The sequence below is a fragment of the Kogia breviceps genome, chromosome 9 (assembly GCF_026419965.1).
Source record: "Kogia breviceps isolate mKogBre1 chromosome 9, mKogBre1 haplotype 1, whole genome shotgun sequence".
Lineage (NCBI taxonomy): Eukaryota > Metazoa > Chordata > Mammalia > Artiodactyla > Physeteridae > Kogia > Kogia breviceps.
This window is the reverse complement of record NC_081318.1, coordinates 87,995,601-88,139,779: the sequence shown is the minus strand read 5'-3', so window position 1 is coordinate 88,139,779 and position 144,179 is coordinate 87,995,601. Positions and strand designations below refer to the sequence as shown.

At 46.1% G+C, this 144,179-nt stretch overlaps 2 long non-coding RNA genes across 2 annotated transcripts; one reads left to right on the top strand and one right to left on the bottom strand.

The window, feature by feature from the left end:
- Positions 1-46,963: 46,963 nt before the first annotated feature.
- Positions 46,964-118,867, top strand: LOC136794867 (uncharacterized). Its single transcript, XR_010842279.1, has 3 exons — positions 46,964-47,214; positions 110,998-111,090; positions 115,969-118,867. It is a non-coding gene; the product is annotated as an uncharacterized lncRNA (long non-coding RNA).
- LOC136794868 (uncharacterized) lies at positions 107,989-128,613 on the bottom strand. The gene is made up of 4 exons (XR_010842280.1): positions 128,420-128,613; positions 123,935-124,128; positions 119,477-119,670; positions 107,989-109,112 (listed from the first exon to the last, which is right to left on the bottom strand). It is a non-coding gene; the product is annotated as an uncharacterized lncRNA (long non-coding RNA).
- Positions 128,614-144,179: the final 15,566 nt, after the last annotated feature.

The window sequence follows — 144,179 nt, the reverse complement described above, 5'->3', positions numbered from 1 at the left end:
AGGTACGATGGAATATCCCTCAGCCATGGAATCCATGTCATAAGGCTGGTAGCAGCATAATGAGTCGATTTAGGTACGATGATGCTAAGTGAAATCTGTCCCACAGAAAAAGAAACTTGGGATATCACTTAGAGAGGGAATGTACAAATCGCTACCCACGACCCGAATGACAAAAGAGAACAGACTCACGCTTTTCCAAAACACACTTAGGCCTGCTTAAGCGGAAAGGTGAGGTGGCGTGATGCATAAAACACGACTTGGAAATGAGCACAGATACCGGTCGGAAAAGCAAATATATAATAGACACCACCTACTCCTTGCTCAGTGAACAGGACTCAACAGCTCCTATTCATCACAGAAGAATATATCAGACTCATAAGCATCTGAAAACCTAAGTATTGATATCTCTCTGTAAGTGAATCAAGTGTGTGTCAAGCGGCATCAACACAGCACTGAAAATCAGCTAAAGCCCATTCTAAAAATACATTTCCAAAACACAGAAGAAAGAAGCACGGCGAGAGGGAGGGAAATTCTGCCAAAATGCGTTCAGGGGCTGTGATGCAACCAGGATTGACCACATCTACACCCACAGCGGCATAAGACATAAGGCTGGATACTCCTCAGGCTGAGAGGATTGCTGAGGTTGGAGGAGCAAAGGCAGAGCCTCTAGAGTTATACTGCGTGCTACCCATTCCATGGGTCCCACCTCTCCAGGTTCAAGGCAACTTTCCTACAGCCAAACCACTCATACGAATCCCAGGGGATGGTACCCCGTGTTATTGGGAAAGCTTTCTAAAGCGCACCTCATTTTTCACCTCCGGGTGCTAGCGTCTGCCATTCCAGCCGCTTGATTAACAATTCCCCCACTTGCAGGATCAGCGTCTTGACACTCCTCTTTCGTAGTCTCTGCAAGTGGTCCGAAGGATGAACTGGAAGAGGGGCAACCAATGAGAGACCAGCTGGCGGTGTTCGGACAGGCCCATGTCACTCTAATTTCCCATCACGAAGAGGAATTCACCAAAGGCTCGGCCTGCCTCGCCGCAAGCACAACAGGGCCTGAAGCAATCTTGCGCTATTGCGGCCAGCTCACACCAAAGCGACCTGCCAAACGGAGCTCTGGGGCACTGCACTTCACAAACCTGCCGAGCTCTAAATGATAACACTCGTCCAAAAACATACTGAGGTAAGGCCACGAAGGGGATTTGAACGCAAGGCAGAATTGCACGAAACGGAGTTCAGGAGGTAGATGGGAATGGCCTTCCCAGCACAGGAAAAGCGGCAGAACGTGGACAATGATGCAGTTGGCCAAAAAGGGCGTATGCGTTTTTTCCTGAATATATTCAGGAAAAAACGCATACGCCCTTTTTGGCCAACCAAGCACCCGGGGAGAGCAAATCGGCACTACAAAGAAATCTCACTCCCCCCCCGGGCAAAAGAGCCATCCGGAAAATGTCTAAAAACCAGAAAGGCAGGACAGGCCAAGGAGATAAGGGAGCCTTGTTCAGTTGCCGGGAGGGACGCAAAATGCCAACAGCCACTCTGGAGAAGCGTATGCTCGTTCCTAAAACACGTACAGAACAGAACCACAGAGCATAGGGCACCTCCACACGTGGGCCTATATCTTGGGAAAACTAAAAATCAACCAGACGCAGGCACCCCAAAGTTTAGGGCTTCTCTCTTTACAACAACCTCGACTTCGGGACACCCTTCATCTGCCGGGGAAGAGAGAAATGGACCAAGAATTTGTGCTACTTAGGTACGATGGAATATCCCTCAGCCATGGAATCCATGTCATAAGGCTGTTAGCAGCATAATGAGTCGATTTAGGTACGATGATGCTAAGTGAAATCTGTCCCACAGAAAAAGAAACTTGGGATATCACTTAGAGAGGGAATGTACAAATCGCTACCCACGACCCGAATGACAAAAGAGAACAGACTCACGCTTTTCGAAAACACACTTAGGCCTGCTTAAGCGGAAAGGTGAGGTGGCGTGATGCATAAAACACGACTTGGAAATGAGCACAGATACCGTCGGAAAAGCAAATATGTAATAGACACCACCTACTCCTTGCTCAGTGAACAGGACTCAAAAGCTCCTATTCATCACAGAAGAATATATCAGACTCGTAAGCATCTGAAAACCTAAGTATTCATATCCCTTCTAAATGAATCAAGTGTGTGGGGATGGTACACCGTGTGATTGGGAAAGCTTTCGAAAGCGCACCTCATTTTTCACCTCCGGGTGCTAGCGTCCGCCATTCCAGCCGCTTGACTAACAATTTCCCCACTTGTAGGATCAGCGTCTTGACACTCCACTTTCGTAGTCTCTGCAAGTGGTCCGAAGGATGAACTGGAAGAGGGGGAACCAATGAGACACCAGCTGGCGGTGTTCAGACAAGCCCATGTCACTTTAATTTCCCATCACGAAGAGGAATTCACCAAAGGCTCGGCCTGCCTCGCCGCAAGCACAACAGGGCCTGAAGCAATCTTGCGCTATTGCGGCCAGCTCACACCAAAGCGACCTGCCAAACGGAGCTCTGGGGCACTGCACTTCACAAACCTGCCGAGCTCTAAATGATAACACTCGTCCAAAAACATACTGAGGTAAGGCCACGAAGGGGATTGGAACGCAAGGCAGAATTGCACGAAACGGAGTTCAGGAGGTAGATGGGAATGGCCTTCCCAGCACAGGAAAAGCGGCAGAATGTGGACAATGATGCAGTTGGCCAAAAAGGGCGTATGCGTTTTTTCCTGAATATATTCAGGAAAAAACGCATACGCCCTTTTTGGCCAACCAAGCACCCGGGGAGAGCAAATGGGCACTACAAAGAAATCTCACTCCCCCACCCCCCCGGCAAAAGAGCCATCCGGAAAATGTGTAAAAACCAGAAAGGCAGGACAGGCCACGGAGATACGGGAGGCTTGTTCAGTTGCCGGAGGGACGGAAAATGCCAACAGCCACTCTGGGGAAGCGTATGCTCTTTCCTAAAACACGTACAGAACAGAACCACAGAGCATAAGGCACCTCCACATATGGGACTATATCTTGGGAAAACTAAAAATCAACCAGAGGCAGGCACCCCAACGTTTAGGGCTTCTCTCTTTACAACAACCTCCACTTCGGGACACCGGTTTTATGCCGCCGAAGGGAGAAATTGACCAAGAATTTGTGCTACTTAGGTACGATGGAATATCCCTCAGCCATGGAATCCATGTCATAAGGCAGGTTCCAGCATAATGAGTGGATTGAGGTACGATGATGCTAAGTGAAATCTGTCCCACAGAAAAAGAAACTTAGGATATCACTTAGAGAGGGAATGTAAAAATCCCTACCCATGAACTGTATTATAAAAGAGAACAGACTCACGCTTTTAGAAAACACACTTATTCCTGCTTAAGCGGAAAGGTGAGGTGGCGTGATGCATAAAACACCACTTGGAAATGAGCACAGATACCGGTCCGAGAAGCAAATATATAGTAGACACCACCTAATCCTTCCTCAGTGAACAGCTCTTTCCTAAAACACGTACAGAACAGAAGCATGGAGCATACGGCACCTCCACACATGGGCCTATATCTTTGGAAAACTAAAAATCAACCAGACTCAGGCACCCCAATGGGTAAGGCTTTTCTCTTTACAAAAACCTGGACTTCGGTACACCTTTCCTATCTCAGGGAAGAGAAAAATGGACAAAATGTGTGCTACTTACCCCAAGCATTGTAAATGGATGACCACAACCAAAGTAACAATGATTGCAATTACAAAACACACTCATACTATGTCGTAATATTGACATTCAGTGCTGTAATCCTCCGCTGTAACAGTTTCTTTACTTTGCGGTGAAAGACATCATGTATTTTTAAATTAACAGCACTCACCTGAGGTCTTTAAAAATCAACAAAAGCATAATTTTTTGATCTCTCTCACTTATTCTGGTTCTAAGTGATCATATCTAAATGAAAGTATTTAAGTATTTTATCGTCTTCTTATAACATCATATTTCAAAGGGCTGACTACTCTTTCTCCAAAGATGAAATATGAGGAACTCATAATTAGGGTCTCCAAAGCTTTACTCTCTGAATCTGTATTAACCTTCTGCTGAACTCCACACTGTTCATTATTCTCTGAGAATATTATTTTTCTTTTATGGCCATCACATGGTCTTTCATTTCATGAAGTTTTTTCCTACAATTTTATGCCTAGTTTATTTCTGAAAATATGCATTATTTCAGATTGATATTTCTAGACACAAAGACTTCTCTAGAATTCCCTGAGAGCTTGAAGAACTCCTTCTTTTTTGTAATACTTAGATTCTGAAGCTCTCCACAAAGCATTACTACGATTCCATTTACATAAATATATGCATATTAATCACACATTAATACATTTACAATTGTATTATGCTTTATCGCTAATTTTGGAGCATATACTTAGCTGTCTTTTTTACCACCCTCTTGGAAATCATTTTAAAATCTGCACTTAAGACTTGAACGAGAATGGATACATAAAAACATGAAGAACATGCAAATACAATTTATATATTTCTCATAAAATTATCCAGAAAAAAGAAGAGTCCAAATACTCTGCAGGCATGATACTCGAGAATGTGTAGTCTTCTGGCAGGAAAACATGCAGTAATCCATGTGGCAGAGTTTACCTGTGACCAGTTGGGGTTAGTGACCTAGGCATTCCTTACGTGCAACATATCAGGAGTGGAAAAAGGGGATTTGTCAGTTGTGGCAATAAGTATAATGAAGATTTATAGCAGGTCATGCTCATATATTCAGCACAGGTACAATCAAAAGTTTGCTCATTTCTGGTAGATCTAAGTCTGTATCTGTTACCCTGTCTTTAACGAGGAAATGTCAGAACTTACTTACCAAAAAAAAAGTGTTTTGTTTGTTTGTTTTAATTACAGTCACGGTGAGTAAGACATAGCTCAGAACAGCTAATGTGACTTACTGATTCTCTCATCAGGAAATACAGTTTCACCTTCCCTGTTTATTCTCCACATCCTGTAGTAAACTAAGTTTCAATAAAAGATAAATCTACAGGGCGAAAAGAAAAGAAAACTTACATGTGTTGAAAAGATCATTCTGACAGGTTTGACCACGTATGTCAGTGTTTCTGGCGATGGACACAAACCAGAGCTCCCTACTCTGACATTTTCACTGATGTCATTCCCCTTGATCCTCAATTTGAAAGTGGATAAAAATGTTTTCTATGTTTTCTTCTTTAAGAAATTAAATAAAGAATGCTTTCTAGACATGATCCTCTAATGATTTTCAGTCAGTGGTCATCAAGAGAAGAAAAGCACAGAATCTCATCCCCACAGAAGGGTGACATTCAGTCAGGTAAGAAAATTCTCCCCAAAATCAGAGCTTCATCTTTAACATGGAATCAAAGGTTTTAACAGGTTCTACATCACTCTGCAGCCAGCCCTACCATATGGGATTGGCTCTGAGAATCTCACATCAGATGACGGACAAACATGTCATAGTACCCTGATCTGGTACCACATCCTGCCTCTCTTAATGATCTCCTGCAGGGACATTGGAATATTCCAGGATATTTCCTGGAGCTCTCTACTCTACACAGGACTTCCACGTAGAAATGGAAGTTTTGATTTTCACTGGGACCCCTGCTCTGTCCAACAAACCTCTCTAGAAATATGATGTTCTAATATCTCCTGATTAGAACATTTCAAGGTCTCTCCCTGTGATAATTTAGTAAAGGTAAAGGAGAAACAAGAAAGAGCAAACTATGCAGGGAGCAATATATAACATTCCTTTACTTAATGTATTTATCTGATATACCCAAATATTGAGAAATATAGATTCATTTCATAATGGTCAAGAAAAGAGGAGGAGGAACCTCTATGCCAACAGTATGGAATCAATATTGCATAAGCTCCAGCCTAAGCTTAGCTACGAGGTACTAACTCTTCTCATAAAGAAGAAAGAGTTCTCCATTATTTGAAGCACACTGACGACTCAGACAGCTGGACACTGAGGGTGTCGTCTCCTCACTCGAATTCTGTACCTGCATCACAGAGCAATGAAATATTCCCAAAGAATTATTAAGGATGAGGTGGGGAACCGAAAGAAGAAAGATGAATCCATACTCTCCCCTACCATCTGTTCTGCTGGATATTACCACCACCTTAGCCCAATATGACCTTCCCACTTTTCTCTGGGCCTCCCTACTTTCCACCTCCATCCTCTCAGTATATCTTACCTACACTTGGAAACGACTCTAGTTTTTCCACTGATCTTTATCAACAAGTAATCCAAATAGCAACTGTGTATATCACTCCTTAGAAACCTCAGGTCTGACTCATTAATACATGACCTTCGAAGTCCAAAGTTTTCCTAATTCCCTTTATTATTATTTTTTTCTAATTTCCATGTACTTACACTCTCAGGACCTCCACTGTTCTCAGGTTCGTGTTCCCTGCAAAATCGGTCAACCTAGACATAGACTTAAGTACCACCCTCTAATTGTCTCCTAGGTTGTCCAGTTTTAAAAAAAAAACACAGCGAGCCTTATGGACTTTATTAAAGACTCTTTAAGATAACCCATGGGAGACAGCAGTACACCCACAGATATCTATTTAATACACCCTCAGAGTAATGAAGACTCTCAGCTCTTCTTCTTCAACATATGCAATGACTCACCCATCTGCTTACTCTCTGCTCTATCCCAGGTCCACTCCCTTTCCTCATATTACATTCTTTCCCAATTTTGTATGTTGGTAAAATCAAATAACATAAAATATAACATGTTAATTATTATAAAGTGCACCGTTCAGTAATATTAAATACCTTCATATTATTGGGCGATCAACATCGCCATTTATCTTTCTAATTCTTTTCTACGTTTGAAAACTGTAACTCTATATCCTTTAAACATAACTTTCCTTTTTGTTCCATAAACACATGAAAAGCATCATTACCCTCCCAGATTCTATGGTTTTGACTGCACTAAGTATCCCGTATAATTGAAATAAGTAGTTGTATTGTTATGACTCAGTAAAAGTCATAAAAATGGCATTCTGGGAAACTAAATTTCCTCAAAATTCATCCATGTTGTAGCACATTCTTGATCTTTTCCATCTTAACACTGAATAATATTGTATTATATGGGTATACCACACTTTGCTTATCCAGGAACTAGTGGATGAACACTTACTTTGCTTTCATATTTTAGCTACTCTGATTATTACTGCTCTAAACACTGGAGTAAAAATATTTAAGACCCTGATTTCAATTCCTTTGGGTATACCTCAGAGTAAGATTCCTGGATCATGTAGTAATTCTATTTTTCAATATCTGAAAAACTGCCACCCTCTTTTGCAAAACACCTGTATCATTCTACATTCCTACTGACATAGCACAATGCTTCCTACTCCCTCACTTCCTCACCAATACTTGTTTTCTGCTTGTGTATGTGTGTGTGTGCTTGTGTGTGTATGCATGCACACAAATATATAAACATGCATTTAGTAATATGGAGCATCTATTCAAGTGCTTAGTCATTTGTACATCTTTTTGAAGAACCATCTATTCAAGTCTTTTATCCATTTTTGAATCAGGGTGTTTGCTTTTAGTTGAGTTGTAGAAGTTCTTGGTATATTCTGAAGAGAAATCTCTTGTCAGATAGATGGCTTTCAAATATTTTCTCCCATCTGTGGGTTGTCATTTTATTCTGTTTACATTTCTTTCATACACATTATTTTTTAATTATGTACTACAAATTGTTTATTTTTTTGTTAGCTGTACCTTTGTTGTTCCTTCATTTCATACTGAGGAACACACTGCCAAATCCAATGTCATGAAGCCCTTGTCTTGTGTCTTCTTCTAAGACTTTTTAGTTTATAAGGTCTTATATTTAGTTTCTTGATATGTTTTCATTAATTTTTGCATATGATATTAGGTAAGGGTCCATCTTCCTTATTTTGCACGTTGACAACAAGACTTCTCAGCACCATTTGTTGAAAATACTATCCTTTCTACTTTGAAAAGTCTTGGCAACTTGTCAAAAATCATTTGGCCATATATCAGGGTTTGTTTCTAGGTGTTCTATTCTATTCTATTGGTCTTGAATAAAGGAGAAAATAGTATAACCTATCCAGGTTGATGAAGAACATAAAGACCAGGACTGAGAATTAGGAGGGCAATATAAAACAGCAGGGAGTAAAAGACAGTGTGAGAGAAGATCTTGTATTTGCCAGTCCATGGAAATATGATCATGCTAAAACCACTAAACGTCTCACTTTGAACAATACGGTAAATGTGCTGGCAAGAAACATAACACTTACCCATCTCTGTGAAATATAGTATGGGTATAAAGATAAACTACACACAAATATATTAAAAGGGGAAGGGTTTTCATGGTGTGAGAATATTGTGGGATTTGAAATACAATTTACTTCTGTTCTAACATTGTCTCTAAAATTTAGCAAAGTGTATATACAAGCAATTCCAATTCTGGTAATGTGTTTGACAGGTTTATATATGAACTTCAGCAGACCAGTAAATGTACATTCATAGTAGGACTGTTCCTTAAACCAAAAAACAAAACACAAAAAACTGGAAAGACCAATGTTCACATTGTCAACACACATGCAGATGCAATGATGGTTTAGGTTCCAAAAACAGAAGGTGAGCATGGGTGCAAGAGGTTAATCCCCAGGCTGGGCTGGGGTGCAGAGTTTGAGGGTAACACAGGTAGAAAAGGCTTTTGTCATATCCTTCATTTTTCAGGTATGGAAATTCACAGGTCACTACCTTCATTTCAAAATGAATGAATGCACTATTCAATTTTTTAAAACAGGTGAAGTAAACATGAGTGATAATAAATTTCAAACTGTGCTAATCAAACAAGATACTAAGAAAAAATAAACAATATGATTTAAGAATGAAGTGGAGAGATTGTCCAAGATGACAGTGTTCAGAGACCCAGAGCTCGATGCCTCTCATGTGCACACCAAAGTCACAACTGTTTACAGAACAGCAACTGATGAAAAAGGCGGGACCCCCCATGAAAGCTCTTTTATAGCTAAAGACATAAGGAGGCCCCTCGGCAAGGCAGGAAGGATGGGCAACATCTCAATAGCGTCATGACCCACACCACCAGGGGGGGTGGCCCACACTTGGGAGAATTATTACAGTTTCTGAGGGGCTCCCAGGGAGCAAGGGGTATGAACCCAACACCAGGCTCCCAAGCCCAGGGATCCTGTGCTGGGAAGAAGAGTTCCTAGAAAGTTGGGCTTTGAACACCAGTAGTGCTTATTTTCCAGAGAGCCAGAGGGTTGTGGGAAATAGAGATTCCACTCTTAAAAGATGTTCACAAAATCTCACATGATCCGAGAATCAGAACAGAAGCAGTCATTTGAAAGGATCCTGGGTTACACCTACCTCCTGATCTTGGAGAGTCTCCCAGAGACGCAAGAGGTAATTACAGCACAGCCTCAGGGACATGGACACTGGCAGCAGCCATCTGGGGGAGCTCCTTCTACCTCGTGGCCACTGGTACCAGCAAGCAAAATTTCAGAACCCTCCCTCTATCATTTTAGCCTCAAGACCTAGCCCCACCCATTTCCACCACACTATACACACAAGCACTAGGGGGCTGCAGGCCAAGCAACTAACTGAGCAGGGACATAGACACATCCACCAGCAAAAAGGATGCCTTCAGACCGTCAGTGCACAGCTGCCCCTGGACATGGGCCCAGCCACCAAACGCCCCAGGACCAGCCTCCACACCTCCACACCTCAGTGGACAGGCACCAGCCCCAGAGTCCCTGACCCCTCTGAAAAGTGAGCCTCCTCTGGCCTTGGAATCAGCCTCACCGTTGCCAGGTGATTACTGCACAGGGACTGGATGGAGCTTGGACCTACACAACGGCAAACCTGCACTAGCAGTGGGATCAGCCTCATACACCAACAGGCACACACCGGCTCCAGGAATACCACAGCCCAGAAGCCTGTGTGACCAAAACACTCCCTTGCAGGCCAGAAGCAGCCATGGGCTCAGCTGGGTCCTGACCCTGCCCATCAGAATGCCAACACAAGATTAGGGATACCCCAGACCCTGCAGAGAGCTGTGTCAGGGACAGTGATCCAACACCAACTCTGTGACTCCTGGGGCCTGCAGCCAGAACTCAGGACCTGTGTCTTCCTCCCAGTAGCCAGCATAGCCCCAGGACCAGTGACTGGGCACTAGCCCTGGTATCACCTGGACTGCAATTCTACCCACAAGTGAACCAGCACTAGATTTGGTTCTCCCAGAGCTTTTCAGCGAGCTGCCTTATGATTTAGCCTCACCAAGCAGCACAGACAGCCTCCATACAAGGCAGAGTCTGGCAAACAAGCACTCTGGGGACAGCCAAGCCTACCAGACCATCCACACTAGTCAGCCCACCACAACAGAAGAGCCCAAGCAGCCCACATAGGGGGTACACCTAGAACATATAGTTCTAGTGACCAGGGGACAGTGGGTTGCTGGGACACATAGGACCTCTCCTACAAAAAGCCACTTCTCCAAGGTCAGGAAATGTAACAAACCTACTACATACAGAGCAATAAAAACAGCAAGTTAAGAAAAATGAGGTGATACAGAAACATGATCCAAATGAAGGAACAAGATAAGAACTCAGAAGAAGGTCTAAGTGAAGTGGAGATAGCCAATCTCCTCAACAAAGAGTTCAAGGTAATGACTGTAAAGATGATCAAAGAACTCAGGAGAAGAATGGACAACCAGAGCAAGAAGTTAAAATTTTTTTAAAGAATTAGACCATTAAAGAACAACAAAACAGAGATTAGGAATACAATAACTGAAAAATAAATGAAAAATACACTAAAAGGAAACTACTGTAGACTAAATGATACAGAGGAATGAATCAGAAAACTGAAGGACAGAGTACTGGCAATCACTGAGGATGAATGGTAAAACAACAGATTAAAATGAAATGAGGAAAGTTGAACAGACGTGTGAAACAACATCAAGTGTACTAATGTTTGCATTATACTGGTCCCAGAAGCAAAAAGGTAAGAGAAAGCAATGTAGAACATACCTGAAGACATAAGAGCTGAAAAGTTCCATAACCTGGGAAAGAAAAAAAGAAAACAGACATCCAAGTCCAGTAAACACATTAAGGCCAAAACAGGATCAACCCAAAGAGGACCACACCAAGACTCATTGTAAATAAAATGGCCAAAAAATAAAGATTAAAAGACACTATTAAAAGGAGCAAAGGGAATGCAACAAGTTACAAACATGGGAACTTGCATAAAGTTATCAGCTGACTTTTCAGATTAACCTCTGCATGCCAGAAGGGAGTGGCATGGTATATTTAAAGTCATGAAAGGGAAAAGCTTATAACCAAAAATACTCTACCCAGCAAGGCTCTCCTTCAGATTTGGTGGTGAGATCTAAAGATTTACAGAGAAGCAAAACTAAAATAGCTCACAGCGTCAAACCAGCTGGATGAGAAATCTTAAAGGGGCTTTTCTAAATGAAAAAGAAAAGGCCACGATTGAAACATAAAAATTAGGAACGGAAACTTACTAAAGGAAAAACCTCACTGGATAAGGCATATATTCAACAAAGGTAGTAAATCAACCATGAACACAGCTAATAGGAAGGATGAAAGAAAATACTAATAAAATCATCTATATTCACAATAAGAAGGTAAGAGACACACAAAACAAGTAGATGTAAAATATAAGGTCCAATTCAGTAACTGTGGTGGAGCAGAGTAACAATGCAGGGTTGTTAGTGTCCATGTGAAATTAAGAGCTCAGCAACTTAAATAATCACACACACACACACACACACAAAAAAAAAAAAAAACTGAAAGAAATCCAAACATAATATTAAAGATAGTCCTCACATCACAGATGAAGGGAATAAAAGGAGAAGAAAGGAACACTGAAGAAATTAAAGAGAGATTCTAAAAATACCCAAGACAAATGAAAATGAACATACAATGATCCAAAATCTATGGGACACAGCCAATGCAGTTCACAGGGAGAAGTTATAGTGATACAAACTTATTGTTAGGAAACAAGAAAAATATCAAATAAACAACCTAACATTACACCTGAAGGAATTAGAAAAAGAAGAACAAAACAAAACTCAAAGCTGTCAGAAAGAAAAAAATTAAGAAAACAATACCATATGCAATCACACCAAAAAGAATAAGATACCTAGGAACAAACACACCTAAGCAGTAAAAGACATGTACTCAGAAATCTATCAGTCATTAGTGAAAGAAGTTGAAGGCAACAGAAAAAGATGGGAAAATATAGCATGTGCGTGGATGGAAGAATTAATACTGTTAAAATGAACTTACTACCAAAGACAACCTACAGATTTAATGCAATCCCTATAAGAATACCAAAGCATTTTCACAGAACTTGAAAAAGTAATTTTAAAATTTGTATAGAAACACAAAGACTCCAAATAGCCAAACAATCTTGAGAAAGAACAGAGCTGGAGGCATCACGCACCTTGACTTCAGATTAGACTGCAAAGCGACAGTAATCAAAGAGAATCGTACCGGAGCAAAAACAGATACAAAGATCACTGGAATAGAATAGATATCCCAGAAATAAGCCCACACACTTATATTTAGTTGATTTATGATGAAGCAGGCAATATGGAGAAAAAACTGTCTCTTCAATAAGTGGTACTGGGAAAAGTGGTCAGCTACATGGAAAAGAATAAAATTAGATTATTTTAGAACACCATATATAAAATAAATGCAAAACTGAATAAAGACCTAAATGTAGGACCAGAGACCATAAAACCCCTAGAGGAAAATATAGAACATTCTTGAACATAAATGATAGCAACAGTTTTAGGTTCAGTCTACTAAGACAAATGAAACAAAAGCAAAAATAAACAAATGGGACTGCACTAAACTTAAAAGATTTTGCATAGCAAAGGAAACCAAAGACAAAATGAAAAGACAACCTGCTGAAGTAGTGACAATATTTGCACATGATAAGACATTAACATCAAAAAGATGACCAAGCAAGAGTTCATATCTAAACTACAGAAACAGCACATACAACTCAATATCAAAAAAATACCCAACATCTTTTTTTTTAAATGAGAAGACCTAAATAGACATTTTTCCAAGGAAAAGATACAGATAGACAGACAGAACTCACAAAGATGCTAAACATAGCTAATCGGCAGTAAAATGCAAATCAAAACTATGAGATATATCACCTCAGTCTTGTCAAAATGGCTGTCATCAAAAAGATCACAAATAACAAAGGTTAGTGAGGATGTGGAGAAAGGGAAACACGTGTACACTCTTGATGTGAAGGTGAAGTAGTGCAGCTACTGTGGAAAGCAGAATGGAGGTTCCACAAAAAACTAAAAAAAGAACTACCATAATATCCAACAATTTCACTCTTGGGTATATCAGAAGAAAACAAAAACACTATTTCAAAAAAATAACTGCACACCAATATTCGTAACAGTGTTATTTGCCATAGCCAAGATATAGAGTCAAACTAAGTGTTCATCAACAGGTTAGGGGATAAAAAAGATTTTTTTATGATGACTTCAGCATAAAATGAAATTTTGCCATTTGCAGGAACATGGATGGACTTGGAGGGTATTATGCTTAGTAAAATAAGCCGCAGAGAAAACAAGCATGGTAGGTTATCACTTACACGTGGCATCTAAAAAATTGAATACAACAACAACAACAAGAAAAAACAGACTCACAGATTAAAGAACAGACTAGTGGTTACCAGCAGGGAGAGATAGGGTGGAAGAGCAAAATGGTGGTAGGAGATTTTGAGGTATAATCACTAGGTATAAAATCAATAATCTACAGTGATGTACTGTATACCATGGGGAATATAGCCACTCTTTTATAATAAGTATAAATGGAGAAGAACCTAAACTTTTATGAATCACTATGTTGTACCTCTGAAACTAATATAATAATGTATATTAACTATAGATCAATAAAATATAAAATAAGAAACAATAAAAGGGAGACACAGATTATTAGATAGAAATCAATTAAATAAACACAAGTTTTGAAAATCAAGGAATTAAAAAACAACATGTAAGACACAACATTGGCATTTGAAGTGCACAATCTATTTATTTAAAAGAAATCATTTAAGTGGTGAAAAATGGTACCCATTCTCACAATTTTGTATATCTAGGGTAAATTTTTTTTTTTTTTTTTTTTTTTTTTTTTGCGGTACGCGGGCCTCTCACTGTTGTGGCCTCTCCCATTGCGGAGCACAGGCTCCGGACGCGCAGGCTCAGCGGCCATGGCTCACGGGCCCAGCCGCTCCGCGGCATGTGGGATCCTCCCGGACCGGGGCACGAACCCGTGTCCCCTGCATCGGCAGGCAGACTCTCAACCACTGTGCCACCAGGGAAGCCCTAGGGTAAATTATTATCTACAAAAATATGTTACAAATATTCACTCTAAAAGAAAGAGAAAATTTGGATTAACCCATTTTAGTATACAAATTTAATATCAAAGTCTCCATGTAAAATTGATTTGAATAAGTTCTGTTAGCCACTTTTAGTTTCTCTGTGATGTAAAATCTTTTAAAGCATAAAATCAGCCTTTCTGCATTATTCCATTAGACATACATAGAAGTTAAAAGAAAGGAGAAGACAGAACAATCAACCAGGAAGGTGAATTTACTGAGAAACAGCCATTCGTTCTCCCTCCTCCTTTTCTTTTCCTCCTTTTCCAGGTCTCTTTCGGTTCCAATCAAGAGAAGTCTTGAGAGTTCTGAGAATATTTCTTTGAGGTCTTCAAATCACCATACCTACATCCTCTGCCACAACTACACACACGGGAACAAAAATAAACCTCTGCTATCTACTCATGTAGGAGGGATTCATGCAAAATAAACTCCTACATGGAGAACAACAGGTGAGTTTTTTCTACCTGTTCATTATAATGTCCTTCCATTATAGTAAATCCCACACATGATGAGGCAGAAGCAGTTATGTGAGCTTTTCCTTGAAGTCAAAAAACTTGCATTCACTTCAAGTACCTGGTGATCATGGGGTACAGCCAGGGAAGGTGCCATCCCCCTTGCAGTGGGGGGTGAATGGGCTCCCACAACCATGCACCTCCTGATGTACACATTCTGGAGAAACAAAGGGCGGCCACACCGCAGTCAGCCTGTCAGGCTGTCGGGCCACTGGCAACCCGACCAGCCTGGAAGTGCCCCATCAGTTGCTGAAAGCAAAACTCCGTCCCCTCTGTGAAGCCAGGCAATTTTGGCCAGAGAGTCAGAGGAGACTGGTAATCAACTCCTCCTCTCTGATCACCTCCTTGAGGTAACAGCAACCCCATCTCCAAGCCCAAATCTGACCCTGGAGTGCCGAACTGGAAGTGGCAGGTGGGCTCTGCCGGTGCTTCAGCGCACTCTGAAGGTTGTCTGCTCTAATGGCAACTCTCAGCCTTTCCCCCTCCTTCTTCCCTAGTCCTGGGGTCCGCCTTGGCCTCCTGCAGCTGCTGGCCTGTTTTCCTTCTTCTTTTTTCACCAATTACAATGAAGTGTCTTACAGAGGTATGGAATCTCTTGAAGAAGGAAGATCTTTTAGTCAATACACCTTAACAGTGAGAAGTTGGTTTCAAGAATGAACCTGAAATACTATATTTTTCTCCTGATGATTCCAAGGAGAGACAGCTCATGTTTTCTAAATCATAAGAAAAACCAAGGTAAATATGATATTCTGAGCCAGAGATGAAAAAGCAGTTTTTAGCACCCTCTCCTCATGTCATATGACTGGGATTTAAATCAATCAACTGCCACTGGTTTTCAAATCACATGACCCAACTTTAAATCAATCAGCTGCTTCCCTGTAACTCAGGTGACTTGGCTTTGAATAGTAAGAAATGCAGTGGTGAAAAATGACATTCTGAACAATAAATGGAAAAACAACATTTAGAAAGTGTTTTTTCTTTTTGAATGGACCATTCATTAAATACAGAATAAAGGATTCTCTTGTGGATTTCTTGAACTGTAAGAATGTACAATGTCTCCGTTGGCTTGATTGACTTAGTTTTGGGGGTTTTTTTCGTTGCTGTTGTTAACATCCTTATTGGAGTACAATTGCTTTACCATGTTGTGTTAGCTTCTTCTGTATAACAAAGTGAGTCAGCTATTCGTATACATATATTGCCATATCCGTGCTCTCTTGCATCTCCCTCCCACCCTCCCTATCCCACCCCTCTAGGTGGTCACAAAGCACTGAGCTGATCTTCCTGTTCTATATGCAGCTGCTTCCCACTAGCTATCTACTTCACGTTTGCTAGTGTATGTATGTCCATGCCACTCTCTCACTTCATCCCAGCTTACCCTTCCCCCTCCCTGTGTCCTCAAGTCTGTTCCCTACATCTTTATTCCTCTGCAGCAACTCCTGCTAGGGATGGATACTTCCTTTTATGCTCAGGAATATCCCCTAGTTTAAATATGATTTGAGTTTGATCCTGTGAACCATCAGAACTTCCCACCAGAGATAAATGAGGAGATTCTGGCCTTTATTAGTATGCAAGGTGAACACAGGTGTCCTGGCTGTACTTGCCAACCCTCCTATTTTACCCACCTATTTTTATCCACCTTCCTCCCTGTGAGTACCTTTGACAAACCCTGAGCTCAAACTCCTGACCTATTACAGTGCCTTTGTCAGTCTTTCTTTAAAAATGGACAGGTAACAAAATGAATTTAACCTAGAAGCAGCAGCTCAGTAAGGGAAATAAAATCACCAGAAGTTATCTAATCACAGCCACAGCCATCCAGGGCTCTGTCTTATCTGCTGGGTCATAAGAATGGCACCTTCCTCAATTTGAAGGGCATCCAATCAAATAAGTAAAGGTGTTGCTCACCTCTGCCTCTTGGAGGGATTGCTAGGCAGTCTACCGAGTGTATACTAACTGCAAAACACTGTCATGGTTTTGAAACACCTATGTTCCAGGAAAGATTTTTGGGGTGCATGGGGAAGGTTTCTTTTTGACATCAAGCAAAAAATAAATCACCAAGCTCTTTAAGCACAGGGGTTTTTAAGAGGGCAGTAGAAGGAAGGAATGGGCAGAAAAGACGATCTCCTCTGAAGTGAAGGTCGTTTTTCCAAAAGAGTAGGATTTAGTCTCGGTTTAAGGAAAACACTTTTAAATAGCTGGGGCAGCTCCAAACTGCAGTTTAGGGAACGAGTGCTTCAAAAGAACAGTGCTTTAAACGTCCTGGCAAGGCAGCAAGAGGATGAAGAGTTGGTTTTGCATAGTTTTGAACACAGGAGTAAAGAAGCAGAGGCATCTCTGACTAAAGGGCCCTGAGATCCTATGGCATCAGTGGGTCAGTTGCAGGGGGCAGGGGGTGTGGGGGACGATATTTCTCTCTCAATGTCTCCCAGGGCAGCCACCCCTCCCTACCCCACCCCCCTACTCCCTTCACCCTTCCTGCCTCCACTGTTGGGTCCCCAGGGACAGCACTTCTTAAGCTGGAGCGCTCAGGCACCATCTCTGCAGTCTGGATTCTTCCTGGAGCCTGGCATGTTCTGGGACAGGAAGGCAGCTCTGCAAGGCCGCTGGGGTGCAGTCGGACCTGGAAGCCTGGAGGGGAACTGGAGCCGTGAAGCCCACCCATGTCCTTGAAGCCGGGGGAGGAACACATCCTCCTAACAGTACTTCTCAGGGCTCAGCGGGCTCCCCACCCGACGGTGATACATACTCACTTGAGGCAGAAAGGACTGCCTCTAACTGGCCCCCTCGATTCCGCCTTAAGGGTCCTCGCACATGTGTGAGAGCACAGGTCCCGGATCTATGCACTCAGCTGAGGCCAGTGCTGCCGGGGTCCCTCCAGTCCCATCCCCCGCCCGCTCCCTCTGGGACTGTATCTAATAGAAGGAAGAGCACAGAGGAATTGGCTGATCAATGGACCTGGGAGCCTGGGTATGAGTTTGAAGACCGAGAACCTAAAGCACAATTACATATTATTGGAAACTCTTGTGCGGTGTGTAGGGTGAGGTTAGGAGGTTGAGAGGCTGAGTCGACCTGGTGAGTCCAGCCCCAGGACACCACAAAGCCCCTCCCCCCTTTCCCTGCCATCAGACAAGGGGTGCCACAACTTCAGCCGGGACTCTGCACTTCCCCCTCCCTGATTCTCCTCCAGAAGAGCAGGTGGCCTCCCTCTGAGGGCAGGGGCAAGACAACGGACCAAGTCCCCCTGCACTAAGGCGCTACTGGAAGCTCTTCCTGAACAGCAGTGCTGGCTTGGAGCGAACCCGTGCACCGCCAAATTTGGTCTCATCCTGCAGCTGAGGGACGCAGGCTTTAAGTCAGCTGCCCTGGCTTTAAATCAAGCAGCCCCCCGCCTTTAAGTCAGGTGACGCGACTTTAAATCACTGTGTGCCCCTCAAGCCTGCAACTTCAAAAGTTGGGAACTTCACTTTGATCCCAGCACCTAACATAGCTGAATGCACACTGTACTAATCCCCAAGCCTGGCTTAGAGGCAGGATATAAGGTAAGGGGATGGGCTTACACACATGGTATGAGGGTGTACTTCATGTACCAGAAGGGTCTAGGTACCCTGAGGTACAGCAAGCAGTGCAGGATGCAGCAGCTCCCTGGCAAAGCTGGTGATGCACAGGGAGAGCAGGCACACCCAGGCATGCAGAGGTTCCAGGACGGGAGCTGGGGCACAGCGAGCCGCGAGGCTGTGAAAGCGGAGGATCTGAGCCTTCTTGAAAAAGGCAAACCCAGGGGATGGATGAGAAACAAAGACCAGATGAAACATGGATTTGAAAAACACACGCTGCTCTTGAAATTGGGGTGGGGGCACCCCAGATTTGAATCCTCTTACTCAACAGTGGCTAGTGCTTTGGCATTTGCCCAATTCCTTATAAAATTTACTGATAATATCTAACCCATAGAATACTGCATTTGTAGTGGTATTGTGTATTAAAGTTTCTACAGTGGAATAATCTTTTCTACAAGAAAAATGGACACTATCTGAATTAAATTAAATCCCCTCTCTATAAAGTACTGTATCGGACTCCCCTGGTGGCACAGTGGTTAAGAATCTGCCTGCCAAGGCAGGGGACATGGGTTAGAGCCCTGGTCAGGGAAGATCCCACAGGCCGCGGAGCAGCTAAGCCCATGCGCCACAACTACTGAGCCTGGAGGCCACAACTACTGAGGCCCACACGCCTAGAGCCGATGCTCCACAACAAGCGCAGCAAGAGAAGCCACTGCAATGAGAAGCCCGCGCACTGCAACAAAGAGTAGCCCCCGCTTGTTGCAACTAGAGAAAGCCCACGCATAACAACAAAGACCCAAAGCAGCAAAAAATAAATAAATATATATATATTTTTTTTTTTTTTTTTAAGTACTATATCCTTCTGTACAACTTCTCTGGGAAGAACAGAGAGATGGTATGGGAGAGTGAGAAAGACCAATATTTAGTGCACATGTCTCATGCAGGTACTCTGCTGGCTCAGATAGTTTTATCTCCACTTTTACAAAGGAGGAAATAATCTCAGAGAGGTTTAGTAATTTTCCCAAAGCCAAACAGCTATTGAGTGGCAGAACCAGGATCTGAACCAAGTCTGTTACCTTCAAAGCCTAAGTCCTCATCACAACAAAACTCAATTCATATTTACATTTATCGAATTACATTGCAACCTGGGGAGTACTTGGCACAATCCTGAATAAGAATGAGAAAGAAAGAAATAGCATTGTTCATACAGGCAATCAAAATTTTTGGAGCAGCTGCTAGAGGCGTGGCCCTTTTTGGGGTTCAGCAGTGATCAAGACAGGAAGAGTCCTGCTTACATGAACCATGTAGTGGGGAGGAGAGAAGGGTGCAACTTGGCTTAGGGATTTAACCTTGCTAGGGCTCTGCTTTCTCATCTGGAAAATGGGATGGGTGTTCCTCATTTCCTGGGATTGTCCAGCCCTCACATTCTCTGATTCCATAAGAATCATTTGTTTTCCTCTTTCCTTAAAATTCATTCAGGCCATGAGCTGTGATAAATGTTGTCAGCTGCTCCCCAAATCACTCTATTCCCACCCTCTTCCTGTGATGAAACATGACTCACAATCAATCAAGTCACAGAACCTAAGGGGCACCCAGCAGAAAAATTCCAGTCCTTGTTTCTCAGGAGCTCTGAGGGCTACCTGTGATGTAAACTTAACTCACCTGGCACAAAGGGGCCATCCCTGGTTTCACATCACCATGATCTCAGGCACAAATCTCCTTGTTTTTCCATTTTGTCTTTCAGTTACTTGTTCAAACAACTGCACAAATATGACAAAGATATAAAATCAGGCATCTTCTGCCCCAGTGCCTACTAATAAATGATTTTCTGCCACTTTAATGATAAAGATAGAACATTTCAACATTCTGCTGCCCTTATTATTTGTCATTTTTGTTGATATTTCTATTGAATACTCTTTCAATATTTTAACAATGGAACATTTATTTAGGCTGTTCCAGACCCAGCCTTTAGTGGTAAAGGTTTTGTTGTTATATTTCTATTATGTTTCCTTTTAAAATCATTATCCTATTTAACTGGATTAACTCAATTCTATAGGCATTTATCTTATGATATTGATGACATTAATACATAGAGGGCAGTAGTACAAGTTGATTGTACTCGAGAGCCTCTATTAGCACAGTTAAGTATAAATATTATCTATACGTAATCCAAAGTACATGCCAAGTGAGAATCTCCGACTCTTTTTCACTGTCTGCCCCTAAAGCCTGTGAGAAATGGAATATTTCTTGCCATCTCAGTAAACAAAAGATGTCACAGCCATCAGCACCTGCAGGCCTGCAATGTGAGCTAACAGGTCCTGAGGCACTCAGGATATGCAAATCCAGAATGCAGGCCCCAGAGAGCTGAGGTGCATATCAAAGGAAGGAATTCGGTGAGCCCAACTCTGGCATCTGCCTATGAAAAGGAAAGCCCTGCATTCCTCACCTTGGGAGAGCTGGTTTTCCTTAGCTGACAATCACCTTTTCACGTCCCCCAACACCTGCGCCAGCCCCCCCGCCCTGTCCCCTCCCCCCGGTACTTTAGCTCAGGGAGGAAGGGGCGCAGAGGGGCTCGGCTGAATAAGAGGCCTGCGAGCCTCGGGAGGAACTTTCGGCCGCTTTCCCCGCCGTCGGGAGGAGGGGTGCTGACGCTGCGGCCGGACCCTGCGCCTCCCTTGCCCGTGTCCCCTCAGACCGCTCAGGCCGCCCCCTCTCCACGGCCCTAGGCCCCGCGAGCCAGGCCGAGGGCAGGGCCGAGAGGAGGGGCCGAAGTTCCCTGGGACCAGACCCCGGCGCCGCTCGTTCTGCACAGCAGCGGCGGGTGACAGCGAACCCCTGCCCCTCAGAAGCTGCTCTTGCCCTGCCGCCCGGGCACCGGACTCACGTACCCGGCCCGCCGTCCCGAAGTCTGTCGCGGCTTCGGCCGCCGGGGCCCCTCCGCAGCCGGCAGCCTCAGTGAGGCCGCCCTCCCCACGGGCCCCGTGGCAGCTCCGTGACGGCGGAGGGAAGAGACCCCGAGCGGGGAGTTCCAGCTCTGCGGAAACGCGGGCTCCGTTCTGGGCGCAGCGGGTGGGGCCGCTCTGCCCCGAGGCCTTCCGGGAGGGAGGGGGCGCCGGGGGAGGAGCTGCCAGGAGCTCAGGGTCCCGTCGGGGGTCCTGGAGGGGCGGCCCGGCCTGGGAGCCCCGCCCACTGTGGCCGCAGCGCAGACCTTTTTCCTGGAATCCTACACAAAATGTCAGAAAGATCCACGGTCTACAGTAAATGTTCACAAATGATTGTTGCTGCTGTGCTTACTATCGTATTAAACGTTTGAACTCCATAAAACATGAAGTTAAAAGTTAACTATGAATTTTTACCTTTCCTTATTATGTCTCTGCTATTCACAATTGTCGTTAATGAATCAGAGACTGTGGCACCACTAGTTTAAAATGAGCTTGTTAAAAAAATAGAACTCAGGCCCACCGGACCTACTGAATCAGAACCTGCTATTTTACAATCTCTCCAGTGTACTTGTGGACCCATGAATAGTTGAAAGGTTCATTTCTACCTCGACATGTCTTTTCTGTCAGAAATACACACATTTTATCCAGTTTGATATAAATAAAACACTCAAAAATTCATATGCCTGTGTGAAACCATCATTTTATCATTTCTTTTCCAGATAAGTATAGTCTCTATACTGCTTTTGTGGATCACATGTCATACTCTTTTTTGTACTTAGAATTAGAGAAAGTAACTTTGTAAAAAAATATAGATAGATAGATAGATAGATAGATAGATAGATAGATAGATAGATATTAGTGGATAATTGAAGACACTCTTCTAAATTAATACCAGTTCTCTTAATTTGCTGTTTTCTTCTTGAGTCACATTATGAACTCTTCCCGTGGCCACATGCCATGTGTATTTTTAATTTCAGGGACTGCTGACATTCCAGGATGTGCCCATAGATTTCTCTCAAGAGGACTGGGAATGCCTGGACCAAGATCAATGGGAATTTTACAGGGACGCGATATGAGAAAAGTATAGGAACCTGCTCTCCTTGGGTGAGGATACCTTCCTTCCAGAATTCCTTATCCACCCACAGGGTTTAGAGTCCTTCATTTGCAGAATGTCTCCTGGAATGTTCTGCTTCCTACAATAGGGTTTCAGATTGCAACGTTCCAGGAAAGATTGGGAGTTTGTGGGTATAATTTATCTTATTCTTTGAAAATTGCAGCCTCCTTTTTAATATACTTTGTAACTGCTTGGAATGTGTCTATATGAACTGTGTACTACATGCTTCTGTTATACTCCTTCCAATATTTTATTCTCTTATTTTCTGTAACAGTTTTCCATGTATTCTTTGCGCTTAAGGTATATTAAAAGGGAGGCTGCGATTCTGGGACTTCCCTGGTGATACAGTGGTTAAGAATTCACCTGCCAATTCAGGGAACACGGGTTCGATCCCTGGTCCGGGAAGATCCCACGTGCCATGGAGCAATTAAGCCAGTGAGCCACAACTAGTGAGCCTGTGCACCACAACTACTGAAGCTGGTGTGCCTTGAGCCCGTGCGCCATTTATTTTTGGAGAATAAAACCACCTCTGAGTGATTACAATTTAGACCAGCTAGACAAAATTCTTTATCACCTGTTCTTCTCAAACACTGATAAACGGAACAAGTTTTACTAAGGATAACAGTCTAATGGTATTCTGGAGTTCATATAGGCAATATGGTTTACGACCTTGATGCTGGATCATAACATTTCAATGGTATAAATGCTATTAATTGTCTATTTGTTCAACAATTAATATCTCATGTGATCTGAGTTCAGACTGGAGTTATCCTGGTTGGTTTCTGTCTATTGCAGATTTCTTCCAGTTTGAAAGGACAAGAGCAATACAGCTTACTGTACAAAATGTCTTGAAACTAAATGATGATATAATCTACATTCAATTAATTTATACATACCCTACTGTAGAAAAGGGTTTGTTACAGTGGCAGAGCCCGGTAATTATGTAAAACTGAAACCTTTATCTGTACTGGTTCAAGTCCTCTTCCTAAGAATATGTTTATAATCAACAGTTTTTCACAAATTACCCAATTTAATTCACCATAGCATTCCTCATATTAACTAAATGGAAAATCCTAAGCTATATACAAATCCAGAAAGGGTCAACAATCATCAGCCCCCATGAATTATTACAACCCATTGTTGAGGCATTCAAATTATTTATTAAAGAACCACTATGTCCATCAACATCAGCAATTTATATATTATTGCCCCAATGCTAGCCTTAACCCTGGCTCTCACAACATGAATTCCTCTTCCCATATCTTATCCACTAATTAATATAAACATAGGCATATTATTTATATTAGCCATATCACACCTAGCCATTTATTCCATCCTCAGTTCTGGATGAGCTTCACATTCAAAATACTCACACACTGGAGCTCTAGGGACAGTAGTATAGACAATCTCATAGGAAGTAATGTAGCAGTTATTCTATTCTCAGTCTTACTGATAAATGGATCATTTACACTTTCAACCATAATTATTACACAAGAACACCTATGACTAATTTTCTCCTGACCACTACCCAGAATTTGATTATCTCCGCTGTAGCAAAAATCCAATGAAGCCTCACTTGATTTAACAGAATTAGAATCAAAACCTGTAATTGTCTTCAATGTCAAAAATCTAGCAGGCCCATTCACCCCGTCCTTCCTAGAGAATATGTCAATTTCCTTATAATAAACATTTCCACAACAATCCATTTTTAGGAGCATTCAACTATCCCTAGGTGCCAGAATTATATACAGCCCAAGTCATCATTAAAACACATCTAACAATCTCCTTTCTATGAATTTAAACATCCTACCCACAATTTTGACATGATCAATGTATACATCTCTTATAAATTTTTTTTACTACTAACATTAGCCCAATGTATATGGAAGTTTCACTACCTGTCATCGTACCAAGCAACCCACCACAAACTTAAGAAATATATCTGACAAAAGAGTTACTTTGATAGAGTAAATCATAGAGGTTTCAATGCTCTTATTCCTGGAATTGAATTCTTCCTAAGAATTTTACATTCTCCATGCTACCACATTACACCACATGCTATATACTAAGGTTCTCTAAGTAAGCTTCAGGCCCATACCCCCAAAATGTTGTCATATATCCTTCCTGTACTAATAAACACTCATTGTCTTTACTCTCATTCTACTGACCATTATCTCAGGAAATATAATTGTATAAGAAGCTCACACTGGTTAATGGTATCCCCATTCTAATAAAAAACACGAACCCATAAGCTACAGAAGCATCCAACAAATATTTCCTAAAACAATCCACCACATCAATACTACTTATAACGGCTATTATCATTAATCTAATATACTCTGGTCAAGGAACACAATGAATAACAATAATCTTTAATCCAGCAGCATCCACCCTCATGACAATCGCCTTTGTCACAAAAGTAGGACTTTCCCCATTTCACTTCTGAGTGCCTGGAGTCACACAAGGTGTCCCATGAACAGCAGACCTGATGCTAACAACATGATAAAATTGCACCCTTATCAGTTTTATATCACATGTCACCATCCATCAACCTAAAAATACTATTAATCATAGTGATATTATAAGTCGTAGCTGGAGGCTGAGGCAGACTTAACCATACTCACCTGAAAAAATTACACTCTCCTCACCAATTGCCCATATAGGATGAATAACAGCTATTATAATGTATACTCAGATTATAACAATCCTAAACATACTAATTTATGTCATAACAACACTATCTTCTTCTTATTTATGCAAAGATCATGTACTACAAGAGTATCATTATCACACAGATCAGGTAAAACACCTCTCATCACAATTCTTCTCCTCACCCATATAGTATCCTTAGGACATCGTCCATCACTATCAGGGTTTTTACACAAATGAATACTTATCCAAGAGATAACAAAAATGACAACATCATTCTACCAACATTAATAGCCATCATAGCAGTCCTGAGCATATATTTCTACTCGCAGCTAACATACTCCACATCACTAACTGTATTCCCTTCCTTAAACAACACAAACACAAAGCAATTTGCACATACAAAGAAATAACCTTCCTATCATTACCAATCATAAAACCCAGACAATTACTACACATAACACCCATTCTACCAGTGCTGGACTAGGAATTTAGGTTAGTTCTGACCAAGAGCTTTCAAATCCCTAAACCAATAAAATTTACTTAATTCCTAAAAATAGGGATTGCAGGACTTCATCCTACATCAATGGAATGTAAAGCACGCATTGTAATTAAGCCAAATCTTTACGAGATTGATGAGTTTTAACCCCAGGAAACTTTAGCTAACAGGCAAATCCTCTAGTCAACTGACTTCAGTCTACTTCTCCTTCATTTGAGAAAGAAATAAAGGGAAAAAAAGGCAGGAAAATCACCGGCAGAATTGAAGCTGCTTCTCTGAAGTTACAATTCGATTTGTTGATTCACCACAGGGGTTGCGAGAAAGAGGGCTCAATCTCTGTCTTTAGAGTTTCAGTCGAATGCTAGCTCAGTCACTTTACCTCTGTTCATACACTGCTGATTATTTTCAACCAATCACAAAGATATCGATTTTATATTTGGTGCTTGAGCTGGAGTAGCAGGCAGCACCTTGTGTATATTAATCCAGGACGAGCTATGCTAACCTGGAGTGCTACTTGGAGATGCCCACATCTATAAGGTGGTCATAACAGTCTCTGCACTTGTAATAATTTTCTTTATTGTTGTACCCATTGTATTGCAGGGTTTGAAAACTCACTTGGGCCGCTAATAACTCAGACACCTGAGGTACCATTTCCCCGAATAAATCATGTAAACTTTTGACTACTTCCCCCATCATTCTTACCCCTCCTCATGTCACCAATATTAGAAGCTGGTTCTGGTACCAGTGGACCGTGTATTCAGCTCTAGCCTGCAATCTGGCCCACGCAGGAGCCTCTGTCGACATAAGCATTTCCTCATTACATTTAGTAGGCGTCTCTTCACTACTTGGTGCTATTATTTTTATAACTATTGTCTTTCATACAAAACGAGCAGTCATATCCCAATACCAAACACCATTATGTGTTTAATCTTCCCCAACTATAGCCATATTACTATAATTACCACTCTCAGTCCGAGCAGCCAGAACTGCCATACTGTTAAGAGACAGAAATCTCAACACTGCTTTCGTGACATTGAAGGAGGAGACTGAATCCTATATCAACACTTATTTTGATTTCTTGGTCACCCTGAAATCTCTATTCATGGCCTACCAGGGTTTGTTATAAACTCACATATCATTACATACTATTTAGGACAAAAAGTACCTTTCAACTATTTGGGAATAGTATGAGTCATGCCCACTGACTTTTTAGGATTTCTCTTGTGGGCCCATCACATATTTACCATAGGGATAGCTGTCCACTCAGGAGCATATTTTGCAAAAGCTATCCCTACAGGAGTGGGCTTTCTCTGGTTGCAGTGAGTGGCAGCTACTCTTCATTGTAGTGCAGGGCCTTTTTCATTGCAATGGCTTCTCTTGTTGCAGAGCACGGCCTCTAGGCACATGGGCTTCAGTAGTTGTGCCTTGCAGGCTCTAGAGGGCAGGCTCAGTAGTTGTGGAGTTTGGGCCTTTTGCTCCACGGCATGTGGAATCTTCCCAGACGAGGGCTCGAACCTGTGTCCCCTGAATTGGCAGGCGAATTCTTAACCACTGCACCATCAGGGAAGTCCCTGGTTAGCAACTGTTCACAGAGGTAATATTATATGACCTCCCACTATATTATGAGTTTTAGGCTTTAGTATTTCTTTTTACAGTAAGAGGTTTGACAGTAATCATCTTAGCCAACTCATTCCCGGACACTGTCCTCCAGGATACATACTATGTAGCAGCACACTTACATGACGTAGTGCCCATGGGAGCAGCCTTCACTATTATAAGAGGCTTCCTACACTGATCCCCACTATTCTCACGTTACACAGTTAACTCAATATGAGCAAAAATTCACTTCACAAGTATATCTGTAGTAGTAAATATGACTTCCCACAGCACTTCCTTGGCCTCTCAGGGACGTCACTATGTTAGTCTGAGTACCCTGAGGCACACACCACATGAAAAATTTTGTCTTTAGGCTCATTCATCTCAGTAGCAGCAGTAATGCTAATAATAATCTTCACACTTTGAAAAGCATTTGCGTCTAAACAAGAAGTCTTAGCCCTGGAAACTGCTACTCCTACCTAACCTAGAATGGTTACACAAATGTCCTCCACCATATCCTATGTTTCAAGATCCTACCTAAGTAAATGTAAAATAAGGAAGGTCTCAAGTCCTTTTCAACCACTTTCAAGCCAACACCATAACAATTATGTCTTTCTCAATAAATGAGATAAAAGTAATAAGTGATGTAAATTTTTCAAAGTTAAATTATAGGCTAAAATACTGTATATCACGAAGGCATATCAATTTCATCTAGGCCCTCAAGATACAACATCACCGATTATGGAAGAACATTTACATTTTCATCATCACACATTAATAGTGACTTTTAAAAGAAGTTCTCTAGTCCTCTATATTATTTCACTAATATTGAAAACTAAACTAACTCATATACATACAATAGATGCACAGGTAGAGAAAATGTGAACAATTTACCAGCCATTATTGTAATCTGAATTGCCCTATCATCATTGTGAATCCTTTACATGATACGTGAAATCAATAACTCTTCCCAAACCATAAAAACTATGGGTCAGTAATGATACTGAAGCTACAAATACACAGATTATGAAGATTTAAATGTTGACTCCTCTGTAATCCCCACATCAGAGCTAAAACCAGGAGAATAATGACTAATAGAAGTCAACAACCGTGGAGTTAGAGATACTCACTGAATATTAGTTTCATCTGAAATTGTTGTACACTCTTGAGCTGTTCCTTCTCAGGCCTAAAAAGGGCTGCTATCCCAGGACGCCTAAATTAAAGAATCTTAATACCAACAGGACCAGGCCTATGTTGTGGACAATGATCAGTAGAGGTCACTTTCCTGAGTTCAAAGACAGGACAGAAGGATATGGCTGAGATATGGGGTGAATCTGGAGCCCATGGGCATGCACTCTCCAAGCTCCAGGATAGGAATGAGGCCTCTGGGGTCCCAGGCCACCCCACACCCTCCCAAACAGGATCTTGGCAACATTCTTTGTCAGAGATGAGGCAACCTAACACTTGTCATGCCACGATGTTGTGTCCTATGTGGGCCCCATGCTCTGGGAACCACACCCACACTCTTCGGGTCCATGCTACAGGATCCTTCGTGCCTCAGGAGTACAGACCACACAGCAAGCAGTTCCCTCCCCAACCAGCAGGAGGAGGGGAGGAGGGCAGTGGCACCAGGGGAATCTCACTCAGACAACAACACCCAGGGGTGCCAGCAGGGATAGTGATGACGCAGATGAGGCACAGACCAAGAGATGGGACCAGAGGGCGCAAAAGGCAGCTGGTCAGGTCCTGGCCCAACTGCAACACAGATACCTTTGTCCCTCATACACCCCTTCCTCATATACCCCCTCCTTAAATGCAGATTCTTCAGATGCAAACAGGCAGAGCTTCAGACTGAAAGTCAGCTCTTCTAAAATGACCCATCAGCAAACACTGCAGGATTCTACTCCAGTGGGGACCCTGGAGTTGACAACTCAGGGACTGAAGTGGACATCGGGGCCAGGGCCAGTGTGAGGGGATGGGGAGTGAGACTTTCATGGTTGTGGAATTTTGGTTTTGCAAGGTGAAAGTTCTAGGCATGGTGTTGATGGCTCCACGAGAAAGTGAATAGATCGGATGCCACAGAAACGTGCACTTAAAATGGTGACGATGGTAAAGGGTATGTGACATGTGTTTTATTTCACTGAAAATAAATTCATAAAATAATGTCTTTTTAAATGAGATTCCATTTCGACTGCCGTTCATCACAAATGTCGGAGGCCCAAACACAGTCCCCTACCTTAGGGACCATCACGGTACCCTCACATGACACATGGGAGACCATTCTCAGGGTGGCCTAGTCTGTGCTCACCTGACCTCTGTCCAGGCAGTGGTGACCCCCATAGATTAGACATATGATATGCTATGATATTAATATGACACTACCAAACGTTGTCACTCACCAGAACAAAGAGCAGCAACCCACTCAAACATACATGACCTCATATAAATGTGACAAGATTAAGGGAAGAAAAGGATCCACCGGTTGATCAGGGCAACACCCTTAATGCAGAGGTTGGAAATCTCAAAAGGGAATAGACACACTGCAGGCAAAGAGCACATAGGGGTCTCCCCATACATGTGATCCTGACGCATGCAGGTGTGGTGAGACCCACACAGTCCCCGCGCCCTATACCTGGGTCACACATCTACACTCACCACGGTGAACCCACCTCCCCAGACCCTGCACCTAAAGTCACACGTTCTCTTGCAACAGGTGACCCCTCCTCGCCAGACCCCCGCACCTGGGTCACATGTCCACAGTCCCAGGGTGAACTGCCCTCCCCAGACTCCCCCAACTGGGGTCACACGTGCACATTCTCCAGGGTGACCTCACCTCCCCAGACCCTGCACCTGGGGTCACACGTCCCCTTGGTCAGGACACCATAGTTCTGCTGCTTGCTTCCCTAATGTGGAAACAAGCTGGGTTCCTGGGACCTCCTGGAATGGGAAAAAGTGTAAGGTGCGTCTCCTCTCCCCACACTTGTCCCAGAGAAGTCCTCCTCTTTTCACTTTGGTTCTGTGTGATTTTACCTCTTTTTAAAGCTTTCATGCTAGAGTTGAACACATTACTTGGTTCTGGCAGGTGCAGTCCTTTCTTGTCTCCCTTACTTGTTGAGAAAACTCACAGGACAGCAGGGCTGAAAGCCGAGAGGCAGCTCTGGACGCTGCTGAGTAGGGATGGGAGACTGGAAGGAGAGTTCAGCAGCAGTCTCAGCTGTTGCCCATCGGCCTTTTGCCCGATCTGCGTGCCCTGCAATCAATTCACCAGCTAAACCTGCCTCCCTACGCACAATGCACGTGCTGGTAAATTGGAATAATCGACAGGTAGCCCTCCTGAGGATTCTCCACGGGCCCCAAGGAAGGTGAACCTTGCAGGAATAAATACTAAGGCCCCGACCATAGCACTGACCCTTGGGAGGACCAGGTCACCACACTCAGAAGAGAGGCCGTTACCTAGACAAGCCCACCTCAGCTCCAGAACACAGGCATCTAAGCACTGACGTTCAGATGCAGTCACGGAGCTTCCCAGTACTGGGGCCAGGCGGGGTTTCTACCCAGGTCCCCATACTCCTAGCGTAAACAGAACATGGTCAGGTCTAAATCTTCTTATTATAGGCAACACATGGTCAGCTCCAAACATACACAGTAGATAGGACATGGAGAGGTCTAAATTTACCCTGTAGACAGAACTTGATCATGTTTAAACTAGCTTAGGGCTGATCTCATAGGAGGTACAGATCACACATATGGGTCTCTCATCTTTGGACACCCACATCAGGAAACTGAACAATATCGTTGTCATTAAACATTTCAACAGGCAAAACAGAAATGTTACCAGTGTCTCTGGCCACCTGATGGTCAGGATCCACGTGTGATCTAAGAACTTCTCAGAGTGCAGCCCAGTCTGCTGCCAGGCCAGACAAGAAGTGGCCTGATTCCAGCCTCCCAGGCTTCCAGAAGGAGACGGCCGCACAGGAGACCCAGGCAGGACAGTTCTGCATGGTGCAGGCCGGGAGATCCGGTCTGTCCATTCCACTGGCCGATTCCGGCCAGGGCGCTCAGGGCCGCTGAGAGCCCTGCACTCAGATCCTGCCTCCCTGAAGCGTGTGCGTGTGTGTGTGTGTGTGTGTGTAGAGGGGGCGGTGGCTGACGGCTCCCATGGTTCCCATCCCGGGCACCACGCTGTCTTCGAAGGGAGACATGGGGAGAGGTAGGGGCACAGAAGCCATTGGAGAGGAGAACCCACTGCGGAAACAATTGCACACTGGCACACCCCACTCGGGGACCGGAGAGCCTTCGTGGGCCGAATGTCACCCCTCAGCCTCCACCCCCGAGGGCAGGGTGCCTGCCTTTTCAACAGCACAGGGTCTCACATGAAGTAGCCTCAGTGGGGACTGTCACCCCCCCTACTCCTGATACTGAGTTTGAGGAGAACGAACCCCCTTAACTGGGCGATGGGACCCTGTGATGAAAGATGTGGCGCCCCATCCAAGTCGGGGCCTGGCTGACACATGGGAACACAGGAGCCACGTGCAGGGCCTGGAGGCCAGGCCAACAGGAGGGGCACCCCCAGCCCTGGCCGGGCTCTCCAACTGTGACTTTGTAGCTTATAGGGGACCCGGGGCAGGTGACTGAATGTAATGGGGGCCTAAGATGGACCCTGAATGGGGTTTAAAGAAGCTGTGAAGGATGTTACTGAGACAGTGACAGTCATTGGAAGACAGATCCTGTGTCAGGACATCCTGCTCCATCCATTTAAATCCCTGAGATCTCTGATCTTTACGTGGAAAAGCAGGAACGTTAGAGCAGATGTGTGCAGACATATCTTGGAGCACAATTCAGTCTGCAACCAACTTGCAAATGGTTTCAGAAAACACACAGTTGTGCACAGAGGCAGGCACAGCACCCACATAAACATATGCATGTGCACAGCACAAATATATTCACACACTAGCATATGAACACACATGCACGCATATACCCATACAGACACTAACGTGTGCAAGTGTACATACCTATGGACATGCACAGCATATGTAGGCAAACAGGCACATGCACACACGTAGCACAAACAGAGGGAAAAAAGTGAATCCGTAAAGAATTAATTCCTGAACACAAGTGAAGCTGACATGTATTTTCCCTTTTTCTTAGCTTTGATGTTTTTCACAATAAAAAGTTTAAGAAAAAAGTTGATGGCAAATGACTTTAGATTCAAAGGACTTTCTGACGTTATTCCACAATTATTATGACATGAGAAATGAATGTAGATATTACATGTGTCCACTAATGGATGAATGGAGAAGAAAAACACGGTCCATCAATACAAGAGAATGTTATTCAGCCTAAAAAGGAAGGCAATTCTGACACAGCCTTCAGCAGGGATGAGCCTTGAGGGCATTATGCTCAGTGATGTAAGCTAGACACAAAACAACACACAGTGCTGGATCCATTCACACAAGGCCCTTAGAGCAGTCAGGAACATAGAGACAGAATGTAGGATGTTGAGTGCCAGGGGCTGAGGGAGGGAGAATGGGGAGTGAGTGTTTAATGGGGACTGTTTCAATGTTGCAAGATGAGAAAGTTCTGGAGGACGATGACGGTCAGATTTGCACAACAGTGCCAATTACTTCTTCACCCTGAAATGTGCACTTAAAAATGGTTAAGATACTAAATTTTATGTTATGTGTTTTGGACCACAAGTTTTAAAACTTTTTAAAACCAACAGGAAATAGTCCATGAATACCACTAGATGCACAACTTCACTAACCACCGAGGGATTAAAAGCAAAAGAAAAATACTGTGCAGACACCTACCAAAATGGCAGACATGAAAGACATAGTATCAAATATCAGCAGGCTGTGGGGCAATGGAAAGCCTGGTACGCAGCGGGGGGATGCAACCACTTCTGAAACAATCGGGCCTCAGAGAGTGAAGTCCCTGCACACAGACCCGCAGGGCTCCTCCCAGCTGAACACAAACCCAACGGCCCTGCACCAGGACACACGGACATGGGCTCCGCAGCCACACGAGCCAAACCTGAAGGAACCTGAAGGCCATCACAAGCAGATGCAGAAATGAACCATGCACGCTCCTATGAAGGAATATTCCACAGCAATGGAGTACATTTTGTTTGAAGTTCGTAAAACTATAAAAATTATATTTTTAAAAAAACGCTATTGGGCTTCCCTGGTGGCGCAGTGGTTGAGAATCCGCCTGCCGATGCAGGGGACACGGGTTCGTGCCCCGGTCCGGGAAGATCCCACATGCCGCCGAGCGGCTGGGTCCGTGAGCCATGGCCGCTGAGCCTGCGCATCCGGAGCCTGTGCTCCGCAACAGGAGAGGCCACAACAGTGAGAGGCCCGCGTATCACAAAAAAAACAAAAAAAAAACAAAAAAAAACGCTATTCACAAGATGAAAGGATCCCATGGACACAATGCTGAGCCATCAAGAGCAATAAAGCAGCATGCATGGTACACGCACTTACCAACTTGGAACTAGGCAAAGCTGGGCTGCGTTGTGCAGAGATGCATCTCTGGGTGAAAACTCTGAGGACAAGTCACTGGCACAAAATCAGGAGAACAGCTACCTCATGGTGGGGAGGAGGCTGTGACGAGGGAAAGGCACTCCTGGGTGTCCACTCATCATGTTCTGTTTCTTGATCTTTATGATTATTCTTTACATGTATATAACCTAATCCTTAATATGTACTTTCAGCTTATCATTTTTGTTTAGTAAAAAGGGAGTCTCCCCAACAAAGTAGAAGGAGCCCTGTTTCTCCCAGGGAAAAAAAGGAATAGTTTCTACCAGTGAAATCTCGATACCATGGCTGCTTCAACCATCAAGTCTGACAGCAACTCCTGTGAGAGGGGCACCGGGGCCACGACACTCAGAAGGACGCTCGGGGGCCTCAGTCCTGGGTCATTGCCTCTGAGGAGTCTGCGGCACCTGTCCAAAAAAAAAAAGTCATTTGCCATTAACTCTTTTCTTAAAGTTTTTATTGTGAAAAACATCAAAGCTAAGAAAAAGGGAAAAATATATGTCAGCTTCACTTGCTTTCAGGAATTAATGCTTTAAGAACTCACTTTATTCCATGTGTGTGTTCTACGTGTGTGCATGTGCCTGTTTGCATACATATGCTGTGCATGTGCATAGGTATGTGCACTTGCACACGTTAGTGTATGCATAGGCATATGCGTGCATGTGTGTTCATATGCTAGTGTGTGAATATATTTGTGCTGTGCACGTGCATATGTTTGTGTATGTGCTGTGTCTACCTGTGTGCACACCTGTGTGTTTTCTGGAACCACTTGCAAGTTGGTTGCAGACTGAATTGTGCCCCAGATATGTCTGCACGCACCTGCTCTAACAATCCTGCATAGCCACATAAAGTGCAGAGATCTCAGGGAGTTAGATGGATGGAGAAGGATGTCCTGACACAGGGTCTGTCTTCCAATGACTGTCACTGTCTCAGTAACATCCTTCACACGTTCTTTAAGCCCCATTCAGGGTCCAGTTTAGACCCCATTACATTCAGTCACCTGCCCCAGGTCCCTTAACGCTACAATGTCACAGTTGGAGAGCCAGACCAAGGCTGGAGGTGCTCATCCTGTTGGCCTGGCCTCCAGGCCCTGCACTTGGCTCCTGTGTTCCCATCTCTCAGGCTCACCCCGACTTGGATGGGGCCACCACCTCTTTCCTCACAGGGTCCCATCGCCCAGTCAAGGGTGTTCATTCTCCCCAAAATGAACATCAGGAGTGGAGGAGTGGGTGACAGTCCCCACTGAGTCTCCTTCATGTGAGACGCTGTGCTGTTGAAAGAGCAGGCGCCCTGCCTTTGGGGGTGGGGGGTGGCATGCGACCCACGATGGGTAGGCCGGTCCCCGGGTGGAGCGAGCCAGTGTGCAAGGAGCTCCGCAGTGGGTACTCCTCTTCAATGGCTTCTGTGCCCCTATCTCTCCCCATGTCTCCCCTCGAAGATAGCGCAGTGCCTGGGATGGGAGACATGGGAGCGGTCAGCCACTGTCTCCTCTACACACACACACACACACACACACACACACACACACACACGCGCACACACATGCACACACACATGCTGCAGGGAAGCAGGACATGAGTGCAGGCTCTCAGCTGCCCTGAGCGCCCCGCCCGGAATCGGCGAGTGGAATGGACAGACCGGATCTCCCAGCCCAGACCCTGAACAACTGTCCTGCCTGGGCTTCCAGTGTGGCCTCCTCCTTCTGGAAGCCTGGGAGGCTGGAATCAGGCCACTTCTTGTCTGGCCTGGCAGCAGACTGGGCTGCACTCTAAGAAGATCTTGGATCACACGTGGATCCTGACCATAAAGTGGCCAGAGACACTGGTAATATTTCCATTTTGCCTGTTGAAATGTTTAATGACAATGATATTGTTCAGTTTCCTGATGTGGGTGTCCAAAGATGAGAGACCCATATGTGTGATCTGTACCTCCTATGAGATCAGCCCTGAGCTAGTTTAAACATGATCAAGTTCTGTCTACACGATAAATTTAGACCTCTCCATGTCCTATCTACATTTTATCTTTAGAGCTGACCATGTGTTGTCTATAATAAGAAGATTTAGAACAGACCATGTTCTGTGTACGCTAGGAGTATGGAGAGGTGGGAAGAGAGCCAGCCTGGCCTCAGTACTGGGAAGCTCTGTGCCTGCATATGAAAGTCAGTGCTTAGATGTCTGGGGTCTGGAGCTGAGGTGGGCTTGTCTAGGTAACAGCCTCTCTTCTGAGTGTGGTGACCTGGTCCTCCCAAGGGTCAGTGCTAGAGTCGGGGCCTTAGTCTTTATTCCTGCAAGGTTCACCTTCCCTGGGGCTCGTGGAGAATCCTCAGGAGGGCTACCTGACAATAATTCCAATTTACCAGCATGTGCATTGTGCGTAGGGAGGCAGGTTTAGCTGGTGAATTGATTGCAGGGCACGCAGATCGGGCAAAAGGCTGATGGGCAACAGCTGAGACTGCTGCTGAACTCTCCTTCCAGTCTGCTGTCCCTACTCAGCGGCGTCCAGAGCTGCCTCTCGGCTTTCAGCCCTGCTGTCCTGTGAGTTTTCTCAACAAGTAAGGGAGACAAGAAAGGACTGCGCCTGCCAGAACCAAGTAATGTGTTCAACTCTAGCATGAAAGCTTTAAAAAGAGGTAAAATCACACAGAACCAAAGTGAAAAGAGGAGGACTTCTCTGGGACAAGTGTGGGGAGAGGAGACCCACCCTACACTTTTTCCCATCCCAGGAGGTCCAAGGAATCCAGCTTGTTTCCACATTAGGGAGCAAAGAGCAGAGCCACGGTGCCCTGAGCAAGGGGATGTGTGACCCCAGGTGCAGGGTCTGGGGAGGTGAGGTCACCCTGGAGTATGTGCACGTGTGACCCCAGTTGGGGGAGTCTGGGGAGGGCAGTTCACCCTGGGACTGTGGACATGTGACCCAGGTGGAGAGGTCTGAGTAGGAGGGGTCACCTGTTGCAAGAGAACGTGTGACTTTAGGTGCAGGGTCTGGGGAGGTGGGGTCATGTGTTGAGAGAGAGTGCGTTACTTTAGGTGCAGGGTCTGGGGAGGTGGGGTCACTGTGGTGAGTGTGGATGTGTAACCCCAGGTATAGGGTGTGCGGACTCTGTGGGTCTCACCACATCTGCATGGGTCAGGATCACATGTATGAGGAGACCGCATATGTGTTCTTTACCTGCAGTGTGTCTTTACCCCTTTGAGATTTCCAACCTCTGCATTAAGGGTATTGCCCTGATTAACCGGTGGTTCCTTTTCTTCCCTTAACCTTGTCACATTCATATGAGGTCATGCATGTTTGAGTGGGTTGCTGTTCTGGTGAGTGACAACGTTTGGTGGTGTCATTTTAATATCATAGCATATCATATGTCTATTCTATGGGGGTCACCACTGCCTGGGTCCCCCTGGACAGAGGTCAGGAGAGCACGGACTAGGCCACCCTGAGAATGGTCTCCCATGTGTCATGTGAGGGTACCGTGATGGTCCCTAAGGTAGGGGACTGTGTTTGGGCCTCCGACATTTGTGATGAACGGCAGTCGAAATGGAATCTCATTTAAAAAGACATTATTTTATGAATTTATTTTCAGTGAAATAAAACACATGTCACATACCCTTTACCATCGTCACCATTTTAAGTGCACGTTTCTGTGGCATCCGATCTATTCACTTTCTCGTGGAGCCATCAACACCATGCCTAGAACTTTCATCTTGCAAAACCAAAATTCCACAACCATGAAAGTCTCACTCCCCATCCCCTCACACTGGCCCTGGCCCCGATGTCCACTTCAGTCCCTGAGTTGTCAACTCCAGGGTCCCCACTGGAGTAGAATCCTGCAGTGTTTGCTGATGGGTCATTTTAGAAGAGCTGACTTTCAGTCTGAAGCTCTGCCTGTTTGCATCTGAAGAATCTGCATTTAAGGAGGGGGTATATGAGGAAGGGGTGTATGAGGGACAAAGGTATCTGTGTTGCAGTTGGGCCAGGACCTGACCAGCTGCCTTTTGCGCCCTCTGGTCCCATCTCTTGGTCTGTGCCTCATCTGCGTCATCACTATCCCTGCTGGCACCCCTGGGTGTTGTTGTCTGAGTGAGATTCCCCTGGTGCCACTGCCCTCCTCCCCTCCTCCTGCTGGTTGGGGAGGGAACTGCTTGCTGTGTGGTCTCTACTCCTGAGGCACGAAGGATCCTGTAGCATGGACCTGAAGTGTGTGGGTGTGGTTCCCAGAGCATGGGGCCCACATAGGTCACAATATCGTGGCATGACAAGTGTTAGGTTGCCTCATCTCTGACAAAGAATGTTGCCAAGATCCTGTTTGGGAGGGTGTGGGGTGGCCTGGGACCCCAGAGGCCTCATTCCTATCCTGGAGCTTGGAGAGTGCATGCCCATGGGCTCCAGATTCACCCCATATCTCAGCCATATCCTTCTGTCCTGTCTTTGAACTCAGGAAAGTGACCTCTACTGATCATTGTCCACAACATAGGCCTGGTCCTGTTGGTATTAAGATTCTTTAATTTAGGCGTCCTGGGATAGCAGCCCTTTTTAGGCCTGAGAAGGAACAGCTCAAGAGTGTACAACAATTTCAGATGAAACTAATATTCAGTGAGTATCTCTAACTCCGCGGTTGTTGACTTCTATTAGTCATTATTCTCCTGGTTTTAGCTCTGATGTGGGGATTACAGAGGAGTCAACATTTAAATCTTCATAATCTGTGTATTTGTAGCTTCAGTATCATTACTGACCCATAGTTTTTATGGTTTGGGAAGAGTTATTGATTTCACGTATCATGTAAAGGATTCACAATGATGATAGGGCAATTCAGATTACAATAATGGCTGGTAAATTGTTCACATTTTCTCTACCTGTGCATCTATTGTATGTATATGAGTTAGTTTAGTTTTCAATATTAGTGAAATAATATAGAGGACTAGAGAACTTCTTTTAAAAGTCACTATTAATGTGTGATGATGAAAATGTAAATGTTCTTCCATAATCGGTGATGTTGTATCTTGAGGGACTAGATGAAATTGATATGCCTTCGTGATATACAGTATTTTAGCCTATAATTTAACTTTGAAAAATTTACATCACTTATTACTTTTATCTCATTTATTGAGAAAGACATAATTGTTATGGTGTTGGCTTGAAAGTGGTTGAAAAGGACTTGAGTCCTTCCTTTTTTTACATTTACATAGGTAGGATCTTGAAACACAGAATATGGTGCAGGGTATTCGTGCAATCATTCTAGGTTAAGAGTAGCAGTTTCTACTGCTGACACTTCTCATTTGTACACAAATGTTTTTCACAGTATGAAGATTATTAGCATTACTGCTGCTACTGAGATGAATGAGCCTAAAGACAAAATTTTTCATGTGGTGTGTGCCTCAGGGTACTCAGACTAACGTAGTGACGTCCCTGAGAGGCCAGAAAGTGCTGCAGGAAATCATATTTACTACTACAAATATACCTGTGAAGTGAGTTTTTGCTACTGCTGAGTTTAGTGTATAAGCTGATAATAGTGGGAATGCTTGTAGGAAGCCTCCTATAATAGTGAAACCTGCTCCCATGGGCACTACATCATGTATGTGTGCTGCTACATAGTATGCATCCTGGAGGACAATGTCTGGGGATCAGTTGGCTAAGATGATTCCTGTCAAACCTCCTACTGTAAAAAGGAAAATAAAGCCTAAAACTCATAATATAGTGGGAGGTCGTATAATATTTAATATTACCTCCATGAACAGTTGCTAACCAGGGACTTCCCTGGTGATGCAGTGGTTAAGAATTGGCCCGCCAATGCAGGGGAATCAGGTTCGATCCCCTGTATGGGAAGATTCCACATGCCGCGGAGTAAAAAGCCTTTGCATCACAACTACTGAGCCTGCCCTCTAGAGCCCGTGAGTCACAACTACTGAGCCCATGCGCCAGAGCCCGTGCTCTGCAACAAGAGATGCCACTGCAGTGAAAAGACCGTGCAACGCAACGAAGAGTAGCTGCCACTCACCACAAGCAGAGAAAGCCCATGTGCAGCAACCAAGACCCAACACAGCCAAAATAAAACAAGAAAAAAGAAAAATTAAAGAAAGAGTTGCTAATCAACTGGATGGATACTTTTGCTCCTGTAGGGATAGAAGTAATTACGGTAGCTTTTGCAAAGTATGCTCCTGAGTGGACAGCTATCCCTATGGTAAATGTATGATGGGCCCACAAGAGAAATCCTAAAAAGCCAGTGGACATGACTCATACTATTCCCAAATAGCTGAAAGGCATTTTTTGTCCTAAATAGTATGTAATGATATGTGAGTTTATAACAATCCCTGGTAGGCCATGAATACAGACTTCAGGGTGACCAAAGAATCAAAATAGGTGTTTTTATAGGATTTGGTCTTCTCCTACAGGGTCAAAGAAAGTAGTGTTGAGATTTCTCTCTCTTAACAGTATGGCAATTCTGGCTGCTCGGACTGAGAGTGGTAATTATAGTAATATGGCTATAGTTGGGGAAGATTAAACAAATAATTGTGTTTGATATTGGGGTATGACTGCTGGTTTCATATGAAAGACTATAGGAATAAAAGTAATAGCAACAAGAAATGAAGAGACACCTGCTAAATGCAAGGAGGAAATGGTTAGGTCAACAGAGGCTCCTGCGTGGGCCAGATTGCAGGCTAGAGCTGAATACACGGTCCACTGGTACCAGAACCAGCTTCTACTATTGGTGATATGAGTAGGAGTGAGAAGGATGGGGGAAGTAGTCAAAAGTTTACTTGATTTATTGGGGGAAATGCTACCTCAGGTGTCTGAGTTATTAGTGGCCCAAGTGAGTTGTCAAACCCTGCAATATAATGGGTACAACAATAAAGAAAATTATTACAAGTGCAGGGACTGTTATGACCACGTTACAGATTTGTGCATCTCCAAGTAGCGCTCCAGGTTAGCATAGCTCAGCCTGGATTAATATTCTTTTTTTTTTTTTTTTTTTTTTTTTTTTTTTTTTTTTTTTTCTGTATGCGGGCCTCTCACTGCTGTGGCCTCTCCCGTTACGGAGCACAGGCTCCGGACGCACAGGCCCAGCGGCCACGGCCCACGGGCCCAGCCGCTCCGCGGCATGTGGGATCCTCCCGGACCAGGGCACGAACCCGCGTCTCCCGCACCGGCAGGCGGACTCCCAACCACTGCGCCACCAGGGAAGCCCTGGATTAATATTCTTAAGGTGCTGCCTGCTACTCCAGCTCAAGCACCAAATAGTAATTATAAAATGCCGATATCTTTGTGATTTGTTGAAAATAATCAGCAGTGTATGAACAGAGGTAAAATGACTGAATTAGCATTTGACTGTAAATCTGAAGACAGAGATTGAGCCCTCTTTCTTGCAAATCCTGTGGTGAATCAACAAATTGAATTGTAATTTCAGAGAAGAAGCTTCAATTCTGCCAGAGATTTTCCTGCCTTTTTTGTTTTTTTCTTTCTCAAATGAAGGAGAAGCAGATTGAAGCCAGTTGACTAAAGGATTTGCCTGTTAACTAAAGTTTCCTGGGGTTAAAACTCATCAATATCATAAAGATTTGGCTTAATTACAATGTTTGCTTTACACTCAATTGATGTAGGATGAAGTCTTGCAATCCTTATTTTTAGAAACTAAGTAAATTTTACTTGTTTTGGATTTTGAAAGCTCTTGGTCTGAACTAACCTAAATTCCTAGTCCAGCACTGACAGAATGGGTGTTAGGTGTAGTAATCGTCTGGGTGTTATGATTGGTAATGATAGGAAGGTTATTTCTTTGTATGTGCAAATTGCTTTGTGTTTGTGTTGTTTAAGGAAGGGAATACAGTTAGTGATGTGGAGTATGTTAGCTGCGAGTAGAAATATATGCTGAGGACTGCTATGATGGCTATTAGTGTTGGTAGAATGAGGTTATCATTTTTGTTATCTCTTGGATAATTATTCATTTGGGTAAAAACCCTGATAGTGATGGGTGATGTCCTAATGATACTGTAATGGTGAGGAAAAGGATTGTGATGGGAGTTGTCTTATCTCATGTGTGTGATAATGATACTCTTGTAGCACATGATCTGGGCATAAATAATAAGAAGATAGTGTTGTTATGATATAAATTAGTATGTTTAGGATCGTTATAATTGGAATATACTTTATAATAACTGTTATTCATCCTATATGGGCAATTGATGAGGAGGGTGTAATTTTTTCCAGATGAGTCTGGCTAAATCTCCCTCAGCCTCCAGCTATGATTTATAATATCACTATGATTAATAGTATATTTAGGTTGATGGATGGTGACATGTGGTATAAAACTGATAGGGTTGCACTTTCATCATATTAATAGCATCAGGGCTGCTGTTCATGGGACGCCTTGTGTGACTTCAGGCACTCAGAAGTGAAATGGGGAAAGTCCTACTTTTGTGACAAAGGCGATTGTCATGAGGGTGGATGTTGCTGGATTAAAGATTTTTGATATTCATTGTGTTCCTTCACCAGAGTGTATTAGATTAATGATAATAGCCATTATAAGTAGTATTGGTGTGGTGGATTGTTTTAGGAAATATTTGTTGGATGCTTCTGTAGCTTATGGGTTCGTGTTTTTTATTAGAATGGGGATACCATTAACCAGTGTGAGCTTCTTATACAATTATATTTCCTGAGATAATAGTCAGTAGAATGAGAGTAAAAACAATGAGTGTTTATTAATAGAGGAAGGATATGCGACAACATTTTGGGGATATGGGCCTGACGCTTACTTAGAGAAGCTTAGTATATAGCATGTGGTGTAATGTGGTAACATGGAGAATATAAAATTCTTAGAAAGAGTTCAATTCCAGGAATAAGAGCATTGAAACCTCTATGATTTACTCTATCAAAGTAACTCTTTTTTCAGACATATTTCTTAAGTTTGTGGTGGGTTGCCTGGTATGATGACAGGTATTGAAAACTCTCATATACGTCGGACTAATGTTAGTAGTAAAAAAAAAAATTTATAAGAGATGTATACATTGATCATGTCAAAATTGTGGGTATGATGGTCAAATTCATAGAAAGGAGATTGTTAGATGTGTCTTAATGATGATTTAGGGTGCATATAATTCTGGCACCTAGGGATTGTCAAATGCTCCTAAAAATGGATTGTTGTGGAAATGTTTATTATAAGGAAATTGACATATTCTCTAGGAAGCATGGGGTGAATGGGCCTGCTAGATTTTCTACAATGAAGACAATTACAGGTTGTTTTTTTTTAACATCTTTATTTGAGTATAACTGCTTTACAATGGTGTGTTAGTTTCTCCTTTACAACAAAGTGAATCAGTTATACATATACATATGTTCCCATATCTCTTCCCTCTTGCATCACCCTCCCTCCCACCCTCCCTATCCCACCCCTCTAGGTGGTCACAAAGCACAGAGGTGAACTCCCTGTGCTATGCGGCAGCTTCCCACCAGCTATCTAACTTACATTTGGTAGTGTGTACATGTCCCTGCCACTCCCTCACATCCTCACTGCTTACCCTTCCCCCTCCCCATATCCTCAAGTCCATGCTCTAGTAGGTCTGTGTTTTATTCCCGTTCTACCACTAATCTCTTCATGACATTTTTTTTCTTAGATTCCATATATATGTGTTAGCATATGGTATTTGTTTTTCTCCTTCTGACTTACTTCACTCTGTATGACAGACTCCAGGTCTATCCACCTCATTACAAATAACTCAGTTTCATTTCTTTTTATGGCTGAGTAATATTCCATTGTATATATGTGCCACATCTTCTTTATCCATTCATCTGTTGATGGACATTTAGGTTGCTTCCATGTCCTGGCTATCGTAAATAGAGCTGCAATAAACATTTTGGTACATGACTCTTTTTGAATTATGGTTTTCTCAGGGTATATGCCTAGTAGTGGGATTGTGGGGTCATATGGTAGTTCTATTTGTAGCTTTTTAAGGAACCTCCATACTGTTCTCCATAGTGGCTGTATCAATTTGCATTCCCACCAGCAGTGCAAGAGTGTTTCCTTTTCTCCTCACCCTCTCCAGCATTTATTGTTTCTAGAGTTTTTGACGATGGCCAATCTGACCGGTGTGAGATGATATCTCATTGTAGTTTTGATTTGCATTTCTCTAATGATCAATGATGTTGAGCATTCTTTCATGTGTTTGTTGGCAGTGTGTGTATATCTTCTTTGGAAAAATGTCTATCTAGTTCTTTTGCCCATTTTTGGATTGTTTGTTTTTTTGTTATTGAGCTGCCTGAGTTGCTTATAAATTTTGACAATTACAGGTTTTGATTCTACTTCTGTTAAATCAAGTGAGGCTTCATTGGATTTCTGCTACTGTGGAGATAATCAAATTCTGGGTAGTGGTCAGGAGAAAATTAGTCATAGGTGTTCTTGTGTAATAATTACGGTTGAAAGTGTAAATGATCCATTTATCAGTAAGACTGAGAATAGAATAACTGCTACATTACTTCCTATGAGATTGTCTATACTACTGTCCCTAGAGCTCCAGTGTGTGAGTATTTTGAATGTGAAGCTCATCCAGAACTGAGGATGGAATAAATGGCTAGGTGTGATATGGCTAATATAAATAGTATGCCTACATTTATATGAATTAGTGGATAAGATACGGGAAGAGGAATTCATGTTGTGAGAGCCAGGGTTAAGGCTAGCATTGGGGCAATAATATATAAATTGCTGATGTTGATGGACATAGTGGTTCTTTAATAAGTAATTTGAATGCCTCAGCTATAGGTTGTAATAATCCATGTGAGCTGATGATTTTTGGCCCTTTCTGGATTTGTATATAGCTTAGGATTTTCCATTTAGTTAATATGAGGGATACTATGGTGAATTAAATTGGGTAATTTGTGAAAGAATGTTGATTATAAACATATTCTTAGGAAGAGAATTTGAACCAGTGCAGATAAAAGTTTCAGTTTTACATAATTACCGGGCTCTGCCACCGTGACAAACCCTGCTCTACAGTAGGGTATGTATAAATTAATTGAATGTAGATTATATCATCATTTATTTTGAAGACATTTTGTAAAGTAAGCCGTATTGCTCTTGTCCTTTCATACTGGAAGAAATCTGCAATAGACAGAAACCAACCAGGATGACTCCAGTCTGAACTCAGATCACGTGAGACTTTAATCGTTGAACAAAGTGACAATTAATAGCAGTTATACCATTGAAATGTCGTGATCCAGTATATCAAGGTCATAAACCATATTGTTGATATGAACTCCAGAATACAATTACACCGTTATCCCTAGTAAAACTTGTTCCATTTATCAGTGTTTTAGAAGAACAGGTGATAAAGAATTTTGACTAGCTGGTCTAAATTGTAATCACTCAGAGGTGGTTTTATTCTCCAAAACAAATGGCGCACGGGCTCAAGGCGCACCAGCTTCAGTAGTTGTGGCACGCAGGCTCAGTAGTTGTGGCACACTGGCTTAGTTGCTCCGTGGCACGTGGGATCTTCCCGAACCAGGGATTGAACCCGTGTCCCCTGAATTGGCAGGTGCATTCTTAACCATTGCATCACAGGGAAGTCCCAGAATCGCAGTCGCCATTTTAATACACCTTCAGCCCAAAGAATCCATGGAAGATTGTTACAGAAAATAAGAGAATAAAATATTGGAAGGACTATAACAGAAGCATATAGTACACTGTTCATATAGACACATCCCAAGCAGTTACAAAGTATATTAAAAAGGAGGCTGCAATTTTCAAAGAATAAGATAAATTTTACCCACAAACTCCCAATATTTCCTGAAACGTTGCAATCTGAAACCCTACTGGAGGAAGCAGAACATTCCAGGAGACATTCTACAAATGAAGGATTCTAAACCCTGTGGGTGGATAGGGAAATCTGGAAGGAAGGTACCCTCACCCAAGGAAAGTGAAAATGGTTCCTATACTTTTCTCACATCACATCCCTGTACAATTCCCATTGATCTTGGTCCAGGCATTCCCAGTCGTCTTGAGAGAAATCTATGGGCACATCCTGGAATGTCAGCAATCCCTGAAATTAAAAGTACACATGGCATGTGGCCACGGGAAGAGTTCATAATGTGACCCAAGAAGAAAACAGCAAATTAAGAGAACTGGTTTTAATTTAGAACAGTGTCTTCAATTATCCACTAATATATATATATATATATATGTATATATATATATATATATATATATATTTAATTTTTTTTACAAAGTAACTTTCTCTATTTCTAACTACAAAAAAGGAGTATGTCATGTGATCCACAAAACCAGTATACTGGAGACTATACTTATCTGGAAAAGACATGATAAAATGATGGTTTCAACACTGGCATATGCATTTTTGAGTGTTTTATTTATATCAAACTGGATAAAATGTGTGTATTTCTCAGACAGAAAAGACATGTTGAGATAGAAATGTACCTTTCAACTATTCATGGGTCCACAAGTACACTGGGGAGATTGTAAAATTGCAGATTCTGATACAGTAGGTCCGGTGGGCCTGAGTTCTATTTTTTTAACAAGCTCATTTTTTTTTGTTTTTGTTTTTTTTTTTTTTTTTTTTTTTTTTTTTTTTTTTTTTTTTTTTTTTTTGTGGTATGCGGGCCTCTCACTGCCGCGGCCTCTCCCGTTGCGGAGCACAGGCTCCTGACGCACAGGCCCAGCGGCCACGGCTCACGGGCCCAGCTGCTCCGCGGCATGTGGGATCCTCCCGGACCAGGGCACGAACCCGTGTCTCCTGCATCGGCAGGCGGACTCTCAACCACTGCGCCACCAGGGAAGCCCAACAAGCTCATTTTTAACTAGTGATGCCACAGTCTCTGATTCATTAACGACAATTGTGAATAGCAGAGACATAATAAGGCAAGGTAAAAATTCATAGTTAACTTTTAACTTCAAGTGTTTTATGGAGTTCACACGTTTAATACGATAGTAAGCACAGCAGCAACAATCATTTGTGAACATTTACTGTAGACCGTGGATCTTTCCGACATTTTGTGTAGGATTCCAGGAAAAAGGTCTGCGCTGCGGCCACAGTGGGCGGGGCTCCCAGGCCGGGACGCCCCTCCAGGACCCCCGACAGGGCCCTGCGCTCGTGGCGGCTCCTCTCCTGGCGCCCCGCTCCCTCCCGGAAGGCCTCGGGGCAGAGCGGCCCCACCCGCTGCGCCCAGAACGGAGCCCGCGTTTCCGCAGAGCTGGAACTCCCCGCTCGGGGTCTCTTCCCTCCGCCGTCACGGAGCTGCCACGGGGCCCGTGGGGAGGGCGGCCTCACTGAGGCTGCCGGCTGCGGAGGGGCCCCGGCGGCCGAAGCCGCGACAGACTTCGGGACGGCGGGCCGGGTACGTGAGTCCGGTGCCCGGGCGGCAGGGCAAGAGCAGCTTCTGAGGGGCAGGGGTTCGCTGCCACCCGCCGCTGCTGTTCAGAACGAGCGGCGCCGGGGTCTGGTCCCAGGGAACTTCGGCCCCTCCTCTCGGCCCTGCCCTCGGCCTGGCTCGCGGGGCCTAGGGCCGTGGAGAGGGGGCGGCCTGAGCGGTCTGAGGGGACACGGGCAAGGGAGGCGCAGGGTCCGGCCGCAGCGTCAGCACCCCTCCTCCCGACGGCGGGGAAAGCGGCCGAAAGTTCCTCCCGAGGCTCGCAGGCCTCTTATTCAGCCGAGCCCCTCTGCGCCCCTTCCTCCCTGAGCTAAAGTACCGGGGGGAGGGGACAGGGCGGGGGGGCTGGCGCAGGTGTTGGGGGACGTGAAAAGGTGATTGTCAGCTAAGGAAAACCAGCTCTCCCAAGGTGAGGAATGCAGGGCTTTCCTTTTCATAGGCAGATGCCAGAGTTGGGCTCACCGAATTCCTTCCTTTGATATGCACCTCAGCTCTCTGGGGCCTGCATTCTGGATTTGCAGGTTTACTGAGATGGCAAGAAATATTCCATTTCTCACAGGCTTTAGGGGCAGACAGTGAAAAAGAGTCGGAGAATCTCACTTGGCATGTACTTTGGTTTACGTATAGATAATATTTATACTTAACTGTGCTAATAGAGGCTCTCGAGCCCTCTATGTATTAATGTCATCAATATCATAAGATAAATGCCTATAGAATTGAGTTAATCCAGTTAAATAGGATAATGATTTTAAAAGGAAACATAATAGAAATATAACAACAAAACCTTTACCACTAAAGGCTGGGTCTGGAACAGCCTAAATAAATGTTCCATTGTTAAAATATTGAAAGAGTATTCAATAGAAATATCAACAAAAATGACAAATAATAAGGGCAGCAGAATGTTGAAATGTTCTATCTTTATCATTAAAGTGGCAGAAAATCATTTATTAGTAGGCACTGGGGCAGAAGATGCCTGATTTTATATCTTTGTCATATTTGTGCAGTTGTTTGAACAAGTAACTGAAAGACAAAATGGAAAAACAAGGAGATTTGTGCCTGAGATCATGGTGATGTGAAACCAGGGATGGCCCCCCTGTGCCAGGTGAGTTAAGTTTACATCACAGGTAGCCCTCAGAGCTCCTGAGAAACAAGGGCTGGAATTTTTCTTCTGCGATGAATAGGAGCTGTTGAGTCCCGTTCATTGAGCAAGGAGTAGGTCTTGTCTACTACATATTTGTTTTTGGAACGGTATCTGTGCTAATTTCAAAGTCTTGTTTTATGAATAACCCCAAATCACCTTTCCCCTGAAGCAGGCGTAAGTGTTTTTTCTATTTGTGTGACTCTGTTCTGTTTTAGTTCAGTTCATGTGTAGCCATGTTTACATTCCCTCTATAAGTGATATGTCATGATGTTTCTTTTTCTGTGTGCCCTATTTCACTTCGAATTATTGTACCTAAAGCCACTCATTATGCTGCTACTAGCCTTATGACATTGATTTCATGGCTGAGTGATATTCCATTGTACTTAAGTTCCACAACTTCTGTATCCATTTTGCTCTTTCCTGGGATATTGAACGTGTACCGAAGTCGAGGATCTTGTAAACAGAGCAGGCCTAAGCTTTGGGGTGCCTGTGTCTTGTTGATTTTTAGTCTTCGCAAGATATACGCCCATGAGTGGAAGTGCCCTATGCTCTGTAGCTCTATTTTTTAGATGTTTTAGGAAACACCATACACTTTTGCAGAGTGTCTGTCGGCAATTTTCATCCCGCACGTCAGCATAACAAGGTTCCCTTGTTCTCCATGGCCTGTCCTGCATTTGTGGTTTTTACACTTTTTTCGGATGGCCGTTTTGACCGGAGGGAAGTCAGACTTTTTGTAGTGCTGATTTGCATTGCCCGCTTGCTTGGTTGGCCAAAAAGGACATATGCGTTTTTACCTGAATATATTCAGGAAAGAACGCATTCGCCCTTTTTGGCCAACTGCATCATTGTCCACGTTCTGCCGCTTTTCATGTGCTGTCAGGGCCAGTCCGATCTACCTCTTGAAATCTGTTTCCTGCAATTCTGCCTTACTTTCAAATTCTCTTCGTTCCCTTAACTCAATGTATTTTTGGAAGGAAGTTGTCATTTATAACTGTGTAGGTTTGTGAGTTGCAGTGCCCCTGAGTTCCATGTTTCAACTCGCTTTTTTTGTTAGCTGGCCGGAAAACCACAGGATCGCTTCAGGCCCTATTCTGGTTCCGGGGCGTGAGGCTGAGCGTTTGGTTAATTCTTCTTCGTGATGGGAAATTAGAGTGACATGTGCCTGTCCAAACATCTACAGCTAGTCTCTCATTGGTTCCCCCTCTTCCCGTTCATCCTCCGCACATATTGCAAACTGTGCGAAACAGGAGGTTAAAGGTGCTGACTCTCCAAGTGGGGAGATTGTTAGTAAAGCGGCTGGAATGGTGAACCCGAGCACCAGGAGATGAAAAATGAGGTGCTTTGTAGAAACCTTTCATGATCACACGGTGTACCATCCTCTGGGCTTCCCATGCATCTTTTAGCTATAGGAAGATTCCCTTGAACATGGAGAGTTGGGACCCAAGGAATGGGTAGTACGCAGTATTACTTTAAAGGATCTGCATTTGCTCACTCAACCTCACCAATCCTCTCAGTCCCAAGAGTGTCCAGCCTTATGTCTCATCCTGCTGTGTGTCTAGATGTGTTCAATCCATGTTGCATCACAGCCCCTGAGCAAAAGTTATAAGGGTCTTTATGTCTGTCACTGTCTTTTTTATTATTATTATATTGGTTACAGCTGATTTTCAATGCTGTTTGTTGCTGTTCTACATCCACTTGATTCATGTAGAAACAGACATCAATAAATTCTTTTTCAGGTCCTTACCTTACATAACTTTTTCTGGTGACTTGAGTGTGCTGAGTGCAGTTCTTTGAGGTACCATGTAGACCTTGTCTATTATCAATTTGGTATTTGGAACGGTATCTTTGCTAATTTCAACCTCCTGGATAATGCCTCACCCCTCCCCACCTTTCCCTTTTAGCAGCCTTATGTGTGTTTTCTACATATTTGACTATGTTTCTGTTTTGTAATTTATTTCATGTGTAGCCATTGTTGATTCTACCTTTAAGTTATATCTTATGATATGTGTCTTTTTCTTTCTGACTTATGTTACCTAGAATGATCTTACATAACTCCTCCTGAGTTGATGCAACTGGCCTTATTTCATTGATTTCCTGGCTGAGTTATATTCCACTCTACATACGTACCACATCTCTTTTATCCATTTTTTCCTTCCAGGTATATTTAGGTTTTATCCAAGTCGAGGCTCTTTTAAACAGAGAGGCGGTAAACGTTGGGGTGCCTGTGTCCTGTCGATTTTTGTCTTTCCCAAGATATTCGCCCATGAGTGCAAGCGCCCTATGCTCTGTAGCTCATTTGTTTAGATGTTTTAGTAAACACAGTACACTTCTTCAGTGTGCCCGTTGGCAATTTACATTTCCACTATCAGCCTCACAGGGCTCCCTTCTCTCCTCGCCCTGTCCTGCATTTCTGGTATTTACACTTTATGAGGATGGCTCTTCTGACTGATGCGAAGTGATACCTTTTGTAGTATTGATTTGCAATGCCCACCTGTTTGGTTGGCTAAAAATGGTGTATGCCCTTTTCTTGAATATATTCAGGAAAAAAGCATACGCCCTTTTTGGCTAACTGCACCATTGGCGATGTTCAGCGCCTTTTTTTGTGCTTTCATGGCGAGTCCTTTCTACCTCTTCAAATCCCTTTCCTGCCATTCTCCCTTGCTTACAATTCCTTTTCGGTGACTTCCCTCAAGACATTTTTCAATGATAGATATTTTCAACTCTGCAGTTTCGTGAATTTTAGTGATCGTGAGCTCTATTTTTCAACTTGTGTTTTTGGGAACTGGCCACAAAACAGTGGGGTTTCCTCAAGCCGTATTCTTTTTCCATGGGCAATCTTAGCCTTTGGTCAATTCGTCTCCCTGATTGGAAATTAGAGTGACATGTGCCTGTCCGAACACCTAGGACTTTTCTCTCATTGTTTGTCATCCTCCTTCCGCTTCATCCTCTGGACAAATTACAAACTGTGCGCAGCAGGATGTTGAAGGTGCTGACATCCCCAGGTGGGGAGATTGTTAGGAAAGACGCTGGAGGGGTGAACCCGACTACCAGGAGATGAGGAGATGAGATGCTTTTTCCAAACTCTTCCCGACCAAACGGTGTACCACCTTCTGGGTGTCACAGGCATGTTTTAGTTGTAGGAAGCGTCCCGTGCATGGTAAGAGAACACCAGGGATGTTTCCAAATCAGTGTCTCCCCGACCCCCAAACTGGGGAATTTTACGCTACGGCTACACGTATGTTCATTAAGGGCCTTGGGCAGTAGGCAGAGTCCGAACTTAAGATGATTGAAGTCTTCAGGGTCAGAAGTGCTGACCATCGGCCTCCCTTAGGTTACATTTTATCTGTCATTGATAGATGATGTCAATAAAAATATCTATTTGTTTTCAGATTATTTCCACTTATAGGTTATTACAAAATATTGAGTGTAGTTCCCTGTGCTATACAGTAGTTCTGTGCTGATGATCTATTTTATACATAGCAGTGTGTACGTGTTAATCCCAAACTGTTAATTTATCCCTCCCTGAACCTTTCCCCTTTGGTAATAAAAACTTATAAGGTTTTATGCTTCTCAGAAATGGGGGAGCCGAAAGAGAGGTATCATTTTCAATGGAAAGGCGTTCAAAACAATATTGAAGCTTCAGCCAAGATTATTAGATGTACACCCTTGGAAAGAAATCACTTCATTTCTCTAATGTTGACCTGAAAAATAAGACAAACCCCTTCACTGAATTTGCTTAAATAAAGTGATGGAAATATCAAATGGAAGTGTTGGAAACATCTTATTTTACCCAAGCCTTATACACTGCTCTAGGTTAATTACAGTTTGGCTCACACATCTGTTCTTTGAAGTTACAATGTTCTCAATTTCTGTCACTGATCCTGCAGATTGGGCCCCAACAAGGGTCCCCTGCCCCGTGTCATTGGAGCCAAGAGAACAAGACTGAGTTTGGTTCAGAAGCAAAGGAAGCTTTATATTCTGATCAGGGAACGGAGAGGTGAGAGCGTGTGCTCCCCCGTGGGCTGTGGGCCGGGCTGCTGTGTAGGGATCCCGGCAGAGTCAGCGGGACGGAAGGGGCGGAGCTCTCGAGGGCCGGGTTGGCTGGAGCTCAGGCTCCATGTCGCGGAGTCTGCACGGGGCCCCGCGAGCTGAGGTGTCGGCCCAGCCATTTTGCACCAGGAAATAGGTCCTGAAGTGCCGGCTGTGGGACCTCTGCATGTGGAAACCTAGGAGCAAGTGAAATTAGACAAAGCACAAAGGAATAAAGGTTAGACTTTATTTTATTGCCCAGATTCTATGTTGATCTCCCAGGAATTTTTAATGGGCTCTGCTGGTGAGAAACCCCTCCTCTGCCTTTTGTCCCATTCCTCATTGTTGAGGCGCTGAGGGTGCAGACCCCGCTTCTGTAACTGCTTCGTGCTGAGTAGGGAGTCCTCATACCCGGGGGGAGGGGCAGAACTTCTCCCCAGCAGCCTCCAGGTGATGCTGATTGTCCCCAGGGCTCCTCCCTCACTCCTCCTCTGCCTGAGCCCCAGCATTTGAAGTGTTATAGATTCTAATGACCTTTAAGGGTGCAGGAAAGAGATGCGCAGAGACGCTGGGGGAGCCGGTTGTACCCCGCCCACATTTGTTCGGCCACCTTAGGCTGATGGTTTCTGCCAGCCTAGATGCTCTGACCAGTAGTCTGCGCTTTCTTCAGTTAGGCCCCTGAATTAACGTACAAACAGCACCAGGTGTCAGAACCGTGCCTGCTCAACTCCCAGACAGTCCAGGGCCGGTGGTGATCCAGACCCATGACGGCCACTGAGTCAACGGCCTTTTCAAGTAGCCAGGAGTCCAGCCGGTCTCATCGGCCACCGTCACCGCGCTGTCTTTAGGCTTTTCTATGGTGACAGCGTTATTTACGGTTCCCCCGCCAAGCTTATTAGCTCCGCTCTGGGTGCAGTAAGTCCTGCAAGCAGTAGTCTGCTCTTTGGGGGCACGCTCTTGTTTTCTGAGAGAAGATCCACGTCAAGTGATGGTCACACGAGTCATCATGGGGACCCGTTGCCCCCGGTTGTCCCTCTGGAGGTTGGAATTGGAGGGTTTCCTCACTCGAGGTCAGTGTGCCCACGGAGCGACCCCTGCAACTTCAGGGCATGGTGGGTGGTTAGGTTCACCGCGTGCGGTCCTTTTCCCTTAGGAGGGAGCTGGCCTTGCGGGCTGCTGATTTCCAGGTTTTTAGATACCCCCAGTATCCTGGCCGGATGGGGCGGCGGGCCAAGCCCTTGGTGACCGTACTTTCTCCTACCTGGAGGGCATTCTTGCATTGTTCCATTTCAAGTGGTCCCAGTTTTTGCACTAATACTCCAAGGACGATTCACCTTCTACCGGGAATGTAAAGGTTAAAGGGTTTAGCTAAATTAGGGAGGTCCAGAGCAAGGGTCTGAATTAACTGCTCTTTCCATTCTTGAAAGACCGCTTCTGCATTCTATTCGAACGGATCATCATCTTTTCCTTTCAATGTTTCATATAGAGGCCCAACTATTAGACTGTAGCTAGGGATCCAGATGCAGCAAACCCCGACCTCCCCAGGAACCCTTAAGCTGTCTTCTAGTTTTAGAAGGGGTAAGGCTGCAAATGGCTTCTTCTCTTTCCTGGGATGGGCTTCTCCGACCTTCTGTGAGAATGAAGCCCAGGCAGGTCACCTTAGTCTGTGATATTTGAGCCTTTTTCTTGGACACCTTCTATCCTTTATTGGCTAGGTAGTTCAGAGGCCTCCTTAGTAGGGCTGGTGATCAGAATGTTGTCTGCATATTGAAGGAGGGTTCCCTTCTCCAGAGGTAGATCTTTGAGGTTTTAGTTAAGTTTCTCCAAAGGTGGTGTGGGAATTTTTGAACCCTTGGGACAGGACGGTCCCAGCAGTATTGTCTTTGTTGTATGTTGAGTCCTGCCAATCACAAGCCAAAATTTCTGTGACCTCTGGGACTAATGGAATACAGAAGAAAGCAACATGTAAGTCTAATACAGAATACCATATCCTGGTGGATGGTAGAATGACCAGCAGGGTGTAGGAATTAGGAACTACTGGATGTATATCCTCAGTGGCTTCACTGACTGTCCTGACATCTTTACCAGTTCCCCAGCAGCCCACGGGGCTCCCGTGGTCAGGCCCCTTGCAGGATATACAGCTCACTTGGGCAGGTACCCAGCAGCCCACGGGGCTCTCGTGGTCAGGTCCCTCCCAGGATATGGAGCTCACCTGGGCAGGTACCCAGCAGCCCACGGGGCTCTCATGGTCAGGCCCCTCCCAGGATATGGAGCTCACCTGTGCAGCTACCCAGCAGCCCACGGGGCCCTCGTGGTCAGGCCCCTCCCAGGATATGGAGCTCACCTGTGCAGCTACCCAGCAGCCCACGGGGCTCTTGTGGTCAGGCCCCTCCTTGGATACGGAACACCCCTGTGCAGGTACCACGGCAGGGCTGGGCACACAGGAACCGTGCACATAGCCCTCATTGCAGAGCACCCCCATCTCACCTGTCACTCAGAGCTGACACAGAGAACCTCAGAGCAGGACTTGAACTAACAAACAGCAGCTCCGACAGGTCTGTGACCCTGGGCGTTACTCTTTGTGGCCTCCCTTCGCCTGGTCTTCCAGAGACTTGCACTGCAGCCGGGGCACCAGGCCTCTGTCTCCACCCACCACCCCTCTTCTCCCTGACTCCTGGGTTCCTCTCATTAGGAGAGGGTCTTCTTGAAGTTGTCTCCCACTCATGGGCCAGATAAAATGATTAGAAAACAAGCCAGGGCTGCAGCCCCTTGTCTATCCTGACCCTCAGGATGCCACACCTGTTCCTTGGAACTGACCGGTGCAGCAAGGTCCATTTTCTGCAACTGTGAGGCCCTGAGGGGCGAGGATTGTCTGGCCTGGGCAGCCTGACGCAGCCGGCCCGCCCTCCCCAGGTGTACCTGAGCTGAGGTCAGTATAAACACCGCTCCAGGCAGCAAGAGCCCCTGCAGCTCTGCCTGATGCCATATTCTCTGTCCCGTCAGCAGTCTCGGGGCTGGGCTGGTGGGAGGGAGTAGGGCTCTGTGGGTGGCCCGGTGTGAGTGGGGCTCTGCTGGACTTTCTGCAGGAGTTGCCGGGCTGCCACCTGCTAAAGAAGAGGATGTGTCACCCATACCTGCCGCTGGAATTTCTCCCCGGGCAGAGGTGAGGAAGGAAAAAAGCAGTGGGGGCCGGGACAGGAGGGGTACGTCAGGCAGGGAGATGGAAAGCTTCCAGAAGAGCACCCGGGGCCAGGACCATCCTGGCTGGCCTGCAGGCCCCACGTCGGCCTGCGTGCTGTGGCTGGTGTGGCTCCACGGCCTTTCCTCTAGGTTTCCAAGTCCTTGCACACATTCAGGTGTTCTACCTGGGAAGGGTGGGAACAGTTCAGCAGCAGCTGGCCTGGGGGTCAGCTCACGTTTACTCAGGGACGCCTCGGCACGGTCCCCCAGCTTTGTAATGAGGACGCTCCTTGTAGGGGGGCTGCTGGCTGCATGGGAGATGATTCCCCACCTCTGACCAACTTCAGAATTGTTTACAACTGGAGCAAGTGTCCTGATAGGGTTTTCCTCTGTGTAACTAGTGGGTTCTTCATTAGCAACGTGAACGGTGATATCAGAGGTCCTGAATCGGGATGGAAATACTTATCCCCAACTTGTACAGGCATAAAAACCTGGGGAGGCCGCGTGCAGCCGGCACCCTTAGGGATGGGCTTCCGACTGACCCCTCAACGGTCTGGTGTCCAGGCACTGCTTTAGAATTTCTGGGGCCCAGTGCTAACTCTAAGGGTTCTGTAACCCAGCCTCTGCTGGCCTTTAATGAGACCCGCACTTCCAGGATCCTACAGAGCAGGGTCCGTGTGACTGTTCTGTAGCTTCTGTAACAAATGACCCCAAGCTGGGTGGTTTAAAACAACAGGAATTCATCCTCCCCCAGTCCTGGAGACCAAACATCTGAGATCCAGGTGTTGCAGGATGGAAGTCCCTCCAGAGGCTCCAGGATAGGGCTCTTCCTGCCTTTTCCAGCTTTGGGGGGCTCCAGGCATCCCCAGGCTTGCGGCTACAGCCCTCCCGTCTCTGCCTCTGCCTTCACGTGGCTCCTCCTCTCTGTCTGTGTTTCTCCTCTTTTGTCTCCTAAGGACTCTCTCAATTGGATTGAGGGCCATCCTAACCCAAGATGACCTCACCTCGAGATCCTTAACTACATATACAAAGACGCTTTCCCCAGATATGGTCCCGTTCCTGTGTTCTGGGGGGCACATCTTTTGGGGCCAGCATTCAACCCATCACCTGTGTATAAAATAACCCTCATTTTAGGAGATTACCAAGGTCCCGTATAGACTGGCACAGAGAGCAGCCAGCAGCCATGTGGGTGGGGGTCTGGGGAGAATGAGGACCCTGGAATCACCTGGGAAGGATGAAATCCTGGCTGCATTAGGTGAGCTCTTCCACCACGGGGCCCATGGAAACAGTCCCTCCACTCTGTCCGTGGAAAGGGACCCAGTGCTGAGTCCAGAAATGGTTATATTGCAAAGCTGGCTCTTCTGGGATTTCATCATCAATAGCATCATGTAACCAGTAACTACGGGCTTGGAGGAGTCACTCTGGCACGTGATGACAGCACTGTCACTTTAGGCTCATCAAGCCTAGAATAGGAATGTTTGAAGGAGAAGAGTTTGGGAGATTGCGAAGCTTGGTTGTTAAGGAAACTGAGCAGGTTTGTCAAGGTTGTCAAGGAAACTTCTCGCTTAAACTGAAGGCAGGGCTGGGAGAGCTGAAATCCAGGGATATTTTAAAGGGGCTGCTCTGAAGCACCATCACCTGAGAGGTGGTCTCAGCGTGAGCTGGGCTTTGAGAAAAGTGTGATGAGATTAAGCCTGACTTTCTGTGACAGCTGGGGAGGGGTTTGTAAAGCACCTTGGCTTTTAAGGCAAAGTTTGTTGCTGGAACAAAGTGTCTTCCAAAACTGGGCTGAAGCTCAAGATGTCTCTGTCCCCTTCCTGTGAGAGTCCAGGGCAGGTGGGTGTCAGGTCCCAGGCTCTGCCCCCCCCCTTTGTTTCTCCTCCCTGCTTCCAGGTGAGGGCTTCAACCAGCAGGGTGGGGTGACCACGGGGGCATCGTGCCCTCCGTCCTAGGATGCAGGCTGGGCAAGGCCCTCACCACCTCCACCCCTTCCCCTTGGTAACACGAGACACTGTGCCCCAGCTGTAAGGGGTGGGAAGGCTGGGAGATGCAGGGTAGCTCTGTACAGGAAAAAGGGAAATGGGTTCTGATGGGCAGCTGTGCGGCTCTGTTGTGAAGGTCTCCCAGACACTAGCGCACAGATTATGGTTTCTGTGAAGCTTCGATGTTTTGTGGTTCTGGAAATCCTATAGGAGACGGTCCACAGCAGGTGAAGCTAATGCTCACAGTGGAGGTGGTGAAGCCAAAGGTCTGCGGTTCAGACTGAAGGTACCGATGTACATGCAGGACAAAACCATCTCACGTGAATGGACTTCAGGCACGTTTAACGTGAATGCAGTCGTGTTAATGCCTAGCATCTTCTACCTTGTGCCTCCTCAGGGACCCCCTCCTCAGTGCCTGGGGCTCCTGTAACTCAGGTACAGGGGGGTGGAGAGTGGGCTCTGTCCAGTCTGAGCCCTGAGTTACCCTGTGAGTCTGCTCGGGACCACAGTAACAAGTACCACAGACTGGGCAGCTTGAATAACAGGCCTATCTCCCAGTCCTGGATGCTGTCGGAGATCAAGGTGTCTGCACGCTGGCTTCTCCTGAGGCCTCTCTCCTTGGTGCTTAGACAGCCATCTTCTCCCCAGGTCCTCACAGGGTCTCCCCCTGTGCCTATCTGTGTCCTAATCTCTTCTTGTAGGACATCAATCCGATTGGATTAAGATCCACCCTAGTGACCTCATTTTTACTTTGATCATCTCTTTAAAAATCCCATCTCCAAATACAGACACATCCTGGGGTCCTGGGGGTTAGGGATTCAGCATGTGAATTTGGGGGTCATGACTGAGTCTATGCCATCCTCCTTAGGAACCAAGTGTGCCTCGGTCCTTCCTTCCCTCAAGTCATACGAGGTGATGTAATGGCTCAAGGAGAGGCCACTCGTGCAGAGTTTATATCCCAGCTGGGGAAACCTTCTCTGCTCTCTCTGATCAGGCAGTGGCAGTGCCAGCCCCCTCCTGAGGTGAGCAGTTCTGGGGTTTCCTGCCATGTCACCTGGCCTGCTGAGGTGCTCAGTGTCTGGGAACCCAGGAGCCAGCAGCCTAGTGGGGATGCCGGAGACTCTCAGGGTCTTGGCAGATGTCTCTCCCAGCAGATACCCTAGCGAAAGTGGGGAAACTTTGGGGGATTACAGGTGGGAGAGAGCCACAGTGTCGTTTATGCTTCAGAAAGTCCACGTTGGGGTGGGATGTGATACGCACCGTGGGGCAGGGAGGTTTGTCAGGCCTGATGGAGGAACCAGGCACAAGATCGGGCTTGGGCCATGGCTGTGGGCATAGAGGGGAATTAGTGTGGGAACTGGCCACAGACTATTGTCGAAGTATCTGCTTCCCTGTGCACCGAGGCCGAACAGAAATATGGAGACAGGGGTTTTGGAGGAAGAGAAAGATGGCTTTATTTTTCTGCCAGGCAGCAGGGAAGACACAGCTGGCTATCACCTCAAGAACTGGGCACCCCTGTTTGAGAATCAGGGAAGATATGTGGGGCTCCCGCAGTCCGGGGTAGAGGATAAGGATCAAAGTAGTGAAGGTCTTGCATTCCTCCTTTCCTTTGCATTATTTCAAAACAGTCATAGCTGGCATCAGGTCGCCTGGTAATTGGGGTCCAGCAGACTGGTAATTGCATCTATTTGCCTCTGGTTTATCGGCTGGTGACCTTGTTTTTGAAATGAAAAACTAGGGGGTGATTTGTTATGAGGGGCGTATAGAATCTAAGTGCGTTACATAATGAGGTTAGGGAGTGAGAGGCAGGGGCTGTAACACACACAGTTAGGGGTGATGGGTGCCGAAGGTAAATTCCATAGTGTCAGGGAGTGAGGTTAGCTTTGTAAAGTACAAATCTAGTTACTACAAATGAGTGACAAAGTGAAACAAGGAGTGATGAGCTCTTTCAGGCCAGGTTATGTTTCTTCTCTAGCCTGTTCGCTGTCCCCTTGTTTCCCTTGTTCTCAGGGCAGGGAAACTTCATTTCTGTTTTTGCTGCCACAAGACTGTGGAGGAGGAGCTGACAGTCACTGGGGCACAAGGCAAGTGGGAGGCTGGGAGGCCCCAGTGTTACCGAACCGAACGTGTGTCCGCTCGCCCGAGTGCAGCAGAGCCAGTCTACTGACACGGGGTGTGGTGGAGGAAGGTGCAGCCTTAATTGTCAAAGTGCCAATACAAGGAGGCCAGGTGGCCTGTGCTCTAAAACCCCGAACTCCCTGAAGGATTTCAGCAAAGCAATTTTAAAGGCCAAGTGAAGGAGGGGGGGTCGCAGGGTATGTGATCAGCTGGTGCACGATTCTCTGATTGATGGTGAGGTAACGGGTGGTTAACGTTATAAATTCTTAGGCACCAGAAGCTCTGGGGCCACCTGTTCATGATCAGCAAGTAGTTAATTTCTTCCACTTGGTGGTGGAGGAAACATGCATCAGATACTGTTATCCAGGTACTTCAGAGAGGAGCTACAGCAGAGGATGTGGGGGAGGGGGTCTGTCCTGGGAAGGCCCCACACGGTCCTGCTCGGTTACACCTGGTGCCTGGGCTCAGCATCCTGGGAAGGGGGGGCTGCTTCTGGGTGTGGGGAGCTGCAGGATCCCAGTCCTCTGAGGGGCCTGCTAGCCCCCAAGGTGAGATGGGTGTGCAGTGACTGGACGGAGGCATCTGGCCTGGGAGAGGGGTCCGGGCTGGAAATGTCACTGGAATCATCGCAGGGAGGGAGAGGAAAGGCAAAGTGGGGGCAGATGGGTCACAGCAGATTAATGCAGGTGACTGCAGTCCTGTTGGAAACAACTCAGAGCCAGAAAGGAGTGGCCATCAGGGGCTCAGCTCCATTCTCTTGTTCCTTTGTAAAACCACTGTGTCAGAGTTTGAGACACCGCCAGGAGATGTCTGGGCCCAGTGCTGCCATGGCTTCATCAAAGGGCCCAGGGGGAACACAGAACCACTGCAGGCCCCGCCCATGTCCTCACTGGGAATGAGTCCCATCGGGGCTCCTGGGCTCACAGACTTCACGGCACCTCTGTCCTCAGGACTGGTCTTCCTCCTTCCTCTCACCTGCTGATCAGAGGCCCAGGAACCCCCAACCTGGCTCCACTCCCAGGGCCTGGATTCAGAGGCCCAGGAGCCCCCAACCTGGCTCCACCCCCAGGGCCTGGATTCAGAGGCCCAGGAGCCCCCAACCTGGCTCCACGCAGGACCTAGATTCTGGGACAGCTTAGGGGTAAGCAACACCCTCACGCTCCTTTATCTGCTTAGGGGTGAGAATGTCTTAAACGCTGCAGTTGACTGATTATGGAGGGCCGAGTGTTTCCAGCAGGTATGGGTGGAAAGATGGGGTGTGAAGTTCCTATGTCTGCAGGGTCTTCCCAGCGTGAAGATCTGTGTGTTCCCCCCGGCCAGTCAGCATCCTCCCAGGAAGCCCAGATTCAGGATTACGAAGGCAGAGGCTCTCCCCTTGCGTACCTGTAACTTCGCACTCCCACAGCAAGGAGCCTGGCTCCCACCACATGCCATTTATCTATGCATTGCTCCTTTCCACGTTACATGTGCAGAGGTTTCAGAATTGTTAGCTACTACACCCTGGAAAGAACTTCGTAAAATAAAGCCCACTGTTTATATATGGGCCATTTTTCCTTTAGCCTACAGATTCCATTCATTTCCAAAGGTAACTTAAGTCAGCAGCTTTTACCCCATCCCCTACAGTGAGTTGTTTCCACATATTTCTAATACAGTTAGATTCTGTCATATCATGTAATCCATCCTGCAACACTCTTACACCATAAATAACTAAATTTGAATAGATTATGATTGGCCCCTTGGGCTACACATGTCTATGGGCTTAGACAAACGCATAGTGACAGGTATCCATCCTAGAGTATCACATGGACTACTTCAAACCCCCCACCCCATGATCTGCTTATCATCTATGTAGCTTTGCCTTTCCCAGAATGTCATCAGTGGGGTCATACTGTGTGCAGCCTGCTCGGACTGGATTCTTTAACTTAGCAGTATATACTGAAGATTTATCGATGTCTTTCCATAGGTGGATGGTGCATTCCTTTCTGCTGAGTAGTATTCCACTGCATGTGTATGGGAGGAAAAACAATTTTCCTTCTACTTTTCTAGGTTCTTGGTTGAGGCCCCCCCTGCCCCTGTAATAAAAGACAGATTACCAGGAGAAAAGCAGAAGTTTAATAACATGTATACCTTCTGAATACAGGGGGGATACCACAGAAAACTGAGTCACTCCCTGAAATGACCAAAACCATCCCCTTCAATACCACCTTCAGCTAAAAACAGAAGAAAGATGTTGGGGAAGGGGGGAAGGCCAGTTATGGCAGGTTATCATGCAAAGCACAGTAAACAAACGTATGGCTGTTTGCACATTTAAGTCAGGACTTCCCCATTGAAAAGAGTTACTTAAGATTTAATTATCCTTCTATTTTCGGTGCAAAGAGGGACATACTCTTATAAATGGAGATTTCTCCATTGTAAATGTCCTTCATAAAATGGCAATCTCAGTTTTCTGAGATTTTTTAAAAAATAAATGTATTATTTTATTTTTGGCTGCATTGGGTCTTTGTTGCTGCGTGCAGGCTTTTCTCTGGGTGTGGCGAGCAGGGGTGCGCGGGCTTCTCATTGTGGTGGCTTTTCTTGTCACGGAGCACAGGCTCTAGGCTTGCAGGCTTCAGTAGTTGTGGCACACGGGCTCAGTAGTTGTGGCTCTCTGGCTCTAGAGCGCAGGCTCAGTAGTTGTGGTGCACAGGCTTAGTTGCTCTGTGGCATGTGGGATCTTCCCGGACCAGGGCTCGAACCTGTGTCCCCTGACTCAGCAGGTGGACTCTTACCCACTGAGCCACCAGGGAAGCCCTATTGATTTTTTTAAAACAGACCAATAATCCTTATGCCAGAGAGAGATATTTTGGGGTGGCATATTCTACTCGCCTTGACATGGATGTACCCCAATTTGCTTATGCATTCATCTTTTGAAGGATATCCTGATTTCAAGTTTTTAGCCATTATGGAAGTGCTGCTATGCATAATTGCATCCTTGTTTGCATTTGGACATAGATTTTCAAAGCAGTTGCCTAAATACTGGAAGTATGATTGTTGGATCCCAACGTGAGACTTGTTTAGCTTTGGAGAAAACTGTCATTGTCTTACAAAATGGCTGCACATGCATCCTCCCAGCTATGAGGGTGAGTTCCTTTTGTTCCTCGCCCTCTAGCAATTGGTATTGTCATATTTTTGGAGCTTAGCAGTCGTAATAGGTGTGCTGTGGTATCTCATGATTTTAATTTGTAATTCCCTAATGGTATATGATGTTGAGCTTGTTTCTGTATGACTTTTACTATCTGTATCTTTTTTGGCGGGATGTCTGTTCAGATCATGCTGTTCATGTTCATGCTGGGAGGAGCCCTGTCTCCTCGGGACCTGTTGGGGCTTTGGCTTCTGGAACACACGGGGCTGAGTCCACGCTGATGGCCGGGCTTCGGTACAACCCGGGGTCAAGTCCACACTAACGGAAGCTGGGTCTCCTCAGGACCCGCTGGGGCTTCAGCTCTGGGACACTGGGGGGTCCAGTTCATGCTGACATGAGCCTGGTCTCCTCAGGACCTGCCGGGAGGTAATGCCGCCGAGGGAGAAGGTGAGGGAAAGTGGGGAGAAGGTTCTTATGAATGGCTGACCGCTGTGGGTGTCTGTCTTCAGAGGACCCAGGAGAGGAAGGGCTTGATGTGGAAAACTGGGTTTTTGACCCCTTTTGTGTGGGGTGTAGACAGTTCAGTGTGTTCTTTGGCATGTGGCGTCTTGTTTTCCCAGCACCGTTTATTGAGGGGCCTGTCCTTTCCCTGGTGAATGTTCTTCATTCCTTTCTTGTGAATTAACTGCTCACATACCTGTAGGTTGATTCCTAGGCTCTCTGCTCTGTTCCTCTGGTCTGTGTGCCAGTTTTTGTGCCACTCCCACACTTTTTCGGGACTAGCTTCATAACAAAGTGTGAAGTCAGGGAGCAAGATGCCTCTAGCTCGTTCTCCTGCCTCAGGGTCGCTTTGGCTCTTCTGAGTCCTTTGTGGTTCCACACACAACCTAAGATGGTTCATTCTGTTTCTATGGAAAATATCATTGGACTTTTGGTAGGGATGTCTTTGAATGTGTACATTAACAGGCCTTCAGCGGGGGACACTGTCAGGGAATGACTTAGGAACAGCATCAGGGCCTTTGCTGGGCCAGCATTATGGTCTCACTGAAAGACATGATCAGGACCTGAGTTAGTCACAACGTCAAGGCTTCAGTTAGGGAAAGTTTCAGGGCCTGAGTTAGGGACAGCCTCATATATTCACTTAAGGACAGTAACAGGGCTTTCCTTGAGACAGAGTCAGGAACTTGGTGAGAAATGAGTCAGGATATTAGCTCAAGATACTGTTCAGATTTTAGTTATTGATTGCAGCAGGGCGCATATTAGGGAAAGATTCTGGGTCATAGTGAGAGATAGTGTCAAGGCCTTTGTTAGGATTAGTCAGTGCTTAGTTAGGGAGAGTATTAGAGTTTAATTTAGGAGAACATGCAGGATATTAGCTTGGGACAGAGTCAGGTTCCGGGCCAGGGATAGTGTCAGGAAATGACCAAGGGAAAGCGTTAAAACCTTAGTTATTGAGAGCATCACGGTCTTAGTTAGGACCAGCAAGAAGGCCTAAATCACGACCAGTTCCAGGGCTTCATATAGGGACAGCGTCAGAGCCTAACTAAGGTAGAGCCCAAGTGCCTAAGTGAGGCCTCTCTTTAGGATCTGAGTTAGGGAAAGTGTCAGGGCATGACTTGTCAGCAGCATAAAGGCCTCTGTGGGATCAACGTTAGGGTCTTCATTAAAGACATTATCAGGGCCTCTGTTAAGGAGAGCCTCAGGGCCTCCTTTATGGACAGCATCAAGGATTAATTTGGGCCAGTTTCAGGACCTTGGTAAGACCTGGGTCCAGGATATTAGCTCAGGATACTATCAGGACTTTAGATATGGCCGGCAGCTGGGCCTTAGTTAGCGACAGTGCCAGGGCCTGAGGTAGGACTAGCATCATGGCCTTTGTTAGGTACAGTGTCAGAGACGGAGCTAGGAGTTTTTTCAGGGTCTGAGTTCGGTGTAGTGTCAGGGCCTGAGTTAGGACAAGTCTCCAGGCCTTAGTTAGGGAGAGTTTCACAGCCTCGGGAGTAATTTCAGGGCCTTATTTAGGGACAGCATCAGGGATTTAGTTAGCATGAGAGGAGCCATTCCTGCTAGCACCTTGAAAGCCGACACACGCAAATGCAAAAGTGAACCGTGCACGCTGCTGTGAAGGAATATTCCACAGCAGTTGAGTACATTTTCTTTAAGGTTAACAAGAGTTTAAAAATTATTTTTTTAAAGAAACAATATTCACGAGTTGAAAGAATTTCATCCTAAAGAAGAATCTCTTTAGCTAAACTGGACATTAGTTAAGGACAAGGTTAGGTTAAGGTCTAGGGCTAGTGTCAGTTAAAATGACCTAGGGTTGGTGTCAAGGCCTCAGTTACATAGAGAATCAGGGCCTAATTTATGACCTTTGTCAAGGTTTCTGGTAGGGACAGCGTCAGAGCCTGACATAGGGAGAGCGTCAGGGCCTGGGTGAGGCCTTGCGTCAGCCCCCTAGCTGCAGACACTGTCAGGGCATGACTTAGGGGCAGCATCACAGGCTTTGTTGGGTCAGCATTCGGGTCATAGTGAAAGACATGAGCAGGGCTTGAGTGAGTCACAGAATCAAGGCCTCGGTTATGGAAAGCTTCAGGGCCTGAGTTAGGCAGAGCCTCCGGTATTCACTTAAGGACAGTAACAGGGCTTTCCTTGGGACAGTGTCAGGATTGTGGATAGAAGTGCGTCAGAATATCGGCTCAGGATAGTGTCTGGATTTTAGTTATGGATTGCAACAGGTCCCATGTTAGGGACAGATTCCGGGCCTTAGTGAGAGATAGTTGTCAAGACCTTAGTTACTGAGAGCATCAGGGCCTCCTTTCTGAAGCAATGTCAGGGCTTCAGATGAAAACAGCATCACGGACTGGCTTGGGGCGAGTGACACGGCCTGAGTGAGGCCCAGCGTCTGTCCGTTAGCTGGGGCCACTCTCAGGGCATGACACAGGAGCAGCATCAGTGCCTTTGTTGGATCAGCATTATGGTCTTCGTCAAAGACATGATCAGGCCTTCTCTTAGGGACAGCGTCAGGGCTTACTTAGGGACATTTTCAGGACCTTGGTAAGTGATGGGTTGGTAAATTAGCTCAGGAGAGTGTGAGGACTTTAGATATTGAGGGCAACAGGGCCCTAGTCAGGGACAGTGTGAGGCCCTGACTTAGGACGAACATCCAGGCCTTAGTTAGTGACAGTGTCACGGCGTTGGGACTCAATTCAGGTCCTGAAGTCGGCACAGCATAAGAGCTTCAGTTAGCATAAGAGGCAAGATATTAGCTAGGTACGGGGTGGGGGTAAACTCTAGGGATCGTGTCAGCAAATGACCTAGGGATAGCGTCAAGGCCTGAGTTACTGAGAACCTCAGGGGCTTATTTAGGACCAGCATCAGGGCCGGACAGAGGGCCAGCAACAAGGCCTGAGTGAGACCCAGTGTCAGGCCCCCTGGCTGGAGGCACCGTCAGGGCGTGTCCTGGGAGCAGCAGCAGGGCCTTTGCTGGGTCAGCATTCGCATCATAATGAAAGACATCAAGAGGGCCTGAGTGAGTCACAGAATCCAGGCCTCAGTCAGGGAAAGCTTCAGGGCCTGAGTTTGGCACAGCCTCAGCTCTTACTTCAGGAAAGCGACAGGGCTTTCTTTGGGACAGGGTCAGGACCCTGGTTAGAAATGTGTCAGGATATTAGCTCAGGAGAGTGTCCGGATTTTAGTTATTGATTGTAGCACGTCCCATGTTAGGGACAAGTTGCAGGCCTTAGTGAGAGATAGTGTCAAGGACTTAGTTAGGATTAGTCAGGGCCTTAGTTAGGCAGAGTATTAGGGTTTCAGTTAGGATAAGATGCAGGGCATCAGCTTGGGACAGAGTCACGTTCCGAGCCAGGGATAGTGTGAGGAAATGACGTAGGGTTGCTGTCAAGACCTTAGTTACTTAGAGAATCAGGGCCTAATTGAGGACCTGTGTCAGGGCTTCGTGTAGGGAAAGCATCAGAACCTCACTTAGGGAGAACATCTAGGCCTGAGTGAAGCCTAGCGTCAGCCCCCTAGCTGGAGACACAGTCAGGGCACGACGGAGGAGCAGCATCAGGGCCTTTGTTGGTTCGGCATTCGGGTCATAGTGAAAGACATGAGCAGGTCCCGAGTGAGTCACAGAATCCAGGCCTCCGTTAGGGAAAGCTTCAGGGCCTGAGTTAGGCAGAGCCTCCGGTATTCACTTAAGGACAGTAACAGGGCATTCTCTGGGACAGTGTCAGGATCGTGGATAGAAGTGCGTCAGAACGTGAGCTCAGGATAGTGTCTGGATTTTACTTATTGATTGCAGCAGGTCCCATGTTAGGGACAGATTCCGGGCCTTAGCGAGAGGTCGTGTCACGGCCTTAGGTAGGATTAGCCAGGGCCTTCGTTACGGAGAGTGTTAGGGTTTCATTTAGGATAAGATGCAGGACGTGAGCTTGGGACAGAGTCAGGTTCCGGGCCAGGGATAGTGTCAGGAAACGACCAAGGGAAAGGGTTAAAACCCGAGTTATTGAGAGCATCGGGGCCTTGCTTAGGACCAGAGCCAGGCCCTAAATCACGACCACTGCCAGGGCTTCATATACGGACAGCATCAGAGCCTAACTGAGGTACAGCCCAAGTGCCTAAGTGAGGCCTCTCTTTAGGATCTGAGTTAGGGAAAGTGTCAGGGCATGACTTGTGAGCAGCATAAAGGCCTCTGTGGGATCAACGTTAGGGTCTTCATTAAAGACATTATCAGGGCCTCTGTTAAGGAGAGCCTCAGGGCCTCCTTTATGGACAGCATCAAGGATTAATTTGGGCCAGTTTCAGGACCTTGGTAAGACCTGGGTCCAGGATATTAGCTCAGGATACTATCAGGACTTTAGATATGGCCGGCAGCTGGGCCTTAGTTAGCGACAGTGCCAGGGCCTGAGGTAGGACTAGCATCATGGCCTTTGTTAGGTACAGTGTCAGAGATGGAGCTAGGAGTTTTTTCAGGGTCTGAGTTCGGTGTAGTGTCAGGGCCTGAGTTAGGACAAGTCTCCAGGCCTTAGTTAGGGAGAGTTTCACAGCCTCGGGAGTAATTTCAGGGCCTTATTTAGGGACAGCATCAGGGATTTAGTTAGCATGAGAGGAGCCATTCCTGCTAGCACCTTGAAAGCCGACACACGCAAATGCAAAAGTGAACCGTGCACGCTGCTGTGAAGGAATATTCCACAGCAGTTGAGTACATTTTCTTTAAGGTTAACAAGAGTTTAAAAATTATTTTTTTAAGGAAACAGTATTCACGAGTTGAAAGAATTTCATCCTAAAGAAGAATCTCTTTAGCTAAACTGGACATTAGTTAAGGACAAGGTTAGGTTAAGGTCTAGGGCTAGTGTCAGTTAAAATGACCTAGGGTTGGTGTCAAGGCCTCAGTTACATAGAGAATCAGGGCCTAATTTATGACCTTTGTCAAGGTTTCTGGTAGGGACAGCGTCAGAGCCTGACATAGGGAGAGCGTCAGGGCCTGGGTGAGGCCTTGCGTCAGCCCCCTAGCTGCAGACACTGTCAGGGCATGACTTAGGGGCAGCATCACAGGCTTTGTTGGGTCAGCATTCGGGTCATAGTGAAAGACATGAGCAGGGCTTGAGTGAGTCACAGAATCAAGGCCTCGGTTATGGAAAGCTTCAGGGCCTGAGTTAGGCAGAGCCTCCGGTATTCACTTAAGGACAGTAACAGGGCTTTCCTTGGGACAGTGTCAGGATTGTGGATAGAAGTGCGTCAGAATATCGGCTCAGGATAGTGTCTGGATTTTAGTTATGGATTGCAACAGGTCCCATGTTAGGGACAGATTCCGGGCCTTAGTGAGAGATAGTTGTCAAGACCTTAGTTACTGAGAGCATCAGGGCCTCCTTTCTGAAGCAATGTCAGGGCTTCAGATGAAAACAGCATCACGGACTGGCTTGGGGCGAGTGACACGGCCTGAGTGAGGCCCAGCGTCTGTCCGTTAGCTGGGGCCACTCTCAGGGCATGACACAGGAGCAGCATCAGTGCCTTTGTTGGATCAGCATTATGGTCTTCGTCAAAGACATGATCAGGCCTTCTCTTAGGGACAGCGTCAGGGCTTACTTAGGGACATTTTCAGGACCTTGGTAAGTGATGGGTTGGTAAATTAGCTCAGGAGAGTGTGAGGACTTTAGATATTGAGGGCAACAGGGCCCTAGTCAGGGACAGTGTGAGGCCCTGACTTAGGACGAACATCCAGGCCTTAGTTAGTGACAGTGTCACGGCGTTGGGACTCAATTCAGGTCCTGAAGTCGGCACAGCATAAGAGCTTCAGTTGGCATAAGAGGCAAGATATTAGCTAGGTACGGGGTGGGGGTAAACTCTAGGGATCGTGTCAGCAAATGACCTAGGGATAGCGTCAAGGCCTGAGTTACTGAGAACCTCAGGGGCTTATTTAGGACCAGCATCAGGGCCGGACAGAGGGCCAGCAACAAGGCCTGAGTGAGACCCAGTGTCAGGCCCCCTGGCTGGAGGCACCGTCAGGGCGTGTCCTGGGAGCAGCAGCAGGGCCTTTGCTGGGTCAGCATTCGCATCATAATGAAAGACATCAAGAGGGCCTGAGTGAGTCACAGAATCCAGGCCTCAGTCAGGGAAAGCTTCAGGGCCTGAGTTTGGCACAGCCTCAGCTCTTACTTCAGGAAAGCGACAGGGCTTTCTTTGGGACAGGGTCAGGACCCTGGTTAGAAATGTGTCAGGATATTAGCTCAGGAGAGTGTCCGGATTTTAGTTATTGATTGTAGCACGTCCCATGTTAGGGACAAGTTGCAGGCCTTAGTGAGAGATAGTGTCAAGGACTTAGTTAGGATTAGTCAGGGCCTTAGTTAGGCAGAGTATTAGGGTTTCAGTTAGGATAAGATGCAGGGCATCAGCTTGGGACAGAGTCACGTTCCGAGCCAGGGATAGTGTGAGGAAATGACGTAGGGTTGCTGTCAAGACCTTAGTTACTTAGAGAATCAGGGCCTAATTGAGGACCTGTGTCAGGGCTTCGTGTAGGGAAAGCATCAGAACCTCACTTAGGGAGAACATCTAGGCCTGAGTGAAGCCTAGCGTCAGCCCCCTAGCTGGAGACACAGTCAGGGCACGACGGAGGAGCAGCATCAGGGCCTTTGTTGGTTCGGCATTCGGGTCATAGTGAAAGACATGAGCAGGTCCCGAGTGAGTCACAGAATCCAGGCCTCCGTTAGGGAAAGCTTCAGGGCCTGAGTTAGGCAGAGCCTCCGGTATTCACTTAAGGACAGTAACAGGGCATTCTCTGGGACAGTGTCAGGATCGTGGATAGAAGTGCGTCAGAACGTGAGCTCAGGATAGTGTCTGGATTTTACTTATTGATTGCAGCAGGTCCCATGTTAGGGACAGATTCCGGGCCTTAGCGAGAGGTCGTGTCACGGCCTTAGGTAGGATTAGCCAGGGCCTTCGTTACGGAGAGTGTTAGGGTTTCATTTAGGATAAGATGCAGGACGTGAGCTTGGGACAGAGTCAGGTTCCGGGCCAGGGATAGTGTCAGGAAACGACCAAGGGAAAGGGTTAAAACCCGAGTTATTGAGAGCATCGGGGCCTTGCTTAGGACCAGAGCCAGGCCCTAAATCACGACCACTGCCAGGGCTTCATATACGGACAGCATCAGAGCCTAACTGAGGTACAGCCCAAGTGCCTAAGTGAGGCCTCTCTTTAGGATCTGAGTTAGGGAAAGTGTCAGGGCATGACTTGTGAGCAGCATAAAGGCCTCTGTGGGATCAACGTTAGGGTCTTCATTAAAGACATTATCAGGGCCTCTGTTAAGGAGAGCCTCAGGGCCTCCTTTATGGACAGCATCAAGGATTAATTTGGGCCAGTTTCAGGACCTTGGTAAGACCTGGGTCCAGGATATTAGCTCAGGATACTATCAGGACTTTAGATATGGCCGGCAGCTGGGCCTTAGTTAGCGACAGTGCCAGGGCCTGAGGTAGGACTAGCATCATGGCCTTTGTTAGGTACAGTGTCAGAGACGGAGCTAGGAGTTTTTTCAGGGTCTGAGTTCGGTGTAGTGTCAGGGCCTGAGTTAGGACAAGTCTCCAGGCCTTAATTAGGGAGAGTTTCACAGCCTCGGGAGTAATTTCAGGGCCTTATTTAGGGACAGCATCAGGGATTTAGTTAGCATGAGAGGAGCCATTCCTGCTAGCACCTTGAAAGCCGACACACGCAAATGCAAAAGTGAACCGTGCATGCTGCTGTGAAGGAATATTCCACAGCAGTTGAGTACATTTTCTTTAAGGTTAACAAGAGTTTAAAAATTATTTTTTTAAGGAAACAATATTCACGAGTTGAAAGAATTTCATCCTAAAGAAGAATCTCTTTAGCTAAACTGGACATTAGTTAAGGACAAGGTTAGGTTAAGGTCTAGGGCTAGTGTCAGTTAAAATGACCTAGGGTTGGTGTCAAGGCCTCAGTTACATAGAGAATCAGGGCCTAATTTATGACCTTTGTCAAGGTTTCTGGTAGGGACAGCGTCAGAGCCTGACATAGGGAGAGCGTCAGGGCCTGGGTGAGGCCTTGCGTCAGCCCCCTAGCTGCAGACACTGTCAGGGCATGACTTAGGGGCAGCATCACAGGCTTTGTTGGGTCAGCATTCGGGTCATAGTGAAAGACATGAGCAGGGCTTGAGTGAGTCACAGAATCAAGGCCTCGGTTATGGAAAGCTTCAGGGCCTGAGTTAGGCAGAGCCTCCGGTATTCACTTAAGGACAGTAACAGGGCTTTCTTTGGGACAGTGTCAGGATTGTGGATAGAAGTGCGTCAGAATATCGGCTCAGGATAGTGTCTGGATTTTAGTTATGGATTGCAACAGGTCCCATGTTAGGGACAGATTCCGGGCCTTAGTGAGAGATAGTTGTCAAGACCTTAGTTACTGAGAGCATCAGGGCCTCCTTTCTGAAGCAATGTCAGGGCTTCAGATGAAAACAGCATCACGGACTGGCTTGGGGCGAGTGACACGGCCTGAGTGAGGCCCAGCGTCTGTCCGTTAGCTGGGGCCACTCTCAGGGCATGACACAGGAGCAGCATCAGTGCCTTTGTTGGATCAGCATTATGGTCTTCGTCAAAGACATGATCAGGCCTTCTCTTAGGGACAGCGTCAGGGCTTACTTAGGGACATTTTCAGGACCTTGGTAAGTGATGGGTTGGTAAATTAGCTCAGGAGAGTGTGAGGACTTTAGATATTGAGGGCAACAGGGCCCTAGTCAGGGACAGTGTGAGGCCCTGACTTAGGACGAACATCCAGGCCTTAGTTAGTGACAGTGTCACGGCGTTGGGACTCAATTCAGGTCCTGAAGTCGGCACAGCATAAGAGCTTCAGTTGGCATAAGAGGCAAGATATTAGCTAGGTACGGGGTGGGGGTAAACTCTAGGGATCGTGTCAGCAAATGACCTAGGGATAGCGTCAAGGCCTGAGTTACTGAGAACCTCAGGGGCTTATTTAGGACCAGCATCAGGGCCGGACAGAGGGCCAGCAACAAGGCCTGAGTGAGACCCAGTGTCAGGCCCCCTGGCTGGAGGCACCGTCAGGGCGTGTCCTGGGAGCAGCAGCAGGGCCTTTGCTGGGTCAGCATTCGCATCATAATGAAAGACATCAAGAGGGCCTGAGTGAGTCACAGAATCCAGGCCTCAGTCAGGGAAAGCTTCAGGGCCTGAGTTTGGCACAGCCTCAGCTCTTACTTCAGGAAAGCGACAGGGCTTTCTTTGGGACAGGGTCAGGACCCTGGTTAGAAATGTGTCAGGATATTAGCTCAGGAGAGTGTCCGGATTTTAGTTATTGATTGTAGCACGTCCCATGTTAGGGACAAGTTGCAGGCCTTAGTGAGAGATAGTGTCAAGGACTTAGTTAGGATTAGTCAGGGCCTTAGTTAGGCAGAGTATTAGGGTTTCAGTTAGGATAAGATGCAGGGCATCAGCTTGGGACAGAGTCACGTTCCGAGCCAGGGATAGTGTGAGGAAATGACGTAGGGTTGCTGTCAAGACCTTAGTTACTTAGAGAATCAGGGCCTAATTGAGGACCTGTGTCAGGGCTTCGTGTAGGGAAAGCATCAGAACCTCACTTAGGGAGAACATCTAGGCCTGAGTGAAGCCTAGCGTCAGCCCCCTAGCTGGAGACACAGTCAGGGCACGACGGAGGAGCAGCATCAGGGCCTTTGTTGGTTCGGCATTCGGGTCATAGTGAAAGACATGAGCAGGTCCCGAGTGAGTCACAGAATCCAGGCCTCCGTTAGGGAAAGCTTCAGGGCCTGAGTTAGGCAGAGCCTCCGGTATTCACTTAAGGACAGTAACAGGGCATTCTCTGGGACAGTGTCAGGATCGTGGATAGAAGTGCGTCAGAACGTGAGCTCAGGATAGTGTCTGGATTTTACTTATTGATTGCAGCAGGTCCCATGTTAGGGACAGATTCCGGGCCTTAGCGAGAGGTCGTGTCACGGCCTTAGGTAGGATTAGCCAGGGCCTTCGTTACGGAGAGTGTTAGGGTTTCATTTAGGATAAGATGCAGGACGTGAGCTTGGGACAGAGTCAGGTTCCGGGCCAGGGATAGTGTCAGGAAACGACCAAGGGAAAGGGTTAAAACCCGAGTTATTGAGAGCATCGGGGCCTTGCTTAGGACCAGAGCCAGGCCCTAAATCACGACCACTGCCAGGGCTTCATATACGGACAGCATCAGAGCCTAACTGAGGTACAGCCCAAGTGCCTAGGTGAGGCCTCTCTTTAGGATCTGAGTTAGGGAAAGTGTCAGGGCATGACTTGTGAGCAGCATAAAGGCCTCTGTGGGATCAACGTTAGGGTCTTCATTAAAGACATTATCAGGGCCTCTGTTAAGGAGAGCCTCAGGGCCTCCTTTATGGACAGCATCAAGGATTAATTTGGGCCAGTTTCAGGACCTTGGTAAGACCTGGGTCCAGGATATTAGCTCAGGATACTATCAGGACTTTAGATATGGCCGGCAGCTGGGCCTTAGTTAGCGACAGTGCCAGGGCCTGAGGTAGGACTAGCATCATGGCCTTTGTTAGGTACAGTGTCAGAGACGGAGCTAGGAGTTTTTTCAGGGTCTGAGTTCGGTGTAGTGTCAGGGCCTGAGTTAGGACAAGTCTCCAGGCCTTAGTTAGGGAGAGTTTCACAGCCTCGGGAGTAATTTCAGGGCCTTATTTAGGGACAGCATCAGGGATTTAGTTAGCATGAGAGGAGCCATTCCTGCTAGCACCTTGAAAGCCGACACACGCAAATGCAAAAGTGAACCGTGCACGCTGCTGTGAAGGAATATTCCACAGCAGTTGAGTACATTTTCTTTAAGGTTAACAAGAGTTTAAAAATTATTTTTTTAAGGAAACAATATTCACGAGTTGCAAGAATTTCATCCTAAAGAAGAATCTCTTTAGCTAAACTGGACATTAGTTAAGGACAAGGTTAGGTTAAGGTCTAGGGCTAGTGTCAGTTAAAATGACCTAGGGTTGGTGTCAAGGCCTCAGTTACATAGAGAATCAGGGCCTAATTTATGACCTTTGTCAAGGTTTCTGGTAGGGACAGCGTCAGAGCCTGACATAGGGAGAGCGTCAGGGCCTGGGTGAGGCCTTGCGTCAGCCCCCTAGCTGCAGACACTGTCAGGGCATGACTTAGGGGCAGCATCACAGGCTTTGTTGGGTCAGCATTCGGGTCATAGTGAAAGACATGAGCAGGGCTTGAGTGAGTCACAGAATCAAGGCCTCGGTTATGGAAAGCTTCAGGGCCTGAGTTAGGCAGAGCCTCCGGTATTCACTTAAGGACAGTAACAGGGCTTTCCTTGGGACAGTGTCAGGATTGTGGATAGAAGTGCGTCAGAATATCGGCTCAGGATAGTGTCTGGATTTTAGTTATGGATTGCAACAGGTCCCATGTTAGGGACAGATTCCGGGCCTTAGTGAGAGATAGTTGTCAAGACCTTAGTTACTGAGAGCATCAGGGCCTCCTTTCTGAAGCAATGTCAGGGCTTCAGATGAAAACAGCATCACGGACTGGCTTGGGGCGAGTGACACGGCCTGAGTGAGGCCCAGCGTCTGTCCGTTAGCTGGGGCCACTCTCAGGGCATGACACAGGAGCAGCATCAGTGCCTTTGTTGGATCAGCATTATGGTCTTCGTCAAAGACATGATCAGGCCTTCTCTTAGGGACAGCGTCAGGGCTTACTTAGGGACATTTTCAGGACCTTGGTAAGTGATGGGTTGGTAAATTAGCTCAGGAGAGTGTGAGGACTTTAGATATTGAGGGCAACAGGGCCCTAGTCAGGGACAGTGTGAGGCCCTGACTTAGGACGAACATCCAGGCCTTAGTTAGTGACAGTGTCACGGCGTTGGGACTCAATTCAGGTCCTGAAGTCGGCACAGCATAAGAGCTTCAGTTGGCATAAGAGGCAAGATATTAGCTAGGTACGGGGTGGGGGTAAACTCTAGGGATCGTGTCAGCAAATGACCTAGGGATAGCGTCAAGGCCTGAGTTACTGAGAACCTCAGGGGCTTATTTAGGACCAGCATCAGGGCCGGACAGAGGGCCAGCAACAAGGCCTGAGTGAGACCCAGTGTCAGGCCCCCTGGCTGGAGGCACCGTCAGGGCGTGTCCTGGGAGCAGCAGCAGGGCCTTTGCTGGGTCAGCATTCGCATCATAATGAAAGACATCAAGAGGGCCTGAGTGAGTCACAGAATCCAGGCCTCAGTCAGGGAAAGCTTCAGGGCCTGAGTTTGGCACAGCCTCAGCTCTTACTTCAGGAAAGCGACAGGGCTTTCTTTGGGACAGGGTCAGGACCCTGGTTAGAAATGTGTCAGGATATTAGCTCAGGAGAGTGTCCGGATTTTAGTTATTGATTGTAGCACGTCCCATGTTAGGGACAAGTTGCAGGCCTTAGTGAGAGATAGTGTCAAGGACTTAGTTAGGATTAGTCAGGGCCTTAGTTAGGCAGAGTATTAGGGTTTCAGTTAGGATAAGATGCAGGGCATCAGCTTGGGACAGAGTCACGTTCCGAGCCAGGGATAGTGTGAGGAAATGACGTAGGGTTGCTGTCAAGACCTTAGTTACTTAGAGAATCAGGGCCTAATTGAGGACCTGTGTCAGGGCTTCGTGTAGGGAAAGCATCAGAACCTCACTTAGGGAGAACATCTAGGCCTGAGTGAAGCCTAGCGTCAGCCCCCTAGCTGGAGACACAGTCAGGGCACGACGGAGGAGCAGCATCAGGGCCTTTGTTGGTTCGGCATTCGGGTCATAGTGAAAGACATGAGCAGGTCCCGAGTGAGTCACAGAATCCGGGCCTCCGTTAGGGAAAGCTTCAGGGCCTGAGTTAGGCAGAGCCTCCGGTATTCACTTAAGGACAGTAACAGGGCATTCTCTGGGACAGTGTCAGGATCGTGGATAGAAGTGCGTCAGAACGTGAGCTCAGGATAGTGTCTGGATTTTACTTATTGATTGCAGCAGGTCCCATGTTAGGGACAGATTCCGGGCCTTAGCGAGAGGTCGTGTCACGGCCTTAGGTAGGATTAGCCAGGGCCTTCGTTACGGAGAGTGTTAGGGTTTCATTTAGGATAAGATGCAGGACGTGAGCTTGGGACAGAGTCAGGTTCCGGGCCAGGGATAGTGTCAGGAAACGACCAAGGGAAAGGGTTAAAACCCGAGTTATTGAGAGCATCGGGGCCTTGCTTAGGACCAGAGCCAGGCCCTAAATCACGACCACTGCCAGGGCTTCATATACGGACAGCATCAGAGCCTAACTGAGGTACAGCCCAAGTGCCTAGGTGAGGCCTCTCTTTAGGATCTGAGTTAGGGAAAGTGTCAGGGCATGACTTGTGAGCAGCATAAAGGCCTCTGTGGGATCAACGTTAGGGTCTTCATTAAAGACATTATCAGGGCCTCTGTTAAGGAGAGCCTCAGGGCCTCCTTTATGGACAGCATCAAGGATTAATTTGGGCCAGTTTCAGGACCTTGGTAAGACCTGGGTCCAGGATATTAGCTCAGGATACTATCAGGACTTTAGATATGGCCGGCAGCTGGGCCTTAGTTAGCGACAGTGCCAGGGCCTGAGGTAGGACTAGCATCATGGCCTTTGTTAGGTACAGTGTCAGAGACGGAGCTAGGAGTTTTTTCAGGGTCTGAGTTCGGTGTAGTGTCAGGGCCTGAGTTAGGACAAGTCTCCAGGCCTTAGTTAGGGAGAGTTTCACAGCCTCGGGAGTAATTTCAGGGCCTTATTTAGGGACAGCATCAGGGATTTAGTTAGCATGAGAGGAGCCATTCCTGCTAGCACCTTGAAAGCCGACACACGCAAATGCAAAAGTGAACCGTGCACGCTGCTGTGAAGGAATATTCCACAGCAGTTGAGTACATTTTCTTTAAGGTTAACAAGAGTTTAAAAATTATTTTTTTAAGGAAACAATATTCACGAGTTGCAAGAATTTCATCCTAAAGAAGAATCTCTTTAGCTAAACTGGACATTAGTTAAGGACAAGGTTAGGTTAAGGTCTAGGGCTAGTGTCAGTTAAAATGACCTAGGGTTGGTGTCAAGGCCTCAGTTACATAGAGAATCAGGGCCTAATTTATGACCTTTGTCAAGGTTTCTGGTAGGGACAGCGTCAGAGCCTGACATAGGGAGAGCGTCAGGGCCTGGGTGAGGCCTTGCGTCAGCCCCCTAGCTGCAGACACTGTCAGGGCATGACTTAGGGGCAGCATCACAGGCTTTGTTGGGTCAGCATTCGGGTCATAGTGAAAGACATGAGCAGGGCTTGAGTGAGTCACAGAATCAAGGCCTCGGTTATGGAAAGCTTCAGGGCCTGAGTTAGGCAGAGCCTCCGGTATTCACTTAAGGACAGTAACAGGGCTTTCCTTGGGACAGTGTCAGGATTGTGGATAGAAGTGCGTCAGAATATCGGCTCAGGATAGTGTCTGGATTTTAGTTATGGATTGCAACAGGTCCCATGTTAGGGACAGATTCCGGGCCTTAGTGAGAGATAGTTGTCAAGACCTTAGTTACTGAGAGCATCAGGGCCTCCTTTCTGAAGCAATGTCAGGGCTTCAGATGAAAACAGCATCACGGACTGGCTTGGGGCGAGTGACACGGCCTGAGTGAGGCCCAGCGTCTGTCCGTTAGCTGGGGCCACTCTCAGGGCATGACACAGGAGCAGCATCAGTGCCTTTGTTGGATCAGCATTATGGTCTTCGTCAAAGACATGATCAGGCCTTCTCTTAGGGACAGCGTCAGGGCTTACTTAGGGACATTTTCAGGACCTTGGTAAGTGATGGGTTGGTAAATTAGCTCAGGAGAGTGTGAGGACTTTAGATATTGAGGGCAACAGGGCCCTAGTCAGGGACAGTGTGAGGCCCTGACTTAGGACGAACATCCAGGCCTTAGTTAGTGACAGTGTCACGGCGTTGGGACTCAATTCAGGTCCTGAAGTCGGCACAGCATAAGAGCTTCAGTTGGCATAAGAGGCAAGATATTAGCTAGGTACGGGGTGGGGGTAAACTCTAGGGATCGTGTCAGCAAATGACCTAGGGATAGCGTCAAGGCCTGAGTTACTGAGAACCTCAGGGGCTTATTTAGGACCAGCATCAGGGCCGGACAGAGGGCCAGCAACAAGGCCTGAGTGAGACCCAGTGTCAGGCCCCCTGGCTGGAGGCACCGTCAGGGCGTGTCCTGGGAGCAGCAGCAGGGCCTTTGCTGGGTCAGCATTCGCATCATAATGAAAGACATCAAGAGGGCCTGAGTGAGTCACAGAATCCAGGCCTCAGTCAGGGAAAGCTTCAGGGCCTGAGTTTGGCACAGCCTCAGCTCTTACTTCAGGAAAGCGACAGGGCTTTCTTTGGGACAGGGTCAGGACCCTGGTTAGAAATGTGTCAGGATATTAGCTCAGGAGAGTGTCCGGATTTTAGTTATTGATTGTAGCACGTCCCATGTTAGGGACAAGTTGCAGGCCTTAGTGAGAGATAGTGTCAAGGACTTAGTTAGGATTAGTCAGGGCCTTAGTTAGGCAGAGTATTAGGGTTTCAGTTAGGATAAGATGCAGGGCATCAGCTTGGGACAGAGTCACGTTCCGAGCCAGGGATAGTGTGAGGAAATGACGTAGGGTTGCTGTCAAGACCTTAGTTACTTAGAGAATCAGGGCCTAATTGAGGACCTGTGTCAGGGCTTCGTGTAGGGAAAGCATCAGAACCTCACTTAGGGAGAACATCTAGGCCTGAGTGAAGCCTAGCGTCAGCCCCCTAGCTGGAGACACAGTCAGGGCACGACGGAGGAGCAGCATCAGGGCCTTTGTTGGTTCGGCATTCGGGTCATAGTGAAAGACATGAGCAGGTCCCGAGTGAGTCACAGAATCCGGGCCTCCGTTAGGGAAAGCTTCAGGGCCTGAGTTAGGCAGAGCCTCCGGTATTCACTTAAGGACAGTAACAGGGCATTCTCTGGGACAGTGTCAGGATCGTGGATAGAAGTGCGTCAGAACGTGAGCTCAGGATAGTGTCTGGATTTTACTTATTGATTGCAGCAGGTCCCATGTTAGGGACAGATTCCGGGCCTTAGCGAGAGGTCGTGTCACGGCCTTAGGTAGGATTAGCCAGGGCCTTCGTTACGGAGAGTGTTAGGGTTTCATTTAGGATAAGATGCAGGACGTGAGCTTGGGACAGAGTCAGGTTCCGGGCCAGGGATAGTGTCAGGAAACGACCAAGGGAAAGGGTTAAAACCCGAGTTATTGAGAGCATCGGGGCCTTGCTTAGGACCAGAGCCAGGCCCTAAATCACGACCACTGCCAGGGCTTCATATACGGACAGCATCAGAGCCTAACTGAGGTACAGCCCAAGTGCCTAAGTGAGGCCTCTCTTTAGGATCTGAATTAGGGAAAGTGTCAGGGCATGACTTGTGAGCAGCATAAAGGCCTCTGTGGGATCAACGTTAGGGTCTTCATTAAAGACATTATCAGGGCCTCTGTTAAGGAGAGCCTCAGGGCCTCCTTTATGGACAGCATCAAGGATTAATTTGGGCCAGTTTCAGGACCTTGGTAAGACCTGGGTCCAGGATATTAGCTCAGGATACTATCAGGACTTTAGATATGGCCGGCAGCTGGGCCTTAGTTAGCGACAGTGCCAGGGCCTGAGGTAGGACTAGCATCATGGCCTTTGTTAGGTACAGTGTCAGAGACGGAGCTAGGAGTTTTTTCAGGGTCTGAGTTCGGTGTAGTGTCAGGGCCTGAGTTAGGACAAGTCTCCAGGCCTTAGTTAGGGAGAGTTTCACAGCCTCGGGAGTAATTTCAGGGCCTTATTTAGGGACAGCATCAGGGATTTAGTTAGCATGAGAGGAGCCATTCCTGCTAGCACCTTGAAAGCCGACACACGCAAATGCAAAAGTGAACCGTGCACGCTGCTGTGAAGGAATATTCCACAGCAGTTGAGTACATTTTCTTTAAGGTTAACAAGAGTTTAAAAATTATTTTTTTAAGGAAACAATATTCACGAGTTGCAAGAATTTCATCCTAAAGAAGAATCTCTTTAGCTAAACTGGACATTAGTTAAGGACAAGGTTAGGTTAAGGTCTAGGGCTAGTGTCAGTTAAAATGACCTAGGGTTGGTGTCAAGGCCTCAGTTACATAGAGAATCAGGGCCTAATTTATGACCTTTGTCAAGGTTTCTGGTAGGGACAGCGTCAGAGCCTGACATAGGGAGAGCGTCAGGGCCTGGGTGAGGCCTTGCGTCAGCCCCCTAGCTGCAGACACTGTCAGGGCATGACTTAGGGGCAGCATCACAGGCTTTGTTGGGTCAGCATTCGGGTCATAGTGAAAGACATGAGCAGGGCTTGAGTGAGTCACAGAATCAAGGCCTCGGTTATGGAAAGCTTCAGGGCCTGAGTTAGGCAGAGCCTCCGGTATTCACTTAAGGACAGTAACAGGGCTTTCCTTGGGACAGTGTCAGGATTGTGGATAGAAGTGCGTCAGAATATCGGCTCAGGATAGTGTCTGGATTTTAGTTATGGATTGCAACAGGTCCCATGTTAGGGACAGATTCCGGGCCTTAGTGAGAGATAGTTGTCAAGACCTTAGTTACTGAGAGCATCAGGGCCTCCTTTCTGAAGCAATGTCAGGGCTTCAGATGAAAACAGCATCACGGACTGGCTTGGGGCGAGTGACACGGCCTGAGTGAGGCCCAGCGTCTGTCCGTTAGCTGGGGCCACTCTCAGGGCATGACACAGGAGCAGCATCAGTGCCTTTGTTGGATCAGCATTATGGTCTTCGTCAAAGACATGATCAGGCCTTCTCTTAGGGACAGCGTCAGGGCTTACTTAGGGACATTTTCAGGACCTTGGTAAGTGATGGGTTGGTAAATTAGCTCAGGAGAGTGTGAGGACTTTAGATATTGAGGGCAACAGGGCCCTAGTCAGGGACAGTGTGAGGCCCTGACTTAGGACGAACATCCAGGCCTTAGTTAGTGACAGTGTCACGGCGTTGGGACTCAATTCAGGTCCTGAAGTCGGCACAGCATAAGAGCTTCAGTTGGCATAAGAGGCAAGATATTAGCTAGGTACGGGGTGGGGGTAAACTCTAGGGATCGTGTCAGCAAATGACCTAGGGATAGCGTCAAGGCCTGAGTTACTGAGAACCTCAGGGGCTTATTTAGGACCAGCATCAGGGCCGGACAGAGGGCCAGCAACAAGGCCTGAGTGAGACCCAGTGTCAGGCCCCCTGGCTGGAGGCACCGTCAGGGCGTGTCCTGGGAGCAGCAGCAGGGCCTTTGCTGGGTCAGCATTCGCATCATAATGAAAGACATCAAGAGGGCCTGAGTGAGTCACAGAATCCAGGCCTCAGTCAGGGAAAGCTTCAGGGCCTGAGTTTGGCACAGCCTCAGCTCTTACTTCAGGAAAGCGACAGGGCTTTCTTTGGGACAGGGTCAGGACCCTGGTTAGAAATGTGTCAGGATATTAGCTCAGGAGAGTGTCCGGATTTTAGTTATTGATTGTAGCACGTCCCATGTTAGGGACAAGTTGCAGGCCTTAGTGAGAGATAGTGTCAAGGACTTAGTTAGGATTAGTCAGGGCCTTAGTTAGGCAGAGTATTAGGGTTTCAGTTAGGATAAGATGCAGGGCATCAGCTTGGGACAGAGTCACGTTCCGAGCCAGGGATAGTGTGAGGAAATGACGTAGGGTTGCTGTCAAGACCTTAGTTACTTAGAGAATCAGGGCCTAATTGAGGACCTGTGTCAGGGCTTCGTGTAGGGAAAGCATCAGAACCTCACTTAGGGAGAACATCTAGGCCTGAGTGAAGCCTAGCGTCAGCCCCCTAGCTGGAGACACAGTCAGGGCACGACGGAGGAGCAGCATCAGGGCCTTTGTTGGTTCGGCATTCGGGTCATAGTGAAAGACATGAGCAGGTCCCGAGTGAGTCACAGAATCCAGGCCTCCGTTAGGGAAAGCTTCAGGGCCTGAGTTAGGCAGAGCCTCCGGTATTCACTTAAGGACAGTAACAGGGCATTCTCTGGGACAGTGTCAGGATCGTGGATAGAAGTGCGTCAGAACGTGAGCTCAGGATAGTGTCTGGATTTTACTTATTGATTGCAGCAGGTCCCATGTTAGGGACAGATTCCGGGCCTTAGCGAGAGGTCGTGTCACGGCCTTAGGTAGGATTAGCCAGGGCCTTCGTTACGGAGAGTGTTAGGGTTTCATTTAGGATAAGATGCAGGACGTGAGCTTGGGACAGAGTCAGGTTCCGGGCCAGGGATAGTGTCAGGAAACGACCAAGGGAAAGGGTTAAAACCCGAGTTATTGAGAGCATCGGGGCCTTGCTTAGGACCAGAGCCAGGCCCTAAATCACGACCACTGCCAGGGCTTCATATACGGACAGCATCAGAGCCTAACTGAGGTACAGCCCAAGTGCCTAAGTGAGGCCTCTCTTTAGGATCTGAGTTAGGGAAGGTGTCAGGGCATGACTTGTGAGCAGCATAAAGGCCTCTGTGGGATCAACGTTAGGGTCTTCATTAAAGACATTATCAGGGCCTCTGTTAAGGAGAGCCTCAGGGCCTCCTTTATGGACAGCATCAAGGATTAATTTGGGCCAGTTTCAGGACCTTGGTAAGACCTGGGTCCAGGATATTAGCTCAGGATACTATCAGGACTTTAGATATGGCCGGCAGCTGGGCCTTAGTTAGCGACAGTGCCAGGGCCTGAAGTAGGACTAGCATCATGGCCTTTGTTAGGTACAGTGTCAGAGACGGAGCTAGGAGTTTTTTCAGGGTCTGAGTTCGGTGTAGTGTCAGGGCCTGAGTTAGGACAAGTCTCCAGGCCTTAGTTAGGGAGAGTTTCACAGCCTCGGGAGTAATTTCAGGGCCTTATTTAGGGACAGCATCAGGGATTTAGTTAGCATGAGAGGAGCCATTCCTGCTAGCACCTTGAAAGCCGACACACGCAAATGCAAAAGTGAACCGTGCACGCTGCTGTGAAGGAATATTCCACAGCAGTTGAGTACATTTTCTTTAAGGTTAACAAGAGTTTAAAAATTATTTTTTTAAGGAAACAATATTCACGAGTTGCAAGAATTTCATCCTAAAGAAGAATCTCTTTAGCTAAACTGGACATTAGTTAAGGACAAGGTTAGGTTAAGGTCTAGGGCTAGTGTCAGTTAAAATGACCTAGGGTTGGTGTCAAGGCCTCAGTTACATAGAGAATCAGGGCCTAATTTATGACCTTTGTCAAGGTTTCTGGTAGGGACAGCGTCAGAGCCTGACATAGGGAGAGCGTCAGGGCCTGGGTGAGGCCTTGCGTCAGCCCCCTAGCTGCAGACACTGTCAGGGCATGACTTAGGGGCAGCATCACAGGCTTTGTTGGGTCAGCATTCGGGTCATAGTGAAAGACATGAGCAGGGCTTGAGTGAGTCACAGAATCAAGGCCTCGGTTATGGAAAGCTTCAGGGCCTGAGTTAGGCAGAGCCTCCGGTATTCACTTAAGGACAGTAACAGGGCTTTCCTTGGGACAGTGTCAGGATTGTGGATAGAAGTGCGTCAGAATATCGGCTCAGGATAGTGTCTGGATTTTAGTTATGGATTGCAACAGGTCCCATGTTAGGGACAGATTCCGGGCCTTAGTGAGAGATAGTTGTCAAGACCTTAGTTACTGAGAGCATCAGGGCCTCCTTTCTGAAGCAATGTCAGGGCTTCAGATGAAAACAGCATCACGGACTGGCTTGGGGCGAGTGACACGGCCTGAGTGAGGCCCAGCGTCTGTCCGTTAGCTGGGGCCACTCTCAGGGCATGACACAGGAGCAGCATCAGTGCCTTTGTTGGATCAGCATTATGGTCTTCGTCAAAGACATGATCAGGCCTTCTCTTAGGGACAGCGTCAGGGCTTACTTAGGGACATTTTCAGGACCTTGGTAAGTGATGGGTTGGTAAATTAGCTCAGGAGAGTGTGAGGACTTTAGATATTGAGGGCAACAGGGCCCTAGTCAGGGACAGTGTGAGGCCCTGACTTAGGACGAACATCCAGGCCTTAGTTAGTGACAGTGTCACGGCGTTGGGACTCAATTCAGGTCCTGAAGTCGGCACAGCATAAGAGCTTCAGTTGGCATAAGAGGCAAGATATTAGCTAGGTACGGGGTGGGGGTAAACTCTAGGGATCGTGTCAGCAAATGACCTAGGGATAGCGTCAAGGCCTGAGTTACTGAGAACCTCAGGGGCTTATTTAGGACCAGCATCAGGGCCGGACAGAGGGCCAGCAACAAGGCCTGAGTGAGACCCAGTGTCAGGCCCCCTGGCTGGAGGCACCGTCAGGGCGTGTCCTGGGAGCAGCAGCAGGGCCTTTGCTGGGTCAGCATTCGCATCATAATGAAAGACATCAAGAGGGCCTGAGTGAGTCACAGAATCCAGGCCTCAGTCAGGGAAAGCTTCAGGGCCTGAGTTTGGCACAGCCTCAGCTCTTACTTCAGGAAAGCGACAGGGCTTTCTTTGGGACAGGGTCAGGACCCTGGTTAGAAATGTGTCAGGATATTAGCTCAGGAGAGTGTCCGGATTTTAGTTATTGATTGTAGCACGTCCCATGTTAGGGACAAGTTGCAGGCCTTAGTGAGAGATAGTGTCAAGGACTTAGTTAGGATTAGTCAGGGCCTTAGTTAGGCAGAGTATTAGGGTTTCAGTTAGGATAAGATGCAGGGCATCAGCTTGGGACAGAGTCACGTTCCGAGCCAGGGATAGTGTGAGGAAATGACGTAGGGTTGCTGTCAAGACCTTAGTTACTTAGAGAATCAGGGCCTAATTGAGGACCTGTGTCAGGGCTTCGTGTAGGGAAAGCATCAGAACCTCACTTAGGGAGAACATCTAGGCCTGAGTGAAGCCTAGCGTCAGCCCCCTAGCTGGAGACACAGTCAGGGCACGACGGAGGAGCAGCATCAGGGCCTTTGTTGGTTCGGCATTCGGGTCATAGTGAAAGACATGAGCAGGTCCCGAGTGAGTCACAGAATCCAGGCCTCCGTTAGGGAAAGCTTCAGGGCCTGAGTTAGGCAGAGCCTCCGGTATTCACTTAAGGACAGTAACAGGGCATTCTCTGGGACAGTGTCAGGATCGTGGATAGAAGTGCGTCAGAACGTGAGCTCAGGATAGTGTCTGGATTTTACTTATTGATTGCAGCAGGTCCCATGTTAGGGACAGATTCCGGGCCTTAGCGAGAGGTCGTGTCACGGCCTTAGGTAGGATTAGCCAGGGCCTTCGTTACGGAGAGTGTTAGGGTTTCATTTAGGATAAGATGCAGGACGTGAGCTTGGGACAGAGTCAGGTTCCGGGCCAGGGATAGTGTCAGGAAACGACCAAGGGAAAGGGTTAAAACCCGAGTTATTGAGAGCATCGGGGCCTTGCTTAGGACCAGAGCCAGGCCCTAAATCACGACCACTGCCAGGGCTTCATATACGGACAGCATCAGAGCCTAACTGAGGTACAGCCCAAGTGCCTAAGTGAGGCCTCTCTTTAGGATCTGAATTAGGGAAAGTGTCAGGGCATGACTTGTGAGCAGCATAAAGGCCTCTGTAGGATCAACGTTAGGGTCTTCATTAAAGACATTATCAGGGCCTCTGTTAAGGAGAGCCTCAGGGCCTCCTTTATGGACAGCATCAAGGATTAATTTGGGCCAGTTTCAGGACCTTGGTAAGACCTGGGTCCAGGATATTAGCTCAGGATACTATCAGGACTTTAGATATGGCCGGCAGCTGGGCCTTAGTTAGCGACAGTGCCAGGGCCTGAGGTAGGACTAGCATCATGGCCTTTGTTAGGTACAGTGTCAGAGACGGAGCTAGGAGTTTTTTCAGGGTCTGAGTTCGGTGTAGTGTCAGGGCCTGAGTTAGGACAAGTCTCCAGGCCTTAGTTAGGGAGAGTTTCACAGCCTCGGGAGTAATTTCAGGGCCTTATTTAGGGACAGCATCAGGGATTTAGTTAGCATGAGAGGAGCCATTCCTGCTAGCACCTTGAAAGCCGACACACGCAAATGCAAAAGTGAACCGTGCACGCTGCTGTGAAGGAATATTCCACAGCAGTTGAGTACATTTTCTTTAAGGTTAACAAGAGTTTAAAAATTATTTTTTTAAGGAAACAATATTCACGAGTTGCAAGAATTTCATCCTAAAGAAGAATCTCTTTAGCTAAACTGGACATTAGTTAAGGACAAGGTTAGGTTAAGGTCTAGGGCTAGTGTCAGTTAAAATGACCTAGGGTTGGTGTCAAGGCCTCAGTTACATAGAGAATCAGGGCCTAATTTATGACCTTTGTCAAGGTTTCTGGTAGGGACAGCGTCAGAGCCTGACATAGGGAGAGCGTCAGGGCCTGGGTGAGGCCTTGCGTCAGCCCCCTAGCTGCAGACACTGTCAGGGCATGACTTAGGGGCAGCATCACAGGCTTTGTTGGGTCAGCATTCGGGTCATAGTGAAAGACATGAGCAGGGCTTGAGTGAGTCACAGAATCAAGGCCTCGGTTATGGAAAGCTTCAGGGCCTGAGTTAGGCAGAGCCTCCGGTATTCACTTAAGGACAGTAACAGGGCTTTCTTTGGGACAGTGTCAGGATTGTGGATAGAAGTGCGTCAGAATATCGGCTCAGGATAGTGTCTGGATTTTAGTTATGGATTGCAACAGGTCCCATGTTAGGGACAGATTCCGGGCCTTAGTGAGAGATAGTTGTCAAGACCTTAGTTACTGAGAGCATCAGGGCCTCCTTTCTGAAGCAATGTCAGGGCTTCAGATGAAAACAGCATCACGGACTGGCTTGGGGCGAGTGACACGGCCTGAGTGAGGCCCAGCGTCTGTCCGTTAGCTGGGGCCACTCTCAGGGCATGACACAGGAGCAGCATCAGTGCCTTTGTTGGATCAGCATTATGGTCTTCGTCAAAGACATGATCAGGCCTTCTCTTAGGGACAGCGTCAGGGCTTACTTAGGGACATTTTCAGGACCTTGGTAAGTGATGGGTTGGTAAATTAGCTCAGGAGAGTGTGAGGACTTTAGATATTGAGGGCAACAGGGCCCTAGTCAGGGACAGTGTGAGGCCCTGACTTAGGACGAACATCCAGGCCTTAGTTAGTGACAGTGTCACGCCGTTGGGACTCAATTCAGGTCCTGAAGTCGGCACAGCATAAGAGCTTCAGTTAGCATAAGAGGAAAGATATTAGCTAGGTACAGGGTGGGGGTAAACTCTAGGGATCGTGTCAGCAAATGACCTAGGGATAGCGTCAAGGCCTGAGTTACTGAGAACCTCAGGGGCTTATTTAGGACCAGCATCAGGGCCGGACAGAGGGCCAGCAACAAGGCCTGAGTGAGACCCAGTGTCAGGCCCCCTGGCTGGAGGCACCGTCAGGGCGTGTCCTGGGAGCAGCAGCAGGGCCTTTGCTGGGTCAGCATTCGCATCATAATGAAAGACATCAAGAGGGCCTGAGTGAGTCACAGAATCCAGGCCTCAGTCAGGGAAAGCTTCAGGGCCTGAGTTTGGCACAGCCTCAGCTCTTACTTCAGGAAAGCGACAGGGCTTTCTTTGGGACAGGGTCAGGACCCTGGTTAGAAATGTGTCAGGATATTAGCTCAGGAGAGTGTCCGGATTTTAGTTATTGATTGTAGCACGTCCCATGTTAGGGACAAGTTGCAGGCCTTAGTGAGAGATAGTGTCAAGGACTTAGTTAGGATTAGTCAGGGCCTTAGTTAGGCAGAGTATTAGGGTTTCAGTTAGGATAAGATGCAGGGCATCAGCTTGGGACAGAGTCACGTTCCGAGCCAGGGATAGTGTGAGGAAATGACGTAGGGTTGCTGTCAAGACCTTAGTTACTTAGAGAATCAGGGCCTAATTGAGGACCTGTGTCAGGGCTTCGTGTAGGGAAAGCATCAGAACCTCACTTAGGGAGAACATCTAGGCCTGAGTGAAGCCTAGCGTCAGCCCCCTAGCTGGAGACACAGTCAGGGCACGACGGAGGAGCAGCATCAGGGCCTTTGTTGGTTCGGCATTCGGGTCATAGTGAAAGACATGAGCAGGTCCCGAGTGAGTCACAGAATCCAGGCCTCCGTTAGGGAAAGCTTCAGGGCCTGAGTTAGGCAGAGCCTCCGGTATTCACTTAAGGACAGTAACAGGGCATTCTCTGGGACAGTGTCAGGATCGTGGATAGAAGTGCGTCAGAACGTGAGCTCAGGATAGTGTCTGGATTTTACTTATTGATTGCAGCAGGTCCCATGTTAGGGACAGATTCCGGGCCTTAGCGAGAGGTCGTGTCACGGCCTTAGGTAGGATTAGCCAGGGCCTTCGTTACGGAGAGTGTTAGGGTTTCATTTAGGATAAGATGCAGGACGTGAGCTTGGGACAGAGTCAGGTTCCGGGCCAGGGATAGTGTCAGGAAACGACCAAGGGAAAGGGTTAAAACCCGAGTTATTGAGAGCATCGGGGCCTTGCTTAGGACCAGAGCCAGGCCCTAAATCACGACCACTGCCAGGGCTTCATATACGGACAGCATCAGAGCCTAACTGAGGTACAGCCCAAGTGCCTAAGTGAGGCCTCTCTTTAGGATCTGAGTTAGGGAAAGTGTCAGGGCATGACTTGTGAGCAGCATAAAGGCCTCTGTGGGATCAACGTTAGGGTCTTCATTAAAGACATTATCAGGGCCTCTGTTAAGGAGAGCCTCAGGGCCTCCTTTATGGACAGCATCAAGGATTAATTTGGGCCAGTTTCAGGACCTTGGTAAGACCTGGGTCCAGGATATTAGCTCAGGATACTATCAGGACTTTAGATATGGCCGGCAGCTGGGCCTTAGTTAGCGACAGTGCCAGGGCCTGAGGTAGGACTAGCATCATGGCCTTTGTTAGGTACAGTGTCAGAGATGGAGCTAGGAGTTTTTTCAGGGTCTGAGTTCGGTGTAGTGTCAGGGCCTGAGTTAGGACAAGTCTCCAGGCCTTAGTTAGGGAGAGTTTCACAGCCTCGGGAGTAATTTCAGGGCCTTATTTAGGGACAGCATCAGGGATTTAGTTAGCATGAGAGGAGCCATTCCTGCTAGCACCTTGAAAGCCGACACACGCAAATGCAAAAGTGAACCGTGCACGCTGCTGTGAAGGAATATTCCACAGCAGTTGAGTACATTTTCTTTAAGGTTAACAAGAGTTTAAAAATTATTTTTTTAAGGAAACAATATTCACGAGTTGCAAGAATTTCATCCTAAAGAAGAATCTCTTTAGCTAAACTGGACATTAGTTAAGGACAAGGTTAGGTTAAGGTCTAGGGCTAGTGTCAGTTAAAATGACCTAGGGTTGGTGTCAAGGCCTCAGTTACATAGAGAATCAGGGCCTAATTTATGACCTTTGTCAAGGTTTCTGGTAGGGACAGCGTCAGAGCCTGACATAGGGAGAGCGTCAGGGCCTGGGTGAGGCCTTGCGTCAGCCCCCTAGCTGCAGACACTGTCAGGGCATGACTTAGGGGCAGCATCACAGGCTTTGTTGGGTCAGCATTCGGGTCATAGTGAAAGACATGAGCAGGGCTTGAGTGAGTCACAGAATCAAGGCCTCGGTTATGGAAAGCTTCAGGGCCTGAGTTAGGCAGAGCCTCCGGTATTCACTTAAGGACAGTAACAGGGCTTTCTTTGGGACAGTGTCAGGATTGTGGATAGAAGTGCGTCAGAATATCGGCTCAGGATAGTGTCTGGATTTTAGTTATGGATTGCAACAGGTCCCATGTTAGGGACAGATTCCGGGCCTTAGTGAGAGATAGTTGTCAAGACCTTAGTTACTGAGAGCATCAGGGCCTCCTTTCTGAAGCAATGTCAGGGCTTCAGATGAAAACAGCATCACGGACTGGCTTGGGGCGAGTGACACGGCCTGAGTGAGGCCCAGCGTCTGTCCGTTAGCTGGGGCCACTCTCAGGGCATGACACAGGAGCAGCATCAGTGCCTTTGTTGGATCAGCATTATGGTCTTCGTCAAAGACATGATCAGGCCTTCTCTTAGGGACAGCGTCAGGGCTTACTTAGGGACATTTTCAGGACCTTGGTAAGTGATGGGTTGGTAAATTAGCTCAGGAGAGTGTGAGGACTTTAGATATTGAGGGCAACAGGGCCCTAGTCAGGGACAGTGTGAGGCCCTGACTTAGGACGAACATCCAGGCCTTAGTTAGTGACAGTGTCACGGCGTTGGGACTCAATTCAGGTCCTGAAGTCGGCACAGCATAAGAGCTTCAGTTGGCATAAGAGGCAAGATATTAGCTAGGTACGGGGTGGGGGTAAACTCTAGGGATCGTGTCAGCAAATGACCTAGGGATAGCGTCAAGGCCTGAGTTACTGAGAACCTCAGGGGCTTATTTAGGACCAGCATCAGGGCCGGACAGAGGGCCAGCAACAAGGCCTGAGTGAGACCCAGTGTCAGGCCCCCTGGCTGGAGGCACCGTCAGGGCGTGTCCTGGGAGCAGCAGCAGGGCCTTTGCTGGGTCAGCATTCGCATCATAATGAAAGACATCAAGAGGGCCTGAGTGAGTCACAGAATCCAGGCCTCAGTCAGGGAAAGCTTCAGGGCCTGAGTTTGGCACAGCCTCAGCTCTTACTTCAGGAAAGCGACAGGGCTTTCTTTGGGACAGGGTCAGGACCCTGGTTAGAAATGTGTCAGGATATTAGCTCAGGAGAGTGTCCGGATTTTAGTTATTGATTGTAGCACGTCCCATGTTAGGGACAAGTTGCAGGCCTTAGTGAGAGATAGTGTCAAGGACTTAGTTAGGATTAGTCAGGGCCTTAGTTAGGCAGAGTATTAGGGTTTCAGTTAGGATAAGATGCAGGGCATCAGCTTGGGACAGAGTCACGTTCCGAGCCAGGGATAGTGTGAGGAAATGACGTAGGGTTGCTGTCAAGACCTTAGTTACTTAGAGAATCAGGGCCTAATTGAGGACCTGTGTCAGGGCTTCGTGTAGGGAAAGCATCAGAACCTCACTTAGGGAGAACATCTAGGCCTGAGTGAAGCCTAGCGTCAGCCCCCTAGCTGGAGACACAGTCAGGGCACGACGGAGGAGCAGCATCAGGGCCTTTGTTGGTTCGGCATTCGGGTCATAGTGAAAGACATGAGCAGGTCCCGAGTGAGTCACAGAATCCAGGCCTCCGTTAGGGAAAGCTTCAGGGCCTGAGTTAGGCAGAGCCTCCGGTATTCACTTAAGGACAGTAACAGGGCATTCTCTGGGACAGTGTCAGGATCGTGGATAGAAGTGCGTCAGAACGTGAGCTCAGGATAGTGTCTGGATTTTACTTATTGATTGCAGCAGGTCCCATGTTAGGGACAGATTCCGGGCCTTAGCGAGAGGTCGTGTCACGGCCTTAGGTAGGATTAGCCAGGGCCTTCGTTACGGAGAGTGTTAGGGTTTCATTTAGGATAAGATGCAGGACGTGAGCTTGGGACAGAGTCAGGTTCCGGGCCAGGGATAGTGTCAGGAAACGACCAAGGGAAAGGGTTAAAACCCGAGTTATTGAGAGCATCGGGGCCTTGCTTAGGACCAGAGCCAGGCCCTAAATCACGACCACTGCCAGGGCTTCATATACGGACAGCATCAGAGCCTAACTGAGGTACAGCCCAAGTGCCTAAGTGAGGCCTCTCTTTAGGATCTGAGTTAGGGAAAGTGTCAGGGCATGACTTGTGAGCAGCATAAAGGCCTCTGTGGGATCAACGTTAGGGTCTTCATTAAAGACATTATCAGGGCCTCTGTTAAGGAGAGCCTCAGGGCCTCCTTTATGGACAGCATCAAGGATTAATTTGGGCCAGTTTCAGGACCTTGGTAAGACCTGGGTCCAGGATATTAGCTCAGGATACTATCAGGACTTTAGATATGGCCGGCAGCTGGGCCTTAGTTAGCGACAGTGCCAGGGCCTGAGGTAGGACTAGCATCATGGCCTTTGTTAGGTACAGTGTCAGAGACGGAGCTAGGAGTTTTTTCAGGGTCTGAGTTCGGTGTAGTGTCAGGGCCTGAGTTAGGACAAGTCTCCAGGCCTTAGTTAGGGAGAGTTTCACAGCCTCGGGAGTAATTTCAGGGCCTTATTTAGGGACAGCATCAGGGATTTAGTTAGCATGAGAGGAGCCATTCCTGCTAGCACCTTGAAAGCCGACACACGCAAATGCAAAAGTGAACCGTGCACGCTGCTGTGAAGGAATATTCCACAGCAGTTGAGTACATTTTCTTTAAGGTTAACAAGAGTTTAAAAATTATTTTTTTAAGGAAACAATATTCACGAGTTGCAAGAATTTCATCCTAAAGAAGAATCTCTTTAGCTAAACTGGACATTAGTTAAGGACAAGGTTAGGTTAAGGTCTAGGGCTAGTGTCAGTTAAAATGACCTAGGGTTGGTGTCAAGGCCTCAGTTACATAGAGAATCAGGGCCTAATTTATGACCTTTGTCAAGGTTTCTGGTAGGGACAGCGTCAGAGCCTGACATAGGGAGAGCGTCAGGGCCTGGGTGAGGCCTTGCGTCAGCCCCCTAGCTGCAGACACTGTCAGGGCATGACTTAGGGGCAGCATCACAGGCTTTGTTGGGTCAGCATTCGGGTCATAGTGAAAGACATGAGCAGGGCTTGAGTGAGTCACAGAATCAAGGCCTCGGTTATGGAAAGCTTCAGGGCCTGAGTTAGGCAGAGCCTCCGGTATTCACTTAAGGACAGTAACAGGGCTTTCTTTGGGACAGTGTCAGGATTGTGGATAGAAGTGCGTCAGAATATCGGCTCAGGATAGTGTCTGGATTTTAGTTATGGATTGCAACAGGTCCCATGTTAGGGACAGATTCCGGGCCTTAGTGAGAGATAGTTGTCAAGACCTTAGTTACTGAGAGCATCAGGGCCTCCTTTCTGAAGCAATGTCAGGGCTTCAGATGAAAACAGCATCACGGACTGGCTTGGGGCGAGTGACACGGCCTGAGTGAGGCCCAGCGTCTGTCCGTTAGCTGGGGCCACTCTCAGGGCATGACACAGGAGCAGCATCAGTGCCTTTGTTGGATCAGCATTATGGTCTTCGTCAAAGACATGATCAGGCCTTCTCTTAGGGACAGCGTCAGGGCTTACTTAGGGACATTTTCAGGACCTTGGTAAGTGATGGGTTGGTAAATTAGCTCAGGAGAGTGTGAGGACTTTAGATATTGAGGGCAACAGGGCCCTAGTCAGGGACAGTGTGAGGCCCTGACTTAGGACGAACATCCAGGCCTTAGTTAGTGACAGTGTCACGGCGTTGGGACTCAATTCAGGTCCTGAAGTCGGCACAGCATAAGAGCTTCAGTTGGCATAAGAGGCAAGATATTAGCTAGGTACGGGGTGGGGGTAAACTCTAGGGATCGTGTCAGCAAATGACCTAGGGATAGCGTCAAGGCCTGAGTTACTGAGAACCTCAGGGGCTTATTTAGGACCAGCATCAGGGCCGGACAGAGGGCCAGCAACAAGGCCTGAGTGAGACCCAGTGTCAGGCCCCCTGGCTGGAGGCACCGTCAGGGCGTGTCCTGGGAGCAGCAGCAGGGCCTTTGCTGGGTCAGCATTCGCATCATAATGAAAGACATCAAGAGGGCCTGAGTGAGTCACAGAATCCAGGCCTCAGTCAGGGAAAGCTTCAGGGCCTGAGTTTGGCACAGCCTCAGCTCTTACTTCAGGAAAGCGACAGGGCTTTCTTTGGGACAGGGTCAGGACCCTGGTTAGAAATGTGTCAGGATATTAGCTCAGGAGAGTGTCCGGATTTTAGTTATTGATTGTAGCACGTCCCATGTTAGGGACAAGTTGCAGGCCTTAGTGAGAGATAGTGTCAAGGACTTAGTTAGGATTAGTCAGGGCCTTAGTTAGGCAGAGTATTAGGGTTTCAGTTAGGATAAGATGCAGGGCATCAGCTTGGGACAGAGTCACGTTCCGAGCCAGGGATAGTGTGAGGAAATGACGTAGGGTTGCTGTCAAGACCTTAGTTACTTAGAGAATCAGGGCCTAATTGAGGACCTGTGTCAGGGCTTCGTGTAGGGAAAGCATCAGAACCTCACTTAGGGAGAACATCTAGGCCTGAGTGAAGCCTAGCGTCAGCCCCCTAGCTGGAGACACAGTCAGGGCACGACGGAGGAGCAGCATCAGGGCCTTTGTTGGTTCGGCATTCGGGTCATAGTGAAAGACATGAGCAGGTCCCGAGTGAGTCACAGAATCCAGGCCTCCGTTAGGGAAAGCTTCAGGGCCTGAGTTAGGCAGAGCCTCCGGTATTCACTTAAGGACAGTAACAGGGCATTCTCTGGGACAGTGTCAGGATCGTGGATAGAAGTGCGTCAGAACGTGAGCTCAGGATAGTGTCTGGATTTTACTTATTGATTGCAGCAGGTCCCATGTTAGGGACAGATTCCGGGCCTTAGCGAGAGGTCGTGTCACGGCCTTAGGTAGGATTAGCCAGGGCCTTCGTTACGGAGAGTGTTAGGGTTTCATTTAGGATAAGATGCAGGACGTGAGCTTGGGACAGAGTCAGGTTCCGGGCCAGGGATAGTGTCAGGAAACGACCAAGGGAAAGGGTTAAAACCCGAGTTATTGAGAGCATCGGGGCCTTGCTTAGGACCAGAGCCAGGCCCTAAATCACGACCACTGCCAGGGCTTCATATACGGACAGCATCAGAGCCTAACTGAGGTACAGCCCAAGTGCCTAAGTGAGGCCTCTCTTTAGGATCTGAGTTAGGGAAAGTGTCAGGGCATGACTTGTGAGCAGCATAAAGGCCTCTGTGGGATCAACGTTAGGGTCTTCATTAAAGACATTATCAGGGCCTCTGTTAAGGAGAGCCTCAGGGCCTCCTTTATGGACAGCATCAAGGATTAATTTGGGCCAGTTTCAGGACCTTGGTAAGACCTGGGTCCAGGATATTAGCTCAGGATACTATCAGGACTTTAGATATGGCCGGCAGCTGGGCCTTAGTTAGCGACAGTGCCAGGGCCTGAGGTAGGACTAGCATCATGGCCTTTGTTAGGTACAGTGTCAGAGACGGAGCTAGGAGTTTTTTCAGGGTCTGAGTTCGGTGTAGTGTCAGGGCCTGAGTTAGGACAAGTCTCCAGGCCTTAGTTAGGGAGAGTTTCACAGCCTCGGGAGTAATTTCAGGGCCTTATTTAGGGACAGCATCAGGGATTTAGTTAGCATGAGAGGAGCCATTCCTGCTAGCACCTTGAAAGCCGACACACGCAAATGCAAAAGTGAACCGTGCACGCTGCTGTGAAGGAATATTCCACAGCAGTTGAGTACATTTTCTTTAAGGTTAACAAGAGTTTAAAAATTATTTTTTTAAGGAAACAATATTCACGAGTTGCAAGAATTTCATCCTAAAGAAGAATCTCTTTAGCTAAACTGGACATTAGTTAAGGACAAGGTTAGGTTAAGGTCTAGGGCTAGTGTCAGTTAAAATGACCTAGGGTTGGTGTCAAGGCCTCAGTTACATAGAGAATCAGGGCCTAATTTATGACCTTTGTCAAGGTTTCTGGTAGGGACAGCGTCAGAGCCTGACATAGGGAGAGCGTCAGGGCCTGGGTGAGGCCTTGCGTCAGCCCCCTAGCTGCAGACACTGTCAGGGCATGACTTAGGGGCAGCATCACAGGCTTTGTTGGGTCAGCATTCGGGTCATAGTGAAAGACATGAGCAGGGCTTGAGTGAGTCACAGAATCAAGGCCTCGGTTATGGAAAGCTTCAGGGCCTGAGTTAGGCAGAGCCTCCGGTATTCACTTAAGGACAGTAACAGGGCTTTCTTTGGGACAGTGTCAGGATTGTGGATAGAAGTGCGTCAGAATATCGGCTCAGGATAGTGTCTGGATTTTAGTTATGGATTGCAACAGGTCCCATGTTAGGGACAGATTCCGGGCCTTAGTGAGAGATAGTTGTCAAGACCTTAGTTACTGAGAGCATCAGGGCCTCCTTTCTGAAGCAATGTCAGGGCTTCAGATGAAAACAGCATCACGGACTGGCTTGGGGCGAGTGACACGGCCTGAGTGAGGCCCAGCGTCTGTCCGTTAGCTGGGGCCACTCTCAGGGCATGACACAGGAGCAGCATCAGTGCCTTTGTTGGATCAGCATTATGGTCTTCGTCAAAGACATGATCAGGCCTTCTCTTAGGGACAGCGTCAGGGCTTACTTAGGGACATTTTCAGGACCTTGGTAAGTGATGGGTTGGTAAATTAGCTCAGGAGAGTGTGAGGACTTTAGATATTGAGGGCAACAGGGCCCTAGTCAGGGACAGTGTGAGGCCCTGACTTAGGACGAACATCCAGGCCTTAGTTAGTGACAGTGTCACGGCGTTGGGACTCAATTCAGGTCCTGAAGTCGGCACAGCATAAGAGCTTCAGTTGGCATAAGAGGCAAGATATTAGCTAGGTACGGGGTGGGGGTAAACTCTAGGGATCGTGTCAGCAAATGACCTAGGGATAGCGTCAAGGCCTGAGTTACTGAGAACCTCAGGGGCTTATTTAGGACCAGCATCAGGGCCGGACAGAGGGCCAGCAACAAGGCCTGAGTGAGACCCAGTGTCAGGCCCCCTGGCTGGAGGCACCGTCAGGGCGTGTCCTGGGAGCAGCAGCAGGGCCTTTGCTGGGTCAGCATTCGCATCATAATGAAAGACATCAAGAGGGCCTGAGTGAGTCACAGAATCCAGGCCTCAGTCAGGGAAAGCTTCAGGGCCTGAGTTTGGCACAGCCTCAGCTCTTACTTCAGGAAAGCGACAGGGCTTTCTTTGGGACAGGGTCAGGACCCTGGTTAGAAATGTGTCAGGATATTAGCTCAGGAGAGTGTCCGGATTTTAGTTATTGATTGTAGCACGTCCCATGTTAGGGACAAGTTGCAGGCCTTAGTGAGAGATAGTGTCAAGGACTTAGTTAGGATTAGTCAGGGCCTTAGTTAGGCAGAGTATTAGGGTTTCAGTTAGGATAAGATGCAGGGCATCAGCTTGGGACAGAGTCACGTTCCGAGCCAGGGATAGTGTGAGGAAATGACGTAGGGTTGCTGTCAAGACCTTAGTTACTTAGAGAATCAGGGCCTAATTGAGGACCTGTGTCAGGGCTTCGTGTAGGGAAAGCATCAGAACCTCACTTAGGGAGAACATCTAGGCCTGAGTGAAGCCTAGCGTCAGCCCCCTAGCTGGAGACACAGTCAGGGCACGACGGAGGAGCAGCATCAGGGCCTTTGTTGGTTCGGCATTCGGGTCATAGTGAAAGACATGAGCAGGTCCCGAGTGAGTCACAGAATCCAGGCCTCCGTTAGGGAAAGCTTCAGGGCCTGAGTTAGGCAGAGCCTCCGGTATTCACTTAAGGACAGTAACAGGGCATTCTCTGGGACAGTGTCAGGATCGTGGATAGAAGTGCGTCAGAACGTGAGCTCAGGATAGTGTCTGGATTTTACTTATTGATTGCAGCAGGTCCCATGTTAGGGACAGATTCCGGGCCTTAGCGAGCGGTCGTGTCACGGCCTTAGGTAGGATTAGCCAGGGCCTTCGTTACGGAGAGTGTTAGGGTTTCATTTAGGATAAGATGCAGGACGTGAGCTTGGGACAGAGTCAGGTTCCGGGCCAGGGATAGTGTCAGGAAACGACCAAGGGAAAGGGTTAAAACCCGAGTTATTGAGAGCATCGGGGCCTTGCTTAGGACCAGAGCCAGGCCCTAAATCACGACCACTGCCAGGGCTTCATATACGGACAGCATCAGAGCCTAACTGAGGTACAGCCCAAGTGCCTAGGTGAGGCCTCTCTTTAGGATCTGAGTTAGGGAAAGTGTCAGGGCATGACTTGTGAGCAGCATAAAGGCCTCTGTGGGATCAACGTTAGGGTCTTCATTAAAGACATTATCAGGGCCTCTGTTAAGGAGAGCCTCAGGGCCTCCTTTATGGACAGCATCAAGGATTAATTTGGGCCAGTTTCAGGACCTTGGTAAGACCTGGGTCCAGGATATTAGCTCAGGATACTATCAGGACTTTAGATATGGCCGGCAGCTGGGCCTTAGTTAGCGACAGTGCCAGGGCCTGAGGTAGGACTAGCATCATGGCCTTTGTTAGGTACAGTGTCAGAGACGGAGCTAGGAGTTTTTTCAGGGTCTGAGTTCGGTGTAGTGTCAGGGCCTGAGTTAGGACAAGTCTCCAGGCCTTAGTTAGGGAGAGTTTCACAGCCTCGGGAGTAATTTCAGGGCCTTATTTAGGGACAGCATCAGGGATTTAGTTAGCATGAGAGGAGCCATTCCTGCTAGCACCTTGAAAGCCGACACACGCAAATGCAAAAGTGAACCGTGCACGCTGCTGTGAAGGAATATTCCACAGCAGTTGAGTACATTTTCTTTAAGGTTAACAAGAGTTTAAAAATTATTTTTTTAAGGAAACAATATTCACGAGTTGCAAGAATTTCATCCTAAAGAAGAATCTCTTTAGCTAAACTGGACATTAGTTAAGGACAAGGTTAGGTTAAGGTCTAGGGCTAGTGTCAGTTAAAATGACCTAGGGTTGGTGTCAAGGCCTCAGTTACATAGAGAATCAGGGCCTAATTTATGACCTTTGTCAAGGTTTCTGGTAGGGACAGCGTCAGAGCCTGACATAGGGAGAGCGTCAGGGCCTGGGTGAGGCCTTGCGTCAGCCCCCTAGCTGCAGACACTGTCAGGGCATGACTTAGGGGCAGCATCACAGGCTTTGTTGGGTCAGCATTCGGGTCATAGTGAAAGACATGAGCAGGGCTTGAGTGAGTCACAGAATCAAGGCCTCGGTTATGGAAAGCTTCAGGGCCTGAGTTAGGCAGAGCCTCCGGTATTCACTTAAGGACAGTAACAGGGCTTTCCTTGGGACAGTGTCAGGATTGTGGATAGAAGTGCGTCAGAATATCGGCTCAGGATAGTGTCTGGATTTTAGTTATGGATTGCAACAGGTCCCATGTTAGGGACAGATTCCGGGCCTTAGTGAGAGATAGTTGTCAAGACCTTAGTTACTGAGAGCATCAGGGCCTCCTTTCTGAAGCAATGTCAGGGCTTCAGATGAAAACAGCATCACGGACTGGCTTGGGGCGAGTGACACGGCCTGAGTGAGGCCCAGCGTCTGTCCGTTAGCTGGGGCCACTCTCAGGGCATGACACAGGAGCAGCATCAGTGCCTTTGTTGGATCAGCATTATGGTCTTCGTCAAAGACATGATCAGGCCTTCTCTTAGGGACAGCGTCAGGGCTTACTTAGGGACATTTTCAGGACCTTGGTAAGTGATGGGTTGGTAAATTAGCTCAGGAGAGTGTGAGGACTTTAGATATTGAGGGCAACAGGGCCCTAGTCAGGGACAGTGTGAGGCCCTGACTTAGGACGAACATCCAGGCCTTAGTTAGTGACAGTGTCACGGCGTTGGGACTCAATTCAGGTCCTGAAGTCGGCACAGCATAAGAGCTTCAGTTGGCATAAGAGGCAAGATATTAGCTAGGTACGGGGTGGGGGTAAACTCTAGGGATCGTGTCAGCAAATGACCTAGGGATAGCGTCAAGGCCTGAGTTACTGAGAACCTCAGGGGCTTATTTAGGACCAGCATCAGGGCCGGACAGAGGGCCAGCAACAAGGCCTGAGTGAGACCCAGTGTCAGGCCCCCTGGCTGGAGGCACCGTCAGGGCGTGTCCTGGGAGCAGCAGCAGGGCCTTTGCTGGGTCAGCATTCGCATCATAATGAAAGACATCAAGAGGGCCTGAGTGAGTCACAGAATCCAGGCCTCAGTCAGGGAAAGCTTCAGGGCCTGAGTTTGGCACAGCCTCAGCTCTTACTTCAGGAAAGCGACAGGGCTTTCTTTGGGACAGGGTCAGGACCCTGGTTAGAAATGTGTCAGGATATTAGCTCAGGAGAGTGTCCGGATTTTAGTTATTGATTGTAGCACGTCCCATGTTAGGGACAAGTTGCAGGCCTTAGTGAGAGATAGTGTCAAGGACTTAGTTAGGATTAGTCAGGGCCTTAGTTAGGCAGAGTATTAGGGTTTCAGTTAGGATAAGATGCAGGGCATCAGCTTGGGACAGAGTCACGTTCCGAGCCAGGGATAGTGTGAGGAAATGACGTAGGGTTGCTGTCAAGACCTTAGTTACTTAGAGAATCAGGGCCTAATTGAGGACCTGTGTCAGGGCTTCGTGTAGGGAAAGCATCAGAACCTCACTTAGGGAGAACATCTAGGCCTGAGTGAAGCCTAGCGTCAGCCCCCTAGCTGGAGACACAGTCAGGGCACGACGGAGGAGCAGCATCAGGGCCTTTGTTGGTTCGGCATTCGGGTCATAGTGAAAGACATGAGCAGGTCCCGAGTGAGTCACAGAATCCGGGCCTCCGTTAGGGAAAGCTTCAGGGCCTGAGTTAGGCAGAGCCTCCGGTATTCACTTAAGGACAGTAACAGGGCATTCTCTGGGACAGTGTCAGGATCGTGGATAGAAGTGCGTCAGAACGTGAGCTCAGGATAGTGTCTGGATTTTACTTATTGATTGCAGCAGGTCCCATGTTAGGGACAGATTCCGGGCCTTAGCGAGAGGTCGTGTCACGGCCTTAGGTAGGATTAGCCAGGGCCTTCGTTACGGAGAGTGTTAGGGTTTCATTTAGGATAAGATGCAGGACGTGAGCTTGGGACAGAGTCAGGTTCCGGGCCAGGGATAGTGTCAGGAAACGACCAAGGGAAAGGGTTAAAACCCGAGTTATTGAGAGCATCGGGGCCTTGCTTAGGACCAGAGCCAGGCCCTAAATCACGACCACTGCCAGGGCTTCATATACGGACAGCATCAGAGCCTAACTGAGGTACAGCCCAAGTGCCTAAGTGAGGCCTCTCTTTAGGATCTGAGTTAGGGAAGGTGTCAGGGCATGACTTGTGAGCAGCATAAAGGCCTCTGTGGGATCAACGTTAGGGTCTTCATTAAAGACATTATCAGGGCCTCTGTTAAGGAGAGCCTCAGGGCCTCCTTTATGGACAGCATCAAGGATTAATTTGGGCCAGTTTCAGGACCTTGGTAAGACCTGGGTCCAGGATATTAGCTCAGGATACTATCAGGACTTTAGATATGGCCGGCAGCTGGGCCTTAGTTAGCGACAGTGCCAGGGCCTGAAGTAGGACTAGCATCATGGCCTTTGTTAGGTACAGTGTCAGAGACGGAGCTAGGAGTTTTTTCAGGGTCTGAGTTCGGTGTAGTGTCAGGGCCTGAGTTAGGACAAGTCTCCAGGCCTTAGTTAGGGAGAGTTTCACAGCCTCGGGAGTAATTTCAGGGCCTTATTTAGGGACAGCATCAGGGATTTAGTTAGCATGAGAGGAGCCATTCCTGCTAGCACCTTGAAAGCCGACACACGCAAATGCAAAAGTGAACCGTGCACGCTGCTGTGAAGGAATATTCCACAGCAGTTGAGTACATTTTCTTTAAGGTTAACAAGAGTTTAAAAATTATTTTTTTAAGGAAACAATATTCACGAGTTGAAAGAATTTCATCCTAAAGAAGAATCTCTTTAGCTAAACTGGACATTAGTTAAGGACAAGGTTAGGTTAAGGTCTAGGGCTAGTGTCAGTTAAAATGACCTAGGGTTGGTGTCAAGGCCTCAGTTACATAGAGAATCAGGGCCTAATTTATGACCTTTGTCAAGGTTTCTGGTAGGGACAGCGTCAGAGCCTGACATAGGGAGAGCGTCAGGGCCTGGGTGAGGCCTTGCGTCAGCCCCCTAGCTGCAGACACTGTCAGGGCATGACTTAGGGGCAGCATCACAGGCTTTGTTGGGTCAGCATTCGGGTCATAGTGAAAGACATGAGCAGGGCTTGAGTGAGTCACAGAATCAAGGCCTCGGTTATGGAAAGCTTCAGGGCCTGAGTTAGGCAGAGCCTCCGGTATTCACTTAAGGACAGTAACAGGGCTTTCCTTGGGACAGTGTCAGGATTGTGGATAGAAGTGCGTCAGAATATCGGCTCAGGATAGTGTCTGGATTTTAGTTATGGATTGCAACAGGTCCCATGTTAGGGACAGATTCCGGGCCTTAGTGAGAGATAGTTGTCAAGACCTTAGTTACTGAGAGCATCAGGGCCTCCTTTCTGAAGCAATGTCAGGGCTTCAGATGAAAACAGCATCACGGACTGGCTTGGGGCGAGTGACACGGCCTGAGTGAGGCCCAGCGTCTGTCCGTTAGCTGGGGCCACTCTCAGGGCATGACACAGGAGCAGCATCAGTGCCTTTGTTGGATCAGCATTATGGTCTTCGTCAAAGACATGATCAGGCCTTCTCTTAGGGACAGCGTCAGGGCTTACTTAGGGACATTTTCAGGACCTTGGTAAGTGATGGGTTGGTAAATTAGCTCAGGAGAGTGTGAGGACTTTAGATATTGAGGGCAACAGGGCCCTAGTCAGGGACAGTGTGAGGCCCTGACTTAGGACGAACATCCAGGCCTTAGTTAGTGACAGTGTCACGGCGTTGGGACTCAATTCAGGTCCTGAAGTCGGCACAGCATAAGAGCTTCAGTTGGCATAAGAGGCAAGATATTAGCTAGGTACGGGGTGGGGGTAAACTCTAGGGATCGTGTCAGCAAATGACCTAGGGATAGCGTCAAGGCCTGAGTTACTGAGAACCTCAGGGGCTTATTTAGGACCAGCATCAGGGCCGGACAGAGGGCCAGCAACAAGGCCTGAGTGAGACCCAGTGTCAGGCCCCCTGGCTGGAGGCACCGTCAGGGCGTGTCCTGGGAGCAGCAGCAGGGCCTTTGCTGGGTCAGCATTCGCATCATAATGAAAGACATCAAGAGGGCCTGAGTGAGTCACAGAATCCAGGCCTCAGTCAGGGAAAGCTTCAGGGCCTGAGTTTGGCACAGCCTCAGCTCTTACTTCAGGAAAGCGACAGGGCTTTCTTTGGGACAGGGTCAGGACCCTGGTTAGAAATGTGTCAGGATATTAGCTCAGGAGAGTGTCCGGATTTTAGTTATTGATTGTAGCACGTCCCATGTTAGGGACAAGTTGCAGGCCTTAGTGAGAGATAGTGTCAAGGACTTAGTTAGGATTAGTCAGGGCCTTAGTTAGGCAGAGTATTAGGGTTTCAGTTAGGATAAGATGCAGGGCATCAGCTTGGGACAGAGTCACGTTCCGAGCCAGGGATAGTGTGAGGAAATGACGTAGGGTTGCTGTCAAGACCTTAGTTACTTAGAGAATCAGGGCCTAATTGAGGACCTGTGTCAGGGCTTCGTGTAGGGAAAGCATCAGAACCTCACTTAGGGAGAACATCTAGGCCTGAGTGAAGCCTAGCGTCAGCCCCCTAGCTGGAGACACAGTCAGGGCACGACGGAGGAGCAGCATCAGGGCCTTTGTTGGTTCGGCATTCGGGTCATAGTGAAAGACATGAGCAGGTCCCGAGTGAGTCACAGAATCCAGGCCTCCGTTAGGGAAAGCTTCAGGGCCTGAGTTAGGCAGAGCCTCCGGTATTCACTTAAGGACAGTAACAGGGCATTCTCTGGGACAGTGTCAGGATCGTGGATAGAAGTGCGTCAGAACGTGAGCTCAGGATAGTGTCTGGATTTTACTTATTGATTGCAGCAGGTCCCATGTTAGGGACAGATTCCGGGCCTTAGCGAGAGGTCGTGTCACGGCCTTAGGTAGGATTAGCCAGGGCCTTCGTTACGGAGAGTGTTAGGGTTTCATTTAGGATAAGATGCAGGACGTGAGCTTGGGACAGAGTCAGGTTCCGGGCCAGGGATAGTGTCAGGAAACGACCAAGGGAAAGGGTTAAAACCCGAGTTATTGAGAGCATCGGGGCCTTGCTTAGGACCAGAGCCAGGCCCTAAATCACGACCACTGCCAGGGCTTCATATACGGACAGCATCAGAGCCTAACTGAGGTACAGCCCAAGTGCCTAGGTGAGGCCTCTCTTTAGGATCTGAGTTAGGGAAAGTGTCAGGGCATGACTTGTGAGCAGCATAAAGGCCTCTGTGGGATCAACGTTAGGGTCTTCATTAAAGACATTATCAGGGCCTCTGTTAAGGAGAGCCTCAGGGCCTCCTTTATGGACAGCATCAAGGATTAATTTGGGCCAGTTTCAGGACCTTGGTAAGACCTGGGTCCAGGATATTAGCTCAGGATACTATCAGGACTTTAGATATGGCCGGCAGCTGGGCCTTAGTTAGCGACAGTGCCAGGGCCTGAGGTAGGACTAGCATCATGGCCTTTGTTAGGTACAGTGTCAGAGACGGAGCTAGGAGTTTTTTCAGGGTCTGAGTTCGGTGTAGTGTCAGGGCCTGAGTTAGGACAAGTCTCCAGGCCTTAGTTAGGGAGAGTTTCACAGCCTCGGGAGTAATTTCAGGGCCTTATTTAGGGACAGCATCAGGGATTTAGTTAGCATGAGAGGAGCCATTCCTGCTAGCACCTTGAAAGCCGACACACGCAAATGCAAAAGTGAACCGTGCACGCTGCTGTGAAGGAATATTCCACAGCAGTTGAGTACATTTTCTTTAAGGTTAACAAGAGTTTAAAAATTATTTTTTTAAGGAAACAATATTCACGAGTTGAAAGAATTTCATCCTAAAGAAGAATCTCTTTAGCTAAACTGGACATTAGTTAAGGACAAGGTTAGGTTAAGGTCTAGGGCTAGTGTCAGTTAAAATGACCTAGGGTTGGTGTCAAGGCCTCAGTTACATAGAGAATCAGGGCCTAATTTATGACCTTTGTCAAGGTTTCTGGTAGGGACAGCGTCAGAGCCTGACATAGGGAGAGCGTCAGGGCCTGGGTGAGGCCTTGCGTCAGCCCCCTAGCTGCAGACACTGTCAGGGCATGACTTAGGGGCAGCATCACAGGCTTTGTTGGGTCAGCATTCGGGTCATAGTGAAAGACATGAGCAGGGCTTGAGTGAGTCACAGAATCAAGGCCTCGGTTATGGAAAGCTTCAGGGCCTGAGTTAGGCAGAGCCTCCGGTATTCACTTAAGGACAGTAACAGGGCTTTCCTTGGGACAGTGTCAGGATTGTGGATAGAAGTGCGTCAGAATATCGGCTCAGGATAGTGTCTGGATTTTAGTTATGGATTGCAACAGGTCCCATGTTAGGGACAGATTCCGGGCCTTAGTGAGAGATAGTTGTCAAGACCTTAGTTACTGAGAGCATCAGGGCCTCCTTTCTGAAGCAATGTCAGGGCTTCAGATGAAAACAGCATCACGGACTGGCTTGGGGCGAGTGACACGGCCTGAGTGAGGCCCAGCGTCTGTCCGTTAGCTGGGGCCACTCTCAGGGCATGACACAGGAGCAGCATCAGTGCCTTTGTTGGATCAGCATTATGGTCTTCGTCAAAGACATGATCAGGCCTTCTCTTAGGGACAGCGTCAGGGCTTACTTAGGGACATTTTCAGGACCTTGGTAAGTGATGGGTTGGTAAATTAGCTCAGGAGAGTGTGAGGACTTTAGATATTGAGGGCAACAGGGCCCTAGTCAGGGACAGTGTGAGGCCCTGACTTAGGACGAACATCCAGGCCTTAGTTAGTGACAGTGTCACGGCGTTGGGACTCAATTCAGGTCCTGAAGTCGGCACAGCATAAGAGCTTCAGTTGGCATAAGAGGCAAGATATTAGCTAGGTACGGGGTGGGGGTAAACTCTAGGGATCGTGTCAGCAAATGACCTAGGGATAGCGTCAAGGCCTGAGTTACTGAGAACCTCAGGGGCTTATTTAGGACCAGCATCAGGGCCGGACAGAGGGCCAGCAACAAGGCCTGAGTGAGACCCAGTGTCAGGCCCCCTGGCTGGAGGCACCGTCAGGGCGTGTCCTGGGAGCAGCAGCAGGGCCTTTGCTGGGTCAGCATTCGCATCATAATGAAAGACATCAAGAGGGCCTGAGTGAGTCACAGAATCCAGGCCTCAGTTAGGGAAAGCTTCAGGGCCTGAGTTAGGCAGAGCCCTGGTATTCACTTAAGGATAGTAACAGGGCATTCTCTGGGACAGTGTCAGGATCGTGGAGAGATGTGCGTCAGAACATGAGCTCAGGATAGTGTCTGGATTTTACTTATTGATTGCAGCAGGGTCCATGTTAGGGACAGATTCCGGGCCTTAGTGAGAGATAGTTGTCAAGACCTTAGTTACTGAGAGCATCAGGACCTCCTTTAGAAGCAATATCAGGGCTTCAGGTCAAAATGACTTTGGGCGAGTGACACGCCCTGTGTGAAGCCTAGTGTCAGTCCGTTATCTGGAGACACTGTCAGGGCATGACACATGAGTAGCAGCAGTACCTTTGTTGCATCAGCATTATGGTCTTCGTTAAAGACACGATTATGCACTGTCTTACGGACAGTGTCACGGCTTACTTAGGGACATTTTCAGGAGTTTGTTAAGAGATGTGTTAGTAAATTAGCTGAGGACAGTGTGACGACTTTAAATATTGACGGTATCAGGGCGTTAATTAGGGAGAGGCTCAGTCCCTGATATAGAACGAACATCCAGGCTTTACTGCGGGTCAGTGTCAGGGACTGAGTTAGGAGTAGTGTCAGGGCCTTAGTTAGAGACACTGTCTGGGCCCCATTTAGGACGAGCATCTAGGTCTCCATTTAGGACAGTGTTATGGCCTTCAGATTAAATTATGGACATTTGTTAGACACAGCATAAAGGCTTAAGTTAGCATAAGATTCAGGACTTTTGCTCTGGGAGGTATAGGGTAAAGTCTAGGGGTCGTCAGGAATTTACCTAGGAATACTGTCAAGACCTTAGTTACTAAGGGTATCAGGGCCTTATTTAGCACCTGTGTCAGGGCTTCCTGTAGGGACAGCATGCAAGCCTGACTTAGGGAGAGCGACAGGGCCTGAGTGAGGCCCAGTGGATGGTCAGACACTGTCAGGGCATGACTTAGGAGCAGCATCAGGGCCTTTGTTGTGTCGGCATTCAGGTCATAGTTAAAGACATGAGCAGGACCTGAGTACGTCACAGAATCAAGGCTTCAGTTAGGGAAACTTCAGAGCCTGAGTTAGGCACAGCCTCAGGTCTTCACTTGAGGACAGCGACAGGGCTTTCTTTGGGACACTGACAGGACCTTGGATAGAAATGTGTCAGGATATTAGCTCAGGATAGTGTCTGGATTTCAGTTATTGATTGCCTCAGGTCCAATGTTAGGGATAGATTCCGGCCCTTAGTGAAAGATAGTGTCAAAGCCTTAGTTAAGATTAGTCAGGGCCTTAGTTAGGGAGAGTATTAGGGCTTCAGGTAGGAAAAGATGCAGTACATTAGCTTGGAACAGAGTCAGGTTCCATGCCAGGGATAGTGTCAGGAAATTATTGAGAGCATCAGGGCCTTAGGGCCAGTGCCAGGGACCTAAATCAGGACCACTTCTAGCGCTTCATATACAGACAGCGTCAGCGTCTATGTAAAGTATAGCCAAAGGGCCTAAGTGAGGCCTATCTTCAGGTCCTGAGTTAGGGAAAGTGTCAGGGCATGACTTAGGAGCAGCATAAGGGCCTCTGTGGGTCAGGATATTAGCTCAGGATAATGTCAGGACTTTAGATATTGGCGGCAGCTGGGCCTTAGTTAGAGAGAGTGTCAGGGCCTGAGTTAGGAGTAGCATCAGAGCCTTTGTTAGGTACAGTGTCAGGGACTGAGTTAGGGAGAATGTCAGGGTCTGAGTTAAGTGTAGTCAGGGCCTTAGTTAGGCTAGAGACTCCAGAACCTTCCCTGAGTTCCAAAGGGCAGATTTGAACAGTTGCTAATCAGGGAAGGGAGGGGATGCAGAGACCAAGGAGGAACAGACTAGAATCAACAGAGCAGCCTTGGGGCAAGATCCTGGTTTTGCCTCAAGGGATACAGTTAAGAGTATCTTTGGGCTGTTTAGCAACTTAAACCCCCACAAAATAGAAGATTTTAGTCTTCTTCATTCCAGAGAAGCTCCTCAAGAGACCATCTGAGGTCAGATTAAAGTGAGTTAAGGCCTTGTACACACACTAATCCTTAGGATCACCTGTGTCCTTAAACCATTGCTGTAAAACTCCTCACCAGATCCTCCTGCATTGGGACACACGGTTTTTGAGGGTAGGAGTTTTCTGTGTCCCCCTTTGGCTGCCAAAGGAGTAAAGAGCTATTCTTTCCTACTTACTGCAAACCTCTCTCTGAGATTCGATTTGGCACTGGTGCATAGAGGTCGAGTTTTCAACATCAAATTTAGTACCCAATGTGGGGCTGACTTGGGGATGGCCCCTGTGGGTCCCCTGACTTGATCGGACACTGAGATTTTCTCCACACTAGCCTCTTTCGAGAGAGTGTAGGGTTGGAGAATTCCTTTAGAGGCCAAACCACCTGGGACCCTTGCCTGGAAAGGCCGAGCCCCAGTCATCCCAGCAGTTAGAACTCTGGGGCAGGAGTAAATGGTGGAAGAGAGACCACCCTAGCAGCTGCCGAGGTCGTCTTTGCCTTGAGGACGTTCCTCTCTTCCTCCTGCCTGGACTGTCCCGAATGTCCTACTCCAAGGGATTATTTTGGGGAACCAGAAAAATAGCATTTGGGATGTTGCAGCACCTCAGCCAGCATGTGGTAACTCCCCTGGCATGCAGTCTGAGGTCCTTTTAGCCCTGTACATTTGGGGGAACCTTGGTTCCCATTTGGGTGACTTTTCATTCCAGGAAATCTCATTTGGAAGGTGAACCACTTGGACAGAGGTCACAGGCTAAGTTGAGAATTGGAAGCTGATTTGAGTCTTGTGCTGTTTGGTTGTTGGTTTCTCTTTGGTTTCTGGTTCCTTTGGTTTGAGGCTTCCGTTGGTGTTTAGGGTTTTGTTTTGTTCTTAGTCCGTGTGTGGTGAGTGTTCTATGGTTCAAACATAAGAAGTGCTTCTTCTTCAGTTCCATCTGATAGCCAATGGGCAAAATCCTGGCAGACTGGTCAACCTATAGTTGTAAACCTAAGAGTAAGAAAAGAATGAAATTCTATTGTAATTTTGTCTGGCCAATGTATGGATACATTCTTGAAAAATGAGGAAAGGTGGTCTTTGAATGGAAGCCTAAATGACTATACTATCCTTCAGCTAGAGTTATTTTGTCACAGGAGGAGAAAGACAAAAGAAATTCCATATGTTCAAGCATTTATGAAACTACGTAATAAAGAAGGTGAGCAACTAGGTAACAGGCTGATGGTACAAAGAGAAAAGAAAGTCACTTTGTACTAGAGCTCGTTGTGTCTGAATGCAGAAAAAAATAAGGGACAACATAAGATGGATACAGAAGGTGATGAACATTTGTGCAAAGGGAACACTGAGGGAAGAGTTGTGCATGACCATGACTTTCTAAGATGGATATTGTTGGAAGTGGGTTAGGGCAAGCCTGCATTTGGTTTCTCCCTCCAAAGTTTTCCTGGAATGCTGCTTTTGATTGTGAACAGCTGGTGAGTTCCTTTGCCTGTGTCTGTGATCCGTATTTTTGTTTGAAATCTCTTTACTTTGGTTCAGTGAATAAGCGTTGTTTGGCCAATTCTAACAGTTCTTTTGATCTCCAGCTAACTTTGGGATGCTTTAGAAGGCCCTTGAGCCATCTCAGAGAGAAATGTTTGATTAGTATGTTAAATTACATGGAATTCCTAAAAATCTAGTATGTCCTGGTAAAATTTTATCAGTCATAATTCTAGTTATTATTAAATGTTTTATGTAACAGCAATCATGGTTTCTTTTGTCATTTACAGTGTGATCCAAGGTTTAACCATGACCTTTTAAGCCTTTATGTGATTTATAGATAGTTACTGTTGTGCTCTAACACTTTGCAAAAGTGCTCCATCTTCAAGAAGATCTATGTGAAGGATGTTTTGGCAAGCACAGGTCTCTGATAAATTTCATATCATAATCCAAACTGGGTAAGAAATGAAAAATCTTAATGGAGAATTGGATGGCTTCATAAAAATTTAAAAGGATTGGTTACTGAGTGAACTGGTGAATATGGTTATAATGTTTTTGTTTTTTTGTTACTGGCTTTGATCTGTGTTTTCCAGACACAAGGAAGTCGTTTCCCTCAAGCTACTTAGGACTTGGAGCAATTGGATAAATGACACCTCTGTATCGAAGTGTATATTTATGAAAGTTACTGGGTTGACTTTATTTTGCCCTGATGTTTAAGAGGAAAGGAAAATTACCTAGTGAAGTTATCAGAATGTAATTACTCATGATGTATCACTGTGTGCTTTAGGTCTACTGCTAAAAGCACATGTACAATGCCTGTGTGACAATTGGGTATGAATAATAAAATATATGGCTTATATAAAGCATTTTGTCATTAACATACCTCTGAGCATGTTCACAATACCTGATCAGTATTCCCCCAAAGTGGATTAACTAGGCAGATATAAAGGAGGCCTAGCGATGAGGAACATGATCTACACCTGGGCCAAACAGCTGAATCACTCTGGCACTGAGGAATTGACATTTTGATCATCAATGCTTTCTATTGAAAGACTTGGAATCAAAAGGGATCAAAACTCTTCAAGTATTGAGATGTGAGGAAGTCACTCTGGCTTGTACATGGTTTAACTTAAATTTTACTGACCAAAGTGGCCTGTTTTGTGGCCTTTTGGATACAAATTGTACATCTGCTTTGGCATTGAGGAGGGGAATGCATTTTACAGTCAAGGAGTAACTATGGTTCAGACATCCAAGATAAACCTAAGTGACCTTTGTCGATGTGATTTAGATGCATTCCTGTATTCTTTTTCTGTTTTCTTTTTAAGTTTTTTTTTGATGTGGACCATTTTTTAAGTCTATTGAATTTGTTACCATATTGTTTGTTTCATGTTTTGGTTTTTAGGCCATGAGGCATGTGGGATCTTAGCTCCCTGCCCAGGGATCAAACTGGCACCCCCTGTGTTGGAAGGCAAAGTCTTAACCATTGAGCCACCAGGTAAGTCCCCACATTCCTGTATTGTTGAAATTGAATTTCTGAGCTACATCAGACTCAGGATGCCACTAGCCATTCTGAAAACAATGTCTACTGGTAGCTGCAACTGTATGTTTTCAAGGACTCCTCTCTTAACTATTAAATTTCAAACAATGACTTTAGATCAGATACTAATAGAAAGATGAGACATATGTGTAGTGTTCAGTAGCTCCTGTTATGGATATGTCAATACTACGTCAGAAGTTAAAACCTACTTAGGTAGAATTAGACAACTGGCTATGAAGTCTCTCTGAAGTGCCAGTTCCAGACCAGGTTTCAGACTTATTCTGCTGAATTCCTAAGGGGATGAGATCTATTTTTCCTATTAAATGTTCAGTTGTTACCCCTCCTATTTTAACTGGATTGGTTGCACCAAAATCGGGGACCAAGGGAGTCTCAGGTACAGGACTTGGAACTCAAATATTTCTAACTTGGTATCCATTCCCCTAGATTTAGGCAGGACTGTGCCCCATTTCAGCAGGAAGTAGCCAGAGTGGTCATCACCCTGTTCCCTGAAAGATGTGGGGAAAGATAAAAGTGAAGTGGGGATTAAAACCGAGTCCCCTTAATAACCGAGTTCCTGTGCCAAGTTTATGATTAATGTCTCCATCTGAAATGATTATTCCTTTTGTTGTCAAAAATCTGCTCTCCTCAAGATTGAGGAGTATCCAGAAGAGGAGTGAAACTGAGAGGGACTCTGTGGTCTCCTGGGCACAGAAGACTTTCTGTGTGCCTCCTAACTTTTTTTGTAGGGAATAGACTAGAGACTCCAGGACCTTCCCTGAGTTCCAAAGGGCAAATTCGAACAATTGCTAATCAAGGAAGTGAGGAGATGCAGAGACAGGGAGGAACAGTCAAGAAACAATAGTGCAGCCTTGTGACAGGGTCCTGGTGCTGCCTCAAGGGATACACATAACAATATCTTTGAGCTCCTTAAAGAACTAAAACCCCCAACAAATGGAAGATGTTAGCATTCTTCATTCCAGAGAAGCTCATCCAGAAACTATCTGAGACAAGATTAAAGGAGTGCAGGCCCTGCATACACACTGATCCTTATGAGCAACCACACCCTTGAACCACTGCTATAAAACACCATATCCTCCCGCACTGGGACACACAGCTGTTGAGGGCACAAGCCTGCTGTGTCCTCCATGGGCTGGCAGAGTGATAAAACTAATCTTTTCCATTTTTCCAAAACACTGTTCTTGAGATTTGAATCAGAACTGGTGCATAGAGGCTGATTATTCAGTATCAGTTAGGTACAGAGTCAGGCAGTTAGTTAGAAACAGTGTCAGGTCTATAGTTATGGAAAGCCTCAAGGAATTAGGGAGGGACACACAAAGATATTACAGACAGCATCAGATCCTGAGTTGGGGAGAGTGTCAGGGCATGATGTAGGACCAGCATCAGGACTGTAGTTAGGATCAGCATCACGGTCTTAGTTAAATTTATTGCCAGGATCTGAGTTAGCAAAGTGGCAGGGCCTGAGTTAAGGACAGCTTCAGGGCCTTAGTTAGGGACAGAGTCAGGACCTGAGTTAGGGACAACGTCAGGGACTGAGTGAGGCCTAGTGTCAGGGTCTTAGCTAGGATCAGCATCAGGGCCTTAGTTAAAGACATTATCAGGGTCTGAGTTAGGTACAGCAACAGGGCTTCAAAGGGACAGCCTCGGGGCCACACTTTGGGATGGCATCAGGACTTTAGTAGGGACAGTGTCAGGACCATGGTAAGAGATGGATCAAGATATTAGCTCAGGATAGTGTCAGCACATTAGTTATTGACGGCAGCAAGGCTGATGTGAGGGACAACTTCAGGGCCTTAGTTAGGAACAGCCTCAGGGCCTCACTTAGGGACAGTGTCAGGACTTACTTAGGAAAGCGTCAGTTAGGGTTAGTGTTAGGGCATGGGTTAGGATTAGGGTAAAGATTAGGCTGTGGCTACGGGTTAGGGTTAGTGTACGGGTTAGGGAACTGGTTACTGTTAGGGCCTGGGTTAGGATTAGGGTACGGTTTAGGGTTAGGTTTAAGGATTTGGGTTAGGGTTAGGGCACAGGTTAGGATTAGGGTAAAGATTGGGGTATGTATACGTGTTACTGTATGGGTTAGGATTAGCGTAGGGTTAGGGCACGGGTTAGGATTAGGGTACAGTTTAGGGTATGACTACGGGTTAGAGTTACTGTATGTGTTAGGCTTAGGGTACAGGTTAGGGTTAGGTTTAGGGTATGCTTTAGGGTTGGGGTATTTATTAAACCTCTCCCACTCTCCCGATATCACTTAGCAGGTAAAGTAATATTATTTCAGCTACAGGAATGGAGAAGAATATAGACAGTAGGATAAGACAAATAACACACACATTATAAATACATCTCATTAGGATTTTGTTTGTAACCTGTACTTTAAAACACTAGTGCTTAGGAAATCTATTGGAGGCAGAATCAGTAAAGGGTAGTTTTATGGGAATAACATCACAGATTTTCTGTAGAATACACAGATTTTGACTGGTTAGCAAGTCAAGGAGGCATGCTTTTGTTCTGAAGATAAAAACCCTCTTCTAAATTGAGCTGTTATTGGAAGTTAGAAATTTTCTCTTGCTGTTGTATTGCTTTGTATTTTCATGATTATTCTGCTTGCATCTCCCTTGTTAAACCTTTGATTTGGGGAAGAGTGCCATTACTGGAAATGAGTTTACAGAATTTTTCTCAGAAACAGAAGGAAAGGGTTCTCACCTAAATATTAAGAAATAATCTCTATACTGGTGTACTAACAGAATTATGATTCAGGGATAATAATTCTATGAAATGTAATTAAACACAGAGTATATATATACTTTCTCTTTTAAATTTCTATTGTTACATTTTAAAAAATAAAATTCAAGTTCTTTGTAACAAGTGAAATTTCAAAAGATGAAGGGAAAAGATAATATTTTACCACTTGCCATCCCTTCCCACTCCCTGAAACGGCCAGCACAATGTGTAGCATTCTCATTTTATGAGGTGTTCCTTACATCTGTAAGGAATGTATGAATTAGGATATGTGTGTTAACAGACAAGTACTGATACATATGAAATATATAATCACAAAATACCTAAGGAATACCAAGAGAGGTCGACTCAACACTCTGTTAATAACTTACACGGGAAAGGATCCAAAGATGAATAGATCGATACATACATATAATGAACCAGATGCTGTACCCCTAGAACACACACAACATTTTTATCAAATTTGCTGTGATCATAAATAACCATTTAATTTTAAAAAACACACAAGAAGTAGGGAGATATAAGCTCTTGGGGGTTTGCCTGGCACATTCCACTCTAACTTGCAGCCTACTAACACGATTTCCAGGAAGGCTCTGTTGCCCCAAAACCCAGAGTTGGAAATGGAGAAATGCTGCCGCCTTGTGGCCGTATCCCGCAAGAGCGGCTTTAAATCCACAGCTAAAAGTCACTTACATCTACAAGGGCTCAGGGCTGTAAAAGACACTTACCCTCAAAAAATGTCCTGAGCTAGGCAATGGCCAAAAAAATTCAAAGCACGCAAATGTGTCAAAGAGATACTATGAAGAGGTAAGTTTTACTCACTCTTTATCAAAAAAAAGGAAAATGGTTAGAAGCTCAACATCAGGAATTATTAGACTCATCTAACCTCCAAAAATGTTTCAACTCACACAAGTCAACTACCAACAGCAAAAAGACTACAAACAATAAATGCTGAAGGGGTTGTAGTGAACTCTGTACTCTCTAGCTGCTGGTAAGATGTAAAGTGGTAAGAGCCAATAATGAGAACAGAAAGGAGCTGCGCTTTATAATAAAAATTGAGCCACCATTCCATCCAGCAGGCCAACAGCTGAGCCTCTCACTTGAGAAGACCAGAGTTGAAAAGACACAGGCCACAAGAGCTGCACTACACGAATTTTCACAGTAGCCAAGACACTGAAGAAAACAAAATGTCCATCAACTGATGAATGGATAAGAAGAACTGGTCCATCTACACAGTGGAATATTAGCCATGGAAAACAATGAAACACTGCTCTTTGAGGAACCATAATGAGCCTAGAGATAATCACAGAACATGAGATAAGTTGGAAAGCAAAAGACATATTGTATAACATCACTTATAGGCGTTATTTAACAATTGACACAAATGAACATATTTTCACAAAGAAAGACACTCACAGACATAGAAAACAAACTAAGCTTATGTAAAATGAAACGTGGGGGGAATGGATAAATTAAGATTAAGTTGACCATATGTCTACAAATACGTATTAAATACATATATCAAACAGACCGACCATATAGCAAGGGAGGTCACCAGAACACTCTGCAATAATTTACATGGGAAGAGGATCTGTACATGAATATATATATATATATATATATATATATATATATATATATATATATAAAACATACAAATGAACCAGATTGTGTACACCTAGGAGAAACAATATTCTAATCATTACCCCGATTAAAAGAATTAAAAGAGTGAACAAGAAGTAATGTGACATAAACTTCTGGGGTTTTTTTCCTGGCACATTCCGTTCTAATTGACAACCTGGGAACAGGACTTCCAGAAGGGCTCTGCTGCCCTAGAAACCAGGTGTGGGAATGTAGCAATGCTGACGCCTTGTGGCCGTTTCCCACAGCAGCAGCTTTAAAGTCAGTGCTAATGGTCACTCAATATTCACACACATTGCAGGCTTGTCAATGACACCTGCCCTCCAAAAAAAATCCTGGGGTCGAAAATCGACCAAAAAATTCAAAAGAGGGCAACCTTCCAAGAAGACAATTTCAAGAGGTTTATTGTACTTACAGTTTTTTTCTGTTTTTGTTTAACAGAATAAAAAAAGGCGTGGAAAAATGCTGAACATTAGGAATTATTAAAGACATGCAAATACACGTTACAAAAACCTATCGGGTCACACCACTCAGAATGGCCATCAGCCAAAATTCTACAAACAATAAATGCTGAAGGGCTGGTAAAGAAATGCATACCCTCGGTTCTAAGTGGGACGCGGTAAGAGCCACTAATGAAAACACAATGGATTTGCCTGGAAAGGGTAAACATTGAGCTACCGTTCAATCAAGCATACCCACGGCTGGGTCTATCACCTGAGAGGATGAGAATCAAAAAGACACAGGCTGGCCATCCTGCACTGCAGCAACATGTACCGTAGGCAAGGCTTGGACGAAACCAAAATGTCCATCCACAGAACAATGCACCAAGAAGAAGGGGTCCATGTACACAATGGAATAGTACTCCAATGAAAAATATAAATTCGATTTTAAAAACAAATGTAAGTAAGGAGACATCAGCTTTGGGGGATTTCCCCAGACACATTCCACTGTAATTTAGAACCGAGGAACGCCACTGGCAGGAAGGACTGTTTCGCTAGTTACCAGAGTGGGGATGCAGAAATGCTGCCGCCCTCTGGCCGTTACCTGCAACAGCAGCTTGCAAACCTGTGCTAATGGTCACTTCACATGCACAAGTAGTGGAGGGCTCTAAATGAAACCTGCCCTCAACATGTCTTGAGAGAGGTATTGGCCAAAATATTTCAAAATGTGACACATATTTCAAGAAAAGAATTTGATGAGGTAAGCTGTACACGCAGTTTGAAGGAAAAAAGGACATCCCCAAAAGCTCAACTTCAAGGGTTTATGAGACGCATGCAAGTCCAACCACAAAGACGTATCAGCTCACACCAGTCAGAGGAACCATCAGCAACAAAACTACAAACAATAACTGCTGAAGGGCTTGCGGAGAAGTGCATACCCTCAACCTTAAGTGGGACTTAACCTGGTAAGAGCCACTAATGAGAACAGAACGGAGGTGCCTTTACAAGGTAAACATTGAGCGACGAGATGATCCAGCAGGCCCACTCCTGGGCCTCTAACCTAAGAAGACACAATTGGAAAGACACGGGCAGGCAAATCGGCACTGCAGCAGTATTACAACAGCCAAGACACGGAAGCAACCAAAAAGTCCATCACCAGGTGACTGGACAAAGAAGAACTGGGACATGTACAGGTGGAATATTGGCCAAGGAAAAACATGAAACAATGGCATGCGCAGCACCACAGGTGAGGCTAGAGTTACACACGGAACTTGCGGTAAGTCAGAAAGCAAAAGACACATATCCTATGATATCACTTGTAGGTGTTACCTACAGAGTGATATCACTGAAGATACTTCCACAGAAAAACGCAATCACAGATTCAATAGACAGACTTGTGGTTCACCAATGGAAAGGTGTGAGGGTTGTATACGTTAGGAAATCGGCTTTAACGGAGCTATACAAACACAGGTGAAAGGTATAATCACCAAAGACCTACGGAATACCAAGGGGAGAGTACTCAACATTGTGTCATAAGCTACACGGGAGAAGGGTCCAAGAAGAATAGATATACGTTTCTGTGTAAAAGAGCCACATCTTTCACACCCACAACAAGCAAAACATTGTAATCAAGCTTGCTGTGATAAAAAAGAAATATTAAATTAAAAAACCAGCAAGAAGTAGTGAGACACAAACCTAAGGGGCTTTCTCCTGGCCCACTCCATTCTAATTTACAACCTAGAACACGACTTCCATGGAGGCTCTGTTGCCTTAGCAAGCAGATTTGGTAAAGGAGAACTGCTGCCGCCTTGTGGCCGTTTCTCAAAACAGCAGCTTTTAACCCGGCGCTGATGGTCACTTGATGTTCCACATAATTGCAGGCCTGTAAAGGACACCTGCCCTCAAAACAAATCCTTGGGTCGTTAATCGAGGAAAAAACTCAAAAGACGTGCACCTTTCAAAACGACAATTTCAAGAGGCATATTTTATGCACACTTTGTCTTCTCTTTCTTTCTTTTTCTTGTGTGAAATAAAAGGGCATGGAAAAATGCTCCACATCAGGAATTAATAAAGCCATGCCAATCCAGTCTACAGAAACGTTCACCCACAGCCGTCAGAATGACCATCAGCAACAAAGTCTACAAAGAGTAAATGCTGAAGGGGTTTTAGAGAACTCTGTACCCTCCAGAGCTGCTCGTGGGATGTAACCCGGTTAACAGCCAGCAGTGTGAACAGAATGGAGGTGCGTTTAAAGGGACAAATTGAGCTACCATGTGATCGGATAGGCCCACTAATGGGCCTATCCCCTTAGTAGCACAAAATCAAAAAGACACAGGCTGGCCATCCTGCACTGCAGCAACATGTACCGTAGGCAAGGCTTGGACGAAACCAAAATGTCCATCCACAGAACAGCGCACCAAGAAGTAGGGGTCCATGTACACAATGGAATATTAGCCACGGAAAAGCATGGAACAGTGCCGCTGGCACCACCATAGAAGGATCTAGAGATAATCCCCCAAAAGGAACCGAAATATAGATATCCTATGACATCACTTATAGTTGTTACTTAAAAATTGATACCCATGAAGTCATTTCCAAGAGAAGGCCGTGCATAGATTCAGAAAACCAACTATGTTTAACCAAATGGAAAGGTGTAAGGAATGTATGAATTTGGGTATGGGCGTTTACAGACATGTACTGATACATATGAAATATACAGTCACAAAATACCCAAGGAATACCAAGAGAGGTCGACTCAACACTCTGTAATAACCTACACGGGAAAGGATCCAAAGATGAATAGATCGATACATACATATAATGAACCAGATGCTGTACACCTAGAACACACACAACATTTTTATCAAATTTGCTGTGATAATAAATAACAATGAAATTGTAAAAAACACACAAGAAGTAAGGAGATATAAGCTCTTGGGGGTTTGCCCTGGCACACTGCACTCTGATTTGCAGCCTACCAACACAATTTCCAGGAAGGCTCTGTTGCAGAAAAACGCATAGTTGGAAATGGAGAAATGCTGCCGCCTTGTGGCCGTTTCCCGCAAGAGCGGCTTTAAACGCATAGCTATGGGTCACTTAACATTCACAAGGACTCAGGGCTCTAAAAGACACCTGCCCTCAAAAAATGTCCTGAGCTAGGCAATGGCCAAAAAAAATTCAAAGCAGGCAAATGTGTCAAAGGGATAGTATGAAGAGGTAAGTTTGACTCACTCTTTATCAAAACAAGGAAAATGGAGAAAAGCTCAACATCAGGAATTTACAGGCTCGTCTAACCTACAAAAAGCTTTCAACTCACCCAAGTTAACTACCGTCAGCAAAAAGACTACAAACAATAAATGCTGAAGGGGTTTTAGAGAACTCTGTTCCCTCTAGCTGCTGAAGAGATGTATAGTTGTAACAGCCAATAATGAGAAACAGAAAGGAGCTGCGTTTCAAATTAAAAATTGAGCCACCATTCCATCCAGAACACCCACAGCTGAGCCCCTCACCTGAGAAGACCAGGGTCGAGAAGACACAGGCTGCAAGAGCTGCACTCCACGAATTTTCACAACAGCCAAGACACCGAAGCAACCAACACGTCCATCAACAGACGAATGGATAAGCAGGGCGGGTCCATGTACACAGTGGAATATTAGCCATGGAAAACAACGAAACACTGCTCTTTGAGGCACCATAGATGAGCCTAGAGATAATCACAGAACATGAGGTAAGTCGGAAAGCAAAAGACATATCGTATGACATCACTTATAGGCGTTATCTAACAGCTGACACAAAGGAACATATTTCTACAAAGAAAGACACTCACAGACTTAGAAAACAAACTAAGCTTATGTAAAATGAAAGGTGGGGGGGGGGAATGGATAAATGAAGATTAGTGTCACCATATGTGTACAAATACATATATCCAACAGACCGACCATATAGCAAGGGAGGTCACCAGAACACTCTGCAATAATTTACATGGGCAGAGGATCTGTACAAGAATATATATATATATATATATAAAACATACAAATGAACCAGATTGTGTACACCTAGGAGAAACAATATTCTAATCATTACCCCGATTAAAAGAATTAAAAGAGTGAACAAGAAGTAATGTGACATAAACTTCTGGGGTTTTTTTCCTGGCACATTCCGTTCTAATTGACAACCTGGGAACAGGACTTCCAGAAGGGCTCTGCTGCCCTAGAAACCAGGTGTGGGAATGTAGCAATGCTGACGCCTTGTGGCCGTTTCCCACAGCAGCAGCTTTAAAGTCAGTGCTAATGGTCACTCAATATTCACACACATTGCAGGCTTGTCAATGACACCTGCCCTCCAAAAAAAATCCTGGGGTCGAAAATCGACCAAAAAATTCAAAAGAGGGCAACCTTCCAAGAAGACAATTTCAAGAGGTTTATTGTACTTACAGTTTTTTTCTGTTTTTGTTTAACAGAATAAAAAAAGGCGTGGAAAAATGCTGAACATTAGGAATTATTAAAGACATGCAAATACACGTTACAAAAACCTATCGGGTCACACCACTCAGAATGGCCATCAGCCAAAATTCTACAAACAATAAATGCTGAAGGGCTGGTAAAGAAATGCATACCCTCGGTTCTAAGTGGGACGCGGTAAGAGCCACTAATGAAAACACAATGGATTTGCCTGGAAAGGGTAAACATTGAGCTACCGTTCAATCAAGCATACCCACGGCTGGGTCTATCACCTGAGAGGATGAGAATCAAAAAGACACAGGCTGGCCATCCTGCACTGCAGCAACATGTACCGTAGGCAAGGCTTGGACGAAACCAAAATGTCCATCCACAGAACAATGCACCAAGAAGAAGGGGTCCATGTACACAATGGAATAGTACTCCAATGAAAAATATAAATTCGATTTTAAAAACAAATGTAAGTAAGGAGACATCAGCTTTGGGGGATTTCCCCAGACACATTCCACTGTAATTTAGAACCGAGGAACGCCACTGGCAGGAAGGACTGTTTCGCTAGTTACCAGAGTGGGGATGCAGAAATGCTGCCGCCCTCTGGCCGTTACCTGCAACAGCAGCTTGCAAACCTGTGCTAATGGTCACTTCACATGCACAAGTAGTGGAGGGCTCTAAATGAAACCTGCCCTCAACATGTCTTGAGAGAGGTATTGGCCAAAATATTTCAAAATGTGACACATATTTCAAGAAAAGAATTTGATGAGGTAAGCTGTACACGCAGTTTGAAGGAAAAAAGGACATCCCCAAAAGCTCAACTTCAAGGGTTTATGAGACGCATGCAAGTCCAACCACAAAGACGTATCAGCTCACACCAGTCAGAGGAACCATCAGCAACAAAACTACAAACAATAACTGCTGAAGGGCTTGCGGAGAAGTGCATACCCTCAACCTTAAGTGGGACTTAACCTGGTAAGAGCCACTAATGAGAACAGAACGGAGGTGCCTTTACAAGGTAAACATTGAGCGACGAGATGATCCAGCAGGCCCACTCCTGGGCCTCTAACCTAAGAAGACACAATTGGAAAGACACGGGCAGGCAAATCGGCACTGCAGCAGTATTACAACAGCCAAGACACGGAAGCAACCAAAAAGTCCATCACCAGGTGACTGGACAAAGAAGAACTGGGACATGTACAGGTGGAATATTGGCCAAGGAAAAACATGAAACAATGGCATGCGCAGCACCACAGGTGAGGCTAGAGTTACACACGGAACTTGCGGTAAGTCAGAAAGCAAAAGACACATATCCTATGATATCACTTGTAGGTGTTACCTACAGAGTGATATCACTGAAGATACTTCCACAGAAAAACGCAATCACAGATTCAATAGACAGACTTGTGGTTCACCAATGGAAAGGTGTGAGGGTTGTATACGTTAGGAAATCGGCTTTAACGGAGCTATACAAACACAGGTGAAAGGTATAATCACCAAAGACCTACGGAATACCAAGGGGAGAGTACTCAACATTGTGTCATAAGCTACACGGGAGAAGGGTCCAAGAAGAATAGATATACGTTTCTGTGTAAAAGAGCCACATCTTTCACACCCACAACAAGCAAAACATTGTAATCAAGCTTGCTGTGATAAAAAAGAAATATTAAATTAAAAAACCAGCAAGAAGTAGTGAGACACAAACCTAAGGGGCTTTCTCCTGGCCCACTCCATTCTAATTTACAACCTAGAACACGACTTCCATGGAGGCTCTGTTGCCTTAGCAAGCAGATTTGGTAAAGGAGAACTGCTGCCGCCTTGTGGCCGTTTCTCAAAACAGCAGCTTTTAACCCGGCGCTGATGGTCACTTGATGTTCCACATAATTGCAGGCCTGTAAAGGACACCTGCCCTCAAAACAAATCCTTGGGTCGTTAATCGAGGAAAAAACTCAAAAGACGTGCACCTTTCAAAACGACAATTTCAAGAGGCATATTTTATGCACACTTTGTCTTCTCTTTCTTTCTTTTTCTTGTGTGAAATAAAAGGGCATGGAAAAATGCTCCACATCAGGAATTAATAAAGCCATGCCAATCCAGTCTACAGAAACGTTCACCCACAGCCGTCAGAATGACCATCAGCAACAAAGTCTACAAAGAGTAAATGCTGAAGGGGTTTTAGAGAACTCTGTACCCTCCAGAGCTGCTCGTGGGATGTAACCCGGTTAACAGCCAGCAGTGTGAACAGAATGGAGGTGCGTTTAAAGGGACAAATTGAGCTACCATGTGATCGGATAGGCCCACTAATGGGCCTATCCCCTTAGTAGCACAAAATCAAAAAGACACAGGCTGGCCATCCTGCACTGCAGCAACATGTACCGTAGGCAAGGCTTGGACGAAACCAAAATGTCCATCCACAGAACAGCGCACCAAGAAGTAGGGGTCCATGTACACAATGGAATATTAGCCACGGAAAAGCATGGAACAGTGCCGCTGGCACCACCATAGAAGGATCTAGAGATAATCCCCCAAAAGGAACCGAAATATAGATATCCTATGACATCACTTATAGTTGTTACTTAAAAATTGATACCCATGAAGTCATTTCCAAGAGAAGGCCGTGCATAGATTCAGAAAACCAACTATGTTTAACCAAATGGAAAGGTGTAAGGAATGTATGAATTTGGGTATGGGCGTTTACAGACATGTACTGATACATATGAAATATACAGTCACAAAATACCCAAGGAATACCAAGAGAGGTCGACTCAACACTCTGTAATAACCTACACGGGAAAGGATCCAAAGATGAATAGATCGATACATACATATAATGAACCAGATGCTGTACACCTAGAACACACACAACATTTTTATCAAATTTGCTGTGATAATAAATAACAATGAAATTGTAAAAAACACACAAGAAGTAAGGAGATATAAGCTCTTGGGGGTTTGCCCTGGCACACTGCACTCTGATTTGCAGCCTACCAACACAATTTCCAGGAAGGCTCTGTTGCAGAAAAACGCATAGTTGGAAATGGAGAAATGCTGCCGCCTTGTGGCCGTTTCCCGCAAGAGCGGCTTTAAACGCATAGCTATGGGTCACTTAACATTCACAAGGACTCAGGGCTCTAAAAGACACCTGCCCTCAAAAAATGTCCTGAGCTAGGCAATGGCCAAAAAAAATTCAAAGCAGGCAAATGTGTCAAAGGGATAGTATGAAGAGGTAAGTTTGACTCACTCTTTATCAAAACAAGGAAAATGGAGAAAAGCTCAACATCAGGAATTTACAGGCTCGTCTAACCTACAAAAAGCTTTCAACTCACCCAAGTTAACTACCGTCAGCAAAAAGACTACAAACAATAAATGCTGAAGGGGTTTTAGAGAACTCTGTTCCCTCTAGCTGCTGAAGAGATGTATAGTTGTAACAGCCAATAATGAGAAACAGAAAGGAGCTGCGTTTCAAATTAAAAATTGAGCCACCATTCCATCCAGAACACCCACAGCTGAGCCCCTCACCTGAGAAGACCAGGGTCGAGAAGACACAGGCTGCAAGAGCTGCACTCCACGAATTTTCACAACAGCCAAGACACCGAAGCAACCAACACGTCCATCAACAGACGAATGGATAAGCAGGGCGGGTCCATGTACACAGTGGAATATTAGCCATGGAAAACAACGAAACACTGCTCTTTGAGGCACCATAGATGAGCCTAGAGATAATCACAGAACATGAGGTAAGTCGGAAAGCAAAAGACATATCGTATGACATCACTTATAGGCGTTATCTAACAGCTGACACAAAGGAACATATTTCTACAAAGAAAGACACTCACAGACTTAGAAAACAAACTAAGCTTATGTAAAATGAAAGGTGGGGGGGGGGGAATGGATAAATGAAGATTAGTGTCACCATATGTGTACAAATACATATATCCAACAGACCGACCATATAGCAAGGGAGGTCACCAGAACACTCTGCAATAATTTACATGGGCAGAGGATCTGTACAAGAATATATATATATATATATATATATATATATATATATATATATATATAAAACATACAAATGAACCAGATTGTGTACACCTAGGAGAAACAATATTCTAATCATTACCCCGATTAAAAGAATTAAAAGAGTGAACAAGAAGTAATGTGACATAAACTTCTGGGGTTTTTTTCCTGGCACATTCCGTTCTAATTGACAACCTGGGAACAGGACTTCCAGAAGGGCTCTGCTGCCCTAGAAACCAGGTGTGGGAATGTAGCAATGCTGACGCCTTGTGGCCGTTTCCCACAGCAGCAGCTTTAAAGTCAGTGCTAATGGTCACTCAATATTCACACACATTGCAGGCTTGTCAATGACACCTGCCCTCCAAAAAAAATCCTGGGGTCGAAAATCGACCAAAAAATTCAAAAGAGGGCAACCTTCCAAGAAGACAATTTCAAGAGGTTTATTGTACTTACAGTTTTTTTCTGTTTTTGTTTAACAGAATAAAAAAAGGCGTGGAAAAATGCTGAACATTAGGAATTATTAAAGACATGCAAATACACGTTACAAAAACCTATCGGGTCACACCACTCAGAATGGCCATCAGCCAAAATTCTACAAACAATAAATGCTGAAGGGCTGGTAAAGAAATGCATACCCTCGGTTCTAAGTGGGACGCGGTAAGAGCCACTAATGAAAACACAATGGATTTGCCTGGAAAGGGTAAACATTGAGCTACCGTTCAATCAAGCATACCCACGGCTGGGTCTATCACCTGAGAGGATGAGAATCAAAAAGACACAGGCTGGCCATCCTGCACTGCAGCAACATGTACCGTAGGCAAGGCTTGGACGAAACCAAAATGTCCATCCACAGAACAATGCACCAAGAAGAAGGGGTCCATGTACACAATGGAATAGTACTCCAATGAAAAATATAAATTCGATTTTAAAAACAAATGTAAGTAAGGAGACATCAGCTTTGGGGGATTTCCCCAGACACATTCCACTGTAATTTAGAACCGAGGAACGCCACTGGCAGGAAGGACTGTTTCGCTAGTTACCAGAGTGGGGATGCAGAAATGCTGCCGCCCTCTGGCCGTTACCTGCAACAGCAGCTTGCAAACCTGTGCTAATGGTCACTTCACATGCACAAGTAGTGGAGGGCTCTAAATGAAACCTGCCCTCAACATGTCTTGAGAGAGGTATTGGCCAAAATATTTCAAAATGTGACACATATTTCAAGAAAAGAATTTGATGAGGTAAGCTGTACACGCAGTTTGAAGGAAAAAAGGACATCCCCAAAAGCTCAACTTCAAGGGTTTATGAGACGCATGCAAGTCCAACCACAAAGACGTATCAGCTCACACCAGTCAGAGGAACCATCAGCAACAAAACTACAAACAATAACTGCTGAAGGGCTTGCGGAGAAGTGCATACCCTCAACCTTAAGTGGGACTTAACCTGGTAAGAGCCACTAATGAGAACAGAACGGAGGTGCCTTTACAAGGTAAACATTGAGCGACGAGATGATCCAGCAGGCCCACTCCTGGGCCTCTAACCTAAGAAGACACAATTGGAAAGACACGGGCAGGCAAATCGGCACTGCAGCAGTATTACAACAGCCAAGACACGGAAGCAACCAAAAAGTCCATCACCAGGTGACTGGACAAAGAAGAACTGGGACATGTACAGGTGGAATATTGGCCAAGGAAAAACATGAAACAATGGCATGCGCAGCACCACAGGTGAGGCTAGAGTTACACACGGAACTTGCGGTAAGTCAGAAAGCAAAAGACACATATCCTATGATATCACTTGTAGGTGTTACCTACAGAGTGATATCACTGAAGATACTTCCACAGAAAAACGCAATCACAGATTCAATAGACAGACTTGTGGTTCACCAATGGAAAGGTGTGAGGGTTGTATACGTTAGGAAATCGGCTTTAACGGAGCTATACAAACACAGGTGAAAGGTATAATCACCAAAGACCTACGGAATACCAAGGGGAGAGTACTCAACATTGTGTCATAAGCTACACGGGAGAAGGGTCCAAGAAGAATAGATATACGTTTCTGTGTAAAAGAGCCACATCTTTCACACCCACAACAAGCAAAACATTGTAATCAAGCTTGCTGTGATAAAAAAGAAATATTAAATTAAAAAACCAGCAAGAAGTAGTGAGACACAAACCTAAGGGGCTTTCTCCTGGCCCACTCCATTCTAATTTACAACCTAGAACACGACTTCCATGGAGGCTCTGTTGCCTTAGCAAGCAGATTTGGTAAAGGAGAACTGCTGCCGCCTTGTGGCCGTTTCTCAAAACAGCAGCTTTTAACCCGGCGCTGATGGTCACTTGATGTTCCACATAATTGCAGGCCTGTAAAGGACACCTGCCCTCAAAACAAATCCTTGGGTCGTTAATCGAGGAAAAAACTCAAAAGACGTGCACCTTTCAAAACGACAATTTCAAGAGGCATATTTTATGCACACTTTGTCTTCTCTTTCTTTCTTTTTCTTGTGTGAAATAAAAGGGCATGGAAAAATGCTCCACATCAGGAATTAATAAAGCCATGCCAATCCAGTCTACAGAAACGTTCACCCACAGCCGTCAGAATGACCATCAGCAACAAAGTCTACAAAGAGTAAATGCTGAAGGGGTTTTAGAGAACTCTGTACCCTCCAGAGCTGCTCGTGGGATGTAACCCGGTTAACAGCCAGCAGTGTGAACAGAATGGAGGTGCGTTTAAAGGGACAAATTGAGCTACCATGTGATCGGATAGGCCCACTAATGGGCCTATCCCCTTAGTAGCACAAAATCAAAAAGACACAGGCTGGCCATCCTGCACTGCAGCAACATGTACCGTAGGCAAGGCTTGGACGAAACCAAAATGTCCATCCACAGAACAGCGCACCAAGAAGTAGGGGTCCATGTACACAATGGAATATTAGCCACGGAAAAGCATGGAACAGTGCCGCTGGCACCACCATAGAAGGATCTAGAGATAATCCCCCAAAAGGAACCGAAATATAGATATCCTATGACATCACTTATAGTTGTTACTTAAAAATTGATACCCATGAAGTCATTTCCAAGAGAAGGCCGTGCATAGATTCAGAAAACCAACTATGTTTAACCAAATGGAAAGGTGTAAGGAATGTATGAATTTGGGTATGGGCGTTTACAGACATGTACTGATACATATGAAATATACAGTCACAAAATACCCAAGGAATACCAAGAGAGGTCGACTCAACACTCTGTAATAACCTACACGGGAAAGGATCCAAAGATGAATAGATCGATACATACATATAATGAACCAGATGCTGTACACCTAGAACACACACAACATTTTTATCAAATTTGCTGTGATAATAAATAACAATGAAATTGTAAAAAACACACAAGAAGTAAGGAGATATAAGCTCTTGGGGGTTTGCCCTGGCACACTGCACTCTGATTTGCAGCCTACCAACACAATTTCCAGGAAGGCTCTGTTGCAGAAAAACGCATAGTTGGAAATGGAGAAATGCTGCCGCCTTGTGGCCGTTTCCCGCAAGAGCGGCTTTAAACGCATAGCTATGGGTCACTTAACATTCACAAGGACTCAGGGCTCTAAAAGACACCTGCCCTCAAAAAATGTCCTGAGCTAGGCAATGGCCAAAAAAAATTCAAAGCAGGCAAATGTGTCAAAGGGATAGTATGAAGAGGTAAGTTTGACTCACTCTTTATCAAAACAAGGAAAATGGAGAAAAGCTCAACATCAGGAATTTACAGGCTCGTCTAACCTACAAAAAGCTTTCAACTCACCCAAGTTAACTACCGTCAGCAAAAAGACTACAAACAATAAATGCTGAAGGGGTTTTAGAGAACTCTGTTCCCTCTAGCTGCTGAAGAGATGTATAGTTGTAACAGCCAATAATGAGAAACAGAAAGGAGCTGCGTTTCAAATTAAAAATTGAGCCACCATTCCATCCAGAACACCCACAGCTGAGCCCCTCACCTGAGAAGACCAGGGTCGAGAAGACACAGGCTGCAAGAGCTGCACTCCACGAATTTTCACAACAGCCAAGACACCGAAGCAACCAACACGTCCATCAACAGACGAATGGATAAGCAGGGCGGGTCCATGTACACAGTGGAATATTAGCCATGGAAAACAACGAAACACTGCTCTTTGAGGCACCATAGATGAGCCTAGAGATAATCACAGAACATGAGGTAAGTCTGAAAGCAAAAGACATATCGTATGACATCACTTATAGGCGTTATCTAACAGCTGACACAAAGGAACATATTTCTACAAAGAAAGACACTCACAGACTTAGAAAACAAACTAAGCTTATGTAAAATGAAAGGTGGGGGGGGGGAATGGATAAATGAAGATTAGTGTCACCATATGTGTACAAATACATATATCCAACAGACCGACCATATAGCAAGGGAGGTCACCAGAACACTCTGCAATAATTTACATGGGCAGAGGATCTGTACAAGAATATATATATATATATATAAAACATACAAATGAACCAGATTGTGTACACCTAGGAGAAACAATATTCTAATCATTACCCCGATTAAAAGAATTAAAAGAGTGAACAAGAAGTAATGTGACATAAACTTCTGGGGTTTTTTTCCTGGCACATTCCGTTCTAATTGACAACCTGGGAACAGGACTTCCAGAAGGGCTCTGCTGCCCTAGAAACCAGGTGTGGGAATGTAGCAATGCTGACGCCTTGTGGCCGTTTCCCACAGCAGCAGCTTTAAAGTCAGTGCTAATGGTCACTCAATATTCACACACATTGCAGGCTTGTCAATGACACCTGCCCTCCAAAAAAAATCCTGGGGTCGAAAATCGACCAAAAAATTCAAAAGAGGGCAACCTTCCAAGAAGACAATTTCAAGAGGTTTATTGTACTTACAGTTTTTTTCTGTTTTTGTTTAACAGAATAAAAAAAGGCGTGGAAAAATGCTGAACATTAGGAATTATTAAAGACATGCAAATACACGTTACAAAAACCTATCGGGTCACACCACTCAGAATGGCCATCAGCCAAAATTCTACAAACAATAAATGCTGAAGGGCTGGTAAAGAAATGCATACCCTCGGTTCTAAGTGGGACGCGGTAAGAGCCACTAATGAAAACACAATGGATTTGCCTGGAAAGGGTAAACATTGAGCTACCGTTCAATCAAGCATACCCACGGCTGGGTCTATCACCTGAGAGGATGAGAATCAAAAAGACACAGGCTGGCCATCCTGCACTGCAGCAACATGTACCGTAGGCAAGGCTTGGACGAAACCAAAATGTCCATCCACAGAACAATGCACCAAGAAGAAGGGGTCCATGTACACAATGGAATAGTACTCCAATGAAAAATATAAATTCGATTTTAAAAACAAATGTAAGTAAGGAGACATCAGCTTTGGGGGATTTCCCCAGACACATTCCACTGTAATTTAGAACCGAGGAACGCCACTGGCAGGAAGGACTGTTTCGCTAGTTACCAGAGTGGGGATGCAGAAATGCTGCCGCCCTCTGGCCGTTACCTGCAACAGCAGCTTGCAAACCTGTGCTAATGGTCACTTCACATGCACAAGTAGTGGAGGGCTCTAAATGAAACCTGCCCTCAACATGTCTTGAGAGAGGTATTGGCCAAAATATTTCAAAATGTGACACATATTTCAAGAAAAGAATTTGATGAGGTAAGCTGTACACGCAGTTTGAAGGAAAAAAGGACATCCCCAAAAGCTCAACTTCAAGGGTTTATGAGACGCATGCAAGTCCAACCACAAAGACGTATCAGCTCACACCAGTCAGAGGAACCATCAGCAACAAAACTACAAACAATAACTGCTGAAGGGCTTGCGGAGAAGTGCATACCCTCAACCTTAAGTGGGACTTAACCTGGTAAGAGCCACTAATGAGAACAGAACGGAGGTGCCTTTACAAGGTAAACATTGAGCGACGAGATGATCCAGCAGGCCCACTCCTGGGCCTCTAACCTAAGAAGACACAATTGGAAAGACACGGGCAGGCAAATCGGCACTGCAGCAGTATTACAACAGCCAAGACACGGAAGCAACCAAAAAGTCCATCACCAGGTGACTGGACAAAGAAGAACTGGGACATGTACAGGTGGAATATTGGCCAAGGAAAAACATGAAACAATGGCATGCGCAGCACCACAGGTGAGGCTAGAGTTACACACGGAACTTGCGGTAAGTCAGAAAGCAAAAGACACATATCCTATGATATCACTTGTAGGTGTTACCTACAGAGTGATATCACTGAAGATACTTCCACAGAAAAACGCAATCACAGATTCAATAGACAGACTTGTGGTTCACCAATGGAAAGGTGTGAGGGTTGTATACGTTAGGAAATCGGCTTTAACGGAGCTATACAAACACAGGTGAAAGGTATAATCACCAAAGACCTACGGAATACCAAGGGGAGAGTACTCAACATTGTGTCATAAGCTACACGGGAGAAGGGTCCAAGAAGAATAGATATACGTTTCTGTGTAAAAGAGCCACATCTTTCACACCCACAACAAGCAAAACATTGTAATCAAGCTTGCTGTGATAAAAAAGAAATATTAAATTAAAAAACCAGCAAGAAGTAGTGAGACACAAACCTAAGGGGCTTTCTCCTGGCCCACTCCATTCTAATTTACAACCTAGAACACGACTTCCATGGAGGCTCTGTTGCCTTAGCAAGCAGATTTGGTAAAGGAGAACTGCTGCCGCCTTGTGGCCGTTTCTCAAAACAGCAGCTTTTAACCCGGCGCTGATGGTCACTTGATGTTCCACATAATTGCAGGCCTGTAAAGGACACCTGCCCTCAAAACAAATCCTTGGGTCGTTAATCGAGGAAAAAACTCAAAAGACGTGCACCTTTCAAAACGACAATTTCAAGAGGCATATTTTATGCACACTTTGTCTTCTCTTTCTTTCTTTTTCTTGTGTGAAATAAAAGGGCATGGAAAAATGCTCCACATCAGGAATTAATAAAGCCATGCCAATCCAGTCTACAGAAACGTTCACCCACAGCCGTCAGAATGACCATCAGCAACAAAGTCTACAAAGAGTAAATGCTGAAGGGGTTTTAGAGAACTCTGTACCCTCCAGAGCTGCTCGTGGGATGTAACCCGGTTAACAGCCAGCAGTGTGAACAGAATGGAGGTGCGTTTAAAGGGACAAATTGAGCTACCATGTGATCGGATAGGCCCACTAATGGGCCTATCCCCTTAGTAGCACAAAATCAAAAAGACACAGGCTGGCCATCCTGCACTGCAGCAACATGTACCGTAGGCAAGGCTTGGACGAAACCAAAATGTCCATCCACAGAACAGCGCACCAAGAAGTAGGGGTCCATGTACACAATGGAATATTAGCCACGGAAAAGCATGGAACAGTGCCGCTGGCACCACCATAGAAGGATCTAGAGATAATCCCCCAAAAGGAACCGAAATATAGATATCCTATGACATCACTTATAGTTGTTACTTAAAAATTGATACCCATGAAGTCATTTCCAAGAGAAGGCCGTGCATAGATTCAGAAAACCAACTATGTTTAACCAAATGGAAAGGTGTAAGGAATGTATGAATTTGGGTATGGGCGTTTACAGACATGTACTGATACATATGAAATATACAGTCACAAAATACCCAAGGAATACCAAGAGAGGTCGACTCAACACTCTGTAATAACCTACACGGGAAAGGATCCAAAGATGAATAGATCGATACATACATATAATGAACCAGATGCTGTACACCTAGAACACACACAACATTTTTATCAAATTTGCTGTGATAATAAATAACAATGAAATTGTAAAAAACACACAAGAAGTAAGGAGATATAAGCTCTTGGGGGTTTGCCCTGGCACACTGCACTCTGATTTGCAGCCTACCAACACAATTTCCAGGAAGGCTCTGTTGCAGAAAAACGCATAGTTGGAAATGGAGAAATGCTGCCGCCTTGTGGCCGTTTCCCGCAAGAGCGGCTTTAAACGCATAGCTATGGGTCACTTAACATTCACAAGGACTCAGGGCTCTAAAAGACACCTGCCCTCAAAAAATGTCCTGAGCTAGGCAATGGCCAAAAAAAATTCAAAGCAGGCAAATGTGTCAAAGGGATAGTATGAAGAGGTAAGTTTGACTCACTCTTTATCAAAACAAGGAAAATGGAGAAAAGCTCAACATCAGGAATTTACAGGCTCATCTAACCTACAAAAAGCTTTCAACTCACCCAAGTTAACTACCGTCAGCAAAAAGACTACAAACAATAAATGCTGAAGGGGTTTTAGAGAACTCTGTTCCCTCTAGCTGCTGAAGAGATGTATAGTTGTAACAGCCAATAATGAGAAACAGAAAGGAGCTGCGTTTCAAATTAAAAATTGAGCCACCATTCCATCCAGAACACCCACAGCTGAGCCCCTCACCTGAGAAGACCAGGGTCGAGAAGACACAGGCTGCAAGAGCTGCACTCCACGAATTTTCACAACAGCCAAGACACCGAAGCAACCAACACGTCCATCAACAGACGAATGGATAAGCAGGGCGGGTCCATGTACACAGTGGAATATTAGCCATGGAAAACAACGAAACACTGCTCTTTGAGGCACCATAGATGAGCCTAGAGATAATCACAGAACATGAGGTAAGTCGGAAAGCAAAAGACATATCGTATGACATCACTTATAGGCGTTATCTAACAGCTGACACAAAGGAACATATTTCTACAAAGAAAGACACTCACAGACTTAGAAAACAAACTAAGCTTATGTAAAATGAAAGGTGGGGGGGGGGAATGGATAAATGAAGATTAGTGTCACCATATGTGTACAAATACATATATCCAACAGACCGACCATATAGCAAGGGAGGTCACCAGAACACTCTGCAATAATTTACATGGGCAGAGGATCTGTACAAGAATATATATATATATATATATATATATATATATATATATATATATATATAAAACATACAAATGAACCAGATTGTGTACACCTAGGAGAAACAATATTCTAATCATTACCCCGATTAAAAGAATTAAAAGAGTGAACAAGAAGTAATGTGACATAAACTTCTGGGGTTTTTTTCCTGGCACATTCCGTTCTAATTGACAACCTGGGAACAGGACTTCCAGAAGGGCTCTGCTGCCCTAGAAACCAGGTGTGGGAATGTAGCAATGCTGACGCCTTGTGGCCGTTTCCCACAGCAGCAGCTTTAAAGTCAGTGCTAATGGTCACTCAATATTCACACACATTGCAGGCTTGTCAATGACACCTGCCCTCCAAAAAAAATCCTGGGGTCGAAAATCGACCAAAAAATTCAAAAGAGGGCAACCTTCCAAGAAGACAATTTCAAGAGGTTTATTGTACTTACAGTTTTTTTCTGTTTTTGTTTAACAGAATAAAAAAAGGCGTGGAAAAATGCTGAACATTAGGAATTATTAAAGACATGCAAATACACGTTACAAAAACCTATCGGGTCACACCACTCAGAATGGCCATCAGCCAAAATTCTACAAACAATAAATGCTGAAGGGCTGGTAAAGAAATGCATACCCTCGGTTCTAAGTGGGACGCGGTAAGAGCCACTAATGAAAACACAATGGATTTGCCTGGAAAGGGTAAACATTGAGCTACCGTTCAATCAAGCATACCCACGGCTGGGTCTATCACCTGAGAGGATGAGAATCAAAAAGACACAGGCTGGCCATCCTGCACTGCAGCAACATGTACCGTAGGCAAGGCTTGGACGAAACCAAAATGTCCATCCACAGAACAATGCACCAAGAAGAAGGGGTCCATGTACACAATGGAATAGTACTCCAATGAAAAATATAAATTCGATTTTAAAAACAAATGTAAGTAAGGAGACATCAGCTTTGGGGGATTTCCCCAGACACATTCCACTGTAATTTAGAACCGAGGAACGCCACTGGCAGGAAGGACTGTTTCGCTAGTTACCAGAGTGGGGATGCAGAAATGCTGCCGCCCTCTGGCCGTTACCTGCAACAGCAGCTTGCAAACCTGTGCTAATGGTCACTTCACATGCACAAGTAGTGGAGGGCTCTAAATGAAACCTGCCCTCAACATGTCTTGAGAGAGGTATTGGCCAAAATATTTCAAAATGTGACACATATTTCAAGAAAAGAATTTGATGAGGTAAGCTGTACACGCAGTTTGAAGGAAAAAAGGACATCCCCAAAAGCTCAACTTCAAGGGTTTATGAGACGCATGCAAGTCCAACCACAAAGACGTATCAGCTCACACCAGTCAGAGGAACCATCAGCAACAAAACTACAAACAATAACTGCTGAAGGGCTTGCGGAGAAGTGCATACCCTCAACCTTAAGTGGGACTTAACCTGGTAAGAGCCACTAATGAGAACAGAACGGAGGTGCCTTTACAAGGTAAACATTGAGCGACGAGATGATCCAGCAGGCCCACTCCTGGGCCTCTAACCTAAGAAGACACAATTGGAAAGACACGGGCAGGCAAATCGGCACTGCAGCAGTATTACAACAGCCAAGACACGGAAGCAACCAAAAAGTCCATCACCAGGTGACTGGACAAAGAAGAACTGGGACATGTACAGGTGGAATATTGGCCAAGGAAAAACATGAAACAATGGCATGCGCAGCACCACAGGTGAGGCTAGAGTTACACACGGAACTTGCGGTAAGTCAGAAAGCAAAAGACACATATCCTATGATATCACTTGTAGGTGTTACCTACAGAGTGATATCACTGAAGATACTTCCACAGAAAAACGCAATCACAGATTCAATAGACAGACTTGTGGTTCACCAATGGAAAGGTGTGAGGGTTGTATACGTTAGGAAATCGGCTTTAACGGAGCTATACAAACACAGGTGAAAGGTATAATCACCAAAGACCTACGGAATACCAAGGGGAGAGTACTCAACATTGTGTCATAAGCTACACGGGAGAAGGGTCCAAGAAGAATAGATATACGTTTCTGTGTAAAAGAGCCACATCTTTCACACCCACAACAAGCAAAACATTGTAATCAAGCTTGCTGTGATAAAAAAGAAATATTAAATTAAAAAACCAGCAAGAAGTAGTGAGACACAAACCTAAGGGGCTTTCTCCTGGCCCACTCCATTCTAATTTACAACCTAGAACACGACTTCCATGGAGGCTCTGTTGCCTTAGCAAGCAGATTTGGTAAAGGAGAACTGCTGCCGCCTTGTGGCCGTTTCTCAAAACAGCAGCTTTTAACCCGGCGCTGATGGTCACTTGATGTTCCACATAATTGCAGGCCTGTAAAGGACACCTGCCCTCAAAACAAATCCTTGGGTCGTTAATCGAGGAAAAAACTCAAAAGACGTGCACCTTTCAAAACGACAATTTCAAGAGGCATATTTTATGCACACTTTGTCTTCTCTTTCTTTCTTTTTCTTGTGTGAAATAAAAGGGCATGGAAAAATGCTCCACATCAGGAATTAATAAAGCCATGCCAATCCAGTCTACAGAAACGTTCACCCACAGCCGTCAGAATGACCATCAGCAACAAAGTCTACAAAGAGTAAATGCTGAAGGGGTTTTAGAGAACTCTGTACCCTCCAGAGCTGCTCGTGGGATGTAACCCGGTTAACAGCCAGCAGTGTGAACAGAATGGAGGTGCGTTTAAAGGGACAAATTGAGCTACCATGTGATCGGATAGGCCCACTAATGGGCCTATCCCCTTAGTAGCACAAAATCAAAAAGACACAGGCTGGCCATCCTGCACTGCAGCAACATGTACCGTAGGCAAGGCTTGGACGAAACCAAAATGTCCATCCACAGAACAGCGCACCAAGAAGTAGGGGTCCATGTACACAATGGAATATTAGCCACGGAAAAGCATGGAACAGTGCCGCTGGCACCACCATAGAAGGATCTAGAGATAATCCCCCAAAAGGAACCGAAATATAGATATCCTATGACATCACTTATAGTTGTTACTTAAAAATTGATACCCATGAAGTCATTTCCAAGAGAAGGCCGTGCATAGATTCAGAAAACCAACTATGTTTAACCAAATGGAAAGGTGTAAGGAATGTATGAATTTGGGTATGGGCGTTTACAGACATGTACTGATACATATGAAATATACAGTCACAAAATACCCAAGGAATACCAAGAGAGGTCGACTCAACACTCTGTAATAACCTACACGGGAAAGGATCCAAAGATGAATAGATCGATACATACATATAATGAACCAGATGCTGTACACCTAGAACACACACAACATTTTTATCAAATTTGCTGTGATAATAAATAACAATGAAATTGTAAAAAACACACAAGAAGTAAGGAGATATAAGCTCTTGGGGGTTTGCCCTGGCACACTGCACTCTGATTTGCAGCCTACCAACACAATTTCCAGGAAGGCTCTGTTGCAGAAAAACGCATAGTTGGAAATGGAGAAATGCTGCCGCCTTGTGGCCGTTTCCCGCAAGAGCGGCTTTAAACGCATAGCTATGGGTCACTTAACATTCACAAGGACTCAGGGCTCTAAAAGACACCTGCCCTCAAAAAATGTCCTGAGCTAGGCAATGGCCAAAAAAAATTCAAAGCAGGCAAATGTGTCAAAGGGATAGTATGAAGAGGTAAGTTTGACTCACTCTTTATCAAAACAAGGAAAATGGAGAAAAGCTCAACATCAGGAATTTACAGGCTCATCTAACCTACAAAAAGCTTTCAACTCACCCAAGTTAACTACCGTCAGCAAAAAGACTACAAACAATAAATGCTGAAGGGGTTTTAGAGAACTCTGTTCCCTCTAGCTGCTGAAGAGATGTATAGTTGTAACAGCCAATAATGAGAAACAGAAAGGAGCTGCGTTTCAAATTAAAAATTGAGCCACCATTCCATCCAGAACACCCACAGCTGAGCCCCTCACCTGAGAAGACCAGGGTCGAGAAGACACAGGCTGCAAGAGCTGCACTCCACGAATTTTCACAACAGCCAAGACACCGAAGCAACCAACACGTCCATCAACAGACGAATGGATAAGCAGGGCGGGTCCATGTACACAGTGGAATATTAGCCATGGAAAACAACGAAACACTGCTCTTTGAGGCACCATAGATGAGCCTAGAGATAATCACAGAACATGAGGTAAGTCGGAAAGCAAAAGACATATCGTATGACATCACTTATAGGCGTTATCTAACAGCTGACACAAAGGAACATATTTCTACAAAGAAAGACACTCACAGACTTAGAAAACAAACTAAGCTTATGTAAAATGAAAGGTGGGGGGGGGGAATGGATAAATGAAGATTAGTGTCACCATATGTGTACAAATACATATATCCAACAGACCGACCATATAGCAAGGGAGGTCACCAGAACACTCTGCAATAATTTACATGGGCAGAGGATCTGTACAAGAATATATATATATATATATATATATATATATATATATATATATATATATATAAAACATACAAATGAACCAGATTGTGTACACCTAGGAGAAACAATATTCTAATCATTACCCCGATTAAAAGAATTAAAAGAGTGAACAAGAAGTAATGTGACATAAACTTCTGGGGTTTTTTTCCTGGCACATTCCGTTCTAATTGACAACCTGGGAACAGGACTTCCAGAAGGGCTCTGCTGCCCTAGAAACCAGGTGTGGGAATGTAGCAATGCTGACGCCTTGTGGCCGTTTCCCACAGCAGCAGCTTTAAAGTCAGTGCTAATGGTCACTCAATATTCACACACATTGCAGGCTTGTCAATGACACCTGCCCTCCAAAAAAAATCCTGGGGTCGAAAATCGACCAAAAAATTCAAAAGAGGGCAACCTTCCAAGAAGACAATTTCAAGAGGTTTATTGTACTTACAGTTTTTTTCTGTTTTTGTTTAACAGAATAAAAAAAGGCGTGGAAAAATGCTGAACATTAGGAATTATTAAAGACATGCAAATACACGTTACAAAAACCTATCGGGTCACACCACTCAGAATGGCCATCAGCCAAAATTCTACAAACAATAAATGCTGAAGGGCTGGTAAAGAAATGCATACCCTCGGTTCTAAGTGGGACGCGGTAAGAGCCACTAATGAAAACACAATGGATTTGCCTGGAAAGGGTAAACATTGAGCTACCGTTCAATCAAGCATACCCACGGCTGGGTCTATCACCTGAGAGGATGAGAATCAAAAAGACACAGGCTGGCCATCCTGCACTGCAGCAACATGTACCGTAGGCAAGGCTTGGACGAAACCAAAATGTCCATCCACAGAACAATGCACCAAGAAGAAGGGGTCCATGTACACAATGGAATAGTACTCCAATGAAAAATATAAATTCGATTTTAAAAACAAATGTAAGTAAGGAGACATCAGCTTTGGGGGATTTCCCCAGACACATTCCACTGTAATTTAGAACCGAGGAACGCCACTGGCAGGAAGGACTGTTTCGCTAGTTACCAGAGTGGGGATGCAGAAATGCTGCCGCCCTCTGGCCGTTACCTGCAACAGCAGCTTGCAAACCTGTGCTAATGGTCACTTCACATGCACAAGTAGTGGAGGGCTCTAAATGAAACCTGCCCTCAACATGTCTTGAGAGAGGTATTGGCCAAAATATTTCAAAATGTGACACATATTTCAAGAAAAGAATTTGATGAGGTAAGCTGTACACGCAGTTTGAAGGAAAAAAGGACATCCCCAAAAGCTCAACTTCAAGGGTTTATGAGACGCATGCAAGTCCAACCACAAAGACGTATCAGCTCACACCAGTCAGAGGAACCATCAGCAACAAAACTACAAACAATAACTGCTGAAGGGCTTGCGGAGAAGTGCATACCCTCAACCTTAAGTGGGACTTAACCTGGTAAGAGCCACTAATGAGAACAGAACGGAGGTGCCTTTACAAGGTAAACATTGAGCGACGAGATGATCCAGCAGGCCCACTCCTGGGCCTCTAACCTAAGAAGACACAATTGGAAAGACACGGGCAGGCAAATCGGCACTGCAGCAGTATTACAACAGCCAAGACACGGAAGCAACCAAAAAGTCCATCACCAGGTGACTGGACAAAGAAGAACTGGGACATGTACAGGTGGAATATTGGCCAAGGAAAAACATGAAACAATGGCATGCGCAGCACCACAGGTGAGGCTAGAGTTACACACGGAACTTGCGGTAAGTCAGAAAGCAAAAGACACATATCCTATGATATCACTTGTAGGTGTTACCTACAAAGTGATATCACTGAAGATACTTCCACAGAAAAACGCAATCACAGATTCAATAGACAGACTTGTGGTTCACCAATGGAAAGGTGTGAGGGTTGTATACGTTAGGAAATCGGCTTTAACGGAGCTATACAAACACAGGTGAAAGGTATAATCACCAAAGACCTACGGAATACCAAGGGGAGAGTACTCAACATTGTGTCATAAGCTACACGGGAGAAGGGTCCAAGAAGAATAGATATACGTTTCTGTGTAAAAGAGCCACATCTTTCACACCCACAACAAGCAAAACATTGTAATCAAGCTTGCTGTGATAAAAAAGAAATATTAAATTAAAAAACCAGCAAGAAGTAGTGAGACACAAACCTAAGGGGCTTTCTCCTGGCCCACTCCATTCTAATTTACAACCTAGAACACGACTTCCATGGAGGCTCTGTTGCCTTAGCAAGCAGATTTGGTAAAGGAGAACTGCTGCCGCCTTGTGGCCGTTTCTCAAAACAGCAGCTTTTAACCCGGCGCTGATGGTCACTTGATGTTCCACATAATTGCAGGCCTGTAAAGGACACCTGCCCTCAAAACAAATCCTTGGGTCGTTAATCGAGGAAAAAACTCAAAAGACGTGCACCTTTCAAAACGACAATTTCAAGAGGCATATTTTATGCACACTTTGTCTTCTCTTTCTTTCTTTTTCTTGTGTGAAATAAAAGGGCATGGAAAAATGCTCCACATCAGGAATTAATAAAGCCATGCCAATCCAGTCTACAGAAACGTTCACCCACAGCCGTCAGAATGACCATCAGCAACAAAGTCTACAAAGAGTAAATGCTGAAGGGGTTTTAGAGAACTCTGTACCCTCCAGAGCTGCTCGTGGGATGTAACCCGGTTAACAGCCAGCAGTGTGAACAGAATGGAGGTGCGTTTAAAGGGACAAATTGAGCTACCATGTGATCGGATAGGCCCACTAATGGGCCTATCCCCTTAGTAGCACAAAATCAAAAAGACACAGGCTGGCCATCCTGCACTGCATCAACATGTACCGTAGGCAAGGCTTGGACGAAACCAAAATGTCCATCCACAGAACAGCGCACCAAGAAGTAGGGGTCCATGTACACAATGGAATATTAGCCACGGAAAAGCATGGAACAGTGCCGCTGGCACCACCATAGAAGGATCTAGAGATAATCCCCCAAAAGGAACCGAAATATAGATATCCTATGACATCACTTATAGTTGTTACTTAAAAATTGATACCCATGAAGTCATTTCCAAGAGAAGGCCGTGCATAGATTCAGAAAACCAACTATGTTTAACCAAATGGAAAGGTGTAAGGAATGTATGAATTTGGGTATGGGCGTTTACAGACATGTACTGATACATATGAAATATACAGTCACAAAATACCCAAGGAATACCAAGAGAGGTCGACTCAACACTCTGTAATAACCTACACGGGAAAGGATCCAAAGATGAATAGATCGATACATACATATAATGAACCAGATGCTGTACACCTAGAACACACACAACATTTTTATCAAATTTGCTGTGATAATAAATAACAATGAAATTGTAAAAAACACACAAGAAGTAAGGAGATATAAGCTCTTGGGGGTTTGCCCTGGCACACTGCACTCTGATTTGCAGCCTACCAACACAATTTCCAGGAAGGCTCTGTTGCAGAAAAACGCATAGTTGGAAATGGAGAAATGCTGCCGCCTTGTGGCCGTTTCCCGCAAGAGCGGCTTTAAACGCATAGCTATGGGTCACTTAACATTCACAAGGACTCAGGGCTCTAAAAGACACCTGCCCTCAAAAAATGTCCTGAGCTAGGCAATGGCCAAAAAAAATTCAAAGCAGGCAAATGTGTCAAAGGGATAGTATGAAGAGGTAAGTTTGACTCACTCTTTATCAAAACAAGGAAAATGGAGAAAAGCTCAACATCAGGAATTTACAGGCTCATCTAACCTACAAAAAGCTTTCAACTCACCCAAGTTAACTACCGTCAGCAAAAAGACTACAAACAATAAATGCTGAAGGGGTTTTAGAGAACTCTGTTCCCTCTAGCTGCTGAAGAGATGTATAGTTGTAACAGCCAATAATGAGAAACAGAAAGGAGCTGCGTTTCAAATTAAAAATTGAGCCACCATTCCATCCAGAACACCCACAGCTGAGCCCCTCACCTGAGAAGACCAGGGTCGAGAAGACACAGGCTGCAAGAGCTGCACTCCACGAATTTTCACAACAGCCAAGACACCGAAGCAACCAACACGTCCATCAACAGACGAATGGATAAGCAGGGCGGGTCCATGTACACAGTGGAATATTAGCCATGGAAAACAACGAAACACTGCTCTTTGAGGCACCATAGATGAGCCTAGAGATAATCACAGAACATGAGGTAAGTCGGAAAGCAAAAGACATATCGTATGACATCACTTATAGGCGTTATCTAACAGCTGACACAAAGGAACATATTTCTACAAAGAAAGACACTCACAGACTTAGAAAACAAACTAAGCTTATGTAAAATGAAAGGTGGGGGGGGGGGAATGGATAAATGAAGATTAGTGTCACCATATGTGTACAAATACATATATCCAACAGACCGACCATATAGCAAGGGAGGTCACCAGAACACTCTGCAATAATTTACATGGGCAGAGGATCTGTACAAGAATATATATATATATATATATATATATATATATATATATATATATAAAACATACAAATGAACCAGATTGTGTACACCTAGGAGAAACAATATTCTAATCATTACCCCGATTAAAAGAATTAAAAGAGTGAACAAGAAGTAATGTGACATAAACTTCTGGGGTTTTTTTCCTGGCACATTCCGTTCTAATTGACAACCTGGGAACAGGACTTCCAGAAGGGCTCTGCTGCCCTAGAAACCAGGTGTGGGAATGTAGCAATGCTGACGCCTTGTGGCCGTTTCCCACAGCAGCAGCTTTAAAGTCAGTGCTAATGGTCACTCAATATTCACACACATTGCAGGCTTGTCAATGACACCTGCCCTCCAAAAAAAATCCTGGGGTCGAAAATCGACCAAAAAATTCAAAAGAGGGCAACCTTCCAAGAAGACAATTTCAAGAGGTTTATTGTACTTACAGTTTTTTTCTGTTTTTGTTTAACAGAATAAAAAAAGGCGTGGAAAAATGCTGAACATTAGGAATTATTAAAGACATGCAAATACACGTTACAAAAACCTATCGGGTCACACCACTCAGAATGGCCATCAGCCAAAATTCTACAAACAATAAATGCTGAAGGGCTGGTAAAGAAATGCATACCCTCGGTTCTAAGTGGGACGCGGTAAGAGCCACTAATGAAAACACAATGGATTTGCCTGGAAAGGGTAAACATTGAGCTACCGTTCAATCAAGCATACCCACGGCTGGGTCTATCACCTGAGAGGATGAGAATCAAAAAGACACAGGCTGGCCATCCTGCACTGCAGCAACATGTACCGTAGGCAAGGCTTGGACGAAACCAAAATGTCCATCCACAGAACAATGCACCAAGAAGAAGGGGTCCATGTACACAATGGAATAGTACTCCAATGAAAAATATAAATTCGATTTTAAAAACAAATGTAAGTAAGGAGACATCAGCTTTGGGGGATTTCCCCAGACACATTCCACTGTAATTTAGAACCGAGGAACGCCACTGGCAGGAAGGACTGTTTCGCTAGTTACCAGAGTGGGGATGCAGAAATGCTGCCGCCCTCTGGCCGTTACCTGCAACAGCAGCTTGCAAACCTGTGCTAATGGTCACTTCACATGCACAAGTAGTGGAGGGCTCTAAATGAAACCTGCCCTCAACATGTCTTGAGAGAGGTATTGGCCAAAATATTTCAAAATGTGACACATATTTCAAGAAAAGAATTTGATGAGGTAAGCTGTACACGCAGTTTGAAGGAAAAAAGGACATCCCCAAAAGCTCAACTTCAAGGGTTTATGAGACGCATGCAAGTCCAACCACAAAGACGTATCAGCTCACACCAGTCAGAGGAACCATCAGCAACAAAACTACAAACAATAACTGCTGAAGGGCTTGCGGAGAAGTGCATACCCTCAACCTTAAGTGGGACTTAACCTGGTAAGAGCCACTAATGAGAACAGAACGGAGGTGCCTTTACAAGGTAAACATTGAGCGACGAGATGATCCAGCAGGCCCACTCCTGGGCCTCTAACCTAAGAAGACACAATTGGAAAGACACGGGCAGGCAAATCGGCACTGCAGCAGTATTACAACAGCCAAGACACGGAAGCAACCAAAAAGTCCATCACCAGGTGACTGGACAAAGAAGAACTGGGACATGTACAGGTGGAATATTGGCCAAGGAAAAACATGAAACAATGGCATGCGCAGCACCACAGGTGAGGCTAGAGTTACACACGGAACTTGCGGTAAGTCAGAAAGCAAAAGACACATATCCTATGATATCACTTGTAGGTGTTACCTACAGAGTGATATCACTGAAGATACT